We start from the raw sequence: 143,530 nt of genomic DNA on the forward strand, positions 1-143,530 counted from the left end.
GATAAAACCTCCCTGGAATCCAACACCTTTGGTTAATGAGTCTTGCCTTGGTCTACGGGGTGACTGACAAAATTGTCTGAGGATAGAGGCTCTGGGGGACCATGTTGCATCAGAAAGCTTCCTTTTTAATCTCCCTTTTTTAGTCAGTGGGAGAAAATTAATAGCCATGGGAGCTAGAGCCCTTGAGACTGAAATTATGCCAGGAGATACATTCTCCAACCCTCCATTCCATTAAGGTGGGAAGCACTGTGGTGGATTACTCAACTTTAAAAAAAATCTAAATCCAAACAATAGTATCAGATAATTCAGAAGTCTTTATGTGTCCTCTTGCGGAAGAAGGGGATGTGAGGATCTTTTATTTATTTTTAGCATGAACACAAATGAACATGAACACACACACACACACAAACATTTCTAATTTTAGAGAATCTCTTTTGAGCAAAATAATGAAGCTGTGATGTTGGAAGAATAACCAGGAAATAGCCCCACTCATTTTATCTATTCTAACTTACTTGACCTATTCTAGAGTAATTCCCTTCTCTAATCCATATTCTCGAAGGGTGCTCACAGAACTCTCAGACACAAGAGAGAGAACTCAGTGAAGATCAAAGGTATTGGTACCCATAAGCACCTTGAAAAGGTAACTGAAAAAATCAGAAAGGTCTCAGGGTGTATGTAAATAATACCCTGATCAAAATCAGGTGATTAACCAGAGTGTGCACAAGAGTAATGAACCAAGATGCAGAACTGGCTGGGTCCAGAGATCTAAGCCTGTGGGCCATAAAGGCAGGCAAGACTACAGGCAGCAATGGCTACAAACAAATCACGGTCAAGGACACAATTGTTGATCCCAGCTAAAACCATCCAGCAGTCTGCCAAAGTGATTGCTTTGTTCCTTTCTGGATGTCATCTGGTATCTCGGGGACCATGATGGAGATGAAAAGATGTCAAGTAAAGGAAGAGTTGGAGAAGATGAAGCCCAAGAGGGGTGTGGAGGTGGGTGACACTAAGCAAAGACTCAACAATGAAGGTCAAGTTCAGCCCAGAGAGAAGGTACTGATCCTCTGGCTTCTCCAAGAATCCCAGGAGTGATTCCTTAGTGATGATTTGAGTTTTTGTTTCCATGAACCTACCTGTGCCTCAAGAGAAAGACCACCAGGTCAAGGAAAGATACAAAGAGGCTCATATATCCAGCAAAGCTAACTTTCAAAAATGGAAGTGAAAGGCATTCTAAGATAAAAAACTAGGAGAATTACAAGACTAGGGAAGGTGGGTTTAGTGGATGGAACCATCCTGTCCTAAAGGAAGAATGTGTGCAAAGCCCAAGGCAAATCATGATAGAAGGGATCAAAGTCCTATTGGAGATGTTGCCTACAGGAGATTCCAAAATCCAGCAATGGGGAAATGTGCTGCTCTGTGGATGCATCATTAGCAAAGGGACCACAGTTCTGGAATAAGTAAACATGACTTCATTTGCTGTATGCTCCCAGGACCATTTCCAGAGATTTTAAATGGATGTCCATGTATGATTTCCCTAGGCTCACCAGCGAAAAGATACATGAGAGGTCTATCATGTGTGCCATTTCTCCCTCTATGTCTGGTGTTTTTCAAAACCAGGTTTCTTTATTGCTAATTAAAATAAATATGAAATCTAAAAATATGGAAAAGTGAAAAGAAGTTAATTAAAATATAAGCTGTAAAAAACAAATAACCAGAAAGTATGTAGATCTAAGTTATTTCCTAATGAAACAAAATTTAAGATTTGCAATAGTAATAGGATTCCTGACATCTCTATGCATCTGGTGGACGGGGCAGAGCAGAGGCCTCCAGATTATAAAAGCTGCTGGGGTCATCTCCAAATGGCCATCTGACAGGGATCTTGAGCTCGGTATGTCCAAATTAACTCTTAACTTTCACCCCAGACCTGCCTTTCTGCTGGTTCAAAAATGATTTCATCAATCCAATTCTACTTGTGTGCATTTTTAAATTTTGCTATTATTTTTTATCTTTTAATTTTTATTTAATTTTAATTTAATTAACATATACTGTATTGTTAGTTTCAGAGGTAGAATTTGGTGATTCATCAGTTGCATATAACACCCAGGGCTCATCACATCACTCTCTCTCCTTAATGTCCATCATCAGGTTACCCCATCCTACAACCCACCTCCCCTCCCCCAACTCTCAGTTTGTTTTCTAGAGTTAAGAGGCTCTTACGGTTTGCCTTCCTCTCTGTCTTCATCTTATTTTAGTTTGCTGTTACTTTTAAATGTTGCTGCTTTGCCCTCAAAGAATATAGGCGCTGTTACTGAATGATCAGTCACAGCCTGGAACTCAGAAAAGGAACCGTGGGCCCTGGCACTGCCCCAGCCAAGGGCCAGGTCCTGGAAATCCCCAGGGGGGTGGACAAATTAAGAGCGCAGCCCCTGGCTGGGCTCATCAACAGTGTTGCCTGAACAAACTCAGATAAACTCTTCACAAGAGAAGCCAGTAACTCAAGAAAGGAGGATTTGGGAGAGAAAGATTTATTTCAAGTACAGACAGCTGTGGCAAGTGGCAGGCTCAAGCCCTAAATACCGACCTCTCCACCCGCTAGAGGGAGACCCAGAGTTTTATAAGGAGAGGTTGGGGGTGGGGTGAGGGGGCTGCAAGAGAGTAGGTGGAAAGCACGTGATCAGGGATGGGTCACTAGGTGTTCAGCCTGGGATCTAGCTAGGGCTGGGAATGGGGCGTGTGGGGTGTGGTCCTCTAGGCAGTCCTTTGCTAGCAGGGTTTTTCTGGTCTAGTTGGAATGTTCCCATCATTGCAAAATGCCTTCATCAATGCCTGTAGAAAATGCATAAGAAATAAGCACAATGGGTTTTAGCGTAAGAATTAAGGGGTCTTGTCTGTTTCTGGTTTTAACTGTTGGGGTCTATGGTTGAGCCAGAGGGCTGGCTAACAGTAGGAAGGTGTGGGTGGTTTGGAATCTGTTGAGTATTCCTTGGGCCACATCTATGATGACTTTTTATAAATATTTGATTAGTATTAAATATAAATAAATGAATATAAATTTTAAAATATGCTTATAAACATAAAATGAATATATGAATATTTATAAATATTTATATAAAATTTGTATGAATGATATGATTTGTATATAGAGAAAGGAGGTAGTTGGGGGTATGGGCTTCAGATGGGTTGATATGCATATGAATGACATTCTCCTGGGTGAGTTGTTTGCTAATTCTAGAACTGGGCTAGTCTCTCCAGGACCAACATATCCGAAAATTAAAAGGCATGACTAATACAAAATACCAATGTGAATTCAGTAACTGCCAACTGTTTACTAAAAGGTGATGTGTATCAACTATAGTTTTAATTCCATATATGAAGAGCTGAAAATTTGTCTTTATTGCCAATTACAGGCTACATGCAGGTATTCTAGACCTTTTCTTTCTTTTTTCTTTTTTTTTTTTAAGTTTTAATTTATTTACTCATAGAGGCACACAAAGAGAGAGAGGCAGAGACACAGGCAGAGGGAGAAGCAGGCTCCATGCAGGAAGCCTGATGTGGGACTCGATCCCAGGTCTCCAGGATCACACCCCGGGCTGCAGGCAGCGCTAAACCGGTGCACCACCGGAGCTACCCAACCTTTTCTTTGTTCAGTAATAAACTTAACTCATTCTGTATGAACTGGCATGTTCTTTGGGTTTTGATTTTTATTTCTCCAACACTTCCGAGTTGCCCAACAGCGAGTCCAGGTCTATGAAGGTTCTGTCTTTACCTTTGACCTCCCTTGAGTAATTTCTTTCCAGGACAGTGGAAACAAAATTTATGGGAATCATCTATAAGGCAGTACCACCCAATATCAGACATAAAAAAGATTCTGAGTTGGTGGTTACATAGGACCCAACTGTGTTGAGTAAAAGTAAGATGACATTATTGTTATGCTGGCCTCTAAAATAGGTCTGCAGAAAATGCCAACTGTGAGATTGATAGGCCATCCAAATTGGAAAATTCATCTTTTTTTCTACATTTGATCATGAAAAGCAAGAGAACTGTATAAATGTCCTTTATTCCATTAGCAGTTATATAGCAGTTTAACTGTGCAAAGTATATTTGTATCCCTTTTCACATTTTTTACCTTTATTGTGAAATACAATGCATATACACAAAATGTATAAACAAATATATACAGACAGTCAATGGTTGGTTATGTAATCAATGTTCACACATTTACAACCCAAGAGCAGTAAAAGATACTTGCCCAACTGCCAGACCCAGAAGCCCCACATACCCATTTTCCATCACATTGGTTAATTCTCCAGACTTATCCAGTATTCCGAATTTCTGATTATTGTTTACTGATTTTCTTTATATATTTGTATAAATATTTACAGATATATATATATATCTATAGTTATAGATATAGATAGATATATCCAGCCCCAGCCAACTATATTCTGCTGTCACGATAATTAGCTCTGTATAGATGAGATCCTATAGTTAGCTAGTCCTTTTGGTCTGGCTTCATTCATTTAACATGCCTTTGAGAACCGTTCACGTTGCTGCATGAGTCAGGAATGCATTCCTTTTACATTGCTCAGTCGTATTCCATTGCATAGCTATTAAGATAGGTTTATCCATTTACCAGTTGATGGACATTTTAGTTATTTCAGCTTGGAGGCTATTAAAAATAAAACTGCTATGAATATTAGTTTTTCACATTTTTAAACCTTTTTATATTTGTGGGGTTTTTTTTAAAAGATTTTATTTATTTATTCATTAGAGACACAGAGAGAGAGAGAGGCAGAGATACAGGCAGAGGGAGAAGCCATGGATGAAGCCGGGCATTCCCCAAACCCCAATGAATTCCCTGTGGGGAGCCTGATGGGAACTCGATCCCAGGACCCCTGTGATTTGTATTTGACCTGAGCTAAAGGTAGATGCTCAACCACTGGGCCACCCAGGTGCCCTCTCCACAACTTATAAATTGAAAAAATTTAGACCTACAGGAACGTTGCAGGATAGTCCAAGGAACTCGTGTGCCCTTCATCTGGATTCACCATGTATTAACTCTGTGCTGGATTTGCTTTATTGAACTATTATCTATCATCTACCTACCTACCTACCTTACACATACTCTTAATTGTTTATCCATTTGACAGTGTATTGCACAAATTGTTTTTGAATAATTGCTTTTGCTTACGAAGAGTTTTTGTAGTCTGTGGTTTGCATGTGTGTTTTCTCACCAGAATAAAATATGAAAGACTCATCCAAGCTGTTGTATACAGCTCTGGTTGGCTCATTTTCATGGATGTATGTTTTCTGTTTTTCTATTGTATGGATATACTGCAATTGTGCTCTTCTATTCTACTCAGATGGACATTTGATTATTCTCAATTATGGCAATTACAAAAGATTGAGATGATGAACATTCTTGTGCATGCCTCCCTGCGCGAGTAAGCACGCAACTTTGTTGTATATACACTTACAAATGCAACTCCAAGGGTATATGTAGTCCTCAACTTTGTCATTTGTGTTGAACTTTTTCTCAGAATTATTGCACCAATTTACACTCACATCAGCAGCGTATGAACGTTCCAGTCACTCCATATGTTCACCAACACTCGGTAATCTGATATGCATGTAATAATATCTCCTTGTTCATTTAGATTGAATCTTCTGGATTACCAATAAGCGTGAGCACATTTCCTATTTAAAAAACTATCAGGATTTCCTAGAAGCATGAGGAAACTCTATGATATATGCTACTATGGTCATAATAGTGTAAAATAGGTATGCATGTGGCTAAAGATTGCAATGCAATATGCAAAATAGGTGGCATATTAGTTTCCTTGGGCTTTTTTTTTTTTAAGATTTTATTTATTTATTCCTGAGAGACACACACAGAGAGAGGCAGAGACACAGGCAGAGGGAGAAGCAGGCCCCATGTAGGGAGCCCAACACAGTACTCAATCCCGAGTCTCCAGGATTAGGCCCCGGGGTGAAGATGGCACTAAACCGCTGAGCCACCCGGACTGCCAATTCCTGGGGCTTTTATAACAAAGGAAGGCACAATGAATGGCTTAGAACACAGAAATTTGTTGTTTCACCATTTGGGAGGATAGAGTCCCAGATCAAGGGGTCTGCAGTTTGGTTCTTTCTGGTGGGTGAGGAAAAAAGAGGCTGTTGCCTGCCTCTCTCCTGGCTTCTGTGGCATGCCAGCAATCTTTGATGTTCCTTGACTTGTAGAAGCATCACTTCAACCTCTGTCTTTATCTTCACATGATATTCTCCTTGTATGCAAGCTCCTTCTTTAAAAAAAATAAGGACACTAGTTATGTTAGATGAGGGGTCTACCCTACTCCAGTATGACCTTATCTAAACTGATTACATCTGCAATGACCCTGTTACTAAATACTGAAGTCACATTCTGAGGTCCTGGGGCATATAGGGCTTTCACACATAAATTTTGGGTGGAGGAGGGTTACAACTCAACTTGTAACTTTTCTTTCTTCTCTTTCAAATACATAGTATTGATGTTGGCAACACAGCAGAGAATAATGGGGAAGACCGCGTGGTGTCAAAAAGGATTGATTTACATCCTAGCTGTGCTTTTTAATTAGCCTTGTGTTTTCACCTCACCAAGCTTTTCATCTATTCTGTGTTGAACAGCCGCTATTTTGGACAGTTTTTTGTGAAGATGAAATGAGATAGTGTAAAGGGCATTTCATTATGTTTGACAAAAGAGGGTGGGCAATAAATGCTAGCTCCTTCTTCCTTTGTCACTATTTTAAAACTTTGAAATAATAAATAGGTAATTAGCTAGAGTAATGCATCCATGAATGAACGCATGCATGTACTAATGAATGAGTGAATGAATGAACAGTGCTGGGAAGTGGTACTGGCCACAGTAGCCAAGAAAAGAATCACACATGTGATTTCCTAAGGCCAAATATCCATAACTGGACAAACTTGAGATAATTGTTCACAGAAAGCTGTTAGAAGCAGAGAGTGGTGATGGTATGAGTACAGGGATTTAGATTCGATTCTATATTGTTTTGTGTTTTAACCACCTCCGGCAGAGATGAAGTTTGCAGGGGAAACTCGGTGCCCACTGCCTTTGCCCCAGGTGCCCACTTCCTTTCCTCTACCAGATTACTTGATCATAGGCCATCTATAGAGATCTTGGGGGCCCCACGTTGAGCCAGGAAGGAAGATAAGTGTAGGAGGGTTGGGGAGGAGGGTGTTTCCTTCCAAGAGCTGGGTTGATCACCCAGTAAACCCTGCAGGGCAGGGGCATCTCAGAGCTGAGTGAACTGCAGCCATGGATGAAACCAGGCACTCCCCAAACCCCAGTGAGATTACTGCACTGAGAGCCGAACTCCCCCCACAGCAGGGGAACACTGGTGAGTCAAGGAGCTGGGACCAGGGGCCCTTTCCATGTCAGCAAAAGCTGGGTGTTGGGTTGCCCTAATTCCCTCACAGGTTAGGGGAAGGGAGTATCTGAGGTTTGAGTCTTCCTGAAGCCCTTCCTCATCCCATCGGCCTTCACTGTCATGACTTCTTATCCTAGAAGGAGGCTTCTTTTTCCAGCCTTTTCTGAGTCCTCCCTATCAGGTGGGTCCAGTAGTGAATCCAGAATATCCCGAGGGATACAGCAATTTCCTGCAGACTGTCCGAGGCATTGCAGGGGGCAAGAGAGTGTATATCCTTGGGGAGAGGGAGGCTGACCTCGTTTCCTCCAGGGCAATGGGGACAGACATCCCAGGACAAGACCTGGAAGTATCTCTGCTTCTTCGTGTCCCTGATCCTGCTTCTCATGGTCATTATCCTCAGTGTGATTCTGTCTGAAGGTAAGGCATCTGGGTCAGGGTGACCACAGGGAAGCAAGCACACTGGCTCCCATCCTGTAAAGGCAGGTCTGCAGGGCTGGTGCAGGGGAGGCTGGTCTGTGTCTCTAGAGGGATCATAATGATAACAGAACAGAGCTCACCTTCCCATCAGTCCCAGAGGGATTTGGGGGGCCTGCATGGGCTAAAGCCAGTCGAAGTCATTGATGAGTGTCTCCCCAAAGCTCATCCCTGACCTAGACTAGAACTCCAGGCTCCCTGCTAACTACTAGAGAGAAGTGGTTCAACAGACACTCCTGAATAAAAGTCCTGCCTCATGGCTCTCTAGCTGGCTGCCTTAGACAAGGGCCTTTACCTCTCTGGGCCTCAATTTCTTCATCTGAAAAATGGGTGGGGCATTTCAGAGCCCCAGAATTCCTTGCCCTGGGAAGGGAAGAAAGCTTTGTCCACTTGGGTTTTGAGGAACTGGGAGAGACTCCAGGGAGGTTCTGGGGTCCAGAACACCTTTTTATACCTCTCCCCAGTCTTGAAGAGGACACAACAGGTACAGGAGAAAGTATTTCAACTGAATGAAAAAGGTGAGTGGGATTTGACATGGTTGGCCTCCTGCCCCTCAACCACATCTCCTCTCTCTGCCAAGACCTTCACCAGCCCTTTCTCTTTGGGTCTCCCAGTGACACAGGGACTGGGGGATGCCGGGCATGACCGAGACTTCATTAGGAGTGAATTGTTCCGGCAAATGAAGGCTGTTCTGGCAGGCAATGGTAAGGAGAGGAGGTGGAGAGGGGAGAGGCTGTATTCCCTTCATTATCTATAACAGTGGGGCTCCCACAGCAGTGGTTCTCAGAGGGGCATCCCAATGCCAATGTCTTCTCAAATCTTTTTAGGAAGTTCAGGTGATATGATCAGATTATATTTGTAATGGAGGGTTCCCAGAAAAGCAAGATCTTTGAGACAGCCAAATCTGACTGGGCTTGTGGCTGTCTATGACCTTGGGCAGCCCATTTAAACCATTCTAAGCCTCAGTTGCTTCGGCTGTACAAAGGAGATATAATTAACAGTGTTTTCTTTAAGATAGACCATCAGGATCCAAAGCCTCCACTTTTACTAGCCACATCAGTGTGCTACAAAATGTAGTCAGTCCTTGGCGGAATGTTAGAAGTACCTGGAGAATTAGCAACGGTGTAGATTCCTGCGTCCCAAAAAACCCTTTGGATCAGATGCTCCTGGAGGGGGTGCTCTTGGTGCCACATGTTTTTCATATAACCTTAGCGTGAGTGGATGACATTCACTATATATACAACCAATTCTTATTCTTCATGTACCTATGTCGTGTAAAGTCCCTGCAAATGATGAATTGATGAATCTTGAATCATTGCTCCTACGGGAAATAACAGTGTTAGGTTTATTTGAGCCTCCGGTTATAACATTTTATCAACTGAATCAATACCCTAACCCTGTTTTTGTGTGCTTCTGTTTAAATATATTTAATAGATATTGTTTCATTAACATTGAACTCATGGCCACCAGCACTATGATTCATGCCTGAATGTAGCTTATCTAATACACATGCATTTTCTCTGTAAGGCTCATTGCAGTCTTCCAGCTCATTCAGGAACACTGACAGCACTTCTGCATTGCACTTGAGGGCCTTTTGATTTTTCATTTTATTTTAAAAAATATTTTATATTTTATTTGAGAGAAAGAGAAAGAATGAGTGAAAGGAGGAGCAGAAGGACAAGCAGACTCCCCAGTGAGCTTGGAGCTGATGCAGGGCTTCATCCCAGGACCCTGAGATCATGACCCGAGCTGCAGTCAGACGTTTAAGTGACTGAGCCACCCAGCAATCCTGAGGGCCTTTTTAAACAGCAAAATCTCCAACAGAAAGCACAAAAATGTGAAAGGCGTGGCACAAAATGTCCTATGGGGAGGACACTTGTTTATGGTGGATGAGAGGTGAAACAAGAAGACAGAGCCTTGCCTTTTTCTATCTCAGATTCAAGTTTTTTTGCTACTTCTGTGCATGTCTGTTAGTGACAAGGAAAACTTCAAAAGTATTGATCTGAGAGTTCTTAATAAATTTTATCAAGTAGGTGAATTTGCAAATATGGAATCTGCAAATAGCAAGGAGTAATTGTACGTGTGTGTGCGTGCACATGTGCACGCCTGTGTGTATTCACTAAGTGGATATAGATGAATGCAGCAAGAATTCTCTTGTCACTCCTGAGCCCTCACTGTCAAGTTCTCAGCTAACCCTCAGGAACCACTGTAATTATATTATATAGTTATATATGTTTTCCTTTAGAGCACAGTTTCTTAAACTGAGCACTGTTGACATTTGTAGCTGAATCATTCTTTGCAGTGGGGGACTGTCCTGTGTATTGTAGGGTGTTTGGCATCATCCCTGGCCTTGACCCACCAGACATGACAACCCTCCCTGGGTTGGGACAACAAAAAAGTTCTCCAGATGTTGCCCATTGTCCCCTCCAGAATTGCCCCTGGTTGAGAACTACTGCTTTAGAGTTTCTTCAAGCAAATAAGGATGTCAAATATAAGCCCCTCTATGGTACAAAAGTAGGATATATTTATACAAACATAGGATATTATTCACACTGTTCTTTGGGTCTCCTTTCCCCACCTCATAGGATATCTATAGCATTTTATTATTTCCTTCTGATATGTTTCAATAATGGGAAACACCAACTTAACCAGGTAGTGAGTTACTGTTGGGTATATTCAAATGGAGGCCATTGGGAATGTGACCAAGGGGTGATGGGTGACACACCTCTTCACTGGATGGAGAACTGGACATGAATATTTTGCTAATGGCTCCATTCTCACAGAATCCTCTTGCGAGCCTTGCCCCCTGGACTGGAAGTTCTTTCAGGGCTCCTGCTACTTCTTTTCCCTGGACAACCTCACCTGGACCCAGGCTAATGATTCTTGTGTCCAGAAGCAAGCTCACTTGGTTATCATCAACAGCCGAACAGAACAGGTAGGACACGTAGAATCTTAGCAGGGTGGGGAAGGGGTTATAAAATAATTTGGGGGTTCGTTTTTCTGTCCCCTCTGGGATCTAGCACAATATTTCTAGTATGGTCTTCAAGACCTGCCTTATCTTGCCTCAACCCAACGTCCACTGCTATGACATACAGGGAATGGACTCTCTGCACTGTGCTCCTGCCTCCAAGCTCTGATTCATGTAGGTCCCTCTGCCAGGAGTGCCCTTATTCTTACTCCACACAGATATGTGTGGAGAATCCTTACTCACCTATCAAAACCCCAATACAAACATCCTTTCTCCATATTCTCTCATGACATCATCAGAGGCTTTAATCATGGAATTTCACACTGCATCAGCGTTCTCTGCTTATAAGTATGGGGCTGGATCTAAGTAATCTCAGGAACAAGACTTGGCTCAAAGTAGGGCATCAAGAATGTCCTTTAAGTTGGGTTTCCAGCCAGAGACATTCTTTTTTTTTTTTAAGATTCTATTTATTTATTCATGAGGGAGAGAGAGAGAGAGAGAGAAACACAGGCAGAGGGAGAAGCAGGCTCCATGCAGAGAGCCCGACGTGGACTCGATCTTGAGACTCCAGGATCATGCCCTGGGTGGAAAGCAGCGCGAAACCATTGATTCACCCAGGCTGACCCAGCCAGAGACATTCTTACAGCCTACAGATCAAACCCCTAGCTCCAACATGCATTGACCTTAAAAAACATTCACAGCCAGTATTTGTCCAGTACTTCTTTCTAGGCGCCCAGACCTCACACATCTGATTCTTCCAATCTTGAGAATATGCTAGGAGGGGGAGACTCTATTTTTTCCTTTGTACAGATGGGGAGACCAAGGGGTGGGTAACTTGTCTGAGGCCATATGATACGCACATAGTGGGTCTGGAGTTTGCATCAGGATACAAAGTGCTATGCAGGCCTGCCTCTGTCTGTCTGCCCACCTGAGAGCTCATCTGTACCTTAGACCTCTTCTGACCCCCCGACACTTCAACCTCTGTCCTTTCATCTTTTTTTTTTCTGTTTTTTTTTTCTGTTTTTTTTTTTTTTTATAAATTAATTTTTATTGGTGTTCAATTTACCAACATACAGAATAACACCCAGTGCTCATCCCGTCAAGTGTACCCCTCAGTGCCCGTCACCCATTCACCCCCACCCCCCACCCTCCTCCCCCTCCACCACCCCTAGTTCATTTCCCAGAGTTAGAAGTCTTTATGTTCTGTCTCCCTTTCTGATATTTCTCACACATTTCTTCTCCCTTCCCTTATATTCCCTTTCGCTATTATTCATATTCCCCAAATGAATGAGAACATACAGTGTTTGTCCTTCTCCGGTTACTGTGGCCAAGTTCAAAAAGGGTGTTGCCTGAGTTCTTCTCTGGGATTTTGATGGAATCTTGTCTCACATTTAGATCTTTCATCCATTTTGAGTTTATCTTTGTGTATGGTGCAAGAGAGTGGTCCAGTTTCATTCTTCTGCATGTGGATGTCCAATTTTCCCAGCACCATTTATTGAAGAGACTGTCTTTCTTCTAGTGGATCGTCTTTCCTCCTTTATCGTATATTAGTTGACCATAAAGTTCAGGGTCCACTTCTGGGTTCTCTGTTCTGTTCCATTGATCTATATGTCTGTTTTTGTGCCAGTACCACACTGCCTTGATGAACACAGCTTTGTAGTGCAACCTGAAATCTGGCATTGTGATGCCCCCAGATATGGTTTTCTTTTTTTAAAATTCCCCTGGCTGTTTGGGGTCTTTTCTGATTCCACACAAATCTTAAAATAATTTGTTCTAAGTCTCTGAAGAAAGTCCATGGTATTTTGATAGGGATTGCATTATACGTGTAAATTGCCCTGGGTAACATTGACATTTTCACAATATTAATTCTGCCAATCCATGAGCATGGAATATTTTTCCATCTCTTTGTGTCTTCCTCAATTTCTTTCAGAAGTGTTCTGTAGTTTTTAGGGTATATTTTGAGAACCATTTGAATGGTAAATGGTTCTCCAACCTTTTATTTTCAGGTTGTAGATGTCCTTCTGTCTAAAATGAGTCTCTTGTAGACAGCAAATAGGTGGGTCCTGTTTTTTTATCCAGTCTGAAACTCTGCGCCTTTTGATGGGGTCATTAAGCCCATTCACGTTCAGAGTTACTTGAACTTCTTCTTAAAGGGGAGTTTTAAGAGTCCCCCTTAAAATTTCTTGCAGAGCTGGTTTGGAGGTCACATATTCTTTCAGTTCCTGCCTGTCTTGGAAGCTCTTTATCTCTCCTTCCATTTTGAATGAGAGCCTTGCTGGATAAAGTATTCTTGGTTGCATGTTCTTCTCATTTAGGACCCTGAATATATCCTGCCAGCCCTTTGTGGCCTGCCACGTCTCTGTGGAGAGGTCTGCTGTTACCCTAATATTCCTCCCCATGAAAATCAGGGACTTCTTGTCTCTTGCTGCTTTAAGGATCTTCTCTTTATCTTTGGAATTTGCAAGCTTCACTATTAGATGTCGAGGTGTTGAACGGTTTTTATTGATTTTAGGGGGGGATCTCTCTATTTCCTGGATCTGAATGCCTGTTTCCCTTCCCAGATTGGGAAAGTTTTCAGCTAGGATTTGTTCAAATACATATTCTGGCCCTCTGGCCCTTTCGGCGCCCTCGGGAACCCCATTTAAACGTAGGTTTTTCTTCCTTAGAGTGTCATTTATTTGCCTTAATCTGTCTTCATGGTTCTTTAATTGTTTATCTCTTTTTTCCTCAGTTTCCCTCTTTGCCATTAACTTGTCTTCTATGTCACTCACTCGTTCTTCCACCTCGTTAACCCTCGTCGTTAGGACTTCTAGTTTGGATTGCATCTCATTCAATTGATTTTTAATTTCTGCCTGATTGGATCTAAATTCTGCAGTCATGAAGTCTCGTGAGGCCTTAATGCTTTTTTCTAGAGCCACCAGTAGCTGTATAATGGTGCTTCTGAATTGGCTTTCTGACATTGAAGTGTAATCCAGATTTTGTAACTCTGTGGGAGAGAGGGCTGTTTCTGATTCTTTCTTTTGAGTTGAGGTTTTCCTTCTAGTCATTTTGCTCAGTGCAGAGTGGCCAAAAACAAGTTGTATTGGAACACGGGGGAGTATACTGGTCCCTCTAGCTGGTCTTCTGGGGGAGGGGCCTGTTGCGCTGATTTTCAGGTGTTAGCACTTGGGGGAGCTGCTCTGCCCCTGCCTGCTGCAGGGCCCAGCGGGGGTTGTTTACCCCGCCAGGCCCCAGGAGGAACAGCAGCAGTTGCTATGGCAACTCTGGAAGCCTGGATTCAGCCTCCGCAGGAACTACGGGGCTCGCAGGAACTACGGGGCTCGGGGCTCTCGGCTCTCCGTCCGCAGGGCCTGGAGGCTCCGGGGCGGGGCCGCTGATCTGCTCAGCTCCGGGCAGGAGCGTCCTTGCTGTCCTGGGCCCTCCCGGCCTCTGCCTGTCCCGGGGGAGGCCGGATCCTGGGCTGTGTCCCGGCGCCCTGTGCTCCGGAGCCTGCGCTGTGGGATTCGCGCTCCCGCCCTGCAGCCCCCTCCGCGGAGCCGCCGCCCGAACCCCTCCGAGCTGCTCCGGTCGGTCCCGCCGTGCGCGCTGCAGCCCTTAGGGAGCTCGGAGCACTCTCCCGGGGCGCAGGTGTCTGTTAGTGTCCCAGGGAGCCCGAGGGCATCCCCGCCTTCCTGGGTCCTGCTCCAACTCCCTGCGGGCCCCTTTCCGCCCGGGAAGGTTGGTGCAGCTCCTGCTCCTCCGGGACGGGGCTCTCCTGTCCTGGGGACACTCGCCCCGGCCTCAGCCCGGCTCCTCGCGGGGCCCCTCCCCCTCGGAGGCCTTTTGTTCCTTTATTTCTTTTTCCCCGTCTTCTTACCTTGATAGAAGCGCGGACTCTTCTCACTGTAGCGTTCCAGCTGGTCTCTCTTTACATCTCAGGCCGAATTCGTAGATTTTCAGGATGGTTTGAAGGTTATCTAGGTAATTTGGTGGGGACAGGTGATTTGGGGACCCTGCTCTTCCGCCATCTTGCCCCTCCCCCTGTCCTTTCATCTTTGATGGAATTTTACCCAGCAGTATGCCTTCTCCCATCTAGGATTTCCTGACATCCACTGGGCAGGTGACATCCTGGATAGGCCTCTTCAAAGAGGGCCAGAAAGGCAACCACAGGTGGATGGATGGCTCAACCCCCACCTACATGTGAGTCTCCCTGTCTGCAATGCAGGTGCCCCTAAGCACCCACAACAGTCCCCCCACTCCACCCAAGAGATCAGCAGCACTTTGGAAGAGTAAGTTTATGACCACTTTGGATGCTTCCCTGTCATTCACTCACTATTTACCCCAAAACAACATGACACATTTCTACCATACTAGCTATTGTTATTTTGTTATTTGGGAAGAGTGTTCCCATTTAAATGCTTGAGAAACAATGGGTTCAATGCCAGGTTGGTTCTTTGTTGCAGGACTTCTTAGAGCCTTGAATGTGCTTGTATGCAGATTGGGCCTATTCAGGAGTATAATAATGTAGCACTTGCCAATTGTATGATTTTTTTTTGTGTGGCCTCTGTTTTAAAGAGCCACAAACTGTGTATCTTAAAACAACAGAAACTTATTCTTTCACAGTTCTGGCAGCCAGAAGTCCCAAACCAACATGTTAGTGGGGCTACACTCCCTCCAAAGGCTGTAGGGGAGGATTTTTTCTTGCCTCTTCCAGCTTCTGGTGGCTCCAGGTGTTCCCTGGACTCATCACTCCAATCTCTGGCACACACCCTACCCTTCTCCCCTGTGTCTTCTCTCTTCTATCCCTTATAAGGACACTTGTCATTGGATTTAGGGCTCACTCAGTCAATCCAGGATGATCTCATCTGAATATCTTTCGCGTAATTTCATCTGCAAAGACCCTTTTCCCAAATAAGGTCACATTCACAGGTACCTGGGGGTTAGGACATGGGCATATATTTTTGGTGGAGACAACATTGAATCCACTATACCTTCCTGGCAGTTACCTGCCTCCTCATACTCTTTGTCTTTGTTCGGGTGTTTCCATCCGCCACTATCACCTTTCTCTATTTGGCAAACTGCTCTGGATGGTCTTGGGTTAGGGAAGAATTCATCTCCTTGGTAAACTCATCTACTGTCTGAGCACCTACTGTATACCTTACATGCATACATTACAAAAGAGGAAAACAGAGGCTGAGACATTTAGACTGTTGCCCAGGTCACATAGATAGCAGGTGGCAGAGCTAGAATTTGGACAAAGTAATTATGGCTTTGGGGTGAATGGATCTCAGGGAAGGGGAAAGGGTCAGTGGGATGAGGCAGATAGAGATAGTGGCCCCCAGAGCTTGGAGACTGTCCACTTCTCTGAAGACTGTTGCCTGTTGCCATTCCCATTTGAGCTCCTTTCTCCACTCAGAAAAAAAAAAAAATCAGAAGGGGTTGACCAAATAACTACTATAAGATGGGTTCAATAAATGACTCCCACTGGAGGCCTCAAGAATTTCAGGGCCAGACCCTCAGGAACTTTGTGGGCATCTCTTTACAGCAACTGGGACTCCAAGGAACTACTTGATAATGTAACTGCCCCGGCCTGCATGATGATGTACAACTATGGACACTGGAGAGACTTCTCTTGTGAATCAGGGCAATTTGCTTTCATTTGTGAAAGGAGGCAGAACTGCTGACCCAAGCCTTTATACTTCACTCCCTGGGATGATACAGAACGCTTGCTATACAGCCTCAGACCCCATCCTTACCTTCTCTTGGTTCTGAGTTTATGAGAGGCAACAATAAAAGACCTTTCTCCAAACTCTAGGGTCCTTTTTTTGACATTGGGCTTGCCCACCCTTTATTTCCTTTCCTGATTCCTGCTGAGTGGAAGAAATGCCCAAAAAACAGTCCTGGGCCCATTCCTGCAGGAGGATTATAATTTGTAACTCCTGGGACACCTGGGTGGCTCAGTGGTTGAGTGTCTGCCTTTGGCTTAGGGTGTGATCCCGGAGTCCCAGGATCTAGTCCCACACTGGGCTCCCTGCAGGTAGACTGCTTCTCCCTCTGCCTGTGTCTCTGCCTCTCTCTCTCTCTGTGTCTCTCATGAATAAATAAACTCTTTAAAAATAATAATAATAATTCTTAACTCCCATTAAAGCCAGGCTCAGCCATGATCTTGAGTGGGCCAATGAAATGTGATGGGAGCTGACATGTGCCCTTGTGAAGCAGGAATCTTAAGAGTCTTGTGTGGTTCTGCTATCTTTATTTTGTTCTTGCTACAAGAACAGTTCTTTCCAGAGAGGGCAGCTCCTTCAAACTTGGTTCTGCAACAAAGAAGACCCCCTCAAACAGAGCTTCTGCTAACTCACAATCACCATAACCATGACCAGGAAATAAAGCTGTATGGTTGTCGGCCATTAAGATTTTGATGTCACCAGTTACCACTGCAGCATACTCAACCTAAGCTGAATAATACAGGGGACCAAGGTCCATTTCACAAAATCCACATATCTAGCACTTTCTTCTGACCTAAAAAGCATAAAGCTTGTGGATACAGGGTGATTGGGCCTCTTTTTTTTTTAATTTTTATTTATTTATGATAGTCACACAGAGAGAGAGAGAGGCGCAGAGACACAGGCAGAGGGAGAAGCAGGCTCCATGCACCGGGAGCCCGATGTGGGATTCGATCCTGGGTCTCCAGGATCGCGCCCTGGGCCAAAGGCAGGCGCCAAACCGCTGCGCCACCCAGGGATCCCGTGATTGGGCCTCTTACATTCATTCAGCATCACCATTAACTCAGCCAGCCTCTCCCATTTCCTCTGTAGCATCTCCTGCTGGTCCAGTTTCTTCTCTGGTTCTGAGACATCTCTAAAGCCCCTTCACAGTCTGCCACTTCCCTTTCTCCATGCCCCTTACACCTCCATGCATTTGCTTTTGCAGTTTTCTTTGCCTGGGATGATCCCTTCCCCTGGCTTCCCTTGGGACATCTCTCCCTCCATTGGACTCAAATCAACTGGTACCATCTGCATGGTCTACTCAGATTCTGACTCTTGCTTTCCTCTTAGAGACCTTTATTAACTTTTAAGATCTATATTGTACAGATGCAGTGGAACTCTATCCCATTTTTAAAAATCCTTCAATCTCTTACTTGTGTATGGCCTCCTTCTGTTAATCCCAAAACCTATGTGAGTTTCCTCCACATCTTTGGATTCTTGAGACCAAGACCAATGATAAGGTGCAGGCATCAGGCATCAGGATTAGGCATGGCCATTCCCTGGACCTGGCCTAGGCTCACTTACTTATACATGTGTCACTCATGGCTAGATAGCCATGGCACAACAACGTTAAGGTCTGGATAGAAAAATTGTTCTCCAACAAAGCCATTTTGAATTAGATAAAATAGCAATTTGGTTGGGTCCCTCCTATATCTCTCTTTAGAATCTGAAACTGTATGGGGATGAGATGCATGCCTATATCCCTGCTGCAAGGAAGAGAAATATAAAATGTGATTCTCTTCCACAGCCATGGAGATGAGTTGTCAGAATTAAGAGTGGGCTCTTGTTCTTTGTTCAGAAAGTTTAGCTGAAGTTCAGCTATTGGAAAAATGCAGGTTGACCAGATGTCTCATGATGATTTAGCGAACTGGATCAAACCATGTGCTTTCTCAGGATGTGTTTTGCAATGCATTTATTCAGTAAAAACTCATGAGTACTTATAACATGGCAGACACAGTGATTAAGAACCAGGATAGACAAGCCTATCACAAGGGTACCTTCCTGGGACTTTGTAGCTTATGGCAGAGGGGTAGCTGATAGAACAGGTGTAGAAAGCAAGATGGAGTCACTCATGCCAAGCAGTAACTTATGTCAAGCACTGACATAAGCAGCCAAGGGCGTTGTTGCTCACATAGTATACTGCCGAAAGAAGCACAAGATAATGGCTTCAAAAACTGGTAACCGGGGTGACTGGGTGGCTCAGTTGGTTAAGCATCTGCCTTCAGCTCAGGTCATGATCCCAGAGTCCTGTGATCAAAGCCTCGCATCAGGCTCCCTGCTTGGTGGAGAGCCCACTTCTTCCTCTCCCTCTGCGTGCTACTCCCCCGCTTGTGCGCTCTCTCTCTCTCTCTCTCTCTCTCTCTCTCTCTCTGTATGTCAAATAAATAAGTAAAATCTTAAAAAAAGAAAAAAAGAACTAGTAACCAGCAGAACCAAAGGAAATCTACAAAGGCCCAAGACTGATTAAACTCCTTTAAAAAGGAAGATTTTTACAGCAAACTGTCAGACTTTCCAGAAACTGCCCCTTTCACATCTGACCACATCAAAAAGGCAATTGCTTGCAAAAGATCTGCCCAAATGATCTCTGAACACAACAGAGATCCTCCACTGCTTGAACATAATAAGCAGCACGTGGAGAGAGCTGACTCAGACTAGGCCAAGACCTCTTCCCAACTACATGCTCATGAACTGACTTTGCATTTGGTCTGTTAACTTCTTACCCCTTGTATTTTCTTATGTAACTTTGTCTTGTGTGACTTGTATAAAGTCAAGTTAAACATGTAGTAAAATGTCACTGAGTTTGGAATCCTTAAACTGCTTTTCAATTATGTTAACCTTGCTTTATGATTGAATAAAGCTGATGTTATAGAAAGACACAACATGTGTTTGTGCCTTCATAGCATGCTCATAACAGTAGGTTTGAACAAACAACAATGGGACCTGATTCTCACTGGGGAAGAGTCCAAATCCAGGAAAATAATTTTGTCACAGCCCATCTTGACTCTGATATAATATCCATTTATTTGTGGACTCGGATGCTACTATCTGGCCCAAGAACTGCAACCACAAATCCATTTCCTTGAAATTAGCACTTCTTTTGTGTGACTCATTCGCTCATATTTTCATAAACTAGTTTCTCCCCAGGAGAAAGTAAAAACCATAAGGAATCATCTTGGTTGCTCTGTGTTTGAGTTTCCAGAGCCTGGAACACAGAGATTACTCAATAATGTTTGATGGATGAATGGATGGATGAGTTCCAAAGGCATGGGGTAAGATAGGTGAATAGTGAGCTGGCTCCATTCACTATACCCAGACTCCTACAGGGCTCTCCTAAGTGATGAACTAACAGTATCAAGCACTTACCGAACATTCGCTAAGTACCAGACAGTTTATACATTAGGCCGGTACTATTACCGATTTCCACCTGAGTCTGTCTGATGTGAGTCAGTGGCCTGAGACAAAGAGCCACCCAAGCTACTACAAACAACTCTCCCCTTGCCTATTAATCTGTGTTTAAAAGCCTGAAGAGAGCTGAACAGTTCACAATGGTGGCTACAGAGTCTTTGTTTAAAGAAGTAAACAACAAGCCCCAGAGAATTCAGTGGAAGTGATGTCTTGGGGTAGCAGGATTAGTAGGATTTTCTGAATGTACCACCTCCAGTCCTGCCCTCATGTGCTCAGAGCCCATCAGCTAAAGCCCGTGGGCACACTTCCTGGGAGACACAGAGAGGTGAACAGAGTCCTGCTCATTAGGAGTCAGTCAATGGCATTAAAGAGCGCAATGGGACCCTTTCCCTGTAGAACCTGCCAAGCCTGGCTGGCATAGCAAGCTCTAGAAACCAAGACTGGTTCATTACTGAACAAATCACAGGATTTTAAGTGATAGCTGGGGGCTCATTAAAAGTTGACACACAATTTCCCATCTCCACTTTATTTGTGGAAATTAAGGAGTCCCCAAGGATCGGCCACAGAGCAGTAGGCAAATGAATTTCAATCCAAAGCTCAGAACTAAGGTAGAGACAGAGCCACGGATTCAGCTCACTCCAGAGGAATAGTCCCTGGATAGTTTTCAAGCTTAGTCTCAAGCTCAAACTTGGTGTTTGATTAGTACCAAGAGACATAGGTGGGAAATGGAGGTGACCATTTCTTGGCCCATGCACCAATTTCCTGGAGTTCAAAGTGGCCAAGTTCTACACATGTGCCGTGGGAGAACCATAGCCTACAAACCACCCAGGGCCAAGTGGCTATTGTGAGCGCTCCATGCTCCATGCTGCTGGGCACAGACAGAGGTGAAGGTCTCCAGAGCTCTGAGGGTGGCTGAAGCTTCTACTTCCACAGTATGCTCTCTGCGCTGTTTTGTATAAATTACTTGATCAACTCCTCCCTTCCTTCCCCACTAGACTGGCAGCTCTGGGAGGGTAGAACTAATCTGAACTTGCTTACTATGGTGTTTCCACAGTTGGGCACCTAATAGATGTTCAATAAAACTGGCTGAGAAAATAAACTCATCCTTCATTACAACACTACAGAAAGTATGTGAGCTGCAAAATCCTTCTGAAATATGAATGGCTCATCCCTAAATTCATTTTTCAGGTGTGACTATGTGACTGACATCACAGGAATCCACCTACCCTTGTGTGTGTATCATAGCCAGTATGTCATGTAGATGACTACTATCCTTTGGCAGTTAGGGTAATGGGATAGGGTCCTTTTGTTTGGATCCCTGATCATCTTTAAGCCATCCTGAGCTATTCACTGCTTCCTTTCCTATCCAAGCCCCCTGTCACATTGGCTTTCTTCTGTTCCTTAAATGGATAATCATCTTCCCACCTCAGGTCTCTGGTACATGCCGTTCCCTCTGCCTGATGGCACCCTTTCCTCACACTCTACCACTAGAGGGGAAAGTCTCAGCTAAAATGTCCCCTCCTCCACAAAACCCCCTCAATCTGCCCTACTTCCTTAGCCTACCACCTTCTCTTCTTCACACATCTCATATTCTTGCCTAAATTCAGTTATTTGTCATTCACCTTCTCCCCTCTAACTGTCATGTCCACAGGAACAGGCATGTCAGTCCTGGTCACTGGGGGCTCCCCAGAGAAGGGCTCAGACGTTGCATATACAGCTGTTGGATACATGCTAGCTGGGGCTGGACTTCCTTTCGTCTGGAGATAAGAGTTATCTGGCACACAGTACCGAGGCTGGTCATGCTTATCAAACTAACCAACTCATGTGGTCTGTTCCGACTTTACCCAGTTATCAAAGAGACCAGATCAAGCATGAGGCTTCCTCCCTCGTGCACCATCACACAGCTGCCTAGCAAAATGAGGGGGCACTTCTTAAGCAAGACGATGACCAGCGGGTTGAAGAGTTTTTCAACTTGACTTAACTGTCCAATCCATAGCGGGAATTTTGTCCTACAAATATTCATGGTGTTCCTAGTTGGTGCGAGAGATGGAAAGTGACTGGACCTGAGTGCCACCTCTAAGAGCAACCAGGCAAGGAGTGGGGAGATGGCGAGTGCTGAAGTCACTCAGATCCTGGGAGCTAAATGCCATGGAGGTGCAGCAGATTTCTGGGATGCTACAGTCCTGTTGACTTCCCTGAAACCCATCAAGGTAAAAAGATCCGAAAAGGAAATCCACTGACAATTAATTTGCCACTAACACTGGAGAGTACTGCCACGTTCCTGTGTCTGGGATCAGATGGGAGACTTGGGGGAACCTGCCCCACACGCCCTGGGCCAGAGGTGCAGTGCCAGCGAGGGTAGCAGGTGCAGAACATTACTCTTGGGGACAGCCTGGGTCTGACCCATCTCTCCGCCCACAGCTGTGAGCACAGATTCTGGCTCCCAGGGGGGGCTGATGAATGTTGGGAAGGAAACGACTTGGACAATATCTCTTGGTCACTCCTGGGTCAGACCCAGTGCAGAGACCCAGAAATGCATGGGTCCTGCTTGCAGAACAGCTGAGCAATACTACAAGGCTGTGGTTTGAAGGACCTTGGTTATTGGTCATTTTATTTCTGGGGGCCACACACAGTTTGGCACATAGTAGGTCTACAAGAAATACCTGCGAGACAAAGGAAAGCATGGTGCCCATAGTTCAAGAAAAACTGAGGCTCAGGGAGGCTAAGCCACTTGTCCAGAGTTACAGCAGCCCCTCCAGGCAGAGCTGCAAGATGCAGCTGAGCTGAGACCTTGGGCTCCTCTCCAACTCCTGGCTTAGTATTGACCCCCTTCTGTGACCTCAGCCTAAAACCCTGACCTCTCTGGGCACCCAGAAGCAGCAACAAATGATCTTTCTCCTTGTCCTGAATTCATTCCTTGGTTGGACGTCCATTTCTCTGATGTCGTTTCCTGATTTGAGTGGTGCCAGGAAACCCCCAGATTGCCCCCACATTCTGGGTCTTCTGCTGGCCCTGTCTGACTTTCCAGCCTCCTCGGACCCCATTCTGGGCACTTCTCCATGCGTTTGCTCATGCAGGTTCCTCTGCCTGCCCGTCCCTCCCTGATGCCTGATGCCGTGTGCAGATCCTGTTCATCCTTCAGAGTTCAGCTCAGATGCCACTTCCCTCCTTTCCTGCCTGCACTGTAGGGTCTCTCAGCACAATGCATGTCCTTCCTCCATTTTTTTCTTTAATCTGTTGTTATTGAATATTTACTTTTCCATTTAATATTTACCATTCCAGGTGCTGGGAACATGGTGTGCGACCAGTGAGATGCCATCTCTGCCCTCAGGAGGTCTGTAGAAGTCCAGTGGGAGACACAAACCCACAACCAGGTGATGGCAGCACCATGTGATGGGGGACTTCAGGGCAAGCTAGCAGTCAGAGAGGCACCTGGCCAAGTCAAGCGTGCAGGATGCAGGATAGGTTCCTGGAGGTGATGGCATATGACCTGAGACTGGTTGGTTGGAGCAGATGGGAGTGGGGCATGAGGGATGCTGTGGAACCTGGGGATGAGAGGTCTGGTACACTCACAAAATTGAAAATGTTCACATCTCATTTTACCCTAGAGAAACGAAGTGAGGGTACTGTGTTGGAATAGGGAGAGGGAGTCAAGAAAGAAAACTGGAGAAGCTAATAAGGACCAGACTTTTGGCTGCAGTGAGGCATCTGGGACTAGGGAACTGGTTCTAAGCATGTGGGGAGGAAGTAATTTGGTTTGTTTAGCAGGATCCCTCTGATGTGTAGGAAGCAGGTGTAGAGCTCAGAACAGTAGCAGAGAACGAAATCAGGAGAGATGTTGTAGTGGGTTAAAATAGTGTCACTCAGAAATGCATGTCCACTTGGAACCTCAGAACATAACCTTGTTTGGAAATGGGGTCTTTATAGGTGTAATCAGATAAGGATGTCAAGATGAAATCACCCTGGGTGTTGCGCTCCTAAATGCTCGTGTCTAATGACTGGTGTCCTTATAAGGAGAGGAGAACACATACAGACACAAGGAGAAGTTCGTGTGAAGACACAGGAAGAGATTTGAATGATGCAGTCAAGGGGATTGGCAGCCACTAGAAGCTGGGACAGTGGGCACTGAGCTGCATTGTGGCCCTAGAACAAGACAAGCCTGGCTGCTGATGGCTGTGATGGGTTGGCACTGCCTCCTCCATCCCTCCTCAGTCCTTAGCCTGGTGCAGCCTGGTCCCAGAGCAGGGCCATGTTTTCGACATCCCATTTCTGGCGGGGCACCTCTGTTTCTGCAGAGGCCGGACATCAGCCCCTCTTCTGGAGCCCCCCCCCGGGGGGGGCTGGGACCCAGGGTTTCCCCCACCAAAACTCTGGGAACCTGTGCTGTCCTCTCTGGGATGGCCCAGGGGAGCCTGTTTGTGGGGTGTGGATGGAGCTTGAGCTTTGGGACAGCGTGTCCATAATCCACTCTGGGTAAGAGCAAAGAAGTATGCTCAGAAAGTGGGGGGAGGGGCACCAGCCTCCTTTTGTATTCCTTCCCCTGCCCAGTTAGAGGCAGTCCTGTCACCTCTGTCTTCTGACTTAACCATCCTCTACTATCCAGCTGGGAGGCCTCAGGGAAGATTTGGAAGCTGCATGTATTGCTGTGGGCTAATCTCAGAGAAGCTTCTGGAAGTCTCCCTAAGGCCCCCCGCCTGACTCTCGGCCCCTGAGGATGGCCCCGCCTGCAACCTGCGCCCGCCCGCCTCCTCTGGGAAGCCTTTGGAATGCCACTGGAGTAGAGCTGGATAAAGTGCAGGTGCACCTCCCGCCCTGCCCACCCCACTTCGGAGCTCCCGGTGTTGAGTGTGAGTGAGGGGACCCAGGGCTTCCTCTGCGACGCCCCAAGAGCGCTCCTCGCAGCCGCCAACAGAGGCGAGTGTGAGCCCCTGGCTGCCTTCCTGGAGGAGGTGATGCGCGCGTGGGATGTGGGGAAGGACTGTAGGTAATAGTATTGGGGTGGATCTTGGGACCCAGAACCCGGCCCGAACGAAGTGTGAAGCAAACAATGCCTGAGCGGAGGCCTCTAATTCCGGAATCGGGAATCGTGCCCTCGGGCTCCTGGTCCACGCGCCTCCCGTGCGCTTCCTGGCTGTCGCGGCAGATCTTAGGGTGAAGGTTGTCTGTCTGGGACACAGGCGTTATTCGTGGTCTTCCCGCTTCTGCTGCGTCCTGCTGTGAGAGCTACGTCTGCGTGCGCCTGCAGATGTGGCTGTGGTCGAGTGAGTCCGTCCCCGGGCGGGGTCTCTGCAGCTGTGTGAGCGCGGGGCCCTAAGGCGGCCGCAGGTGCACGCCGGCCTCTGCGTGCCTCGCTGGTGTGGGAGCTCTCGGCCGCTGCGCGCGTGGGGGCGGCTGGGGAGCGGAACGCAGGGATGTAGAAGTGTGGGAACACATCCATATGCAGGTGTTTGTGAGACAAAGGGGCCCCCAGGTCCCAGTCTGTAAGAACTGGAGGCCGCCCACCCCAGAGCGGAGCAGTGCTGAGGTGCCTCCTCTTCTCTCCCACACGCCTGGGCGGAGGCTCGGCGGCTGCCCTGGAAGGAGCGGGAAGGGTTAAGAGCAGGTGTCGGGGTGGTTCTTCCTCCCGGACCTCCCCTCTGGCACTGGGCACTCACTCTCGCCCTTTCTGGGGACATGCGAACCAGGGGAAGAGACATCGGAGACATCGCAGAGGGAGAGGAGGCCCAAGGACAGGCTCATTTCGCTTTCTAAAAAAAGGGAGGAGGCAAAATTATCATAGTATAGAATTAACCATTTTGAAGTGTACAAATCAATGGCGTTTAGTGCATTCACAATACTGTGCAACCATCACCCCTTTCTAGTTGGAAAATATGTTCATCACCCTAAAAGGAAACACTGCCTTCATTAGTAGTCACTTCCCCATCACCACCAACACCCCCATCCATCCCCAACCCCTCCCCCACCCCTAGTCTGCTTGTTGTGCCTATGAATTTGCATATTTTAGGTATTTCATATTGATGGAATCAGACCCTTTGGTTCAGACAACCTTTCATGCCTGGCTTCCCACCCCCACCCCCACCCCCACCGACATAAGCATAATATTTTCAAGGTTCACTCATGTTATAGCACATCTTCATACTTTGTTGTGCAAAAAACACATGACATAAAATTTATTGTCTTTCAATCTTTTTTTTATAAATTAATTTTTATTGGTGTTCAATTTACCAACATACAGAATAACACCCAGTGCTCATCCCGTCAAGTGTCCCCTCAGTGCCCGTCACCCATTCACCCCCACCCCCCGCCCTCCTCCCCCTCCACCACCCCTAGTTCATTTCCCAGAGTTAAGAGTCTTTATGTTCTGTCTCCCTTTCTGATATTTCCCACACATTTCTTCTCCCTTCCCTTCTATTCCCTTTCACTATTATTCATATTCCCCAAATGAATGAGAACATATAATGTTTGTTCTTCTCCGATTGACTTACTTCGCTCAGCAATATACCCTCCAGGTCCATCCACGTTGAAGCAAATGGTGGGTATTTGTCGTTTCTAATGGCTGAGTAATATTCCATTGTATACATAAACCACGTCTTCTTTATCCATTCATCTTTCGATGGACACCGAGGCTCCTTCCACAGTTTGGCTATTGTGGACATTGCTGCTAGAAACATCGGGGTGCAGGTGTCCCGGTGTTTCATTGCATCTGAATCTTTGGGGTAAATCCCTAACAGTGCAATTGCTGGGTCGTAGGGCAGGTCTATTTTTAATTATTTGAGGAACCTCCACACAGTTTTCCAGAGTGGCTGCACCAGTTCACATTCCCACCAACAGTGTAAGAGGGTTCCCTTTTCTCCGCATCCTCTCCAACATTTGTTGTCTCCTGCCTTGTTCATTTTCCCCATTCTCACTGGTGTGAGGTGGTATCTCGTTGTGGTTTTGATTTATATTTCCCTGATGGCAAGTGATGTGGAGCATTTTCTCATGTGCATGTTGGCCATGTCTATGTCTTCCTCTGTGAGATTTCTCTTCATGTCTTTTGCCCATTTCATGATTGGATTGTTTGTTTCTTTGGTGTTGAGTTTAATAAGTTCTTTATAGATTTTGGAAACTAGCCCTTTATCTGATATGTTATTTGCAAATATCTTCTCCCATTCTGTAGGTTGTCTTTGAGTTCTGTCGACTGTATCCTTTGCTGTGCAAAAGCTTCTTATCTTGATGAAGTCCCAATAGTTCATTTTTGCTTTTGTTTCTTTTGCCTTCGTGGATGTATCTTGCAAGAAGTTACTGTGGCCAAGTTCAAAAAGGGTGTTGCCTGTGTTCTCCTCTAGGATTTGGATGGAATCTTGTCTCACATTTAGATCTTTCATCCATTTTGAGTTTATCTTTGTGTATGGTGCAAGAAAGTGGTCTAGTTTCATTCTTCTGCATGTGGATGTCCAATTTTCCCAGCACCATTTATTGAAGAGACTGTCTTTCTTCCAGTGGATCGTCTTTCCTCCTTTATCGAATATTACTTGACCATAAAGTTCAGGGTCCACTTCTGGCTTCTCTATTCTGTTCCATTGGTCTATGTGTCTGTTTTTGTGCCAGTACCACACTGTCTTGATGACCACAGCTTTGTAGTACAACCTGAAATCTGGCATTGTGATGCCCCCAGATATGGTTTTCTTTTTTAAAATTCCCCTGGTTATTCGGGGTCTTTTCTGATTCCACACAAATCTTAAAATGATTTGTTCTAAGTCTCTGAAGAAAGTCCATGGTATTTTGATAGGGATTGCATTAAACGTGTAAATTGCCCTGGGTAACATTGACATTTTCACAATATTAATTCTGCCAATCCATGAGCATGGAATATTTTTCCATCTCTTTGTGTCTTCCTCAATTTCTTTCAGAAGTGTTCTATAGTTTTTAGGGTATAGATCCTTTACCTCTTTGTTTAGGTTTATTCCTAGGTATCTTATGTGTTTGGGTGCAATTGTAAATGGGATTGACTCCTTAATTTCTCTTTCTTCAGTCTCATTGTTAGTGTATAGGAATGCCATTGATTTCTGGGCATTGATTTTGTATCCTGCCACGCTACCAAATTGCTGTATGAGTTCTAGCAATCTTGGGGTGGAGGCTTTTGGGTTTTCTATGTAGAGTATCATGTCATCGGCGAAGAGGGAGAGTTTGACTTCTTCTTTGCCAATTTGAATGCCTTTAATGTCTTTTTGTTGTCTGATTGCTGAGGCTAGGACTTCCAATACTATGTTGAATAGCAGTGGTGAGAGTGGACATCCCTGTCTTGTTCCTGATCTTAGGGGAAAGGCTCCCAGTGCTTCCCCATTGAGAATGATATTTGCTGTGGGCTTTTCATAGATGGCTTTTTTTTTTAATTTTTTTAAAGGTTTTTTATTTATTTATTTACGATAGTCACAGAGAGAGAGAGAGAGGCAGAGACACAGGCAGAGGGAGAAGCAGGCTCCATGCACCGGGAGCCCGACGTGGGATTCGATCCCGGGTCTCCAGGATCGCGCCCCGGGCCAAAGGCAGGCGCCAAACCGCTGCGCCACCCAGGGATCCCCATAGATGGCTTTTAAGATGTCGAGGAAAGTTCCCTCTATCCCTACACTCTGAAGAGTTTTGATCAGGAATGGATGCTGTATTTTGTCAAATGCTTTCTCTGCATCTAATGAGAGGATCATATGGTTCTTGGTTTTTCTCTTGCTGATATGATGAATCACATTGATTGTTTTACGAGTGTTGAACCAGCCTTGTGTCCCGGGGATAAATCCTACTTGGTCATGGTGAATAATTTTCTTAATGTGTTGTTGGATCCTATTGGCTAGTATCTTGTTGAGAATTTTTGTATCCATGTTCATCAGGGATATTGGTCTGTAATTCTCCTTTTTGGTGGGGTCTTTGTCTGGTTTTGGAATTAAGGTGATGCTGGCCTCATAGAATGAATTTGGAAGTACTCCATCTCTTTCTATCTTTCCAAACAGCTTTAGTAGAATAGGTATGATTTCTTCTTTAAACGTTTGGTAGAATTCCCCTGGGAAGCCATCTGGCCCTGGACTCTTGTGTCTTGGGAGGTTTTTGATGACTTCTTCAATTTCCTCCCTGGTTATTGGCCTGTTCAGGTTTTCTATTTCATCCTGCTCCAGTTTTGGTAGTTTGTGGCTTTCCAGGAATGCGTCCATTTCTTCTAGATTGCCTAATTTATTGGCATAGATCTGTTCATAATATGTTTTTAAAATCGTTTGTATTTCCTTGGTGTTGGTAGTGATCTCTCCTTTCTCATTCATGATTTTATTAATTTGAGTCTTCTCTCTCTTCTTTTTAATAAGGTTGGCTAATGGTTTATCTATCTTATTAATTCTTTCAAAGAACCAACTCCTGGTTCTATTGATCTGTTCCACAGTTCTTCTGGTCTCAATTTCGTTGGAACTCTTTCAATCTTGCAAAACAGAAACTCTATACCCATTAAACGAAACTCCCCATTTCTCACTCCCTGTAGTCCTTGGCAGCCTTCATTCTACTTTCTGTTTCTATGAACTTGACTACTTTAGATACCTCACATAAGTGGGATCATACAAGATTCCTCCTCTTTGGGGACTGGCTGATTCCACATAGCATAATGTTCTCAAGGTTCATGTGTTGTAGCATGTGACAGGATTGCCTTCGTTTTAAGGCTGAATGATATTCCATTGTATGGATATATCACATCTTGTTTATCCATTCATCCATCAGTGGCTATTTGGGTTGTTTCTATCTCTTGGGCTAATGTGACTCATGATGTTGTGACCAGTGTGCAAATATGTCTTTGAGGCCCTGCTTTCGCCACTTTTGCATATAGATCCAGAAGTAGGATGGCTGAGTCATAGGTTGTTCTATTTTTAATTTTTGGGGGACCATTCATACTATTTTCCATAACTGTTGCACCACTGTACAATCACTAGAGTTGTAATGGCACTAGAGTTCCAATTTCTCTACATCCTTGCCATTTTTTTTAGTTACTTTAGGTAATAACTATTATCTTATATTTATTGATAGACTACAATTTACTTTTTGCCCATTCTCCAGTTATTAGGAATTTAGATTATATCCAACATTTTGTTATTCTTTTTTTTTATAAATTAATTTTTATTGGTGTTCAATTGGCACAATGCAGTGTCATTTAAACATTCATAATGTTGTGCCACCAACACCTCTGTTTAGTTCGAAGATATTTCACCACCCTAGAAGGAAATCTGCTAACCCATTAATAGTTACTCTCCATTCTACCCTACTCCTATTCCCTGGCAACTGCTGATCTGCTTCCTGTTTTTTTTTAAATATTAAAAAAATGAAGATTTTATTTATTTATTCATGAGAGACACATAGAGAGAGGCAGAGAGCCTCTGCATCAAGCCTGATGCAGGACTTGACCCCAGGACCCTGGGATCACACCCTGAGCTGAAGGCAGATGCTCAAACACTGAGCCACCCCAGTGTCCCCTGCTTTCTGCTTTGATCCATTTATCTATTCTGGATATTTCAAATAAATGCAATCATACATTATGTGGTCTTTGTGGCTAGCTTCTTTCACTCAGCTTAATCTCTTTAAGTTTTATCTGTGTCGTAGTATGTGTCAGTACTTCATGGTCTTGTATACCTAAATGATATTCTATTATATGATTATACCACTTTTTGTTTATCCATTCATCTGTTGACCCATTCTGCATTTTAAAAGAAGATGTTGCATTTTTAAAAATATTTTATTTATTTATTTATTTGAGAGAGAGAGAGAGAACATGAGTAGAGAGAGAGGAAGAGGGAGACGGGAAAGCCAACTCCTTGCTGAGCAAGAAACCTGGACACAGGGCTCAATCCCCAGGATCCTGAGATCATGACAGATGCAGGGCTCAATCCCAGGATCCTGGGCCTGAAGGCAGATGCTTAACGAGGAAACCACCCAGGTGCCCCAAGGTGTTGCTTTTTTGCAAGTCTGTTGGTGGCAGAGAGAGGAAGACGGAGAGACAGAGAAGCAACACCTGATGAAGCAGATGCTTAGGAGAGCTGTCCTCACAGGGAGCCAGGGCAGATGTGAGTCTGTTGCCACTTAGGGAAGAACATGAGAGAACCCACAGCTGCGAGCCTTGGTTGCTCCATGAAGGAGGAGTTTGGGGATAGGAGAGTAGGTAGGGCTCAGGGAGAGGGAAGGAGATTCAGAGAATGGCACTGGTAAATGACCAGAGATAGAGTGCCCAGCTGGGGTCAGACTCTGGTGATGCCCATCACTGCCACATCCTTGTGAGCGACTCACGCATGTTAGACCACACAACAGCAAGAGTAGCTAAAAGCTGAATGTGCGTCACCTCGCCTAGTGCCACGACAGCCCTGTGGCATAAGCATTAGTATCCCATGTTCCCAGTGAGCTAGTAAGGGGTAATGCTGAAAATTAACCAGAGCCTGCATCCTCTCTTCGTCACGCAAGAGAGGTGACCAAGAGCTGAAGATAGCAATTAGGGAGTAGCTCGGACTTAAAATTCAGGAAGGATTTGGAATCACAGAGACGGAGAGAAGCATGGAGTGATTAACATGCTCAAAGGCAGGAAAGCCAGGTGGTTGTATATGGAATCAATAATAGTAATAACGGTAGTTGTAATTCTTATCACCAGTATTATTTTTTACCGCGTTCTTGCTAATCGCCAGGGCTACACTGTGCCCTTGAAGCGCATAATCTTCCCTGAACCTCAAGCAGCTCTGAGGAGCGCTGACAGTCATCAATGAGCAGCGAGTGGCAGAGGAACTGGCCCAGAGTGGGGACCCCCCCACCCCAGGAAGTCCTCCGGGGCTGGGCTCAGCGCAGAACCAGAGCTCCTGCCCCCCGGGCCACCTTCACTCTCTCCCCACTCAGGGATGGCTGCCACCTTGGGCCTAAACCACAGCTCTGTGTCTGAATTCATCCTCGTGGGCTTCTCCACCTTCCCGCCCCATCTCCTGCCTGCCTTCTTCCTGCTGTTCCTGCTCATGTACCTGTTCACGCTGCTGGGGAACCTGCTCATCATGGCCACTGTCTGGAGCGAGCGCGGCCTGCACACGCCCATGTACCTCTTCCTGTGCGCCCTGTCCATCTCCGAGATCCTCTACACCTTGGCCATCACCCCGCGCCTGCTGGCAGACCTGCTCTCCACCCGCCGCACCATCGCCTTTGCAGCCTGTACCAGCCAGATGTTCTTCTCCTTCACGTTTGGCTTCACCCACTCCTTCCTGCTCACGGTCATGGGCTACGACCGCTATGTGGCCATCTGCCACCCTCTGCGCTACAATGTGCTCATGAGCCCCCGTGGCTGCACCTACCTGGTGGCCTGGTCCTGGGCTGGTGGCTCGATCATAGGGCTGGTGGTGGCCACAGCTGTTTTCCACCTCACTTTCTGTGGACCCAATGAGATCCACCATTTTTTATGTCATGTGCCCCCTCTCTTGAAGCTGGCCTGTGGAACTGATGTACCAATAGTGGCCCTGGGTGTGGGGCTGGTGTGCATCACTGCCCTGCTGGGCTGCTTTCTCCTCATCCTCCTCTCCTATGCCTTCATCGTGGCTGCCATCTTGAGGATCCCCTCTGCTGAGGGAAGGCACAAAGCCTTCTCCACCTGTGCATCCCACCTTATAGTGGTCATTGTGCACTATGGCTTTGCCTCTGTTATCTACCTCAAGCCCAAGGGTCTGCACTCCCAGGAAGGCAACACCTTGATGGCCATCACCTATACGGTCCTCACGCCCTTCCTCAGCCCCATCATCTTCAGTCTCAGGAATAAGGAGCTGAAGATCGCCATGAAGAAGACCTTCCTCAGTAAACTCTATCCCTCCAGCATCTAAGTGGCCAGTGTGGGGGTGGTCTTAGAATAAGGTAGAAGGATGACCATACCCTCATCTGTACAATGGGGTGAACAATGACTACCTAGTAAGATTAGTAAAAAGTGAACGAACAAGGGGTGGTGGAAAGGGAGGTGTGCGGGGGGTGGGGGTGACTGGGTGACAAGCACTGAGGGGGGCACTTGATGGGATGAGCACTGGGTGTTATGCTATATGTTGGCAAATTGAACACCAATAAAAAAAAGTTTTTGAAACAACACCCATGACATAGCAGGTGCTCAATAAATGTGAACTTTACTTCTTTTTCCTCCCTTGGTTTGTGTCTTGGATATTAGTTTTATTTATAATCAAACAGTTTTATCAAGATATAATCCACATGCCATATAATTTGCCTGTTTAAAGTACACAATTCAGGTGGTCTTTAGTATATTCAGAGTTATGTGATCATCATCACAATCAATTTGAAACATTTTTGTCACCCAAAAAAGTAACCTCTACCCATTCAGTCCCCATTTCTTCCCCAACTCCCATAACCCCCCAGCCCTAGGAAACCACTTTTTTCTTAGAAAAAATTGTTTAAAAAATTTTTAATTGAAGTATTGTTGCCACACGATGTTAGTTTCAATTATAAAATATAGTGATTTGACCCCACACAATACTATTACAAATACCATTGACTACATTCCCTATGCTGTACGTTTCATCATTCCTGTGACTTACTCATTCCACTTTGCTTGTTCTGGATATTTCACATAAATGTAATTATACATCAGGTTGTCTTTTTGACTGAGTTCTTTCACTTAGCACAATGTGTTCAAGGTTCCATCATGTTGTAGATGTGTGAGGCCCATTCATTTTTATTGTCAAATATTATTCCATTGTATGGACATATTGTATTTCTTTTTTTTTAATTTAAATTATAGTTAGTTAAGATTCAGTGTAATATTGGTTTCTGGAATAGAATTCAGAGGTTCATTGCTTAAATACGACACCCAGTGCCCATCACAACAAGTACGCTCCTTAATATTCATCACCTATCTAGCCCACCTCTCACTCACTTCCCTCCATCAACCTTCAGTTTTTTCTCCATCATTAAGAGTCTCTTATGGCTGTTTCCCTCTCTCCTTTATCCCCCCTTTCCATATGTTCATCTGTTTTGTTTCTTAAATTCCATATATGAGTGAAATCATATGGCATCAGTCTTTCTCTGAGTGATTTATTTCGCTTAGCACAATACCCTCTGGCTCCATCTACACTGTTACAAATAGCAAGATTTCGTTTTTTTTTTTAAGATTTATTTATTTATTCATTCATTCATGATAGACATAGAGAGAGAAAGAGAGAGAGAGAGAGAGGCAGAGACACAGGCAGAGAGAGAAGCAGGCTCCACGCAGGGAGCCCGATGCGGGACCCGATCCTGGGATCACACCCCGGGCCAAAAGCAGGCGCCGAACCGCTGAGCCACCCAGGGATTCCCCAAGATTTCATTTTTTTGATGGCTGAGTAATGATGTGATATATATATATATATATATATATATACATATACATATATATATATCCATTCATCACTCGATGGACATTGGGGCTCTCTCCATAGTTTGGCTATTGATAATGGGACACACTGTATTTCATCTGTCTATTACTGAACCTCTCAGTATTTCTACTTTTTGCTATGTTGAATAATGCCACTAGAAACATTTTGAGTACACATTTGAGCACACAAATATTTTTCTTGAATATACGGTTTCATACTGTTGCATGTATACTAAGGAGTGGATTTTTTGGATTCAAGGGTAACTTTATGTTTAATTTTTTTTTTTTTTGCAAACACACGAGGGTTTATTACAAGCTTGAGCTAGGGTTCAAGTATACCCAACACAGCGGAGCAGGGACTTGGACCCCGAGACTAAGAGGCGTAGCAGCTTTATAGGGACCAGTGGCCAATGGGATACACAGAAAGTTGCACAGTCATGTCGGTCCACATGCAGGTGGCTGATTGAATTACATTTTACCCTAAAGTATCCATTTGAACTGGCCTATCATTTAAAGAAAGTTCCATACTGTTTTCCAAAGTGGCTGCACCCTTATATATCCCCACTAGCAGCTTAGTAGGGTTCAAATTTCTCCACTTCTTTGCCAACATTTGTTATTACCTGTCCTGTATCTTAGTGATAAGAAGTGGCATCTCATGGTAGTTTTGATTTGAATTTCTCTAATAAGTAATGATATTGTGCTTCTCATCACATGCTTGTTGGCCATTTCTATGTGTTCTTGGAGAAATGTTGTTGAAACATTTCACCAATTTTTAAATAAATTTATTTTTTATTGGTGTTCAATTGACCAACATACAGAATAACACCCAGTGCTCATCCCGTCAAGTGCCCCCCTCAGTGCCCGTCACCCATTCACCCCCACCCCCCGCCCTCCTCCCCTTCCACCACCCCTAGTTCGTTTCCCAGAGTTAGGAGTCTTTATGTTCTGTCTCCCTTTCTGATATTTCCCACACATTTCTTCTCCCTTCCCTTATATTCCCTTTCACTATTATTTATATTCCCCAAATGAATGAGAACATATAATGTTTGTCCTTCTCTGATTGACTTACTTCACTCAGCATAATACCCTCCAGTTCCATCCACATTGAAGCAAATGGTGGGTATTTGTCGTTTCTAATGGCTGAGTAATATTCCATTGTAACATAAACCACATCTTCTTTATCCATTCATCTTTTGATGGACACCGAGGCTCCTTCCACAGTTTGGCTATTGTGGCCACTGCTGCTATAAACATTGGGGTGCAGGTGTCCTGGCGTTTCATTGCATCTGTATCTTTGGGATAAAACCCCAACAGTGCAATTGCTGGGTCGTAGGGCAGGTCTATTTTTAACTCTTTGAGGAACCTCCACACAGTTTTCCAGAGTGGCTGCACCAGTTCACATTCCCACCAACAGTGCAGGAGGGTTCCCTTTTCTCTGCATCCTCTCCAACATTTGTGGTTTCCTGCCTTGTTAATTTTCCCCATTCTTACTGGTGTGAGGTGGTATCTCATTGTGGTTTTGATTTGTATTTCCCTGATGGCAAGTTCCATGCTCATGGATTGGTAGAATTAATATTGTGAAATGTCAATGTTACCCAGGGCAATTGACACGTTTAATGCAATCCCTATCAAAATACCATGGACTTTCTTCAGAGAGTTAGAACAAATTATTTTAAGATTTGTGTGGAATCAGAAAAGACCCCGAATAGCCAGGGGAATTTTAAAAAAGAAAACCATATCTGGGGGCATCACAATGCCAGATTTCAGGTTGTACTACAAAGCTGTGGTCATCAAGACAGTGTGGTACTGGCACAAAAACAGATACATAGATCAATGGAACAGAATAGAGAACCCAGAAGTGGACCCTCAACTTTATGGTCAACTAATATTCGATAAAGGAGGAAAGACTATCCACTGGAAGAAAGACAGTCTCTTCAATAAATGGTGCTGGGAAAATTGGACATCCACATGCAGAAGAATGAAACTAGACCACTTTCTTGCACCATACACAAAGATAAACTCAAAATGGATGAAAGATCCAAGATTCCACCAAAATCCTAGAGGAGAACACAGTCAACACCCTTTTTGAACTCGGCCACAGTAACTTCTTGCAAGATGCATCCACAAAGGCAAAAGAAACAAAAGCAAAAATGAACTATTGGGACTTCATCAAGATAAGAAGATTTTCCGCAGCAAAGGATACAGTCAACAAAAGTAAAAGACAACCTACAGAATGGGAGAAGATATTTGCAAATGACGTATCAGATAAAGGGCTAGTTTCCAAGATCTATAAAGAACTTATTAAACTCAACACCAAAGAAACAAACAATCCAATAATGAAATGGGCAAAAGACATGAAGAGAAATCTCACAGAGGAAGACATAGACATGGCCAACATGCACATGAGAAAATGCTCTGCATTTCACCATTTTTTTTGTTTGTCTTTTTGCTAAGCTGAAATAATTCTTTATAGTTTCTAGTTACAAGGCCCTTATCAGATATGTGAGTCTCAAAAATTATCTCACATTCTATGAGTTGTCTTTCCACTCTCTTGCTGTTATTCTTTGCAGTACAGATGACATCCAATTTATGTATTGGATTCTTTTGTTGCTAATGGTTTGGGTGTAATGTGTAAGAAATGATTACTTAATCCAAGGTGATGGAGATTCCTAGCAATGTTTTCCTCTAAGAACATGATAGTTTTAGCTCTTACATTTAGGTCTGTGATGCATTTTGAATTAATTTTGGTACATAGCATGAACTAGGGATCACGCCCTGAGCTGAAGGCAGACGCTCAGTCACTGAGCCACACAGGTGTCCCTGGATGATTTCTTTATGACATTTTTGAGCTCCTTATACTGAAGGCTGAAAATGATTGGGCTGAGAAAGGGAGTGAAGACTGTAGGTGGTGGCCATCAGAGTGTTACTGTCCATAGAAATGGGTCCACGGGCTGGAGCTAGATAGTGGAGGCAAAAACATATTGCACAACGACCACAGTGAGGTGGGAGACACAAGTGGAGATGGTCTTATGCCTGCCCTCAGCAGACAGGATCCTCAATACCATGGGCATGATGAAGACACAGGAGAGGACAATGAGGCATAAACAGCCCATCAGAGCTGTGACACACACCAGGACCACTCTCAAGGTGACAGATGATGTCTCCTTCCCACAGGCCAACTTTAGGAGGGAAAGCATGAGGCTGGAAAAATGGTGGATCACATTAGATCCACAGAAGGTGAGGTGAAAACCTGTCAGGGTCACCATCATCCCCATGATTGAGCCACCAGCCCAACATCAGAACACACAATGGCACAGCCATAGGGACTCATGAGCATGTTGTGGTGCTCTGGGTGGCAGATGGCCACATGCTGATCATTGCCCATGGTTATGAACAGAAAGGAGTGCTCTATGTCCTCACAGCACTTTGCCCTCATTTACTCATTCATATAGTCAAAAAATGTTTTGAAGACTTATTTTATATGGAAATAGTCTAGGTGCTGGGATCCAGCAATACCAGAGGCTAGATCTCTGTCCTCTCCTATCTATGCTATGGTCCACTGAGGGAAGCTGTCATATAACCAAGATGATAGCAGAGTGGTCACAGGTGTTTGGGGACAGCCTAGGGATCTGGAAAAGCTAAGTGTGGGTCACAGACACAACCTGGGATTAGGAGACTTTGAAATTGGTGGTGTCTGCAGGAAAATCTGGAGGGTGAGTAGGTATGCTTCAGGTGAGACAGGCAGGTGGAAGAGACATTTGCAGACAGGCGGGAGAGCAGAACAAAGGCTCAGGGTGACAGAGATATGGTGCATTTGGCACAATGGTATGTTCAGTGTGCCCCAGAGAGTGTAGGTGGTTGGGGGAGGTCTGTAATGTGAAGGCAGACAAGTAGGAAGGGCAAGAGCATGCAAGACCATTGTGTCCACTTGAGGAGTTTGTTCTAAGGGCCATGGGGACCCCTAAATGTTTTTTTAAGATTTTATTTATTTATTCGTGATAGAGAGAGAGAGAGAAGGAGAGGCAGAGACACAGGCAGAGGGAGAAGCAGGCTCCATGCAGGGAGCCCGACGCAGGACTCGGGCTCCCTGCATGGAGCCTCCAGGATCACCCCCTGGGCCAAAGGCAGGCGCTAAACCACTGAGCCACCAAGGGATCCCCCCCTAAATGTTTTTTAAATGCATAGAAGAAAGATCTGTATTCCATTATATGAACATAGTCAAGAATGTTTCCTGGTGGGGCTTCCTGTGAATAGTGTTCTAATGACATATAGTACATGTCTTTTAGTAGATTAATACTTATGTGTTATGTTGGGACTGTAGTTAGCTGTGTAAATACAAACTCATAGGGAATACCTATGTTCAGTTTGAGTAAATACCTCCACACAGTTTTCCAAAGTGTTTGTACCAAGAGGTACATTTTAGTCATAATCAGCATGCAGACTCCTGTTCGTAGAGACCAATCCCCCCCCCCCCCGCCGTCTGGTGAGGGATGCAGGCTGCTGAGAGCAGGTAAGGTGGGCAGATGGAGGAAGAGATAGGAGAGGTGTTGGGGCACCCTGGATGGCATACTGAGGTTGACTTCAGAGGTAGAATGAACAGTGTTGTTGACTTGACAGAGGGAGACAGGAAGTGAGCTGTGTCTAACTCTCAAAACACCAAATGGATGAGTTCTTTCCAAAGCAATGATCAAATCTCCAGCTACCCAGACACAAACTTGGTGTCTTATAATTCTGTTCAATACTGACACTAACTACCTCGAGATGCCAGTCACAAGTATTGGGTGCCCAGGGTACCTGCACTTCTGTCTGAAATGGATACAAATGTGAGGATTTCCAAATTCCCCCTTTCAGTTTGGATACTTGACTACAATGAGTTATAGAAATCAGGAAAATGCCACACTCACTCTCTCAGGTTTATTATGAAAGACACAACTCAGGAGCAGCCAAAAAAGAGATGCATCCTGCAAGGTATAGAAGAAGGAGTGAGGAATCTCCATGCCCTCTCTGGACATGCCACCCTCCTAGTACCTTCATGGGTTCATCAACTGCTAAGATCTCTGAATTCCATCATTCAGGAAGTTTTTATGGAGGTTAATACATGGACATGATTGATTAAATAATTGATCATCACTACTAGAGTATCAGTCTGTAACCCCTCTCTCGCCCCTGATGGTTCCAAGTCTCTAATCACTGCTTGGTAGCTCTGGTGAGCGGCCTCCTTCCTAAAATTATCCTGCGCTACCAGCCACCACCCAATTCACTAGCAATCAAAAGCCACTATATAAAACATACTGAAAGGGATTTTAGGGGAAAGGAGAGAAAATGGGTGGGAAAAATTAGAGACAAAACATGAGAGACTCCTAATTCTGGGAAATGAACAAGGGGTGGTGGAAGGGGAGGTGGGCGGAGAGATGGGGTGACAGCGTGACAGGCACTGAGGGGGGCACTTACGAGATGACCACTGGGTGTTAAACTATATGTTGGCAAATCAAATATATATATACATATATATATATATATGTATATATATATGTATATATATATATAAAACTGACCACAAGGAGGGGTGGGGCTGGCTAATTGGCCAGAATACACTGAACACTTCCATTGACCAAAAGACACCAGTCTCTGAGACCCAGCTCTAAACTGCCCTTATTGAATATAAACAATAGTGAAAGGGAATATAAGGGAAGGGAGAAGAAATGTGTGGGAAATATCAGAAAGGGAGACAGAACATAAAGACTCCTAACTCTGGGAAATGAACTAGGGGTGGTGGAAGGGGAGGAGGGCGGGGGGTGGGGGGGAATGGGTGACGGGATGAGCACTGGGTGTTATTCTGTATGTTGGTGTATTCAACACCAATAAAAAATAAATTTATTTAAAAAAATAAAAATAAACTGCCCTTATTGTGAGAAGCCTCCACCTGTTTTGACCCCAAGACAAGGCCCTGGATTCTCACTCTGGGATGCTCAGCTCCTATGACCCTGTCTTGACCCAAGGGATACTAATCCAGCATCTAATCAATTAGATGGCTTCAGAGGCAGAATGAACAGTGTTGTTGACAGGACAGAGGGAGACAGGAAGTGAGGACTTAGTCCTCTGGGCAGAGAGAGACAGCAGGGAGCCTTTGTTGTGTTGGAGTGTTGGAGGAAGGAATAGAGGCAGCAGGTCCCTGGAGGCCCTGATGATCTTTCTGGCCTCTCCAGACCCTGAGGGCAGCCCTTGCAGGTTGGTGTCCCAGGGAGCCCCTGCGGAGCAGCCTGCTGGGAAGCTACAGCCAGGTTAAAGCACACAGCATCAGTTCCAGGAGCCCTGAGGTCTGGCCCCACACCTGCCCCTGTGTGCTGCTGACAGAGCTTTTCTATTCTTCCCTGCTGGCTGCTTCCTGGAAGAGGCAGCCCAGGCTGAGGGGGACCAGGAGGAACAGGGTAGGTTGTAATATTTGACAGTTGTGGAGAGCAAGGCCAAGAGAGGATGGGGACAGGTCCTGGGAGAAGAATCACAGGACAGGCTCTCAGCCTCAGGCAATTTTTGGGAGTCTTTTCAGGTTGTTCTTGGATTCTTCACCCAGCCTAGTGTCCTTACTGCTTCTAAATCAGCATTGGGTATTATGCTGAGTAAAGTAAGTCAATCGGAGAAGGACAAACAGTGTATGTTCTCATTCATTTGGGGAATATGAATAATAGTGAAAGGGAATATAAGGGAAGGGGGAAGAAATGTGTGGGAAATATCAGAAAGGGAGACAGAACATAAAGACTCCTAACTCTGGGAAACGAACTAGGGGTGGTGGAAGGGGAGGAGGGCGGGGGGTGGGGGTGAATGGGTGACGGGCACTGAGGGGGGCACTTGATGGGATGAGCACTGGGTGTTATTCTGTATGTTGGTAAATTGAACACCAATAAAAAATAAATTTATTAAAAAATAAAATAAAATATAATAAAATGGTAAATGACCAAAAAATACAAAAATAAATCAGCATTCTTATTTGGGGCTGAATCTGCCCTCTCCCTCCTAAAATGTTTCTATATGCCTGGGGGAACTTTTGGTTGTGACAGCTTATGGAGAGGGAAGAAATGCTCCTGGCATCTAGTGGGTGGAGGCCTGGGTGGCTGCTAAAAGTTGTCCAATCTGGCATTCTTGTGGTGCATTTGTCCCAACTGGTGAACAAATATTGATTCGTTATTATTAACTTGGCTCACAGGTTACATTAGGGTTCACTCTCTTTGTTGTGACAGATGTAGAGTGACATGTATGCGTGATTACAATATCATCCAGATTAGTTTCAGGTGCTGTATATTTCATGTGCCTAAGTAGAATTATGCTACAGTGTTCATGTGCTTTTGCTTCATTCACTCAAGACCATTTTACAGGTTTATTTATGCTGCTGTGGGTGCATTGAACCGCTGCCTAGGGCTCCAGGGTTTGCTCCAGCCCATGTGACCTGCCATCTTCCCAGTTATGGTGCCCACACAGGTTGTCCATTTCTCCACTACAGGCAAATTTACGGAACCATGATCCCTTGTGACAGATGTGAGCAATGGAGATAGATGCTGGAGCCCTGTGCTGGTGCACTTAGCAGATGAACTGTTAATTTTCCCCACCTGGATCTCACAGGCAGTGCACAAATATTGCTTTCTCCCCAGATCCTGATCAGCACTGGGCACTTTCTAATTTGGGGCATTGAATAGGTCTACACTGAATTCCCACTGCATTTCCCTTCCTTTCTCTCATTCCTTTCCAACCTCTTTTTTTTTTCTTTTTCTTTTTAATAAATTTATTTTTTAATGGTGTTCAATTTGTCAACATACAGAATAACACCCAGTGCTCATGCTGTCAAGTGCCCCCCTCAGTGCCCGCCACCCAGTCACTCCCAACCCCACCCACCTTCCCTTCCACCCCCCCGCCCAGTTCGTTTCCCAGAGTTAGGATTCTTTCATGTTCTGTCTTCCTTTCTGATATTTACCACTTATTTTTTCTCCTTTCCCCTTTATTCCCTTTCACTATTTTTTTATCGGTGTTCAATTTGCCAACATACAAAATAACACCCAGTGCTCATCCCGTCAAGTGCCCCCCTCAGTGCCCGCCACCCAGTCACCCCCACCCCCGCCCTCCTCCCCTTCCACCACCCCTAGTTCGTTTCCCAGAGTTAGGAGTCTTTATGTTCTGTCTCCCTTTCTGATATTTCCTACCCATTTCTTTTCCCTTCCCCTTTATTCCCCTTCACTATTATTTATATTCCCCAAATGAATGAGACCGTATAATGTTTGTCCTTCTCCGATTGACTTATTTCACTCAGCATAATACCCTCCAGTTCCATCCACGTCGAAGCAAATGGTGGGTATTTGTCATTTCTAATGGCTGAGTAATATTCCATTGTATACATAGACCACATCTTCTTTATCCATTCATCTTTCGATGGACACCGAGGCTCCTTGTCAATGTTACCCAGGGCAATTTACATGTTTAATGCAATCCCTATCAAAATACCATGGACTTTCTTCAGAGAGTTGGAACAAATTATTTTAAGATTTGTGTGGCATCAGAAAAAGACCCTGAAGAGCCAGGGGAATTTTAAGAAAGAAAACCATAGCTGAGGGCATCACAATGCCAGATGTCAGGTTGTACTACAAAGTTGTGGTCATCAAGACAGTGTGGTACTGGTACAAAAACAGACACATAGATCAATGGAACAGAATAGAGAATCCAGAAGTGGACCCTCAACTTTATGGTCAACTAATATTCGACAAAGGAGGAAAGACGATCCACTGGAAGAAAGACAGTCTCTTCAATAAATGGTGCTGGGAAAATTGGACATCCACATGCAGAAGAATGAAACTAGAACACTCTCTTGCACCATACACAAAGATAAACTCAAAATGGATGAAAGATCTAAATGTGAGACAAGATTCCATGAAAACCTTGAGGAGAACACAGTCAACACCCTTTTTGAACTTGGCCACAGTAACTTCTTGCAAGATACATCCACGAAAGCAAAAGAAACAAAAGCAAAAATGAACTATTGGGACTTCATCAAGATAAGAAGCTTTTGCACAGCAAAGGATACAGTCGACAGAACTCAAAGACAACCTACAGAATGGGAGAAGATATTTGCAAATGACATATCAGATAAAGGGCTAGTTTCCAAAATCTATAAAGAACTTATTAAACTCAACAGCAAAGAAACAAACAATCCAATCATGAAATGGGCAAAAGACATGAAGAGAAATCTCACAGAGGAAGACATAGACATGGCCAACATGCACATGAGAAAATGCTCTGCATCACTTGCCATCAGGGAAATACAAATCAAAACCACAATGAGATACCACCTCACACCAGTGAGAATGGGGAAAATTAACAAGGCAGGAAACCACAAATGTTGGAGAGGATGCGGAGAAAAGGGAACCCTCTTACACTGTTGGTGGGAATGTGAACTGGTGCAGCCACTCTGGAAAAGTGTGTGGAGGTTCCTCAAAGAGTTAAAAATAGACCTGCCCTATGACCCAGCAATTGCACTTCTTTTTTCTTTATACTGTGTTTTCTTTTGCCTGTGCTACACCCTCTGTGAGTTCTCTGCTCACACATTTGCTCGTTTCTGTATTGAGCTTCCTAGTTGTATAGGTAACTGGCTTCTTCTACATCACATTCCCTGGTCAATTGTGGACCATTAAAATGATCTTTCCCCACCTTTCCATCTCCTGTTAACTGGATCCAGGATATCTTTTGTTGAGCAAAAACTCTTCGTGTTGGTGTTTTTGTTCCTTCACAATCAACCAGTGTTTGTGCTTCTTAAGTTTAAGATGTCGTCTCCACTCCTAGGTCATCAAAATGATTCTCGTACACCTTCTCCTATTTTTTTATAAATTAATTTTTATTGATGTTCAATTTACCAACATACAGAATAACACCCAGTGCTCATCTCGTCAAGCGTCCCCCTCAGTGCCCGTCACCCATTCACCCCACCCCCCACCCTCCTCCCCCTCCACCACCCCTAGTTCATTTCTCAGAGTTAGGAGTCTTTATGTTCTGTCTCCCTTTCTGATATTTCCCACACATTTCTTCTCCCTTCCCTTATATTCCCTTTCACTATTATTTATATTCCCCAAATGAATGAGAACATACACTGTTTGTCCTTCTCCGATTGACTTACTTCACTCAGCATAATACCCTCCAGTTCCATCCACGTTGAAGCAAATGGTGGGTATTTGTCGTTTCCAATGGCCGAGGAATATTCCATTGTATACATAAACCACATCTTCTTTATCCATTCATCTTTCGATGGGCACCGAGGCTCCTTCCACAGTTTGGCTATTGTGGACATTGCTGCTATAAACATCGGGGTGCAGGTGTCCCGGCGTTTCATTGCATCTGAATCTTTGGGGTAAATCCCCAACAGTGCAATTGCTGGGTCATAGGGCAGGTCTATTTTTAACTCTTTGAGGAACCTCCACACAGTTTTCCAGAGTGGCTGCACCAGTTCACATTCCCACCAACAGTGTAAGAGGGTTCCCTTTTCTCCACATCCTCTCCAACATTTGTTGTTTCCTGCCTTGTTAATTTTCCCCATTCTCACTGGTGTGAGGTGGTATCTCATTGTGGTTTTGATTTGTATTTCCCTGATGGCAAGTGATGCAGAGCATTTTCTCATGTGCATGTTGGCCATGTCTATGTCTTCCTCTGTGAGATTTCTCTTCATGTCTTTTGCCCATTTCATGATTGGATTGTTTGTTTCTTTGCTGTTGAATTTAATAAGTTCTTTATAGATTTTGGAAACTAGCCCTTTATCTGATATGTCATTTGCAAATATCTTCTCCCATTCTGTAGGTTGTCTTTGTGTTTTGTTGACTGTATCCTTTGCTGTGCAAAAGCTTCTTATCTTGATGAAGTCCCAATAGTTCATTTTTGCTTTTGTTTCTTTTGCTTTTGTGGATGTATCTTGCAAGAAGTTACTGTGGCCAAGTTCAAAAAGGGTGTTGCCTGTGTTCTCCTCTAGGATTTTGATGGAATCTTGTCTCACATTTAGATCTTTCATCCATTTTGAGTTTATCTTTGTTACACCTTCTCCTATTAACTTCTCAATCCTATTTCAAATTCATTCCTGATCCTGGAATCCCTGTTTGTGTGTGGTCTTAGGCAGAAGTTCAGATTGACTTTGCTTCATGAAAGGACCAGTTTTCCCACCACAAACTCCTAGACAGTCCACCTTTCCCCTTTGATCTGTGCTCCCACCTTTATCACATGTTAAACTGTGAATCATGCAGGGGTATTTTCTGAGGTATCCAGCAGTTTGATCAGTGTCTTTGTCTGTTCCAGGGTCACACTTAAAGATGACTCTGGTGTGTATTATACACATTATGTCTATAATAGGTCTGCATACCTACCATATCATTTTTTCCCTATTGATTCCATTTTTAGAAGAGCAGTATAGTTTTGCACTGACCTTATTTTTCTGAAGGACAAGCATAAGAAGGGCATGTGATGACACTCGGTGTTATACTATATGTGGCATATTGAAATTTAATTTAAAAATAAAGAAACAAGAAAAAAAGGAATTTAAGGAAACTTTTATGAAATGTACAGTTGATTCCCTGAAACTATAAATGTAGTTGACTGATGATATAATTTGAGGAAGAAATGTCCTCATTACCATATTTACTGATGCCATCTGAGAGTATAGATTATTCTCCATGTATTCAAATCCACTTATATTTTAAGTAATGGTTAAAATTTCTGAATCTATAGGTACTGCATGTGATTGAATCCTAGATGTTTATAACAGAGGCTTCCAAAGTGTGATGGACAACTCTAGGGCCACAGAGACCCTTTCTGGGGACCATCAACTCTTCAGTTTTCCAATGAAGGTGAGGATATATTCCTCAAATGCTTAGAGGAAAACTGCAAATTGCCACAGGGTGAATGAAGGAGTAGATAAACTCTGTCTTGTGTCCCACCCAGTCAGCTTGACTGTATCCAAAACTGAATATTTTTACAGAATCTCGGTGTTAATTTCTAATATGGTAAACATGGGGAGTGAATAATGCACCCATACAAAAGTCCATTAGAGGCTCAAATTTTCTTGAGTACAAAGAAATCACCGGACCAAGTGCTTGAGAGTTGTTTCTTTCTACTTGGTGTCACTGTTGGGAATGGTATCTTACTTTATACTTAAAATTCATATTCTGAATGATTACTACTGTTGTAATTTTATGAGAAATAACCGGTTTTTGGAAGTGGATCTAATATTTGCAGCTCTGTGCTCTCTTTTGCTGTGATATGTTATGTCTTTATTCTTTTCCTTTTCTGGATGGATGAGCAGGTCTCTTCCCTTCCAATGGTTACACACCTACTTTCTCTTTCTTTCCTTATAGCACCGCTCACAGCTTTCAGTTCCATGCTAAAGAACAGCAGAGACAGTGAGTACCCTTGTCATTCTCCCTGTCCTAACACAATGCATCTAATGTTTACCCATTTCACATATTTCCTATTGTTCAAACACAATACTGTTATATAGATTCATGATCTTTCTGCTGGTCCCCTCATTCCCTCTGTGATCTCAGCAGATGCAGCATCCGTGGCTGGCCAGAACTATAGCATGGTGTCTGAATTCATCCTCGTGGGCTTCTCCACCTTCCCACAGCATCTCCTGCCTGCCTTCTTTCTGTTCTACTTGCTGATGTACCTGTTCACGCTGCTGGGGAACCTGCTCATCATGGCTACTATCTGGAGTGAGCGCAGCCTGCACACGCCCATGTACCTCTTCCTGTGTGCCCTGTCCACCTCTGAGATTCTGTTCACTGTTGCTGTCACCCCCCGCATGCTGGTTGACATGCTCTCCAACCACCGCTCCATCACCTTTGTGGCCTGTGCCACCCAGATGTTCTTCTCCTTCACGTTTGGCTTCACCCATTCCTTCTTACTCATGATCATGGGTTATGACCGCTATGTGGCCATCTGCCACCCCCTGCGATACTACATGCTCATGAGCATCCGCACCTGTGCCCGTTTGGTGTCCTGGACCTGGGCTGGTGGCTCAGTCATGGGGATGATGGTGACTCTGATAGTTTTTCACCTCACCTTCTGTGGGTCTAATGTGATCCACCATTTTGTCTGCCATGTGTTTTCCCTTTTAAAGTTGGCTTGCGGGAATGAGAATTCGTCTGTCACCTTGGGTGTGATTTTCATGTGTGTCTCAGCTCTGATGGGCTGTTTATTCCTCATCATCCTCTCATTACATCTTCATTGTGGCCGCCATATTGAGGATCCCCTCTGTTGAAGGAAGGCACAAGACCTTTTCAACCTGTGTGTCTCACCTCACTATTGTTATTGTGCACTACAGTTTTGCCTCCATTATCTACCTCAAGCCCAAGGGCTCTCATTCTATGGACAGTAACACTCTGATGGCCACCACCTATACAGTCTTCACCCCGTTTCTCAGCCCAATCATTTTTAGCCTCAGGAATAAGGAGCTCAAAAATGCCATAAAGAAAAGCTTCCAGAGAAAATTCAGTCCCCTAAACTCCTGATGGCCAGTTTGGTGGTGAGGAATATGATAGAATGGCTGGTGATAATAAAGTCTACTCCCATGGACTTTGAAAATATAGGTATCCAGGTGTTGGGGATATGCTAGGTATTTGTTTTTCTCCAATTTGTTTTCCTCTCTCTTGCATAAGATCTAGTGATCATAATCTCTTAAGATCCCATGTGATGATCTGCATCCCATACCTGTGTCTAAGACTGTGTTATCTACCTATGGGCCAGAAAGGAGCATCACATGAATGTGTATGGCCACTGATCCCAATCGTTCTCCCTGTTTGGAGAAGCAAGAGAAGACTCTGCCTCCTTCACCATAAGATAAGCAGAAATAAGCATAATAAATGCCACCTGCATTGGGGCTTTTCTTTCAGGCATTTCCAGTGTTTCATAATTACCCTTTAATATGAAAATGTACAACAAGTAAATAAATTATTTGTCTCCAGGAAGGTAGTTGACTCTGTCTAGTTCCTTCTGTCTTTGGATGTGATAGACCCTAAGAGAATGTTTCTGTCGATCTGAGTTGAGTGAAGGATGTCAGAATATGAAGCGAAGAGAAAGAGAGAGAAAGGGATTGGAGGGGGCGAGTATAGGGTAGGAGAGGGTTCAATGTTCAGATACAAAAACAGAGAATGTTAAAAGTGTGTTGCTATCTGGCATCTTCTGGAAATGCTTTTCCTTTTTTCCTCTCTCCTCCCATTACTTTCAGTAAACATTAATTTCTCATTCCTGTGTTTTACTTGAATCTATATGGGGAATGTGTTGGAGGGCACAGTGCTATCTCAAGATAGCATAAAAAGTAGTCAGGGTATGCGTACCCTCTTTAATAGATGAGAAATGTTGGTGGATGTTACACATGAATGAAGGCGTCACATGCAACTTTAGATCTGTCAGAGTCATGCTGGAGGTCAGCAAAACCACATGTCTGAACATCCAAGAAGAGGGCCTTCCATTGGTGTAGGGTCATACTCTAAGGTGTGGCCAGATATTTGGGCCACAGGCAGAAGATATTTTATCATAATAAATGTAAGAATGGCTATCACATATGAGTGCTTGCTGTTTACCAAATGTTGTGGGAAGGATTTCCTGTGTATTCGCTAAGATTCAAAATAAACTATTATTTTGGCACATTTAGATATGACCCACATCTATTACTATCCACATTTTTGAAATGCCAAAAATGCAAACCTGAGAGATTATTTGTCCCCAGCCACACTGACCTGAAGTGCTGAAGCAGGAATCTATTACAATCTGCATTTGTGTGCAGTTGGTGATCAGGAATGCACCTCTCTCAAGCGCCTGCAGAGAGAAATATGGTTGTGACTGAGAGGAGAGGGCTGTCATTAGAAGGAATAGACAACTTTCAGGGACGAGGGCAGGTACAGCCTGTGCACACAGCCCTTTCACACAGCCAGGGAGAAACACTGACTCCAGAGGAGTTACAGAGACACTTTGTCACATCAACACTGACAATGAGACCCTGGGGTTCCATTTCATTATTTTACAGTTATTGGTGTTAATGACTCATGCCAATCTGTCCTACCTGAGATGCCCTTATCAAGAACCTGTGACTATGTTCCCTTCCCTGGCCAAAGGGACTGCATGCAGATGAGATGCAGTTCAGGATCTGAGACAGGAGGTTACCCTGGATCACCCAGATGGGCCTGCTATGATTGCAAGTGTCCTTATAAAAGGAGGCAAGAAGGATCAGACACAGAGAAATAGGGGGTTGTGAACACTGAAAGGAGGGATTGCAGTAGCTGAGGTGGGAACCTTGAGCCAAGGAATGCCTGCAGACTCACCCAGCTGGGAAAACAGGAGACAAATTCTCCCCTGGATCCTCCAAAGGATGCAGCCCTGCTCACACATTGACTCACACCTGGTGACCCTGACATGGCTCTTGGCCAAAGTGGTTTATGTGCTTTGTTACAGCAGCCCTAGAAAACTGACTCCTGAAATGGCATCCTGTCATTATATGTTATGTGGTTTCATGATGAAATTCATTTCAAGCCAGATTCTTAGGCCATTCTTCTTTATGGAGAAGACTTAGGGAATTGAGATTGCTCAAGAGAAGGGCTGAGTATCTTTGGAAATCTGTCAGCAGAGGTGAAGGAGTCCCAACAGCCCGGCTGCAGGATTTGCTCATTGGCAGCAAGGTCCTCGGGTGTATAGCTGCAGGGTACCCAGCCCAGGGCCTGGGGAGCCCATCCTTCACATGTACTTATGACTCATATATGCTGAGTCCTTCACTTCTATGGAATATGTGGCAAGTTGCTAAGTTTGCCAGGAGGAAAAAAATGTAAAATCACAGCTCGTGACACTCTTAAAGCATTTTGCAGCCTTCACATGGTGTAGAGATCTTGCTATCTGCACTTCATTGTGGTTTATATGAATCAGTTTTGAATAGCATGATTACTGTACAGCACACATTGGTACTCTAGTCCCCTGTAAATCTCCCCATTAGATTGTAAGCTCCTCAGGGGCAAGGACTCTGTCTTCCTTACCATTGTAGCCAACTATGCTACTATGCTTGTTCCAATGCTACTACAATATATTACATATTATACTATGCTATAATTGTATTGTCCATCCTATAAAATGTAATATAAATTAAGTTATATATAGTATGTATTATATACCATAATACTATTGTAGTATATATAACATATAATATACCATATTAATATGGTAGATATGTTAATAAGGCATATAATATATAATATACTGCATATATTTTATTATGCTATGATATAAATTATATATCAATATACAAATATAATTAATATCATTCTATAGCACAATTGTATTATAATAGTGATAAATATATAATAATATATTGATATATATGGATATATTATGTGTATATTATTACATACATGTATATTATTACATATTATATTTGATAATCATTTATTATATTGAATTTTTATAAAACATATAATTTTATTTATTTATTTATTTATTTATTATTAATATTATTTTGAATCCTTGTTGGGAGCCTGTTTCTTCCTCTGCTTGTGTCTCTGCCTCTCTCTCAGTGTGTCTCTCATGAATAAATAAATGAAATCTTAAAAAGAAAAAGAAATCATCCAGAGAAAATTCAATCCCCTAATCTCCTGACAGCTGGAGGTAATACAATGGTGAGGAAATATGACAAAACTGCTGTGTCCCTAGAATTGTTCTATGGGCTTCAAGTATATGAAAACAGACACATCCACAGGAGATGGATGCATGCCTGATATTTGTTTTTCTCCAATTAGTTTGCCCTCCTTGCATGGGATCTTGTGGTTCTGATCTCTTGTTCTTGACCCCGTGTGATAAAGTCCATCCTATTAGCTGCATCACAGAACATATTATCTACCTGGGGACTCGAAGGCAGCATCATGTGGGTGTGTCTTGTTAATGATGCACAGGGTTCCTCTTGAATGGGCAAACAATGGAAGACTTTCCTCTCTTCCACCATAAGGATAAACAAAAATAGCATAGTATTAAATGCCACATTGGCCCTTTTCTTATCAAGCACTGTATCCAGGATTTCATAGTATTGTGTTTTAAATTATAATAAAGGATTTGTCTCATAGAACATGGTTTATTCTTTATAATTCCTCCCTGCTTTGGGAGAGATAGACCCTAAGGGAGGTTTTCTATGTTAAGAGTTTAGAAGGTGAAGGAGAGAGAGAGAAAGAGAACTAGTGGGATGGAGTCCTTTTAATTGATAGGACAGAAACTGCATACATTTGGATATGGGGCAAAATCTGGGAAAGGAATGAAGAAGGACAAGGAGGTTGGTAACAGGGCAATTTTCACAAAAGAAAAGGGAAGAGTCAACGAGAGAGGAAGGGATGGGAGATAGAAGGATAGAGACAGAAATGACAGCTGGAAGGGAGAAGGGGTTCACGCTTGCTTTAGAACTTAAAGGATGGTAAAGAGGTGTTGCTGCCTGACGTCTTATGGATATCCTTTACTCTTCCCCCCATATTACTTTCAGGAAAGCATCAATTCTCATTCCTGTGTTTTACTTGAACTTATCTGGGGCATGTATTGTGGGCACAATGATATCTCAAGATGGCACAAGAGAGGTCAAGGTTGTAGGTACCTCTATTGTGCAGATGAGATCTGTTGGTGGAGGTTACACAACACATGAAGGGAGGGGTCCCATGGAAATTTAGTTCTGGGTGACTCCGAGGCTGAGGTTTGCAAAAGCATCTGTCTGAGGATCAGGAAAGGGGGCCTTCTGTGGATCCAAACTATTACTCACAGGTGAGACCAGATATTGGAGTTGGAGGCAGACGTGTTGTTTCGTTAAGGCCACAGGCACTAGTCATCTCAGGAGCATACAAAGACTCTCTGATCAGATGGTCATTAAACAGAGACAACACATAGACCAAAATGTGTTTAATTACATCACAGAGAGGCATATGTTAATGTGGACTCTCTGGCTTGGACCAGCAGGCCAACAGGGATAGGGAAGAACTGACCACAAGGAGAGGTGGGGCTGGACTGTTTGGCCACTTCCATTGAGCAAGAGACACCAGTCTCTGAGACCCAGCTCTAAACTGCCCTTATTGTGGGAAGCCTTCCAGGGACCTTGACCTCAGGGCAGAGCCCTGGTTTCTCACTCTGGGATGCTCAGCTCTTGCCTTCCCTCTGACCCTACCTTGACCCAAGGGGTACTAATCCAGCATCTAATCCACCCCTATCTCCCCCAAGACAGAGAGTCCCTAGTCTCTAGTCCTCTGGGCAGAGAGAGAGACAGCAGGGAAGCTTGGTTGTGTTGGAGTGTTGGAGGAAGGTGTACAGGCAGCAGGTCCCTGGAGACCCTCTGATGATCTTTCTGGCCTCTCCAGACCCTGATGGCAGCCCTTGCAGGTTGGTGTCCCAGGGAGCCCCTGGGGAGCAGCCTGCTGGGAAGCTACCACAAGGTGAAAGCACACAGCATCAGTTCCAGGAGCCCTGAGGTCTGGCCCCACACCTGCCCCTGTGTGCTGCTGACAGCATCAGGCAGGAGAGCTTTTTCTATTCTTCCCTGCTGGCTGCTTCCTGGAAGAGGCAGCCCAGGCTGAGGGGGACCAGGAGGAACAGGGTAGGTGGCAATACTCAGAGTTGTGGGGAGCAAGGCCCATATCAGAATGCGGAAAGGGTTTAGGAGAAGGATCACTAGACAGGCTCTTAGATTGGGAGTCTCTTCAGGTAGTGCCTTCTGGGTCTTGGGTTCTTCACTCAACCTAGTGTCTTTTGCACCTTCTAAGTCTTCTTATTGGAGGCTGATTCTGTCCCCTAAATAATGTTTGTCCATGTGTGGAGGCTCTTTTGATTTTCACAGCTCTTGGGGAGAGATCGGATGCTACTGGCATCTAGGGGGTGGAGGCTTGAGTTGCTGCTAAAGACTGTCCAATCTGGTATTCATGTGGTGCATTTGTCCCAGTTGGTGAACTAATATAAATTCATTATTATTAACTCAGCTCACAGGTTACATTAGGATTCACGTTCTGTATTGCACTTTCTATGAGTTTTGACAGATGCAGAGTGACTTATATACACCGTTACAGCATCATCTACAATAGTTTCCAGTGCTCTGTGTTTCATGTACCCAAATGAGTTATGCTAGAGTGTTCATCTGCTTTTGCTTCATTCACTCAAGATCTTTTTACAGGTTTATTTATGCTACTGTGTGTGCATGGAACTGGTGTCTGGCACTCCAGTGTTTGCATCCAGCCCCTGTGACCTGCTCTCTTCCCTGTTAGAGTGCCCAAGTAGGCTTGTTCATAACCCCACTACAATGCTACCGAAACATCCTGTGACAGCTCCCTCAGACAGCTGTGAGCATTCAGGATAGATGGTCAGGAGCTCTGTGCTGCTACATAAGCTTGTAAAGTCTATGCTTCTCCATTCTCAGTTCTTTCCAACAGGCCCAAGGCTTAAGTGCTTTCTCCCATATTTTGACTCTCATTGTGCACTCTCTAGTCTAGGGAAATGAATGGGTCTACAGTGAAAGTCCTGGGTCATTTCCTCCACCCTCTCCTTGCCTTAAAACCATCCTTTCATGTGTCTGTGAACCTCTTCCTGTGACTTCTCTGCTCATATCCTTGTCTCATTTCTGTATTGAAGTCTCTCCTCCTTAATATAACTGGTTTCTTATTTATTCTAGATAATATTCCTTGGTCAATTTTCTGCAGTGCAAACTTCAATAACTAAATATTTCAAAGAATCTCAGTTTTATTTTTTTATAATAAATTTATTTTTTATTGGTGTTCAATTTACCAACATACAGAATAACACCCAGTGCTCATCCTGTCAAGTGCCCCCCTCAGTGCCCGTCATCCATTCACCCCCACCCCTCCACCCTCCTCCCCTTCCACCACCCCTAGTTTGTTTCCCAGAGTTAGGAGTCTTTATGTTATGTCTCCCTTTCTGATATTTCCCACACATTTCTTCTCCCTTCCCTTATATTCCCTTTCACTATTATTTATATTCCCCAAATGAATGAGAACATATAATGTTTGTCCTTCTCCGATTGACTTACTTCACTCAGCATAATACCCTCCAGTTCCATCCACGTTGAAGCAAATGGTGGGTATTTGTCGTTTCTAATGGCTGAGTAATATTCCATTGTATACATAAACCACATCAAGACTCTCCGGTTTAATAACTGACTGGAGAGTTACAACTTACTCAAACAAAAGCACTGTAAGGGGCTCAATAGTTTTTTAGCATAAAGAAATCCCGGGTCAAAATGTGTAAGAGCTGTCTTGTTATAGTTGCTATCACTAATGGTCATGTTATCTTACTTTTTCCTTAAATTGTATGTTTTGCATGATTACTATGGGTGTAATTCTACAGGACATATTATGAGTTTGGGATGTTGATCTAATTGTCATGCAGCTTGAGTTCTTTGTTTTCTCAAATATATTCCACCTTCATCCTTTTACCTTTCTAGGTAGATGATCACATCTCTTCCCTTCTGATCCTGATCATCATTTTCTGACCATCCTCAAGTACCACTCCAGGCTATCACTTCCCAGCTAATGACCAGCAAAGACAGTGAGTAAGCTTGGCTTGTTCCTGATTCTAAAATAATGCATTGTTAGTTTCCTACTTCATGTACTATTTACCAGTTTTGTGGTATATATTCTTAGCTAGCCAAAAAAGCTTCAGTTAGTTTCGGGTTGAGAAGAAGCTTTTTAAAAATCTTCAAGGAGGGGATCCCTGGGTGGCCAGTGGTTTAGCACCTGCCTTTGGTCCAGGGTCCGATACTGGAGTCCCCGGATCGAGTCCCCATATTGAGTCCCGTGTCAAGGTCCCGGCATGGACCCTGCTTCTCCCTCCTTCTGTGTCTCTGCCTCTCTCTCTCTTTCTCTGTCTATCACGAATAAATAAATTTCTAAAAAAGTCTTCAAGGGATTCCTGGATGGCTCAGTGGGTTAGCATCTGTCTTTGGCCTAGGTCATGATCCCAGGGTCCTGGGATCAAGCCCCACATCAGGCTCTGTGTTCAGGGGGGGACTTGCTTCTCCCTCTCCCTCTGCCTGCCTCTCCCTGTGTTTGTGTGCTCTCTTTCTACTCTCTTTGTCAAATAAATAAATAAATAAATAAATAAATAAATAAATAAATCTAAGAAAATCTTCAAGACATGTACATATGTCAATTAGTATGTTACATATCTAAAGCAATACAATGTTTTGTGTTAATTATATATAAATTTGTGAAATCATAAATAGACGTTGACTTTAGCAATCCGGATTGCTGCCTGAATGATATAATTACATGGAATTTCCTTTTTGGTTTATTCATGTGACTAATCACATGTAGGTTTTCTGATACTGTCTCATCCTTGTCCTTCATGGAATTAACCATGTATCTTCATATCCTTTCTGGCCTCAGCAGATGCAGCATCCGTGGCTGGCCAGAACTATAGCATGGTGTCTGACTTCATCCTCGTGGGCTTCTCCACCTTCCCACAGCATCTCCTGCCTGCCTTCTTTCTGTTCTACTTGCTGATGTACCTGTTCACGCTGCTGGGGAACCTGCTCATCATGGCTACTATCTGGAGTGAGCGCAGCCTGCACACGCCCATGTACCTCTTCCTGTGTGCCCTGTCCACCTCTGAGATTCTGTTCACTGTTGCCATCACCCCCCGCATGCTGGTTGACATGCTCTCCAGCCACCGCTCCATCACTTTTATGGACTGTGCCACCCAGATGTTCTTCTCCTTCACGTTTGGCTTCACCCATTCCTTCTTGCTCATGATCATGGGTTATGACCGCTATGTAGCCATCTGCCACCCCCTGCGCTACAACGTGCTCATGAGCACCCGCACCTGTGCCCGTTTGGTGTCCTGGACCTGGGCTGGTGGCTCAGTCATGGGGATGATGGTTACCCTGATAGTTTTTCATCTCACCTTCTGTAAGTCTAATGTGATTCATCATTTTTTCTGCCATGTGCTTTCCCTCCTAAAGTTGTCTTGTGGGAATGAGAATTCCTCTGTCACCTTGGGTGTGATTCTGGTGTGTGTCTCAGCTCTGATGGGCTGTTTATTCCTCATCATCCTCTCCTACATCTTCATCGTGGCCGCCATATTGAGGATCCCGTCTGCTGAGGGCAGGCACAAGACCTTCTCCACCTGTGTGTCCCACCTCACTATTGTTATTGTGCACTATGGTTTTGCCTCCATTATCTACCTCAAGCCCAAGGGCCCCCATTCTATGGACAGTAACACCCTGATGGCCACCACCTATACAGTCTTCACCCCGTTTCTCAGCCCAATCATTTTCAGCCTGAGGAATAAGGAGCTCAAGAATGCCATAAAGAAAAGCTTCAAGAGAAAATTCAGTCCCCTAAGTTCCTGATGGCCAGTTTGGTGACGAAGAATATGATACATGACTGGGGATATGATCATCTCCAGGGGACTGTTGTAGGTATTCAATATATGAAAATACTAAATAGGCATTGTTGGATGCATCCATAGGTGTTGGAGCAGGCTACATATTAGTTTTTCCATTTGTTTGTCCCCTCTCTCTTGCATAGGCTCTAGCAATCATCATCTCTTGTTCTTGACCCTTTGTGATGAACACCATCCCATTACCTCTTTCCAACAACGTGTTATTTCTCTATGGGCTGGTAGAAAGAGTCACATGCATGTGCGGGCATTGATGAAGAGGGTTCCTCCTCAATAGACAAGCAAGGGAGGACTCTCACCTGCCTTTACCATAACATACATAAAGGTAACATAATAATAAATGCCACCAGCACTGGGGCTTTTCTTACCAGGCACTGTGTCCAGTGTTTTTATAAATGTTCTCTGAATTACAACAAATGCAGAAAGAAAATTAACTATTTTTCTCCAAGGAGATGGTTGAATGTAATAGTTCCTTCTGCCCTTGGGACAGATAGACCTGAAGGAGGTTTCTATGTTGAACTTAGTTGAGTGATGGATGTCAGAATGTGACATGGAGAAAAGGAGAGAGATGGGGTGGCAAGGAGGGTTTAGTGCTGAGGTAAGAACATACAGAATGTTAAATGTGTGTTGCTTTCTGACATCTTATGGAATTCCTTTTCCCTTTTTCCCTACGTTGCTTTCAATAAAGTATCAATTCTCATTCCTGTGTTTTATGTAATCTATTTGGAGCATGTCTTGGAGGATACAATGCTATCTCAAGATGGCAAAAAGAGAGGTCAAGGGTGTGGGTACCCCCTTTAATAGATGAGAAATGTTGGTGGAGGTCATACAACATGTAAATGAAGGGGTCACATACAACTTTAGGTCTGTTTGACTACCATGCTGGGGTTCAGAAAACCATATGTCTCATGATCCAGGAAGGGGGACTTTTGTTGGGTAAGTTAATATTCAAAGTTGTGGCCAGATATTTGAGTTGCCGGAAAAAGACGTTTTTATAACAAAAATGTAAGAATTACTATCATATGTGAGTGCCTGCTGCTTGCCAAATGTAGGAAAGGTTTCCTATGCATTCATTCTTCTAAGACCCAAAATAAAGTATTACTTTTCCACGTTTATTACCCACATCTATTACTTCTCACATTTTTTTGAGAGAGTGAGAGAGAGAGAAAGAGAGTGAGCAGGATGGGGAGAGGGAGAAGGAGAGAGAGAATCTCAAGCAGACCCTATGTGGTGCTCGATCCCAGGACCCTAAGATCGTGACCTGAGCTTAAATGAAGAGTGGGATGCTTAACCAAAAGAGCCACCCAAATTGTTCACATTTTTGAAATGCATCTGCAGATGAGATGCAGTTCAGGATCTGAGACAGGAGGTTACCCTGGATCACCCAGATAGGCCTGCTATGATTGCAAGTGTCCTTATAAAAGGGGGCAAGAGGGTTAAGACTCAGAGAGAAGTCTAGGGGTTGTGACACAGGAAGGAGGGACTGGAGTAACTGACTGAGGCGGGAACTTGAGCCAAGGAATGCCTGCTGACTCTCACTGCTGGGAAAGCAGGAGACAGATTCTTCCCTGATTCCCCCAAAGGACACAGCCCTGCTCACACGTTGACTCACACCTGGTGACCCTGACTTTGGCTTCTGGCCTCCAACATGGAGGAGGAGAGATGTGTATGGTTTTAAATCACTGGTTTATGTGCTTACAGCAGCCCTAGAAAACTGACTCCTGAAATGGCATCCTGTCATTATATGTTATGTGATTTCATGACAAAATTCATTTCAAGCCAGATTCTTAGACCATTCTTCTTTATGGAGAAGACTTAGGGCATTGAGATTGCTTAAGGGAAGGGCTGAGTATCTTTGGAAATCCATTAGCAGAGGTGAAGGAGTCCCAACAGCCCAGCTGCAGGATTTGCTCATTGGCTGCAAAGCCCTCAGGTGTGATGTGAGGACACACATGACTGTATAGCTGTAGGGCACCCAGCCCAGGGCCTATGGTCTCCACCCAACAAACTCGGTAGACTAGAAACTGGAGGACACCAGGAACATTCTCCATGCTCCATGTGGACTGCATGAGTCAGAGGAGATGCTAAAACTCCTGAGTGATGAGGCCTCTGCGTTACAAGGATACATGTACACGCACATCGTCAGAGAGAACACTGAATTGCAGGGGCCTGACCTGGTGGAGAAACTTACATGAAGCAAAACCCACCAGGGATCCGGAGATCTGGAACTCATCTCTTCAGCTGGAAAGGGGACATTTCTACAAGGCGTTTTACCTTTTGAGTTTTTTTGTATTTGAGTTCCTCAGAGAAAGAGAACTATCAGGATGGATGTGTAAACATATACGTGTGTGTATATATATACGGGTGTGTATATGTCATATAACATATTTAATGTTACAATATGCTTTGAATTCCTCTGTTTATTGCTTGTGGCTGTCTCAGACCCTTAAGTACATCTCATCTGCATGCAGTCCCTTTGGCCAGGAAAGGGAACATAGTCACAGGCTCTGGATAAGGGCATCTCAGGTAGAACAGATTGGCATGAGTCATTAACACCAATAATTGTAAAATAATAAAATGGAACCCCAGGGTCTCACTGTCAGTGTTGATGTGACAAAGTGTCTCTGTAACTCCTCTGGAGTCAGTGTTTCTCTCTAGCTGTGTGAAAGAGCTGTGTGCCCAGGCTGCACCTGCCCTCTTCCCTGAAAGGTGTCTATTCCTTGTAATGACAGCCCTCTCCTCCTGGTCACAACCACACTTCTCTCTGCAGGCACAGGAGAGAGAGGTGCATTCCTGATCACCAACTGCACACACATGCAGATTGTAATAGATTCCTGCTTCAGCACTTCAGGACACTGTGACTGGGGACAAATAATCTCTTGCATTTTCTACTTTTCAAAAATGTGAATAGTAATAGATGTGGGTCATATCTAAATGTGCAGAAATAATAATTTGAGGGTAGAAGAGTGAGTGCACAGGAAACCCTTCCCACAACATTTGGCAAACAGCAGGCACTCATATGTGATAGCCATTATTAGGTTTATTATTATAGAACATATGCTGCTTGCAACTCAAATATCTGGCCACAACTTTTAGTAAGAATTTGTACTTACATATACATACATATATATATATATATATATATATATATATATATATATATACACACGTATACAGATGTATACAATGTAGATGAGAAGTGTTGGAATGAAGGAGTTGCATGGAGATCAGTCTGACTCAAATCCTAAGGTTCTGGAAACCATATATTTATTTATACACACACACATATACATATATACACATAAACATATATACACATATATGTGTATATTTATATGTGTGTATATATGCACATGTGTATATGTATACATTTGTGTATATATATATGTGTGTGTGTGTGTGTATATATATATATATATATATATATACATATATATAGTTTCCAGAACCTCAGGATTGGGGTCAGACAGATCTCCATGCGACTCCTTCATACCAACATTTCTCATCTGCATTAAGGGTGTGACCTCTCTCTGTGCCATCTTCACATAGCACTGTACCCTCCAACACAACCCCCATATAGAGTCAAGTAAAACACAGGAATGAGAAATTGATGTTTTACTGAAAGTAATGTGAGGCAATAGGAAAAAGAATTTCCATAAGTTATCAGAATGTGATACCCTTTTAACATTCTGTATGTTCTTAGGTAAACACTGAACCTTCTCCCCCACCCCATCTCTGTCTCTGTTCCTCTGTCTCTCTCTTTCTCCACTTTGCATTTTAGACATCTGTCACTCAACTCATATCAACATTGAAAACTGCCTAGGGTCTATCTCCTTCAAAGACAGTGCGAAACTATAAACAGTCAACCATCTCCTAGGAGACAAATAGTTTATGTTCTTTTGTGCATTTGTTATAATTAAAAGATAATACTTATAAAACACTGGACACATGATGGGATTAGCACTGGGTGTTATGCTATACATTGGCAAATTGAACTCCAATAAAAAAATGAAGTAAAAAAATGAAATAAAATAAAAATAAAACATTGGACACAGTGCCTGATAAGAAAAGCCTCAATGCTGGTGGTATTTATTATTTTTTTTAAAGATTTTTATTTATTTAATCATGAAAGACACAGAGAAAGAGGCAGAGACACAGGCAGAGGGAGAAGTAGGCCCCCTGTGGGGAGCCTGATGAGGAATGCAATCCCAGGACCCCTGGGATTTGTACTGACCTGAGCCAAACACAGAGGCTCAACCACTGAGTCACCCAGGTGCCCTATGGTGCTATTTATTATTATGCTTATTTTTGTTTATTCTTTTCATGGCAGAGAGGAAGGTCCTTCTTTGCTTCTCCACTCAAGAAGAACCATTGACATTAGTGCCCAGACACATCCATGTGATGCCCTTACCAGCCCATAGGTAGATAACACATTCTTAGAAAGAAGTAATATGAGGGGGTTCATCACATAGGGTCAAGAATAAGAGATAATGATTGCTAGAACCTATGCAAGAGTGAGGAAAACCGTGGTAGAAAAACAAATACCTAGCCTGCTCCAACACCTATGGATGCATCCAGCAATACCTATGCAGTATTTTCATGTACTGATCCCTACAAAACTCCTATGGAATGAGTCCTTATTATTCGCAGCACTTCTGTCATATTTCCTCACCACAATATTTCCTCTAGCTGTCAGGAGCTTAGGGGACTGAATTTTCTCTGGAAGCTTTTCTTTATGGCATTCTTGAGCTCCTTATTCCTCAGGCTGAAAATGATTGGGCTGAGAAACGGGGTGAAGACTATATAGGTGGTGGCCATTAGAGTGTTACTGTCCGTAGAATGGGGGCCCTTGGGCTTGAGGTAGATAATGGAGGCAAAACCATAGTGCACAATGACCACAGTGAGGTGGGACACACAGGTGGAAAAGGTCTTGTGCCTGCCCTCAGCAGACGGGATCCTCAAGATGGCAGCCACGATGAAGACGTAAGAGAGGACGATGAGGGATAAGCAGCCCATCAGAGCTGAGACACACACCAGAATCACACCCAAGGTGACAGAGAATGTCTCCTTCCCACAGGCCAACTGTAGGAGGGAAAGCACATGGCAGGCAAAATGGTGGATCACATTAGACCCACAGAAGGTGAGATGAAAAACTATCAGGGTCACCATCATCCCCATGACTGAGCCACCAGCCCAGGTCCAGGACACGAGGCGGGCACATCCACGGGGGCTCATGAGCACATTGTAGCGCAGGGGGTGGCAGATGGCTACATAGCGGTCATAACCCATGATCATGAGCAAGAAGGAATGGGTGAAGCCAAACGTGAAGGAGAAGAACATCTGGGTGGCACAGGCCACAAAGGTGATGGAACGGTGGCTGGAGAGCATGTCAACCAGCATGCGGGGAGTGAGGGTAACAGTGAACAGAATCTCAGAGGTGGACAGGGCACACAGGAAGAGGTACATGGGCGTGTGCAGGCTGCGCTCACTCCAGACAGTGGCCATGATGAGCAGGTTCCCCAGCAGCGTGAACAGGTACATCAGCAAGTAGAACAGAAAGAAGGCAGGCAGGAGATGCTGTGGGAAGGTGGAGAAGCCCACGAGGATGAATTCAGACACCATGCTATAGTTCTGGCCAGCCACGGATGCTGCATCTGCTGAGGCCAGAAAGGATATGAAGATACATGGTTTATTCCATGAAGGACAAGGATGAGACAGTGTCAGAAAACTTACATGTGACTAGTCACATGAATAAACCAAAAAGGAAATGCCATGAATTATATCAATCCAGGCAGCAATCCTGGATTACCAAATTTCAGTTCCTATTTATGATTTGAAAGTTGATAGATAATTGACATGTAACATTGTATTATTTTATATAAATAGCATCATGATTGATATATGTATATAACTTAAAGATTTTTTTAAAGGATTTTATTTATTTATTCATGGGAGACACAGAGAGGCAGAGACACAGGCAGAGGGAGAAGCAGGCTCCATGCAGGGAGCCCAATGTGAGACTCGATCCCGGGACTCCGGGATCCCACCCTGAGCCAAAGGCAGACGCTCAACCACTGAGCCACTCAGGGAGCCCTTAAAGATTTTTTAAAAGCTTTTTCTAAACCTGAAACCTACTGAGACTTTCTTAACTAAGAATATATACTACAAAACTATCATATAGTATATGATGTGGGAATTTATCAATGCATTATTTCAGAATCAGGAATAAGCAAGGCCACTCACTGTCTCTGCTGCTCATTAGGTGGGCACTGAAAGCCTGGAACAGTACTTGAGGAAAGATATAAAAAGAAGGAGTATCTGGATTGGAAGGGAAGAGGCGTGATCACCTATCTAGAAAAGTAAAAGAATGAAGGCACAATATATTAAAACAAAGAAAGAACACAAGCTGCAGCAGACTAGATCATCTTCCCAAACTCATAGCATTTCTCATAGAATTATACCAACAATAATCATGCAAAACATAGAATTTAAGGAAAAAGTAAGATAACATTACCATTAGTGACACAAACTATAAGGAGACAGCTCTCAAATATTTTGGCCTGAGGATTTTTCTTTTCTTTTCCTTTTTAACAAAGACTTTTGTTTACTTATTTATTTGAGTGAGAGAATGAGAGACAGCCTGAATTGGGGAAGGGCAGAGGGAGAGGGAGAAACAGACTCCCCACTGAACTGGGAGTCCAACGTGGGGTTCAATCCCAGGGATCATGATCTGAGCCAAAGGCAGACACATAACCAACTGAGCTATCCAGGTGCCCCTGGCCTCAGGATTTCTTTATGCTAGAAAACTATTGAGTCCACTAGAGAGCTTTTGTTTGAATAAGTTATAACACTCCATTCTTACCGTATTAGAATTAAAACAGATTCTTTGAAAATATTTCGTTATTAACACATTTTACAGAACAATAACCAACATTTGACTCAACGTAAAGGAACAGTGTAATGTCAATATAATTAACATTTTAGGAAAGTAATTCCATCTTTTAAAAGATTTTATTTATTTGTTTGTTTGTTTGACACAGAGAGAGAGAGAGTACAAGCAGAGGGAGTGACAGGAGAGGGAGAAGGAGAAGCAAGCTCTGCACTGAGCAGGGGGCTCAATCCTAGGACACCCAGAACTAGACCTGAGCTGAAGGTAGACACTTAACCGACTGAGCCACCCAGGCACCCCAGAAAGTAACTGCATTTAAAAAACTCATTTAGTGAGAATGTGGCTTTGTTTTATATTTTAACAAGTTTTTCCAGTGCTGGCTGGGTGGGACACAGGACAATGTCTGTATCTACTCCTTCATTCAGCCTGTGGCTATATGCAGTTTGTAGTTGAACATATGACAAAAACACATCCTCACCTTCACTGGAAAAGTGAGGACCGGTGGACTGTGGGCCGCCGGGGTCGGTGAAGGATCTCAAGATGGCTGGGCGAAAACTTGCTCTAAAAACCATTGACTGGGTAGCTTTTGGGGAGATCATACCCCGAAACCAGAAGGCCATTGCCAACTCCCTGAAATCCTGGAATGAGATGCTTACCTCCAGGTTGGCTACTCTTCCTGAGAAACCACCTGCTATCGACTGGGCTTACTATAAGGCCAATGTGGCAAAGGCTGGCTTGGTAGATGACTTTGAGAAGAAGTTTAATGCCCTGAAGGTTCCTGTGCCAGAGGATAAATACACTGTCCAGGTGGATGCTGAGGAAAAAGAAGATGTGAAAAGCTGTGCTGAGTTTTTGTCCCTCTCAAAGGCCAGGATTGAAGAATATGAAAAAGAGCTGGAGAAGATGAAGAACATAATTCCATTTGATCAGATGACCATTGAGGATCTGAATGAAGTCTTCCCAGAAACCAAATTAGACAAGAAGTATCCCTATTGGCCTCACAAGCCAATTGAAAATTTATAAACTTGAGTTGAGGAGAAAGCAGCCCCAGCCCTCATATTATAAACATTGGACATTAAAAATAATGATACGAAAAAAAAAAAGTGAGGACCTAATGGCCCCTAGAAAGGGTCTCTGGGACCCCAGGGTCCTCATATCACACTTTGAAAACCTCTGTTATAAAATATCTAGGAATTAGCCAAACACATGCAATATCTCCAAGGATAGAAGTTTTAACCACTGATAGATATGTAGAAGACGGTCTGGATACATGAAAAACATGAAAGCCAATATGCTCTCTTGGATGGGATGAGTTAATGTAACAATTATGTCCGTTCTTCCTCCAAATTATACCCAGTGCAACTGCATTTACAATTTAAGAAGTTAGGGACGCCTGGGTGGCTCAGCAGTTGAGCCACTGCCTTCGGCTCAGGGCGTGTCCTGGGGTCCTGGGATTGAGTCCCACATCGGGCTCCTTGCAGGGAGCCTGCTTCTCCCTCTGTTATGTCTCCGCCTCTTTCTGTCTTTCATGAATAAATAAATAAAACCTTAAAAAACAATTTAAGAAGTTAAATTTAAGGGGTACCTGGGTTGTGCTTGTCTCCTTCCCTCTGCACCTCGCCCACTCGTGCACACACACACTCTCTCTCTCTCAAATAAATTTGATAAATAAATAAATAAATAAAATGGAATACACAAGAGAGATACAAAGATCTCTATCCTCATATTGAGACTCAATTATAGACTCAGAATCATTTTAAAAATTGTGAGCCTAGGGATGTCTGGGTGGCGCAGTTGGTTAAGTGTGTCTGCCTTATGCTTGGGTCATGATACCACGGTGCTGGGGTACAGCTCGCTGCTCAGTGACTCCTGCTTCTCCCCTGCTTGTGCTCTCTTACTCTCTGTCTCTGTCAAATAAATAAAATCTTCAAAAAAAAACCAATTATGAGCCTAGAACAAACATGTATCATATGTATGATACTGGATAATGCTGGTTGGATACCTCAGAGATATCCCTGCCTAATTCAAAACCCAGTAAGTGGTAAAGGTGGCAGCACAATCAAACAGAAAAAAATGGATTGTTTACTGGTTTGTGATGGGAAAATGGTGATTTTATGAAATGGTGTAAACCTGAGTTCGTGATTGCACACAAAGGTAGAATCCAGATGGATTTCACCCATAGAAGGGAATATGAGGTATGTAGGAGAAGGTGCAGGAGAACAACTTTGTGAACTAAGAGTGATGAAGTACTTCTTAAGCAAACCTCAAAAACACAAATGGGAAGGTGATTTTAAAAAGACAAGAAATGGGTGTATGAAGGTTTTATATATAAAGAAAGCATTTGAATTTTATAAGCATATCTTCTGTAAGAGCTGATGCCATTCTCACTAGTAAATGTTACTGATTGGAAAAAGAAACAGAAATAAACTTCCCCAAAGAATTTGATCAAAAAAGGATGTCCCGGATCCATGAACAGGTATGTGGAAATTGGGAAAAGAGCATTTGTGTTGCTGAAAAGTGTCCTGGGAATACTATCTAAAATAAATATGAAACCAGTAACACTAAAGAGACCTCAATACAGAAATGAGCCAAGGACATGAGCAGAAAACTCACAGAAGGAGGCACACAGACACGTGAAAGGATGGTTTTAAGGTAAGGAAAGAGCTGAGGAAATGACCCTTGACTTTCACTATATACCTCTTCATTTCCCCGGATTAGAAAATGCCCAATGCAGGTGGAAATATGTGGAGAAAGCACTTCTCAGGGATGCTGGTGAGAACCGAGAATGGAGAAGCATAGACCACATGGGCTGTGTGCACCAGACATGTGCTCGAGACCACCTAACTCCATTGTCCCACCTGTCTGAAGGGAGCAAGTCAGAGGATGGTTCTGTAGCATTGCCTGTAGTGCGGAAATGGACAAATCTGCCTGGGAATCGAAGTTGGGAAGAAGGCAAGTCACAGGGGCTGTCTGCAAACAGCAGAGCCCCAGGCAGCAGTTCAATGCACACATGGCAGCAAAAATGAACCTGTAAAATGATCTTGAGCGAATGAAGCAAAAGCAGATGAACACTCCAGCGTAATTCCATTTGGGCACGTGACAACTAGAGCACCTGAAATTATTCTGGATGATGCTGTAACAGTGTATACATGTCACTATACATTTGTCCAAACCCACAGATTATGCAACACAGACAGTGAACTCCTAATGTAACCTGTGGGCTGAGTTAATAATAATTAACTGGTTTACCAACTGGGACAAATGCACCACACCGATACCAGATTGGACAACCTTTAGCAGGCCTCAACCCACCAGATGCCAGTAGCATCCCTTCCCTCTCCATGAGATGTGACATGCAAAAGTTCCTCCACACATATAGAAACACTTCAGGAGAGCGGGGACAGATTCAGGCCCAGACAAGAACTCTGACTTAGAAGATGCAAAAGGCAGTAGGCTGGGTGAAGAATCCAAGACCCAGAATGGACAACCTGAGAAGACCCCCACTCCCACCACCACCCCCCACAGCAGCTGCCCAAGGCTGAGAGCCTGTCTAGTGATCCTTCTCCTAAACTCTGTCCCCATCCTGAGATGGGCCTTGCTCCCCACAACTCCGAGTATTGCCACCTACCCTGTGGCCTCCTGGTCCCCTCAGCCTGGGCTGCCTGTTCCAGGAAGCAGTCAGTGGGGGAGAACAGAAGAAGCTCTCCTGCCTGATGCTGTCAGCAGCACACAGGGGCAGGTGTGGGGCCAGACCTCAGGGCTCCTGGAACTGATGCTGTGTGCTTTAACCTGGCTGAAGCTTGCCAGCAGGCTGCTCCCCAGGGGCTCCCTGGGACACCAACCTGCAAGAGTTGTCCTCAGGGTCTGGAGAGGCCAGGAGGATCATCAGAGGGCCTCTAGGGACCTGCTGCCTCTACTCCTTCCTCCAACACTCCAACACAACCAAGGTTCCCTGCTGTCTCTCTCTGCCCAGAGAGTCCCAGCCCCCACTGAGGACTGGGACTCCCAGTCTTGGGGGAGATAGGGGTGAATTAGATGCTGGATTAATCCCCTTTGGGTCAAAGTAGAGTCAGAGGGAAGACAGGAGCTGAGCATCCCAGAGTGAGAATCCAGGACTTTGCCCAGGGGTCAAAGCCGCTGGAAGGCTTCCCACAATAAGGGCAGTTTAGAGCTGGGTCTCAGAGACTGGTGTCTCTTGCTCAATGGAAGTGGCCAAACAGTCCAGCCCCACCTCTCCTTGTGGTCAGTTCTTCCCTATCCCTGTTGGCCTGCTGGTCCAAGCCAGAGAGTCCGCATTAACATATGCCTCTCTGTGATGTAATTAAACACATTTTGGTCTATGTGTTGTCTCTGTTTAATGACCATCTGATCAGAGAGTCTTTGTATGCTCCTGAGATGACTAGTGCCTGTGGCCTTAACGAAACAACACGTCTGCCTCCAACTCCAATATCTGGTCTCACCTGTGAGTAATAGTTTGGATCCACAGAAGGCCCCCTTTCCTGATCCTCAGACAGATGCTTTTGCAAACCTCAGCCTCGGAGTCACCCAGAACTAAATTTCCATGGGACCCCTCCCCTCATGTGTTGTGTAACCTCCACCAACAGATCTCATCTGCACAATAGAGGTACCTACACCCTTGACCTCTCTTGTGCCATCTTGAGATATCATTGTGCCCACAATACATGCCCCAGATAAGTTCAAGTAAAACACAGGAATGAGAATTGATGCTTTCCTGAAAGTAATATGGGGGGAAGAGTAAAGGATATCCATAAGACGTCAGGCAGCAACACCTCTTTACCATCCTTTAAGTTCTAAAGCAAGCGTGAACCCCTTCTCCCTTTCAGCTGTCATTTCTGTCTCTATCCTTCTATCTCCCATCCCTTCCTCTCTCATTGACTCTTCCCTTTTCTTTTGTGAAAATTGCCCTGTTACCAACCTCCTTGTCCTTCTTCATTCCTTTCCCAGGTTTTGCCCCATATCCAATTTTAGGCAGTTTCTGTTCATATCAATTAAAAGGACTCCATCCCACTAGTTCTCTTTCTCTCTCTCTCCTTCACCTTCTAAACTCTTAACATAGAAAACCTCCCTTAGGGTCTATCCCTCCCAAAGCTGGAAGGAATTATGAACAGTAAACCGTCTTCTGAGGCAAATACTTTATTTTCTTTTGTGCTTTGCTATAATTTAGAAGACAATATTATGAAATACTGGATACAGTGTTTGATTAAAAAAGGGCCAATGCATGTGGCATTTAATATTATGCTATTTTTGTTTATCCTTATGGTGGAAGAGAGGAAAGTTTTCCATTTTTTGCCCATTCAAGAGGAACCCTGTGCATCATTAACAAGACACACCCACATGATGCTGCCCTCCAGTCCCCAGGTAGATAATATGTTCTGTGATGCAGCTAATAGGATGGACTTCATCACACGGGGTCAGGAACAAGAGATCAGAATCACTAGATCCCATGCAAGGAGGGCAAACTAATTGGAAAAAAAAACAAATATCAGGCTGCATCCATCTCCTGTGGATGTGTCTGTTTTCATATACATGAAACCCTGTGTTCTTGGGACACAGCAGTTTTGTCACATTTCCTCACCATTGTATCACCTCCAGCTGTCATGAGATTAGGGGATTGAATTTTCTCTGGATGATTTCTTTTTCTTTTTAAGATTTTATTTATTTATTCATGAGAGACACACACAGAGAGAGGCAGAGACACAGGCAGAGGAAGAAACAGGCTCCCTGCAAGGATTCAAAATAATATTAATAATTATTATAACTACTATTTTAAAATCCCAGTGGAAGGAGCTCAGGGTCTGTGTTCACCCACACCCAGGTTGAATCTTGCTTCAGAGCTTGTCAGTGCCTCCAGCCACTTTTCTAAAGAAGAATGGAAAATTCACAAAAAACAAGCCTAGTCTTTCCTTAAAAAATTTTTATTGCGATCTCTAATAAAAAATTTGAATTGGAACGATCTGGTGCTGGTTGACATCCCATCTTTGAAAGGATAATGCTAATCTCACATCACTATGTCCAGTAGGCTTGCATCAACTCTGAGCTGTATGGAAGCCTTAGTAAGTATTACGTGGTGGTTTTCTTCGTTTTTGTACAAAACTCTACCATGTTATCTGCATGAGTTAAATAAATAGGAGAAATGGTTTTAAAGCACTGCTCAAAAAAACCACAAATAATATTGTGTTGGTTCCTTATTCTTCCTATAATAAGTCTCTATATCTATTGATATTATAATGTAATATTATATGTAATATATTATATTTCATAATATTTGTATTATATTACATATTATAATCACATTAATATTTAATTATACTCATTATGAAAATATTTACTGTGTCACTACTGTATGTTATATTAATAATTATATATTCCCATTGCATTTATAATAATTAAATTATATTATATATAACAACTATGTTTTATAAAATTCAATGTAATAAATTATTATCAAATATAATATGTAATAATATACATGTATGTAATAATATACACATAATATATTCATTTATATCAATTTATTATTATTTATTTATCACTATTATAATACAATTGTGCTAGAGAATGATATTAATTATATATATATATTGGTATATAATTTATATCATAATATATATAAAATATATGCAGTATATTATATATTATATGCCTTATTAACATATCTACCATATTAATATGGTATATTATATGTTACATATACTATATATAGTATCATAGTATATAATACATACTAAATATAACTTAATATATATTACATTTTATATAGTGGAACAATACAATTATAGCATACTATATATAATATGTAATATATTGTAATAGCATTGGAACAAGCATAGTAGCATAGTAGGCTACAATGGTAAGCAAGACTGAGTCCTTGCCTCTGAGGAGCTTACAATCTAATGGGGAGATTTATGGGGGACTGGAGTACCAATGAGTGCTGTACAGTAATCATGCTATTCAAAAATGATTCATATAAACCACAATTGTGATTCATATAAATCACAATGAAGTGATAGCAAGATCTCCGCACCATGTGAAAGCTGAAAAATGCTCCAGGAGTGTCAAGAGCTGTGATTTTACATTTTTTTCCTCCTGGCAAACTTAGCAACTTGCCACATATTCCATAGAAGTGAAGGACTCAGCAAATATGAGTCATAAGTACATGTGAAGGATGGGCTCCCCAGGCCCTGGGCTGGGTACCCTGCAGCTATACACCCGAGGACCTTGCTGCCAACAAGCATCCTGCAGCCAGGCTGTTGGGACTCCTTCACCTTTGCTAATGGATTTCCAAAGATACTCAACACTTCTCTTGAGCAATCTCAATGCCCTATGTCTTCTCCATAAAAAAGGATGGCCTAAGAATCTGGCTTAAAATGAATTTCATCATGAAACCACATAACATATAATGACAGGATGCCATTTCAGAAGTCAGTTTTCTAGGCTGCTGTAACAAACCACATAAACCAGTCACTACTTAAAGTCACTACTTAAACCAGTCACTACTTAAAGTCACTACTTAAACCAGTCACTACTTAAAGTCACTACTTAAAACCGCACACATCTTTCCTCTTCCGTGTTGGAGGCCAGAAGTCAAAGTCAGGGTCACCAGGTGTGAGTCAACATTATGAGCAGGGCTGCATCGTTTGGGGGATTCAGGGAAGAATCTGTCTCCTGTTTTCCCAGCTGTAAGTAAGTCAGCAGGCATTCCTTGGCCCAGGGTTCCTGCTTCAGCTACTCCAATCCCTCCCTTCCAGTGTCACAACCCCTATTTCTCTTTGTGGGTGACCCCTCTTGCCCCCTTTTATAAGGACACTTGCAATCATAGCAAGCCCATCTGGGTGATCCAGGGTAACCTCCTGTCTCAGATCCTGAACTGCATCTCATCTGCATGCAGTCCCTTTGGCCAGGGAAGGGAACATAGTCACAGACTCTGGATAAGAGCACCTCAGGTAGGACGGATTGGCATGAGTCATTAACACCAATAACTGTAAAATAATGAAATGGAACCCCAGGGTCTCATTGTCAGTGTTGATGTGACAAAGTGTCTCTGTAACTCCTCTGGAGTCAGTGTTTCTCTCTGGCTGTGTGAAAGGGCTGTGTGCACAGGTTGTACCTGCCCTCTTCCCTGAAAGTTGTCTATTCCTTCTAATGACAGCCCTCTCCTCTCAGTCACAACCATATTTCTCTCTGCAGGCGCTTGAGAGAGGTGCATTCCTGATCACCAACTGCACACAAATGCAGATTGTAATAGATTCCTGCTTCAGCACTTCAGGGCAGTGTGGCTGGGGACAAATAATCTCTCAGGTTTGCATTTTCGGCATTTCAAAAATGTGGATAGTAACAGATGTGGGTCATATCTAAATGTGCAAAAATAATAGTTTATTTTGAATCTTAGAAGAGTGAATGAATACACAGGAAATCCTTCCCACAACATTTGGTAAACAGCAAGCACTCATATGTGATAGCCATTCTTACATTTATTATGATAAAATATCTTCTGCCTGTGGCCCAAATATCTGGCCACACCTTAGAGTATGACCCTACACCAATGGAAGGCCCTCTTCTTGGATGTTCAGACATGTGGTTTTGCTGACCTCCAGCATGACTCTGACAGATCTAAAGTTGCATGTGACGCCTTCATTCATGTGTAACATCCACCAACATTTCTCATCTATTAAAGAGGGTACGCATACCCTGACTACTTTTTATGCTATCTTGAGATAGCACTGTGCCCTCCAACACATTCCCCATATAGATTCAAGTAAAACACAGGAATGAGAAATTAATGTTTACTGAAAGTAATGGGAGGAGAGAGGAAAAAGGGAAAAGCATTTCCAGAAGATGCCAGATAGCAACACACTTTTAACATTCTCTGTTTTTGTATCTGAACATTGAACCCTCTCCTGCCCTATACTCGCCCCCTCCAATCCCTTTCTCTCTCTTTCTCTTCACTTCATATTCTGACATCCTTCACTCAACTCAGATCAGCAGAAACATTCTCTTAGGGTCTATCACATCCAAAGACAGAAGGAACTAGACAGAGTCAACTACCTTCTTGGAGACAAATAATTTATTTACTTGTTGTACATTTTCATATTAAAGGGTAATTATAAAACACTGGAAATGCCTGAAAGAAAAGCCCCAATGAGGGGGCATTTATTATGCTTATTTCTGTTTATCTTATGGTGCAGGAGGTAAGGTCAATGATTTGGATCAGTGGCCATACACATTCATGTGATGCTCCCTTCTGGCCCATAAGTAGATAACACAGTCTTAGACACAGGTATGGGATGGAGCTCATCACAAGGGATCTTAAATAAGAAATTGTGATCACTAAATCTTATGCAAGAGAAGAGAAAACAAATTGGAGTAAAACAAATACCTAGCATATCTCCAACAGCTGGATGCAACCAACAATACTTTATTTTCTTATGTCTATGGGAGTAGACTTAATTCCCACCAGTCATTCTATCACATTCCTCACCACCAAACTGGCCATCAGGAGTGTAAGGGACTGAATTTTCTCTGGAAGCTTTTCTTTATGGCATTCTTGAGCTCCTTATTCCTCAGGCTGAAAATGATTGGGCTGAGAAACGGGGTGAAGACTGTATAGGTGGTGGCCATCAGGGTGTTACTGTCCATAGAATGGGGGCCCTTGGGCTTGAGGTAGATAATGGAGGCAAAACTGTAGTGCACAATAACAATAGTGAGGTGAGACACACAGGTGGAGAAGGTCTTGTGCCTGCCCTCAACAGAGGGGATCCTCAATATGGCGGCCACGATGAAGATATAGGAGAGGATGATAAGGAATAAACAGCCCATCAGAGCTGAGACACACACAAGGATCACACCCAAGGTGACTGAGGAATTCTCATTCCCACAAGCCAACTTTAAGAGGGAAAACACATGGCAGAGAAAATGATGGATCACATTAGACCCACAGAAGGTGAGATGAAAAACTATCAGGGTCACCATCATCCCCATGACTGAGCCACCAGCCCAGGTCCAGGACACCAAACGGGCACAGGTGCGGATGCTCATGAGCACATTGTAGCGTAGGGGGTGGCAGATGGCCACGTAGCGGTCATAACCCATGATCATGAGTAAGAAGGAATGGGTGAAGCCAAACGTGAAGGAGAAGAACATCTGGGTGGCACAGGCCACAAAGGTGATGGAGCGGTGGCTGGAGAGCATGTCAACCAGCATGCGGGGGGTGACGGCAACAGTGAACAGAATCTCAGAGGTGGACAGGGCACACAGGAAGAGGTACATGGGCGTGTGCAGGCTGCGCTCACTCCAGACAGTGGCCATGATGAGCAGGTTCCCCAGCAGCGTGAACAGGTACATCAGCAAGTAGAACAGAAAGAAGGCAGGCAGGAGATGCTGTGGGAAGGTGGAGAAGCCCACGAGGATGAATTCAGACACCATGCTATAGTTCTGGCCAGCCACGGATGCTGCATCTGCTGAGATCACAGAGGGAATGAGGGGACCAGCAGAAAGATCATGAATCTATATAACAGTATTGTGTTTGAACAATAGGAAATATGTGAAATGGGTAAACATTAGATGCATTGTGTTAGGACGGGGAGAATGACAAGGGTACTCACTGTCTCTGCTGTTCTTTAGCATGGAACCGAAAGCTGTGAGCGGTACTATAAGGAAAGAAAGAGAAAGTAGGTGTGTAACCATTGGAAGGGAAGAGACCTGCTCATCCATCCAGAAAAGGAAAAGAATAAAGACATAACATATCACAGCGAGAGAGAGAGCACAGAGCTGCAAATATTAGATCCACGTCCAAAAACCAGTTATTTCTCATAGAATTACAACAGTAGTAATCATTCAGAATATGAATTTTAAGTAAAAAGGAAGATACCATTCCTAATAGTGACACAAAGTATAAAGAAACAATTCTTAAGCACTTGGCCTGGCGATTTCTTTGTACTCAAGGAAATTTGAGCCTCTAATGGGCTTTTGTATGGGTACATTATTCACTCCCCATGTTTACCATCTTAGCAATTAACCCTGAGATTCTGTGAAAATATCAGTTTTGGATACAGTCAAGCTGACTGGGTGGGACACAAGACAGAGTTTATCTACTCCTTCATTCACCCTGTGGTAATTTGTGGTTTTAGTCAAAACATTTGAGGAATATATCCTCACCTTCATTGGAAAAAGGAGGAGTTGATGGTCCCCAGAAAGAGTCTCTGAGGCCCTAGAGTTGTCCACACAAGTCTTCCACACTTTGGAAGCCTCTGTTATAAAGCATCTAGGATTCAATCACATGCAATACCTACAAATTCAGAAATTTTAACCATTAATAAAAATTTAAGTGGATTTGAATACATGGAGAAAAATGCATACTCTAGATGGCAACAGTAAATATGGTAATGATGACACTTCTTCCTCAAATTATATCATCAGTCAACAACATTCATAGCTTCAGAGAATCAATTGTACATTTCATAAAAGTTTCCTAAAATTCCTTTTTTCCTTGTTTATTTTTTTTAAATTAAATTTCAATATGCCACATATAATATAGCACTGACTGCTCATCACATCACTTGCCCTTCTTAATGCTTGTCCTTCAGAAAAATAAGGTCAGTGCAAAACTATACTGCTCTTCTAAAAATGGAATCAATAGGAAAGAAATGATATGGTAGGTATGCAGACCTATTATACACATTATACACATCATAGTCATCTCTCAGTGTAACCCTTGAACAGAAAAAGACACTGACCAAATTGATTGGATACTCAGAAAACATCCCTGCCTGATTCACAGCTTAACATGTGATAAAGGTGGGAGCACAGATCAAAGGGAAAATGTGGACTGTCTAGGAGTTTGTGGTGGGAAAACTGGTCTTTCATGAAGCAAAGTCAATCTGAACTTCTGCCTAAGACCACAACAAACAGGGATTCCAGGATTCAAGAATGAATTTGATATAGGACTGAGAAGTTAATAGGAGAAGGTGTAGGAGAATCATTTTGATGACCTAGGAGTGGAGACGACATCTTAAACTTAAGAAGCACAAACACTGGTTGATTGTGAAGGAACAAAAACACCAACACGAAGAGTTTTTGTTCAACAAAAGATATCCTGGATCCAGTTAACAGGAGATGGAAAGGTGGGGAAAGATCATTTTCATGGTCCACAGTTGACCAGAGAATGTGATGTAGAAGAAGCCAGTTACCTCTACAAGTAGGAAGCTCAATACAAAAATGAGCAAAAGTGTGAGCAGAGAACTCACAGAGGGTGTAGCACAGGCAAAAGAAAACACACTAAAAAGAAAAAAAAGAGAGGGAGGAAAGGAATGAGAGAAAGAAAGGGAAATGCAGTGGGAATTCAGTGTAGACTTATTCAATGCCCCAAATGAGAAAGTGCCCAGTGCTGATCAGGATCTGGGGAGAAAGCAATATTTGTGCACTGCCTGTGAGAGCCAGGTGGGGAAAATTAACAGTTCATCTGCTAAGTGCACCAGCACAGGGCTCCAGCATCTATCTCCATTGCTCACATCTGTCAGAAGGGACCTATCAGAGGATGGTTCCTTAACTGCCTGTAGTGGAGAAATGGACAAGCCTGCTTGGGCACCATAACTGGGAAGATGGCAGGTCACATGGGCTGGATGCAAACCCTGGAGCCCTAGCTAGCAGTTCAATGCACCCACAGCAGCATAAATAAACCTGTAAAACGGTCTTGAGTGAATGAAGCAAAAGCACATGAACACTGTAGCTTAATTCAACTTAGGCACATGAAAAATACAGCACCTGAAACTATTCTGGATGATATTTAATGGTGCATACATGTCACTCTACATCTGTCAAAACTCATAGAAGGCGCAACAAAGAGAGTGAACACTAATGTAACCTGTGAGCCAAGTTAATGATAACAAATCAATATTGGTTCACCAACTGGGACAAATGCACCACAAGAATACCAGATTGGACAACTTTTAGCAGCCACCCAGGCCTCAACCCACTAGATGCCAGGAGCATTTCTTCCCTCTCCATAAGCTGTCACAACCAAAAGTTCCCCCAGGCATATAGAAACATTTCAGGAGGGAGAGGGTAGATTCAGCCCCAAACAAGAATGCTGATTTAGAAGCAGTAAGGACACTAGGTTGGGTGAAGAATCCAAAACCCAAAATGGACAACCTGAAAAGACTCCCAACAATTGCCTGAGGCTGAGAGCCTGTCCTATGATTCTTCTCCCAGGACCTGTCCCCATTCTTTCTTGGCCTTGCTTTCCACAACTGTCAAATATTACAACCTTCCCTGTTCTTCCTGGTCCCCCTCAGCCTGGGCTGCCTCTTCCAGGAAGCAGCCAGCAGGGAAGAATAGAAAAGCTCTGTCAGCAGCACACAGGGGCAGGTGTGGGGCCAGACCTCAGGGCTCCTGGAACTGATGCTGTGTGCTTTAACCTGGCTGTAGCTTCCCAGCAGGCTGCTCCCCAGAGGCTCCCTGGGACACCAACCTGCAAGGGCTGCCCTCAGGGTCTGGAGAGGCCAGAAGGATCATCACAAGGCCTCCAGGGACCTGCTGCCTCTATTCCTTCCTCCAACACTCCAACACAACAAAGGCTCCCTGCTGTCTCTCTCTGCCCAGAGGACTAGGGACTAGGGACTCCCAGTCTTGGTGGAGACAGGACTGGATTAGATGCTGGATTAGTACCCCTTGGGTCAAGGCAGGGTCAGAGGGAAGACAGGAGCTGAGCACCCCAGAGTGAAAATCCAGGGCCTTGCCTTGGGGTCAAGGCAGGTGGAGGCTTCTCACAATAAGGGCAGTTTAGAGCTGGGTCTCAGAGAGTGGTATCTTTTGGTCAATGGAAGTGTTCAGTGTCTTCTGGCCAATTGGCCAGCCCCGCCTCTCCTTGTGGTCAGTTCTTACCTATCCCTGGTGGCCTGGTGGTCCAAGCCAGAGAGTCCACATTAGTCTGTTCATCCTTGGTTTATAATAACACATTTGGTCTTTGTCCAGTCCCTGAGACACAGCCCTTAAGCCCTTGTCTCTGGAGTGATACTAGTGGCTTTTAAAATATATATGTAATATACATCTATATTTATTGGAGTTTGATTTGCCAACATATAGTATAACACCCAGTGCTCATCTCATAAGTGCCCCCCTCAGTGTCTGTCATCCCATTACCCCATCTCTCCGCCCACCTCCCCTTCCATCACCCCTTGTTCATTGTTCATTTCCCAGAGTTAGGAGACTCTCATGTTTTGTCACCTTCTCTAATTTTTCCCACCCATTTTCTCTCCTTTCCCCTAAAATCCCTTTCACTATGTATATATAGGGGCTTTTGATTTTTAGTGAATTGGGTGGTGGCTGGTAGCCCAGGATAACTTTAGGAAGGAGGCTGCTCTCCAGAGCTACCACGCAGTGATCAGAGACTTGGAACCTCCAGGGAGGAGAGAGAGGTTACAGATTGATACTCCAGTAGCGATGATCAATTATTTAATCAATCATGACCATGTATTAACCTCCATAAAAACTTCCTGAATGAAAGATTTCAGAGATCATAGCAGTTGATGAACCCATGGAGGTACTAGGAGGGTGGCAAGTCCAGAGAGGGCATGGAGATTCCTCACTCCTTCCTCTATACTTTGCAGGATGCATCTCTTTTTTGACTGTTCCTGAGTTGTCTTTCATAATAAACCTGAGAGAGTAAGTGTGGCTTTTTCCTGATTTCTATAACTCATTGTAGTCAAGTATCCAAACTTAAAGGGGGAATTTGGAAATCCTCACATTTGTATCCATTTCAGACAGAAGTGCAGGTACCCTGGGCATCCAATACTTGTGACTGGCATCTCGAGGTAGTTAGTGTCAGTATTGAGCTGAATTATAAAACACCAAGGTGGTTTCTGGGTAGCTGGAGATTTGGTCATTGTTGTGGAAAGAACTCACCCATTTGCTGTTTTGAGAGTTAGCTTCTTCTCAACCCAAAACTGACTGAGACTTTTTTGGCTAGCTAAGGATATATACCACAAAACTGGCAAATAGTACATGAAGTGGGAAACTAACAATGCATTATTTTAGAATCAGGAACAAGCCAAGCTTACTCACTGTCTTTGCTGGTCATTAGCTGGGAAGTGATAGCCTGGAGTGGTACTTGAGGATGGTCAGAAAAGGATGATCAGGATCAGAAGGGAAGAGATGTGATCATCTACCTAGAAGGGTAAAAGGATGAAGGTGGAATATATTTGAGAAAACAAAGAACTCAAGCTGCAGAAGATTAGATCAACATCCCAAACTCATAATATGTCCTGTAGAATTACACCCATAGTAATCATGCAAAACATACAATTTAAGGAAAAAGTAAGATAACATGACCATTAGTGATACCAACTATAACAAGACAGCTCTTACACATTTTGACCCAGGATTTCTTTATGCTAAAAAACTATTGAGCCCCTTACAGTGCTTTTGTCTGAGTAAGTTGTAACTCTCCAGTCAGTTATTAAACCGGAGAGTCTTTGAAATATTTAGTTATTGAGGTTTGCACTGCAGAAAATTGACCAAGGAATATTATCTAAAATAAATAAGAAACCAGTTATATTAAGGAGGAGAGACTTCAATACAGAAATGAGACAAGGGTATGAGCAGAGAAGTCACAGGAGGGGGTGCACAGACACATGAAGGATGGTTTTAAGGCAAGGAGAGGGTGGAGGAAATGACCCTGCATTCATTTCCCATTCATTTCCCTAGACTAGAGAGTGCCCAATGAGAGTCAAAATATGGGAGAAAGCACTTAAGCCTTGGGCCTGTTGGAAAGAACCGAGAATGGAGAAGCATAGACTTTACAAGCTTATGTAGCAGCACAGAGCTCCTGACCATCTATCCTGAATGCTCACAGCTGTCTGAGGGAGCTGTCACAGGATGTTTCGGTAGCATTGTAGTGGGGTTATGAACAAGCCTACTTGGGCACTATAACAGGGAAGAGAGCAGGTCACAGGGGCTGGATGCAAACACTGGAGTGCCAGACACCAGTTCCATGCACACACAGTAGCATAAATAAACCTGTAAAAAGATCTTGAGTGAATGAAGCAAAAGCAGATGAACACTCTAGCATAACTCATTTGGGTACATGAAACACAGAGCACTGGAAACTATTGTAGATGATGCTGTAACGGTGTATATAAGTCACTCTGCATCTGTCAAAACTCATAGAAAGTGCAATACAGAACGTGAATCCTAATGTAACCTGTGAGCTGAGTTAATAATAATGAATTTATATTAGTTCACCAACTGGGACAAATGCACCACATGAATACCAGATTGGACAGTCTTTAGCAGCAACTCAAGCCTCCACCCCCTGGATGCCAGTAGCATCCGATCTCTCCCCAAGAGCTGTGAAAATCAAAAGAGCCTCCACACATGGACAAACATTATTTAGGGGACAGAATCAGCCTCCAATAAGAAGACTTAGAAGGTGCAAAAGACACTAGGTTGAGTGAAGAACCCAAGACCCAGAATGCACTACCTGAAGAGACTCCCAATCTAAGAGCCTGTCTAGTGATCCTTCTCCTAAACCCTTTCCCCATTCTGATATGGGCCTTGCTCCCCACAACTCTGAGTATTGCCACCTACCCTGTTCCTCCTGGTCCCCCTCAGCCTGGGCTGCCTCTTCCAGGAAGCAGCCAGCAGGGAAGAATAGAAATAGCTCTCCTGCCTGATGCTGTCAGCAGCACACAGGGGCAGGTGTGGGGCCAGACTTCAGGGCTCCTGGAACTGATGCTGTGTGCTTTCACCTTGTGGTAGCTTCCCAGCAGGCTGCTCCCCAGGGGCTCCCTGGGACACCAACCTGCAAGGGCTGCCATCAGGGTCTGGAGAGGCCAGAAAGATCATCAGAGGGTCTCCAGGGACCTGCTGCCTGTACACCTTCCTCCAACACTCCAACACAACCAAGCTTCCCTGCTGTCTCTCTCTGCCCAGAGGACTAGAGACTAGGGACTCTCTGTCTTGGGGGAGATAGCGGAGGATTAGATGCTGGATTAGTACCCCTTGGGTCAAGGCAGGGTTTAGAGGGAAGGCAAGAGCTGAGCATCCCAGAGTGAGAATCCAGGACTTTGCCCAGGGGTCAAAGCCGCTGGAAGGCTTCCCACAATAAGGCCAGTTTAGAGCTGGGTCTCAGAGACTGGTGTCTCTTGCTCAATGGAAGTGGCCAAACAGTCCAGCCCCACCTCTCCTTGTGGTCAGTTCTTCCCTATCCCTGTTGGCCTGCTGGTCCAAGCCAGAGAGTCCACATTAACATATGCCTCTCTGTGATGTAATTAAACACATTTTGGTCTATGTGTTGTCTCTGTTTAATGACCATCTGATCAGAGAGTCTTTGTATGCTCCTGAGATGACTAGTGCCTGTGGCCTTAACGAAACAACACGTCTGCCTCCAACTCCAATATCTGGTCTCACCTGTGAGTAATAGTTTGGATCCACAGAAGGCCCCCTTTCCTGATCCTCAGACAGATGCTTTTGCAAACCTCAGCCTCGGAGTCACCCAGAACTAAATTTCCATGGGACCCCTCCCTTCATGTGTTGTGTAACCTCCACCAACAGATCTCATCTGCACAATAGAGGTACCTACAACCTTGACCTCTCTTGTGCCATCTTGAGATATCATTGTGCCCACAATACATGCCCCAGATAAGTTCAAGTAAAACACAGGAATGAGAATTGATGCTTTCCTGAAAGTAATATGGGGGGAAGAGTAAAGGATATCCATAAGACGTCAGGCAGCAACACCTCTTTACCATCCTTTAAGTTCTAAAGCAAGCGTGAACCCCTTCTCCCTTCCAGCTGTCATTTCTGTCTCTATCCTTCTATCTCCCATCCCTTCCTCTCTCGTTGACTCTTCCCTTTTCTTTTGTGAAAATTGCCCTGTTACCAACCTCCTTGTCCTTCTTCATTCCTTTCCCAGGTTTTGCCCCATATCCAATTTTAGGCAGTTTCTGTTCATATCAATTAAAAGGACTCCATCCCACTAGTTATCTCTCTCTCCTTCACCTTCTAAACTCTCAATATAGAAAACCTCCCTTAGGGTCTATCCCTCCCAAAGCAGGGAGGAATTATAAAGAACAAACCATCTTCTATGAGACAAATACTATATTATAATTTAAAACACAGTACTATGAAACACTGGATACAGTGTTTAATAAGAAAAGGGCCAATGCTTGTGGCATTTAACATTATGCTTATTTTTCTGCTGGAGATTTACCCCAAAGATACAAATGCAGTGAAACGCTGGGACACCTGCACCCCAATGTTTATAGCTGCAGTGTCCACAATAGCCAAACTGTGGAAGGAGCCTCGGTGTCCATTGAAAGATCAATGGATAAAGAAGATGTGGTTTATGTATACAATGGAATATTACTCAGCCATTAGAAATGACAAATCGGGCAGCCCGGGTGGCTCAGTGGTTTAGCGCCACCTTCAGCCCAGGGCGTGATCCTGGAGTCCCGGGATCGAGTCCTGCGTGGGGCTCCCTGCATGGAGCCTGCTTCTCCCTCTGCCTGTGTCTCTGCCTCTCTCTCTCTCTCTCTCTCTCTGCATGAATAAATAAAACCTAAAAAAAAGAAGAAAAGAAAGAAAGAAAGAAAGAAAGAAAGAAGAAAGAAAGAAAGAACAAATACCCACCATTTGCTTCGACGTGGATGGAACTGGAGGGTATTATGCTGAGTGAAATAAGTCAATCGGAGAAGGACAAACATTATATGGTCTCATTCATTCAGGGAATATAAAAAATAGTGAAAGGGAATAAAGGGGAAAGGAGAGAAAATGAGTGGGATATATCAATGAGGGTGACAAAACATGAGAGACACCTAACTCTGGGAAATGAATAAGGGGTAGTGGAAGGGGGAGCCGGCGGGGTATGGGGTGACTGGGTGATGGGCACTGAGGGGGGCACTTGATGCGATGAGCACTGGGTATTTTGCTATATGTTGGCAAATTGAACTCCAATAAAAAATATACAAAAAAACCCATTATGCTTATTTTTGTTTATCCTTACGGTGAAAGAGAGGAAAGTCTTCCATTGCTTGTCCATTCAAGAGGTACCCTGTGCATCATTAACAAGACACACCCACGTGACGCTGCCCTCCAGTCCTCAGGTAGATAACATGTCCTGTGATGGAGCTAATGGGATGGACTTCATCATATGGGGTCAAGAACAAGAGATCATGACAACTATCCCATGTAAGGAGGGCAAACAAATTGGAGGAAAACAAACACCAAGCATGCAACCATCTCTTGTGGATGTGGATATTTTCATATACTTGAAACCCTGGAACAGTCCAAGGGACACAGGAGTTCCATCACATTTCCTCACCATCATAATTCCTCCAACTGTCAGGTGATTAGGAGATTGAATTTTCTCTGGATCATTTCTTTAAGGCATACTTGAGCTCCTTATACTGAAGGCTGAAAAAGATTGGGCTGAGAAAGGGGGTGAAGACTGTAGGTGGTGGCCATCAGAGTGTTACTGTCCATAGAAATGGGACCATGGACTGAAGCTAGATAGTGGAGGCAAAAACATATTGCACAATGACCACAGTGAGGTGGGAGACACAAGTGGAGATGGTCTTATGCCTGCCCTCAGCAGACGGGAACCTCAATACCATGGGCACGATGAAGACACAGGAGTGGACAATGAGGCATAAACAGCCCATCAGAGCTGTGACACACACCAGGACCATTCCCAAGGTGACAGATGATGTCTCCTTCCCACAGGCCAACTTTAGGAGGGAAAGCATGAGGCTGGAAAGATGGTGGATCACATTAGACCCGCAGAAGGTGAGGTGAAAACCTGTCAGGGTCACCATCATCCCCATGATTGAGCCACCAGCCCAACATCAGAACACACAATGGCACAGCCATAGGGACTCATGAGCATGTTGTGGTGCTCTGGGTGGCAGATGGCCACATGCTGATCATTGCCCATGGTTATGAACAGAAAGGAGTGCTCCATGTCCTCACAGCACTTTGCCCTCATTTACTCATTCATATAGTCAAGAAATGTTTTGAAGACTTATTTTATATGGAAATAGTCTAGGTGCTGGGATCCAGCAATACCAGAGGCTAGATCTCTGTCCTCTCCTATCTATGCTATGGTCCACTGAGGGAAGCTGTCATATAACCAAGATGATAGCAGAGTGGTCACAGGTATTTGGGGACAGCCTAGGGATCTGGAAAAGCTAAGTGTGGGTCACAGACACAACCTGGGATTAGGAGACTTTGAAATTGGTGGTGTCTGCAGGAAAATCTGGAGGGTGAGTAGGTATGCTTCAGGTGAGACAGGCAGGTGGAAGAGACATTTGCAGACAGGCGGGAGAGCAGAACAAAGGCTCAGGGTGACAGAGATATGGTGCATTTGGCACAATGGTATGTTCAGTGTGCCCCAGAGAGTGTAGGTGGCTGGGGCAGGTCTGTAATGTGAAGGCAGACAAGTAGGAAGGGCAAGAGCATGCAAGACCATTGTGTCCACTTGAGGAGTTTGTTCTCAGGGCCATGGGGACCCTTAAATGTTTTTTAAATGCATGGAAGAAAGATCTGTATTCCATTGTATGAACATAGTTAAGAATGTTTCCTGTTGGAGCTTCCTGTGAATGGTGCTCTTATGACATGTAGTGCATGTCTTTTAGTGGATTAGTACTTATGTGTTACGTTGGGACCGTAGTTAGCTGTGTAAATACCAACTCATAGGGAATACCTATGTTCAGCTTGAATAAATACCTCCACACAGTTTTCCAAAGTGTTTGTACCAAGAGGTTATGACATTTCAGTCATAATCAGCATGGTCAGACTCCTGTTTGTAGAGACCCCCGCCCCCCGTCTGGTGAGGGATGTAGGCTGCTGAGAGCAGGTAAGGTGGGCAGATGCAGGAAGAGATGGGGAAAGGTGTTGGGGCACCCTGGATGGCATACTGAGGTTGACTTCAGAGGTAGAATGAACAGTGTTGTTGACAGGACAGAGGGAGACAGGAAGTGAGCTGTGTCTACTTCTAACTCTCAAAACACCAAATGGATGAGTTCTTTCCAAAGCAATGATCAAATCTCCAGGTATCCAGACACCACCCTGGTGTCCTATAATTCTGTTCAATACTGACACTACCTCGAGATGCCAGTCACAAGTATTGGGTGCCCAGGGTACCTGCACTTCCATCTGAAATGGATACAAATGTGAGGATTTCCAAATTCCCCCTTTCAGTTTGGATACTTGACTACAATGAGTTATAGAAATCAGGAAAATGTGACACTTACTCTTTCAGGTTTATTATGAAAGACAACTCAGGAACAGCCAAAAGAGAGATGCATCCTGCAAGGTATAGAGGAAGGAGTGAGGAATCTCCATTCCCTCTCTGGACTTGCCACCCTCCTAGCACCTCCACGTGTTCAGCAACTGCTAAGGTCTCTGAATTCCATCTTCAGGGAGTTTTTTTAATGGAGGTTTTATTACACAGATGTGATTGATTAAATCATTGGTTATGAATTTTGAATATTGATCTGTAGTTCGTCTCCCCTCCTAATCACCCCTTGTTAGATCTGGTGAGCAGCCTCCTTTCTAAAATTATCCTATAGTGAAGGGGAATATAAGGGAAGGGAGAAGAAATGTGTGGGAGATATCAGAAAGGGACACAGAACATAAAGACTTCTAACTCTGGGAAATGAACTAGGGGTGGTGGAAGGGGAGGAGGGCGGGGGGTGGGGGTGAATGGGTGACGGGCACGGAGGGGGACACTTGACGGGATGAGCACTGGGTGTTATTCTGTATGTTGGTAAATTGAACACCAATAAAAATTAATTTATAAAAAAAAAAAAAAATAAAATAAAATAAAATAAAATTATCCTGGGCTCCCAGCCACCACTCATCTCATTAGAATACAAAAGCCACTATTATCACTCCTGAGTCAGGGGCTCAGGGGCTGTGTCTCAGGAACTGGACAAAGACCAAGTGTTTTGTTATAGCCCAAGGATGAACAGACTAATGTGGACTCTCTGGCTTGGACCAGCAGGCCAACAGGGATAGGGAAGAACTGACCACAAGGAGAGGTGGGGCTGGACTGTTTGGCCACTTCCATTGAGCAAGAGACACCAGTCTCTGAGACCCAGCTCTAAACTGCCCTTATTGTGGGAAGCCTTCTAGCGGCTTTGACCCCTGGGCAGAGTCTGTTTTCTCACTCTGGGATGCTCAGCTCTTGCCTTCCCTCTGACCCTGCCTTGACCCAAGGGGTACTAATCCAGCATCTAATCCACCTCTATCTCCCCCAAGACAGAGAGTCCCTAGTCTCTAATCCTCTGGGCAGAGAGAGACAGCAGGGAAGCTTGGTTGTGTTGGAGTGTTGGAGGAAGGTGTACAGACAGCAGGTCCCTGGAGGCCCTCTGATGATCTTTCTGGCCTCTCCAGACCCTGATGGCAGCCCTTGCAGGTTGGTGTCCCAGGGAGCCCCTGGGGAGCAGCCTGCTGGGAAGCTACCACAAGGTGAAAGCACACAGCATCAGTTCCAGGAGCCCTGAGGTCTGACCCCACACCTGCCCCTGTGTGCTGCTGACAGCATCAGGCAGGAGAGCTTTTCTATTCTTCCCTGCTGGCTGCTTCCTGGAAGAGGCAGCCCAGGCTGAGGGAGACCAGGAGGCAAAGGGTAGGTTGTAATATTTCGACAGTCGTGGGGATTCAGACCCAAACTGGGGGAGGAGACAGGGTGCGGGACAAAGGACAGAAGACAGGATCTTAGTCTAGGGCTGTTGGGATATCTTCTCAGGGTGCCCACTCTGGGTCTTGAGTTCTTCACCTAGCCTAGTGTCCTTGCAGCCTCTATATCAATGGCTCTTAGCCCAGGCTGAACATGCACTACAGGGAACATGTGCACATCACTGGAGACAGTTTTGGTTGTCATGACTCAGGTGGGGTACGGGTGTACTGGCATCTGGTGGGATGAGGCCAGGGATGCTGTTGACCATTGTTAAATGCACAGGACAGCCACCATCCCCAGAGAATGATCTGGTCCAAATGCCGCATGTATACAAATACTGAGGATCAAAAATATTGCTCCTGGTGTGTATCTTGTCTGTGCTATTGTGTCCTGACTCAGGTGAAGGTGGCATTTGCTGACCTGGAGAGTATCCTTGTGGGGAGGCACAAGAGTGAGTGCAGTGGATGCACACCTGTGTGTGAGCTCAGCCCCTGTGTGTGAGCCATCCTCTGTGACACCAGAGAAGACAGAACTGTCTCCTGCACCTGTCAGAGGAGATGGGGGAGCCAGCGCAGAGCACTGCTGCCACTCTGCCGAGCGGGACGTGGGAAGACAGACTCTAAGGGTGAGGCAGGGGCTAGGTGAGAGGGTGGAGGTTGGACCAACCATTCCTGGAACTGCGTTGTCAGGTTACCAGAGGTAGTAAGGGCTCCTCTGGGGCCAGAGACCATGAGTTTAGAATGGGGCCAACTGGTGTCACGTGGAACAGATGGATGACATCCACGCACCTTGGAAAAGATGTCAAATTCAGTGATAACTACTCAGATTAGGTAAACATGGGGCCCCTTCTGTGAATCCTCATGGACCTTCTAAAGACAGGGCTCCGCTTACTCCCATGTTTCATTTAAGGAGAGGAGGCTCAGAGCTGGAACCTTCTTTCTCAGAAACACACAGAAAAGCTGGGACTTGAAGCCTCGCTCTGATGACTGCACACTGGGTGCGTGTTTTAGACAATTGTCTCTGGAAGCCCAAGTGGAGTGGGAGCAGAGGAGGAGCCCGGGAAAGTGAGCAGTGCAGGGGAGGGAGGTGGAGTCACACAGATGGAGAGAAGCAGGGCCCAGGGGCAGCTATTTATGCCACCCTGTTTCCCTCTAGTTTCAACAACCATTCTAACATACTGAAAGCGCGCTCTTTGATAGGTATATGCTCTTGTAGAGAGGTATTGTTTCTCTATGCATCTGTATGTTGTAAATTCTCTTCTTCCTTTTTTCATTTCATAGAAAATTGGTTAATTTTGGATCTTATAAAAAAGTTTTAGGTTGACCAAAAAACACATACCTCCTTTTCCCTGCATACTGCTTCCTCTTTTACCTTTTGTGCTACTGTGGTGCATTTGTCCCATTTGGGAACCAATATGGATACATTATTATGAACTCAGCCCACAGGTTATATTAGCTGTCTGTGTCGCACATTCTGTGGGTTTTGACAAATGTATAGTGACATGTATATACTGTTGCAGCATCATCCAGAATAGTTTCAGGTGCTCTATATTCCATATGCCCAAGTAGAATTATGCTAGAGCGCTCATCTGGTTTTTGCTTCATTCACTCACTATTATTTCAAGAGTCATTTATGGTCTCATTCATTTGGGGAATATAAATAATAGTGAAAGGGAATAGAGGGGAAGGGAGAAGAAATGGGTAGGAAATATCAGAAAGGGAGACAGAACATGGAAGACTCCTAACTCTGGGAAAAGAACTAGGGGTGGTGGAAGGGGAGGAGGGCGTGGGGTGGGGGTGACTGGTTGGCGGGCACTGAGGGGGGCACTTGACAGGATGAGCACTGGGTGTTATTCTGTATGTTGGCAAATTGAACACCAATAAAAAAATAAATTTATTATTTTTTAAAAAGAGCCATTTATGCTGCTGCGAGTGCATGGAACTAGTACCTGGGGCTCCAGGGTTTGCTCCAGCCCATGTGACCTGCCATCTTCCCAGTTATGGTGCCCAAGCAGGCTTGTCCATTTCTCCACTACAGGCAGTTAAGGAACCATCCTCTGATAGGTCCCTTCTGACAGATGTGAGCAATGGAGATAGATGCTGGAGCCCTGTGCTGGTGCACTTAGCAGATGAACTGTTAATTTTCCCCACCTGGCTCTCACAGGCAGTGCACAAATATTGCTTTCTCCCCAGATCCTGATCAGCACAGGGCACTTTCTCATTTGGGGCATTGAATAAGTCTACACTGAATTCCCACTGCATTTCCCTTTCTTTCTCTCATTCCTTTCCTCCCTCTCTTTTTTTTCTTTTTAGTGTGTTTTCTTTTGCCTGTGCTACACCCTCTGTGAGTTCTCTGCTCACACTTTTGCTCGTTTCTGTATTGAGCTTTCTACTTGTAGAGGTAACTGGCTTCTTCTACATCACATTCTCTGGTCAACTGTGGACCATGAAAATGATCTTTCCCCACCTTTCCATCTCCTGTTAACTGGATCCAGGATATCTTTTGTTGAACAAAAACTCTTCGTGTTGGTGTTTTTGTTCCTTCACAATCAACCAGTGTTTGTGCTTCTTAAGTTTAAGATGTCGTCTCCACTCCTAGGTCATCAAAATGATTCTCCTACACCATCTCCTATTAACTTCTCAGTCCTATTTCAAATTCATTCTTGAATCCTGGAATCTCTGTTTGTGTGTGGTCTTAGGCAGAAGTTCAGATTGACTTTGCTTCATGAAAGGACCAGTTTTCCCACCACAAACTCCTAGACTGTCCATCTTTTCCCTTTGACCTGTGCTCCCACCTTTATCACATGTTAAGCTGTGACTCATGCAGGGATACTTTCTGGGGTATCCAATCAATTTGGCCAGTGTCTTTATCTGTTTCAGGGTCACACTGAGAGATGACTATGATGTGTATAATGCGTATAATGAGTCTTATATCTGCCAGAACATCTCTCTCCCATTGACTTCATTTTTAGAAGAGTAGTATAGTTTTGCAGTGACTGTTTTTCAAAAGGAATTTTAGGAAACTTTTCTGAAATGTACAGCTGATTCCCTGAAACTGTAAAGGCAGCTGCCTGAAGATATAATTTGAGGAAGAAGTGTCATCATTACCATATTCACTGACGACATCTGATAGTATAGATTTTTTTCCATGTATTCAAATCAACTTCTAAATTTTCATTAATGGTTAAATTTTCTGAATTTGGAAGTATTGCATGTGATTGATTGAATCCTAGATATTTTATAACAGAGACTTCCAGAGTGTGATGGAGGACCCTGTCATCCCAGAGATCCTTTCTGGGGACCATCAGGTCCTCAGTTTTCCAATGAAGATGAGGATGTATTTTTGTCATATCCTTCAACTAAAATCACGTGTTGCCACAGGCTGAGTACATATAAACATTGTCTTGTGTTCCAGCCAGCCAGCTTGACTGCACCTAAAATCGAATATTTTCAGAGAATCTCAGTGTTAATTTCTAAGATGGTAAACATGGGGAGTGATAATGCGCCCAAACAAAAGTTCATTAGAGGCTCAAATTTTCTTGAGTACAAAGATATCGCCAGACCAAATGCTAGAGAATGTTTCTTTATACTTTGTGTCACTATTAGGAATGGTATCTTCCTTTTTACTTAAAATTCATATTCTGAATGATTACTACTGTTGTAATTCTATGAGAAATAACTGGTTTTTGGACGTGGATCTAATATTGGCAGCTCTGTGCTCTCTCTCGCTGTGATATGTTATGTCTTTATTCTTTTCCTTTTCTGGATGGATGAGCAGGTCTCTTCCCTTCCAATGGTTACACACCTACTTTCTCTTTCTTTCCTTATAGCACCGCTCACAGCTTTCGGTTCCATGCTAAAGAACAGCAGAGACAGTGAGTACCCTTGTCATTCTCCCCGTCCTAACACAATGCATCTAATGTTTACCCATTTCACATATTTCCTATTGTTCAAACACAATACTGTTATATAGATTCATGATCTTTCTGCTGGTCCCCTCATTCCCTCTGTGATCTCAGCAGATGCAGCATCCGTGGCTGGCCAGAACTATAGCATGGTGTCTGAATTCATCCTCGTGGGCTTCTCCACCTTCCCACAGCATCTCCTGCCTGCCTTCTTTCTGTTCTACTTGCTGATGTACCTGTTCACGCTGCTGGGGAACCTGCTCATCATGGCCACTGTCTGGAGTGAGCGCAGCCTGCACACGCCCATGTACCTCTTCCTGTGTGCCCTGTCCACCTCTGAGATTCTGTTCACTGTTGCCGTCACCCCCCGCATGCTGGTTGACATGCTCTCCAGCCACCGCTCCATCACCTTTGTGGCCTGTGCCACCCAGATGTTCTTCTCCTTCATGTTCGGCTTCACCCATTCCTTCTTGCTTATGATCATGGGTTATGACCGCTATGTGGCCATCTGCCACCCCCTGCACTACAACGTGCTCATGAGCACCCGCACCTGTGCCCGTTTGGTGTCCTGGACCTGGGCTGGTGGCTCAGTCATGGGGATGATGGTGACCCTGATAGTTTTTCACCTCACCTTCTGTGGGTCTAATATGATCTACCATTTTGGCTGCCATGTGTTTTCCCTCTTAAAGTTGGCCTGTGGGAAGGAGACATCCTCGGTTACCTTGGGTGTGATCCTCGTGTGTGTCTCAGCTCTGATGGGCTGTTTATTCCTCATCGTCCTCTCTTATGTTTTCATCGTGGCTGCCATATTAAGGATCCCCTCTGCTGAGGGCAGACACAAGACCTTCTCCACGTGTGTCTCCCACCTCACTGTGGTCATTGTGCACTATGGTTTTGCCTCCATTATCTACCTCAAGCCCAGGAGCTCTATGGACAGTAACACCCTGATGGCCACCACCTATACAGTCTTCACCCCGTTTCTCAGCCCAATCATTTTCAGCCTGAGGAATAAGGAGCTCAAGAATGCCATAAAGAAAAGCTTCCAGAGAAAATTCAGTCCCCTAGGCTCCTGATAGTATGTTTGGTGGTAAGGAAATATGATAGCAGGACTAGAATAATAATGGCTCTACCTAAGACTGTTGTAGAAATTTAGTATATAAAAATACTGAATAGCTATTGTTGGATGATCTATAGGTGGTGGATGCATCGTAGGTGTTTTTTTTCTTTCAATTTGGTTGCTGCTCTTTTGATCATCCTCCCTCATTCTTGAACCGTGTGATGAAGTGCATCCCATAAGCTTTGTCTAAGAATGTTTTATCTACCAATGGGCCATGAGGACCATCATATGGATGTGTCTGGACACTGATACACAGGGCTCTTCTTGCATAGGCAAGGAGGGCAGAGACTCTCCTCTTCCACGGTAAGGGTAAACAAAAATAATCATAATAATAAATGCCACCAGCATTGGGGCTTTTCTTATCAGGTACTGTGTCCAGCATTGTATAAGTATTATCTTTTATTATAACAAATGCACAAAAGAAAATAAACTCTTACTCTCCAAGAATATGACTGACTCTTGTATAGTTCCTGCTGTCTTTGGAGAAGGTAAACCCTAAGGAAATTTCTGTGTTGCTCTGAGTTGAGTGAAGGATGTCTCAATGTGAAATCAAGAGAAAGAGGGAGGGAGGGAAAGGGAAAGAGCAGAGGGAAGAGAGGGCTCCATGTTGGGACAAGAACATACAAAATATTAAAGGTGTGTTGCTTCCTGACATCTTATGGAAATCCCATTCCCTTCTTCCCCACATTACTTTCAGGAAATCATTAAGTCCTCATTCCTGTGTTTCCTTGAATCTATCTGGGGGATGTGTTGTAGGCACAGTGCTATCTCAAATGGCTCAAAAAGGGTCAAGAGTATGGATACCCCTATCATGCAGATGAGAAATGTTGGTGTGGGTCATACAACACTTGAATGAAGGGGTCACACGAAACGTTCTGTCTGTCTGATTCCCATGTGGGGGTGTGGAAAAGCTTATATCTGAGCTTCAAGAAGAGAACCTACTGTGGATCTGCACTATTACTCAATGGCGAGACCAGATATTGGAGTTGGAAGCAGATGTGTGGCAACACGAAACCTAGAGCCACCAGTCATCTCACAAGCATACAAAAACTCTCTGATCATATGGTCAGGAAACAAAGACAACATAGGAGACCAAAAATATTGTTTGATTATATTACAGACAGGTATATGTTAATGTGGACTCTCTGGCTTGGACCAGCAGGCCACCAGGGATAGAGAAGAACTGACCACAAGGAGAGGTGGAGCTGGACTGTTTGGCCACTTCCATTTACCAAGGGAAATCACTCTCTGAGATCCAGCTCTAAACTACCCTTATTGTGGGAAGCCTTCCAGTTGCCTTGACCCCAGGGCAGAGCTCAGCTCCTATCTTCCCTCTAACACTGCTTTGACCCAAAGGGGACTAATCCAGCATCTAATCCACCCCTATCTCCCCCAAGACTGGGAGTCCCAGTCCTCAGTGGGGGCTGGGACTCTCTGGGCAGAGAGAGACAGCAGGGAACCTTGGTTGTGTTGGAGTGTTGGAGGAAGGAGTAGAGGCAGCAGGTCCCTGGAGGCCCTCTGATGATCCTCCTGGCCTCTCCAGACCCTGAGGGCAGCCCTTGCAGGTTGGTGTCCCAGGGAGCCCCTGGGGAGCAGCCTGCTGGCAAGCTGCAGCAGGGCTAAAAGCACACAGCATCAGTTCCAGGAGCCCTGAGGTCTGGCCCCACACCTGCCTCTGTGTGCTGCTGACAGCATCAGGCAGGAGAGCTTCTTCTGTTCTCCCCCGCTGGCTGCTTCCTGGAACAGGCAGCCCAGGCTGAGGGGACCAGGAGGCCACAGGGTAGGTGGCAATACTCGGAGTTGTGGGGAGCAAGGCCCATCTCAGGATGGGGACAGGGTTTAGGAGAAGGATCACTAGACAGGCTCTCAGCCTTGGGCAGCTGCTGTGGGGGGGGGGTGGGAGTGGGGGTCTTCTCAGGTTGTCCATTCTGGGTCTTGGATTCTTCACCCAGCTTACTGCCCTTTGCATCTTCTAAGTCAGAGTTCTTGTCTGGGCCTGAATCTGTCCCCGCTCTCCTGAAGTGTTTCTATATGTGTGGAGGAACTTTTGCATGTCACATCTCATGGAGAGGGAAGGGATGCTACTGGCATCTGGTGGGTTGAGGCCTGCTAAAGGTTGTCCAATCTGGTATCGGTGTGGTGCATTTGTCCCAGTTGGTAAACCAGTTAATTATTATTAACTCAGCCCACAGGTTACATTAGGAGTTCACTGTCTGTGTTGCATAATCTGTGGGTTTGGACAAATGTATAGTGACATGTATACACTGTTACAGCATCATCCAGAATAATTTCAGGTGCTCTAGTTGTCACGTGCCCAAATGGAATTACGCTGGAGTGTTCATCTGCTTTTGCTTCATTCGCTCAAGATCATTTTACAGGTTCATTTTTGCTGCCATGTGTGCATTGAACTGCTGCCTGGGGCTCTGCTGTTTGCAGACAGCCCCTGTGACTTGCCCTCTTCCCAACTTCGATTCCCAGGCAGATTTGTCCATTTCCGCACTACAGGCAATGCTACAGAACCATCCTCTGACTTGCTCCCTTCAGACAGGTGGGACAATGGAGTTAGGTGGTCTCGAGCACATGTCTGGTGCACACAGCCCATGTGGTCTATGCTTCTCCATTCTCGGTTCTCACCAGCATCCCTGAGAAGTGCTTTCTCCACATATTTCCACCTGCATTGGGCATTTTCTAATCCCGAGAAATGAAGAGGTATATAGTGAAAGTCAAGGGTCATTTCCTAAGGCCTTTTCTTGTCTTAAAACCTTCCTTTCGTGTGTCTGTGTCCTCCTGTGACTCTCTGCTCATGTCCTTGGCTCATTTCTCTATTGAGATCTCTCCTCCTTAGTGTCACTGGTTTCGTATTTATTTTAGATAGTTTTTTTTTGCATTTTCTTTTTTTTAATAATAAATTTATTTTTTATTGTGTTCAATTTGCCAAGATACAGAATAATACCCAGTGCTCATCCCGTCAAGTCCCCACCTCAGTGTCTGTCACCCGTTCACCCCCACCCCCCGCCCTCCTCCCCTTCCACCACCCCTAGTTCGTTTCCCAGAGTTAGGAGTCTTCATGTTCTGTCTCCCTTTCTGATATTTCCTACCCATTTCTTCTCCCTTCCCTTCTATTCCCTTTCACTATTATTCATATTCCCCAAATGAATGAGAACATACACCGTTTGTCTTTCTCCGATTGACTTACTTCACTCAGCATAATACCCTCCAGTTCCATCTATGTTGAAGCAAATGGTGGGTATTTGTCGTTTCTAATGGCTGAGTAATATTCCATTGTATACATAAACCACATCTTCTTTATCCATTCATCTTTCGATGGACACCGAGGCTCCTTCCACAGTTTGGCTATTGTGGACATTGCTGCTGGAAACATCAGGGTGCAGGTGTCCCGGCTTTTCATTCCATCTGTATCTTTGGGGTAAATCCCCAACAGTGCAATTGCTGGGTCGTAGGGCAGGTCTATTTTCAACCAGTTAACATTTATCTCCAGAGAATGGCATCAGCACTTACAGAAGATATGCTTATGAAATTCAAATATTTCTTTATACATAAAATGTGCATATGCACATTTCATGCATTTTAAAAAGTTTTTATTTGAATCCAGCTAGTTAACTGGGCAATATAGTTTTAGCAATATTAGTTTTAGGTTTACAATACAGTGATTCAGCACTTCCATACAACACCCGCTGCTCACCACATTAAGTGCCCTCCTCAATCCCCATCACTTATCTCCCCCATCCTCTACCCTTCTTCCTTCTTTTAACCAACAGTTTCTCTCTGCAGTTAAAAGTATCTTTCTTGGCTTGACTCTCACTATCTTTTTTTTTTCCTTTTGCTCTGTTTTTTGTTTCTTAAACGCCCTATACGAGTGAAATCATATGGTCTTGGTCTTTCTCTAACTGGCATATTTCACTTAGCACAATACTTTCTAGGTCCATCCATGTTGTTGCAAATAGCGAGAGTTCATTATTTTTATGGCTGAGTAATATTCCATTGTGTATATAAACCACATCTTCTTTATCCAACACTTGAGCTGTTATCATTATTTGGCTATTGAAGATAAAGATGCTATAAGCATCAGGGTGCATATATCCCTTTGAAATGGTATTTTTGAATTCTTTGGGTAAATATGTAGTAGTGTAATTGCTGAATTTAGGGTAGCTCTATTTTTAACTTTTTGAGGAATCTCCATACTGTTTTCCAAAGTGACACCAGTTCGCATTCCTACCAAAAGAAAAGAAAGGAAAAGAAAGAGGGTTCCCCTTTCTCCACATCACCTTAATGTTTGTGTGTTTGAGCTTTGAATAAGAAGTCCTTCTTTACTCCAAGATCACAAAGTTATTCTCCTACACCTTCTCCTATTAACTTTATATTTCATTTTATGTGTGAAAGCCATCTAGTTTGGGTGTGGTCTTAGGAATTCAGATTTACACCACTTCATAAAATGGCCAGTTTTTCCACCACAAACCAGTAAACAAACAATTTTTTTCTGTCTGACTTCTGCTCCCATCTTTATCATCTAGTGGGTTTTAAATCAGGCAGGGATATTTTCTGAGATATCCAATCAGCGTGATCCATGTATCATACATATCATACATGTCTATTTCATTGTCACACTTTCTTAAAAAATGATTCTGAGTCTACAGTGAGTCTCAATACTGGGAGGGATATCTCTTGGTCTCTCCTGTGTACTCCATTTCTAGAAGACCAGTATAGCTTTTCACTGACTTTATCTTTCAGGAAAAAAATTAAAATAACTCTTAAATTTAACTTCTTAAATTGTAAATGCAGTTGCACTGAATATAACTTGGGGAAGAACTGACATAATTTCTATATTAACTCATCCTGTCCAAGAGAACACATTGGCTTCCGTGTTTTCCATGTATCCAGACCATCTTCTGCATATCTACCAGTGGTTAAAATTTCTATCCTTGGAGGTATTGCGTGTGTTTTGGTTAATTCCTAGATATCTTAAGTCAGAGGCTTTCAAAGTGTAATATGAGGGCCCTGGGGTCCCAGAGATTCTTTCTAGGGACCATCAGGTCCTCATTTTTCCAATGAAGGTGAGGATGTATTTTTGTCATATGTTTCAACTGAAAACCACATAATGCCACAGGCTGAATGAAGAAGCAGATACAAGCATCATCTTATCTTCCATCCAGCCAGAATTTGGACAAACTTGCTAAAATTTAAAATAAAGTCACACTCCTCACTAAATGAGTTTTTAAAATGCAGTTACCTTCCTAAAATGTTACTTATACTAACATGAATTGATTGTTCTTTAAAGTTGAATAAAAGGTTTATTACTGTTCTGTAAAATGTGTTAATAACTAAATATTTTCAAAGAATCTCAGTTTTAATTACTAATATGGTAAGAATAAAGAGTTGTAGCTCACTCAAACAAAAGTCCTCTAGGGGACTCAATAGATTTCTTTTCTTTTTTTTTTTTTTTTTTTTTAGATTTCTAATGTAAAGAAATCCTGAGCCCAAAATGTGTGAGCACTATCTCCTCATAGTTTGTACCACTGATGGTGATGTTATCTTATGTTTTCCTTAAATTCTATCTTTAACATGATTATTATGGGTGTAATTCTACGGGAAATACTGTGAGTTTGGGATGCTGATCTAATCTTCTGCAGCTTGTGTTCTGTTTTTGCTCAAATATACTCCAACTTCATTCTTTTACTTTTCTAGGTAGATGATCACATCTCTTCCCTTCCGATCCTGATATTCCTTCTTTCTATATCTTCTCTCAAGCACCACTCTTGGCTTTCTGTTCCATGCTAATGAGCAGCAGAGGCAGTGAGTAAACTTGCATGTTCCTGACTCTAAAACAATGCATCCATTGTTTCCCACAAAATGTACTATTTGCTAGTTTTGCAGTACATATTCTTAGTTAGCTAAGAAAGTCCTAGTCGATTTCATGTTGAGAAGAAGCTTTTTAAAAATCTTTAAGATATGTGCACATTCATCTTAAGATGTGGTCTATGTATACAATGGAATATTCCTCAGCCATTAGAAACAACAAATACCACCATTTGCTTCGACGTGGATGGAACTGGAGGGTATTATGCTGAGTGAAGTAAGTCAATCAGAGGACAAACATATGGTCTCATTCATTTGGGGACTATAAAAAATAGTGAAAGGGAATAAAGGGGAAAGGAGAGAAAATGAGTGGGAAATATCAGAGAGGGAGACAGAACATGAGAGACTCCTAACTCTGGGAAACGAACAAGGGGTGGTGGAAAGGGAGGTAGGTGGGGTGTGGGGGTGACTGGGTGACAGGCACTAAGGGGGCACTTGATGGGATGAGCACTGGGTGTTATGCTATATGTTGGCAAATTGAACTCCAATAAAAAAAACTGAGTATAGCTGAAAAAGAAAGATATGTGCACATAAAACACATCATGCTGTATATCTAAAATAAGGCAATGTTTTATGTCAACTATATAGCAATTTTTAAAATCATAAGTAGGAATTGCACTTTTGTAATTCAGGACTGCTGCCTGAGTTGATATAATTATATGACATTGCCTTTTTAGTTTATTCATGTGACTAATCACATGATAGGTTCTCTGATGTTGAATCAACCTTGTCTTTCATAAAATAAACCATGTACTTTCATTCCCTTTCTTCTTCTTCTTCTTTTTTTTTCATTCCTTTTCTAGTCTCAGCAGATGCAGCATCCGTGGCTGGTCAGAACTATAGCATGGTGTCTGAATTCATCCTTGTGGGCTTCTCCACATTCTCAAGGCATCTCCTGCCTGTCTTCTTCCTGATTTACCTGCTGATGTACCTGTTCACGCTGCTGGGGAACCTGCTCATCATGGCTACTGTCTGGAGTGACCACAGCCTGCACACACCCATGTACCTCTTCCTGTGTGCCCTGTCCACCTCTGAGATTCTGTTCACTGTTACTGTCACCCCCCGCATGCTGGTTGACATACTCTCTAGCCACCACTCTATCACCTTTGTGGCCTGTGCCACCCAGATGTTCTTCTCCTTCACATTTGGCTTCACCCATTCCTTCTTGCTAACGATCATGGGCTATGACCGCTACGTGGCCATCTGCCACCCTCTGCGCTACAACGTGCTCATGAGCACCGACACCTGTGCTCGTCTGGTGTCTTGGACCTGGGCTGGTGGCTCAGTAATAGGGATGACGGTAACCCTGTTAGTTTTTCACCTCACCTTCTGTGGGTCTAATGTGATCCACCATTTTGTCTGCCATGTACTTTCCCTCCTAAAATTGGCCTGTGGGAATGAGACATCCTCTGTAACCTTGAGTGTGATCCTGGTGTGTCTCTCAGCCCTGATGGGCTGCTTATTCCTCATCATCCTCTCCTATGTCTTCATCATGTCCACCATATTGAGGATCCCGTCTGCTGAGGGCAGGCACAAGACCTTCTCCACCTGTGTCTCCCACCTCACTGTGGTCATTGTGCACTATGGTTTTGCCTCCATTATCTACCTCAAGCCCAAGAGCCTCCATTCCATGGACAGTAACACCCTGATGGCCACCACCTATACAGTCTTCACCCCGTTTCTCAGCCCAATCATTTTCAGCCTCAGGAATAAGGAGCTCAAGAATGCCATAAAGAAAAGCTTTCAGAGAAAATTCAGTCCCCTAGGCTCCTGATAGCATGTTTGGTGGTAAGGAAATGTGATAGCAGGACTGGAATAATTATGACTCTACCTAAGATTGTTGTGGAAATTTAGTATATAAAAATACTGAATAGCTATTGTTGTATGCATCCATAGGTATTGAAGCAAGCCAGGTATTTGTTTTTCCCCCAATTGTTTGCCCCTCTCTTGCACAGGCTCTGTCTCTTGTTGACCCCATGTGATGAATTCCATCCCATTACCTCTTTTTAAGAATGTGTTATCTACCTATGGGCTAGTGGAGAGACATCACATGGATGTGTCTGGGCACTGATGTCTGGGCATTCACCTTAAGTGGAGGAGCAAGGAAGGACCTTCCCTCCTCCACCATAAGGATAAACAGAAATAAGCATAATTAAAATGCTTAAGATAATGCTTATGTAATAAAAGTATTGCTAAAAAAAATAAAAATAAAAAAATAAAATAATAAAATTAAATAAAATGAGAGAAATGTCAAAAAAAAAAGAAATAAGCATAATAATAATAAATGCCATCAGCATTGGGGTCTTTCTTATCAGGCACTGTGTCCAGTGTTGTATAAGTATTATCTTTTAATTATAACAAATGCACAAAAAAAGATAAACTATTTGTCTCCAAGGAGATCGTTGATTGTTTATAGTTCCTCACTGTCTTTGGAGTGGATGGACCCTAAAGAGATTTCTATGTTGATCTGAGTTGAGTGAAGTACATCAGAATGTGAAGCAGAGAAAGAGAAAGATGGAAAGACAGACAGACAAAGGGGAGAGGGTCCAGTGCTTAGGTAAGAACATACAGAATGTTAAAAGTGGAATGTTATCTGAATTCTTATGGAAATCCCATTCCCTTTTCCCCCACATTATCTTCAGTAAAATAGCAATTTCTCATTCCTGTGTTTCCTTGAATCTATCTAGGGGATTATGTTGTAGGCACAGTGCTATTCCAAGATGGCAAAAAGAGAGGTCAGGGTATAGGTACCCTTAATATGCAGATGTGAAATATTGGTGGAGACAAGCAATCTCTGAATGGAGGGTCACATGGAACTTTTTCTGTCTGACTCCCATGCTGGGATTTGGAAAGCATATGTCTGAGGATCCAGGGATGGGTCCTTCTGTTGGTGTAAATTCTTACTTGAAATTCTAGCCAGATATTTGAGTTGCAGGAAGAAGGAGATGTGTTATAATAATAAACCTAAGAATGACTATCACATATGAGTGCCTGCTGTTTGCCAAATGTTTTGGGAAGGATTTCCTGTGTATTTGTTTACTCTTCTAAGGTTCAAAATGAACTATTATTTTTGCACATTTAGATATGACCCACATCTATTACTATTCACGTTTTTGAAATGCAGAAACTGCAAACCTGAGAGATTACTTGTTCCCAGCCACAGTGTCCTGAAGTGCTGAAGCAGGAATCTATTACAATATGCATTTGTGTGCAGTTGGTGATCAGGAATGCACCTCTCTCTCCTGTGCCTGCAGAGAGAAGTGTGGTTGTGACCAGGAGGAGAGGGCTGTCATTACAAGGAATAGACACCTTTCAGGGAAGAGGGCAGGTACAGCCTGTGCACACAGCCCTTTCACACAGCCAGAGAGAAACACTGACTCCAGAGGAGTTATAGAGACACTTTGTCACATCAACACTGACAATGAGACCCTGGGGTTCCATTTCATTATTTTACAATTATTGGTGTTAATGACTCATGCCAATCCGTCCTACCTGAGGTGCTCTTATCCAGAGCCTGTGACTATGTTCCCTTCCCTGGCTAAAGGGACTGCATGCAGATGAGATGCAGTTCAGGAACTGAGACAGGAGGTTACCCTGGATCACCCAGATGGGCCTGCTATGATTGCAAGTGTCCTTATAAAAGGAGGCAAGAAGGATCATACACAGAGAAATAGGGGTTGTGAACACTGAAAGGAGGGATTGCAGTAGCTGAGGTGGGAACCTTGAGCCAAGGAATGCCTGCTGACTCTCCCAGCTGGGAAAGCAGGAGACAAATTCTCCCCTGGATCCTCCAAAAGATGCAGCCCTGCTCACACGTTGACTCACACCTGGTGACCCTGATTTTGGCTTCTGGCCAAAGTGGTTTATGTGCTTTGTTACAGCAGCCCTAGAAAACGGACTCCTGAAATGGCATCCTGTCATTATATGTTATGTGGTTTCATGATGAAATTCATTTCAAGCCAGATTCTTAGGCCATTCTTCTTTATGGAGAAGACTTAGGGCATTGAGATTGCTCAAGGGAAGTATCTTTGGAAGTCTATTAGCAGAGGTGAAGGAGTCCCAACAGCCTGGCTACAGAATTTGCTCGTTGGCAGCAAGGCATTTGGGTGTGTTGTGAGGACACAGATGACCATGTGGGTACCCAGCCCAGGGCTTATGGTCTTCCCCCAACAAACTTAGTAGATGAACTGGAGGACACCGGGAACATTCTCTGTGCTCCATGTGATGGGGCTTGCGCATTATAATCAGGATACCCGAATACGAACATCATCAGAGAGAACACTGAATTGTAGGGGGCTGACCTGTGGAGAAACTAAATGAAGCAAAACCCACCAGGGATCCGAATATCTGGAATTCATTTCTTCAGATGGAAAAGGGACATCTTCACAAGGCTTCTTTTTCTTTTGAGTTTTTTGTATTTGAGTTCCCCAGAGAAGAGAACTACCAGGATGGATGTGTATACATACACATATGTATATATATATATGAATGTGTATATATCATATAACATATTTAATAATGTTTCAGTATGTTTTGAATTCATTTTTTTACTGTTTGTTTCTATTTTTTTAAATGCGCAATCCTATCGCATGTATAACATTTTTTCCTTGATACCATAACAATAGTGTTCCAGCTAAAGACTAAGTGACTCCAACTACTAAGTTAATGAGATACAGGTTGTGTAATTTAATTTACAAATTATATTGTCTTTCCTTTTTGGCAAATTTTAAAAACAAAGAAAAAACTTGAAATAGTATCAAAAAGGAAAAACTTTCTTGGCACATAGTAGGAGTTTATTACATATTTGTTGATCGACTAAAAAACTCAATGTAGTGAGCAAATAATGCTCCTGTGCAATTACAATACACTATAGATTATAATACATTGTGTTCTACCGTTGCATTTTATATGGTGTAACATGTTTGCATCCAGCTCTGCCTCTCCTGAATCTGAGGGTTCTTTTAGGGCCTGGTTATAACAGTGTTATTTTTGGGTCCTGAGATTCAGACCAAGTTCCTTAGCAAGGGCTCAGTGAAGATGTGATGGATGGAGGAAGGAGGGAGAGAGCATGAGAGATAAGAAAGCAGGGGTGACTGGAAGGGAGAAAGAAAGGAAGGAGAGAGAAACATCCAGAGAGGAAGGGGCATTCCCAGGGCCCCGCTCACCCTCTTTGGACTTGGAGGAGCTGGCATCCTATATCCCCGGCTCTGAGGAGAGACCTGTGGGAATCCACACCACAGAGGAGGGAGCCAGGGAGATAAAGCTCCCACCTGGCTTCCTGCTGGCCCCGCGCGGCAGCAGGCGCAGTCCCAGTCCTGGCTGCAAACAGGGCATCCAGGCAAACAGTCTTCTGCAAGCAAGGAAGAGGAACTCTTTCCGGCAGTGCTTTCCAGGAACAGGTGGCAAGAGCAAAAGGAGCTGGAAGGGAGAAAGCATGAGGACCATGGAAAACCAAAGCAGAGGGAGGCTCTGGCTGGGGGGAGGGCTCTGGGAGGGTGATGGGGGTGGAGGGAGGGTTACAGTCCCAGCAATGTGGTCCCATCTATTGCCCTCGCTGCCTCTTTCCCTCAAAGTCTGGACCCCCAGCAGTCAGGGATGCTGGCATCCACTCCCAGGAAGGAAGTGGTCTCTGTACAGGTGTGGGGAGAGTGGTGTTGAGCCAGGAGGGTGACACTGGGTTTCTCACCGTGCACATGTGTTCATTTATGCAGCACTGAGTGTGCTTCTGTGAATACTGTTTGTATATGTGCACTTGTGTTTGTATATATTCATCTCCTGTGCTACTGTAACAAAGTCCCACAACCAGGTGGCTTTAAACAACAGAAATTTATTCTCTCACCATTTTGGAGGCTAGGATTTGGCAGGACCATGCTCCTTCCAAAGGCTCTAGGAGAGAATCTTTCCTGGATTCTTCCAGATTCTGGTGGCCCCAGGCATTTCTTGGCCTCTGCCTCCGTCTTCACAGGCTGCTTCCCTCTCGGTGTCCCCTCCTACTCCTGTGAGGACACCAGTCATTGGATTTAGGATGCACTTTTATCCAGGATGATCCCACCTTTGCAAAGACCCTGTTTCCAAATAAACTCACATTCTGACTTTCCAGTGGACATGAATTGAAGGGGGTGCTATTCAACCCACCACGGCCCTTGTTTATGTGTCCCTAGCTTATCCCAATCCCAGACAAGTTCCAGGCACCTGGTTCGTGCTCAGTAGATGGCTGCAGAGCAAGCAACAGTGTCTCTGTTCCTGGCTGAGTGTCTCCTGGGTTTCACTGCCAGTGTGCATTTCAGAACCATGTACCTGTGTGTCTGTGTTCAGCTCTATTTGCTTATGCTCCTGGGAGTCCAGTCCTGAGTCTCTGACACAGGTGCATAAGCAGAAAGAGCTGAGGGGGTTGAATAGTGTGAAAGAAGGGCACAGGGACAAGATGTGGGAGCCAGCCTGAGTGTGCCCAGGCTTGGGGTTCTGGCTGAGAGCCTATAGCTAGGATGAGGGCCTGGCCTTTCTCCTCCTTTAAGTCACATTTGTATAGGTCACTTGGAGACTTTGGAGGAGTTGTTCTCAGAAGGGTGACATAGAACAAGTGCCAGACAGAGACACAGAGCCAAGAGAGACCCCCTTTTTTGGTACTATTTATACATTTTGGAGCACATACCCTGGCCTGTTTGTAGTCAGGAAATAGGAAGAAATGGTCTGCCCAAGGGAGTAGCAGTAGGTGCTGGGGCAGGAGATATTCACGGTGTAGAGCAAAGATTACCCCAGAACAGGGGTTGGCACCAATATGCATCACCTGGAAGAGAAGTGTGAGTGACAGCCAGCCCAATAATGACAATAAAAGTGACTACTACAATGCCAGCTAGCATTCTTTGAGAACTTTCTCTGTGTTAATCACTTGGCATCAAATCCCCACAGGGAACTTATGAGAGCAGTTCTCTGTTTATCCCAACACAGGGTGAGGACCTGGGATTTGAACCCCAGGTTGGCATGACTCCACAAGGTGCGTGTGTCTCAGAGGATAGACTGTGGCAGCCAGCAGAGGGGTGAAGTTGAAAAGGGAGGTGGGCAGACACAGTGCACCAGGAGACAGGGTGTGAGGCCAGAGCCAGGGGTAGGCCATGGCACAGAGGGGCTGGGAGTGGGAGCCAGAGATGACAGCTGAGATTTGAGGTAGAGGAGGCTGTTGAGACTAGTGCCCCGGGATTGCTGGGCTGCCCCCAGGTCCTTGTCAGCCCACAAATGTTACTTTCCTCTATGAAGGACCCCATCCTGACACTTAGCCCAATTGTCCATTTTCCAGATGGGATTCTAGGACCTCCAAGCATTGGCTGACCATGGCTCTAAGATACCACTTAGCAACAACCTTCTGGGGGAGGGAGTGAGGAATGTGGAAGCAGTGTTGTGATATCGTGGTGAGCCCTGCCCCAGTGTAAGTATTTGAAATCTTGTCATCAAATGTATGCAATGAATGTAATAATGATGTGTGTATCATGGATATACATGTATGGATCACTGAGATATATATATTTGTCAGTGATACAGATATCAATATAAGTGTGTGTGTGTGTTTGTGTGTGTGTGTGTATTTCTTTTCTAATTTTTCATCCAGAACTATGGTTTAAGGGCCATCCACATTGCTATGTGGATGTCAGGTTTGTTTTTTTCCTATATGCCATTTAGAGCTTCATGGTTCACGCCCACCACAGGTTACTTCTCCACACCCCCAGGAAGTGAGGGTCTCGCAGACTGCCCCGGACTCTCTGCCATCACAGACAATGCTGCAATGACTGGCCTTGACCACGTCCCCTCACTGAGCTGTGTGAGAGTTTCAGATGGAGACCTAGGAGCAGTGTTTGTGGGACTTCAGGTAAGTGTCCCCTTAATTTGGCCATGAACCACCAAGTACCCGCACGAGTGACCACAGTCCACTTATCTCACCTCTAGGTCAACACATAGCAGATCCAGCTTTCTAAGTCTTGCTGCTTTAACAAGTGGAAGGGGATGCCTGTACTCACTGTGTTCACAGAGAATTGCGGTTTTAAATTGAATTCCTCTAATTGCTAATCATCTGCTTACATCTTTGCTGCTTGCTTATTGCATTTCCTCAGCTGCAAATCTCCCGTGCCCACCTCCTCCGTTGCCCACTTTCTTTTTTTTAATAAATTTATTTTTTATTGGTGTTCAATTTGCCAACATCCAGAATGACACCCAGTGCTCATCCCGTCAAGTGCCCACCTCAGTGCCCGCCACCCAGTCACCCCCACCCCCCTCCGCCTCCCCTTCCACCACCCCTAGTTTGTTTCCCAGAGTTAGGAGTCTTTCATGTTCTGTCCCCTTTTCTGATATTTCCCACTTATTTTTTCTCCTTTGCCCACTTTCTATCATGATCCTGTCTTTTTTCTCCTTGGTTTTCTCATTTTTCTTTGTTCTCATTGTAGATTGGTCTCATTAGATATCTCATTAGATATTGGTCTCTTGTCAGTGGTTTGGGTTTTTTTTTTTTTCAGTTTGACTGAAGTATACATATTATACAAAAATCTGTATGTTTTTAATGTATACATTTCAATGAGTTTGGACATATGGCTATAATTGTGATGCCATCACCACAATCAAGGTAATAAAGGTATCCACCATCTCCAAAAGATTACTTGTGTCCCCTTCCTCTGTATGTTTGTGTGTTAAAACATTAATGAGATCTATCATCTTAACAAATTTTTAATTGAAATATACTGACAACATGGTATCGATTTAAGGTGTACAACATGCTGAGTTGGTATATTTATATATCGTAATGATGGCCCTTGCAGTGATAGTTAGCACCTCTGTCAGGTCACATAATAATTATTTCTTTTTGTGTTGGGAATAATGAAGATCTAATCTCTTAGCAAGTTTTATGAGTAGAATACAATAGTGTTGTCTATATTCTTTTTTTTTCCCCTATATTCTTAAGAAGTTTTTAATTGCGCACTATTGTAAAGTATAGGCTCTAGGTTATATAGCAGAGCTCCAGAACTTACCTATATTGCAAATAGCTTCCTGTTCTCTGCCATCTGTTAACTTTATCTGTGATGCTCTTTGTTAATATGACTCATAAATCTGATGTTAAAGTATCAATCTTTTTTATTTAAAGTTTGTGTCTTTTTTTTCTGTTTAAGGAACTTGTTTCCCATTGTTACAGCACAAAGATCCTATTACACTTGTTTTCATTAGCTGTGTTTTTATCTGTCACAATTGTTATTAATCTATCTTGATTCACTTTTCGTTGGGATATTGAGAGTCTAGTTTGGTTTTTGTTTGTTTGTTTGTTTTTTGTTTTGTTTTGTTTTTATACAGAGTTTTGGTTTTTGTTTGTAGGGAGATACTTTCCTCAACAGCATCCCCTTAACCATTCATCTTTTTCCAAAAGACTTGTGGTGTGACCTTAACCATATACAAATGGCTCTGTTTTGGAGGTCTGCATTTGGAACCACTGGTCATCTGTGTGTCCTTGAACTAATCCCACACTGCTTTGTTTCCAAGAATCTGTAGAATGTCTCCATTTCTCAGAAGGTAATTCCCTTCTCCTACCCACCTCCTTTTACTCTTCATTTCAAGACTGACTAGCGATTCATGGGTCATTATTTTTTCATAAACATTTTGGAATAAATTTATCATCTCTCTCAAGCAATCCAATGGATATTTTTGAGAAGATTACATTGCATGTATATGTTAAATTTGGGGGAGAATGAACATCTTTCTGACAGTGTCTTTTCTTTTCATACTTTTACTTATATGATATGCCATGTTTTCTATCTAGTAGAGATTTAATTGTTCTCCATGAAGCTCTTGTGTGTTCTTATTTAAAGTAATTCCTAGATTGTTGACAGGTTTTGTGCAACTTTGAGTGATATCATATTTTGTAATATTTTATTAACTAATTTTAAATTTATGAAACATAAGTTACAAAAATAATACTGAAAATTCCTATCCTCCCCCTCACCAACCCTCTCTAATGCCAGGATCTTACAGAACCCCAGTACAATGATCAGACCCAGGAAATAATCATTGGTATGTAACACTACGTAGCAACAGATCTTACTAGAATTTTTCTAACTCTCCACTAATATCCTTTTTCTATCCCAAGACACAATCCATTTCATTTGGTTGTTATTTCAACTTTTCATTACTTTTTCCTTTTAGCCCAAAGATTAATGAGTGTTACGTAACTGTGGTGATGTCAAGTGGTTCGACCTGACATTTACATTCTAGATATTTGGGAACTTTGAGATATCTTCTTATTATTAATTTCCAGTTTTATTGCCAAATGATCAGAAACCTGGGTCTCTATGATATTGGTACTTAGGAATACAATTGTGCTTGCTTTGTGGCCCACACAGGGTCTTTTCTGGTGATAATTCCATGCTCTTAGTGTTTGTTTGTTTTTTTTCTTTTTGTTTGTTTTTGGTGTAGTAAATAGGTATGTAGATGTGTCTATGTGTATTTGTACGGATTAAATATCCATATATAAGTATCTACATATATATGTATATATAGAACCGCTCAAGTATTAAATAATGTACCAGAACTAAGTCCTAAAACACGAGTAATTATGAAAGAGATAAATGTATTAAATACCCAATTAAAAGAGAGATACAACCATAAGCTGCTACACTTTAAGAGAATCTAATTCTGGTCATTTATGTCTATTCTCAGCCTTAACTTCTCCAGTGTTTACTCTCTTATCTATTCTATGTCCCTTAGTAAGTGCATTATCTGTATAATCTTATTAATCTTTTTAAAATCTTATTAATCTTCATAATAATCTTGTTAGCTAGACATTGTTAGTCATCAGCTTCCTTTTAGGGATGAGGAAACTAAGGTTCGAAAAGATTAAGGAACCAACCCGATGTTGTTGCTGTTGGTGTAGTTGTTGGAAGCACTGTTTTAAAACAATTTCTCAAATTTATTTAACTCATGTGGTTAGCATGGTAGAGATTTATATAAAGAGAAGAAAAGCCACCACATACTACTTGCTAAACCTTGCAGACAGCTTAGAGATGATGCAGCAAACCCAGCGTAAGGATGGTGAGATTTGCATCATCCTTTCAAAGATGGAATTTAAAATAGCACCAAGTTGCTCCAATTCCAAAATTTGTATTGGTGACCCCCACATCATAACTTAAAAAAAAAGGGATCCCTGGGTGGCGCAGCGGTTTGGCACTTGCCTTTGGCCCAGGGCGCGATCCTGGAGATCCCGGATGGAATCCCACGTCGGGCTCCCGGTGCATGGAGCCTGCTTCTCCCTCTGCCTATGTCTCTGCCTCTCTCTCTCTCTCTCTCTCTCTCTCTCTCTCTCTCTCTCTCTCTGTGACTATCATAAAATAAATTAAAAAAATAACTTAAAAAAAAAAGACTGAATTGTTGCTTTTTTCTTTAATTTTCCATTCCTACTTAGAAAAATGAGCCAAAGCACTGACAAGCTCTGAAGGAGGATTCAATCCAGGTGTGGCTGAATAGACACTCTGAGCTCCTTCTGCCAGGATTTTAAAATAGTGGTTACTATTATCATTACTACTACTACTACTACTACTACCACCACCACTACTACTACTACTACTATTATTATCACTGTTTCCTGCATTCTTACTATGCACCAGGGCCTGCACTGTGCCCTTGAGGCGCATGATCTTCCCTGAACCCCAAACAGCTCTGAGGAGTGCTGATGGTCATCGTGAGCAGCCAGTGGCGGAGGGACTGGCCATGGCCTGCAGAGTGAGGGCCCCACCCCAGGAAGTCCTCCAGGGCTGGGCTCAGCGCAGACCCGGAGCTCCTGCCCACCGGGCCACCTTCACTCTCTCCCCACTCAGGGATGGCTGCCACCTTGGGCCTAAACCACAGCTCTGTGTCTGAATTCATCCTCGTGGGCTTCTCCACCTTCCCGCCCCATCTCCTGCCTGCCTTCTTCCTGCTGTTCCTGCTCATGTACCTGTTCACGCTGCTGGGGAACCTGCTCATCATGGCCACTGTCTGGAGCGAGCGCGGCCTGCACACGCCCATGTACCTCTTCCTGTGCGCCCTGTCCATCTCCGAGATCCTCTACACCTTGGCCATCACCCCGCGCCTGCTGGCAGACCTGCTCTCCTCCCACCACACCATCACCTCTGTGGCCTGTACCAGCCAGATGTTCTTCTCCTTCACGTTCGGCTTCACCCACTCCTTCCTGCTCACGGTCATGGGCTACGACCGCTATGTGGCCATCTGCCACCCTCTGCGCTACAATGTGCTCATGAGCCCCGGAGGTTGTACCTGCCTGGTGGCCTGGTCCTGGGCTGGTGGCTCAGTCATGGGGCTGGTGGTGACCACAGCTGTTTTCCACCTCACTTTCTGTGGACCCAATGAGATCCACCATTTCTTCTGCCACGTGCCCCCTCTCTTGAAGCTGGCCTGTGGAACTGATGTACCAATAGTGGCCCTGGGCGTGGGGCTGGTGTGCATCACCGCCCTGCTGGGCTGCTTTCTCCTCATCCTCCTTTCCTACGCCTTCATCGTGGCTGCCATCTTGAGGATCCCCTCTGCTGAGGGCAGGCACAAAGCCTTCTCCACCTGTGCGTCCCACCTCACTGTGGTGGTCGTGCACTATGGCTTTGCCTCTGTCATCTACCTCAAGCCCAAGGCTCCCCAGTCTCTGGAAGGAGACACTCTGATGGGCATCACCTACACAATCCTTACACCGTTCCTCAGTCCCATCATCTTCAGTCTCAGGAACAAGGAACTGAAGACCGCCATGAAGAAGACCTTCCTCAGCAAACTCTATCCCCAGAGCTCCTGAAGTGGCTTCTTTTGTGGCAGGGGATGTGTTGGGTAGAGGCCCCTCAGGCTTCCATCGATAAGATGGGAATGATTATGCTTCACTGGTAATGATCTTTTTTAAGATTTTATTTATTTATTAGAGAGAGAGAGCATGTGCACAGGAGAGAGAGAGTGTGTGTGAGAGAGAGCAGAGGGAGGGGCAGAGGGAGAAGCAGACTCCCTGATGAGCAGAGAGCCCAATGTTTGGGGTTGGATCCCAGGACTCTGGGATCATGGTCTGAGCCAAAGGCAGACAGTTAACTGACTGAGCCTCCTGGGTAACTCTAGTAATGATTCTTGTATGTGAATTCCCCCCACCTGCCTACTTGGCAAGTACTCTAAATTCTAGATATTTGTTTTCTCTCCTTTCCCCTGGTCTCAGTGACCTCATTCCTCCCAGATTCACTGGGGTCACAACCTCCCCAATATTAATCATGTATGTCAACTTCCTCCTGGTTCATGTGCCTGAGGGTGGCTGGGAGTAGGACGGGGGGTGAAGTAGGGGGCGATGCCCCTGTACTATGTGGGGAAACCTATGTGCATAGTTTATCACAATGTATGAATGAGAGATGCTTGCTCTGCCCAAAATATATATAAACTGTGATTGCGCACCACTGTGTCCTCTGCTTCAGATACATCATTGCTCTCATTCTGAACACCATGTTGAAGAAAAAATAAAGCATTTATAATGAAGAAAATGATTGTTCATTTTTAGTTCTTCACACTGTTGGTGGAAAGATGTTTCCTCCTATGTGTTGCCTTTGTTAGCTGAGCTGAATGACCAGCCTGAGGAAGCAAATTACAGAAAGAAAGAAAAGCAATCTGAATTTCTCCTTGGAGGAAAAGAGCTGTGTAGACAGATGGGGCAAAGATATGGCAGGGGACTAAGGAAGTGGGGTCTGGGCTGAGGGAAAATGTTGGGAGAGAAAGAAAAACCCGTTACTAGTAGTTAACTGGGACATAAAGGAGGTGATGGTCCAATGATTGGTGAAAAAGTTTAAGGAAAGAATAGACATGTGGGCAGCCCTTGTGGTGCAGCGGTTTGGCGCCGCCTGCAGCTTGGGGTGTGGTCCTGGAGACCTGGGATCGAGTCCCACATCAGGCTCCCTGCATGGAGCCTGCTTCTCCCTCTCCCTCTGCCTGTGTCTCTGCCTCTCTCTCTGTGTCTATGAATAAATAAATAAAATCTTAAAAAAAAGAATAGACATGTAAATGGGCCATTTTATAAGGTTTATGAGGTTGCCAAAAGTGCCTGATGTAAACTCCCCTTCTCTGACTCCCTTGCAATCCTAAATAAACATCCATTTCTCTTTCGTGTGTAATGGAGTCAGATATATTGGTCGGTAACATGCACAGGCTGGGTCCTGCTTCAAGGGAGGTGCTTAGGCAAAGTCAGGCAGCCCCTTGGGGCTGTACCTTATTTTTAAATGGAGAACTGGGCACAGTGAGGTTTGGGACCTGCTCAGGGTCACAAAACCAGCGAGGTACAAGGATGCGGTATGGGGTAATGGGTCTCCAAACTGGAGACACATCACAGTTACTTGGATGGCTGGTTAGATCATAGGCTGCTGGGCCCCACTCCAAAATGTCTGATTCAACAAGTCTGGGAAGGGGCTCTAGAATCTGCATTTCTAACAAGCTCTCAGGTGCTGAGGCTGCTGGTCTGATGATGAAACTTTGGAAACCACTGCTCTACAGAATCTTTAGCTCAAAGATAAAGCCAGATATTTGATTTGGAAACAAAAGTAACCAACTTTCTCTATTTCTTTCTTTCTTTCTTTCTCTTTCCTTTTTCCTTCCTTCCTTCCTTCCCTCCTCCCTCCCTCCCCCTCCTACCTCCTTCACTCTGTCCCTTTCTTTTTTCCTTCCTATCTTCCTTCTTTCCTTGTTAATAGTTATTAATAGTTGATGACAACTTCTATTTTTTCCCATTTTAGGGGGCATTTATCTAAGTGTGATCTGTTAAAGAAACAGCTCTATGGAGATATACTTCACATACCTCATAATTCACCCACTTAAAGATACGTGCAATCATCACCATAGTCAATTTAGAACATTTTCATCATCTCCAAATAAAACCTTGTGCCATTTGGCTGCCATCCCTCTTTCCTCCCTTCCCTCTAACCCTAAGCAGCTACTAATGACTATATTTACAGATTTGCCTGTTCTGGGCATTTTTTTATAGATGAGGTCATAGAATATTGGTCTTCTTGTGTTTGGCTTATTTCGCTTAGCATGTTTTCAAGATTTACCTACATGGTAGCATGAATTAGTGTTTCATCCCTTTTATGGCTGAATAATATTCCATTGTTGGAATGGACCACACTTTGTTTACCTATTCATCTGTTGATAGATATTTGGACTGTTTCTGACTTTTGGCTATAATGAATAATGCTGCAATAAACATTCATGCTCAAGTTTCTGCGTGGGCATACATTTTCATTTGCGGGGGGGGGGTATATACCCAGGAGTGGAATTGAGGGATCAAATGGTAACTCTATGTTAAATCATTTGAGGAACTACTAGACTGTTTTCCAAAGTGACTGCACCAATTTCATCCCCACCAGCAGTGTGTTGAGGGTCTCACTTTCTCCACATCCTTGCCAACCACTAACATATCTAACTTTTTTATCATAACCATTCTAGTAGTATCTTATTGTGGTTTTGATTTGATTTTCCCTGATGGCTAATGATAGGTATAGTCTTAAATGATTTAACATACATCAGTTCTTTTACTTCACAAGGAAGATCATATAATTAGTTCCACTTTGAAGACGAGGAAACAGAGATATAAATAGATTAAATCCATTAGTTTTATGCTGAGTGAAATAAGTCAATCAGAGAAGGACAAACATTATATGGTCTCATTCATTTGGGGAATATAAAAAATAGTGAAAGGGAATAAAGGGGAAAGGAAAAAAATGAGTGGGAAATATCAGAAAGGGAGACAGAACATGAAAGACTCCTAACTCTGGGAAACAAACTAGGGGTGGTGGAAGGGGAGGTGGGCGGGGGGTGGGGGTGACTGGGTGACAGGCACTGAGGGGGGCACTTGATGAGATGAACACTGGGTGTTATTCTATATGTTGGCAAATTGAACACCAATAAAAAATAAATTTATTTTAAAAAATAATTATGCTTTGAAGGGGTGACTTTTTTACTTTATATACTTCCATATTATTATAATTTCATGAAAATAAGCATATAATACTTTAGTATTCAGAAAAATATAATAAAGAAAAGGCTAAAATTGCCAAACATAAAAAAAAAATCTTGCCCCTGAAGTGGAAAAACTAACATTCTTTAAATTGGAACTGGGGATCAGAAGCATACATTTCTCAGGGGTTACAAGGGGAGGAATCCAGTGTGTTCCAAGGAGGGTTGAAGACCTGGATTGGAAACAAGGGACCAACTTTAGCAAGCACTGATAATATGAGGCAGAACTAGAGATACGCTATTCTTGGAGGAGGGGGGACAGTTAGGAAGAAATATCCGGTGTGAGAGAATTAGAGAGAAATGTTGTAAGCTCAACAAAACTGGCTATAGCATTTCTGTTTTTGGTTTTCATTAATAGATGTATTAATATAGAAAATATTGTCTTGTTCAAACACCAAATTGTTTGCTCTAAAAAAATTGTGACCCCCTTTTGAAGCCAGATTCCTGGGTTATACTGAGAAGATTCAGATCTTAGGGGAAAGGCTCTCAGTTTTTCCCCATTGAGAATGATATCTGCTGTGGGCTTTTTGTAGATGCTGTTAAGATGCTGAGGAATGTTCCCTCTATCCCTACACTCTGAAGAGTTTTGATCAGGAATGGAAGCTGTATTTTGTCAAATGCCTTCTCTGCATCTATGGAGAGGATCATATGGTTCTTGTTTTTCTCTTGTTGATATGATTGTTGATTGTTGATGTCACGTTGATTGTTTTATGAGTGTTGAACCAACCTTGCATCCTGGGGATAAATCCCACTTGGTCATGGTGAATAATCTACTTAAAGTATTGTTGGATCCTATTGGCTAGTATCTTGCTGAGAATTTTTGCATCTGTGTTCATCAGGGATATTGGCCTATAATTCTCCTTTTTTTGGGGGGGGGTCTTTGTCTGGTTTTGGAATTAAAGTGATGCTGGCCTCATAAAACAAGTTTGGAAGTATTCCATCCCTTTCTATCTTTCATAACAGCTTTAGTAGAATAGGTATTGTTTCTTCTTTAAACATTTAATAAAATTCCCCTGGGAAGCCATCTGGCCCTGGACTTTTGTGTCTTGGGAGGTTTTTGATGACTGCTTTGATTTCCTCCTTGGCTATTGGCCTCTTCGGGTTTTCTATTTCTTCCTGTTCCAGTTTTGGTAACTTGTGGTTTTCCAGAAATGCATCCATTTCTTGATTGCTTAATTTATTGGCGTACAGCAGCTCGTAAAATAGTTTGTATTTCCTTGATATTGGTTGTGACTACTCATCTTTCATTCATGATTTTATTAATTTAAGTCCCCTAAGATCAGGAACATGACAGGGATGTTAAGTCTCACCACTGCTATTCAACATAGTACTAGAAGTCCTAGCCTCAGCAATCAGACAACAAAAAGAAATAAAAGGCATTCAAAATGGCAGAGAAGAAGTCAAACTCTCCCTCTTCACAGATGACAGGATACTGTACGTAGAAAACCCAAAAGACTCCACCCCAAGATTGCTAGAACTCATACAGCAATTCGGTAATGTGGCAGGTACAAAATCAATGCCCGGAAGTCAGTGGCATTTCTTTCTTTTTTTTTTTTTTTTTTTTTGGATCAGTGGCATTTCTATACACTAACAATGAGACTGAAGAAAGAGAAATGAAGAAATCAATCCCAATTTACAATTGCACCCAAAAGCATAAGATACCTAGAAAAGACCTTGAATAGCCAGGGGAATATTAAAAAAGGAAAACGACAGCTGGGGGCATCACAATGCCAGATTTCAGGTTGTACTACAAAGCTGTGGTCATCAAGACAGTGTGGTACTGGCACAAAAATAGACACATAAATCAATGGAACAGAATAAAGGATCCAGAAGTGGACCCTCAACTTTATGGTCAACAAATATTTGGCAAAGCAGGAAAGACTATCCACTGGGAAAAGGACAATCTCTTCAATAAATGGGGCTGGGAAAATTGGACAGCCACGTGCAGAAGAATGAAACTGGACCATTTTCTTACACCATACACAAAGATAAACCCAAAATAGATGAAAGATCTAAATGTGAGACAAGATTCCATTAAAATCCTAGAGGAGAACACAAGCAACAACCTTTTTGAACTCGGCCACAGCAACTTCTTACAAGATACATCTATGAAGGCAAGGGAAACAAAAGCAAAAATGAACTATTGGGACTTCATCACGATAAAAAGCTTTTGCACAGCCAAAGAAACAGTCAACAAAAGTAAAAGACCACCTACAGAATGGGAGAAGATATTTGCAAATGACATATAAGATAAAGGGCTAGTATCCAAGATCTATAAAGAAACTTACTAAACTCAACAACAAAGAAACAAACAATCCAATCGTGAAATGGGCAAAAGACATGAACAGAAATTTCACCAAAGAGACATAGACATGGCCAACAAGCACATGAGAAAATGCTCCACATCACTTGCCATCAGGGAAATACAAATCAAAACCACAATGAGATACCACCTCACACCAGTGAGAATGGGGGAAATTAACAAGACAGGAAACAACAAATGTTAGAGAGGATGTGGAGAAAGGGGAACCCTCTTGCACTGTTGGTGGGAATGTGAACTGGTACAGCCATTCTGGAAAATTGTGGAGGTTCCTCAAAGAGTTAAAAATAGAGCTACCCTATGACCCAGCAATTGCACTGGCGATTAACCCAAAGATACAGATGCAGTGAAAAGCTGAGACACCTGCACCCCAATGTTTATAGCAGCAATGTCCACAATAGCCAAACTGTGGAAGGAGCCTCGGTATCCATCAAAAGATGAATTGGATAAAGAAGATGTGGTCTATGTATATACCACAATGGAATATTACTCAGCCATTAGAAATGACAAATACCCACCATTTGCTTCGACATGGATGGAACTGGAGGGTATTATGCTGAGTGAAGTAAGTCAATCGGAGAAGGACAAACATTATAAGGTCTCATTCATTTGGGGAATATAAAAAAATAGTGAAAGAGAATAAAGGGGAAAGGAGAAAAAATGTGTGGGAAATATCAGAAAGGGAGACAGAACATGAGAGACTCCTAACTCTGGGAAACGAACTAGGGGTGGTGGAGGGGGTGGTGGGCAGGGGGTGGGGGTGACTGGGTGATGGGCACTGAGGGGGGCACTGATGGGATGAGCACTGGGTGTTATTCCTTATGTTGGCAAATTGAACACCAATAAAAAATAAATTTATAAAAAAAAGTAGTTAATTAGCAATATTTGGCAACACCCTTTGCTTCCCTTACAAAATGAGAAAGAGTCCCAGATGGTAAGAGCCACCTCTCTCAGAGTTGTCATGTATGAGGTATGTTTAAGTGGCCAGCACACATCCTGGGGTGTAGCCAGAGCTTGCCTGGTCACAGATCCAGAGACATCTTGGACTATACTGGTTGACCTGGGTAATGGGTAAAAGGCTGAATTTGAAAGAGCTGATGGCAAAAATGTCTTCCGGATTATTTCCAAGAAGTATCACTGTGGCTCCCTGTTGTCATCAGAAAATCAACTTACTCTTGTTTGATTGACCAATGTCAACCCCTCCTGAAATTTGAATAAACCATGTTTTTACTCTGTTGCTTTATTTAGTATTAGTTGTTTTCAAAATTTTAAACAGTTCACATTCCCACCAACAGTGTAAGAGGGTTCCCTTTTCTCCGCATCCTCTCCAACATTTGTTGTTTCCTGCCTTGTTAATTTTCCCCATTCTCACTGGTGTGAGGTGGTATCTCATTGTGGTTTTGATTTGTATTTCCCTGATGGCAAGTGATGTGGAGCATTTTCTCATGTGCTTGTTGGCCATGTCTATGTCTTCCTCTGTGAGATTTCTCTTCATGTCTTTTGCCCATTTCATGATTGGATTGTTTGTTTCTTTGCTGTTGAGTTTAAGAAGTTCTTTATAGATCTTGGATACTAGCCCTTTATCTGATATGTCTTTTGCAAATATCTTCTCCCATTCTGTAGGTTGTCTTTTAGTTTTGTGGACTGTATCCTTTGCTGTGCAAAAGCTTCTTATCTTGATGAAGTCCCAATAGTTCATTTTTGCTTTTGTTTCTTTTGCCTTCATGGATGTATCTTGCAAGAAGTTACTGTGGCCAAGTTCAGAAAGGGTGTTGCCTGTGTTCTCCTCTAGGATTTGGATGGAATCTTGTCTCACATTTAGATCTTTCATCCATTTTGAGTTTATCTTTGTGTATGGTGCAAGAAAGTGGTCTAGTTTCATTCTTCTGCATGTGGATGTCCAATTTTCCCAGCACCATTTATTGAAGAGACTGTCTTTCTTCCAGTGGATAGTCTTTCCTCCTTTATCGAATATTACTTGGCCATAAAGTTCAGGGTCCACTTCTGGGTTCTCTATTCTGTTCCATTGGTCTATGTGTCTGTTTTTGTGCCAGTACCACACTGTCTTGATGACCACAGCTTTGTAGTACAACCTGAAATCTGGCATTGTGATGCCCCCAGCTGTCGTTTTCCTTTTTTAATATTCCCCTGGCTATTCGGGGTCTTTTCTGATTCCACAAAAACCTTAAAATAATCTGTTCTAAGTCTCTGAAGAAAGTCCATGGTATTTTGATAGGGATTGCATTAAACGTGTAGATTGCCCTGGGTAACACTGACATTTTCAGAATATTAATTCTGCCAATCCATGAGCATGGAATATTTTTCCATCTCTTTGTGTCTTCCTCAATTTCTTTCAGAAGTGTTCTATAGTTTTTAGGGTATAGATCCTTTACCTCTTTGGTTAAGTTTATTCCTAGGTATCTTATGCCATTGGGTGGAATTGTAAATGGGATTGACTCCTTACTTTCTCTTTCTTCAGTCTCATTGTTAGTGTATAGAAATGTCGCTGACTTCTGGGCATTGATTTTGTATCCTGCCACACTGCCAAATTGCTGTATGAGTTCTAGCAATCTTGGGGTGGAGGCTTTTGGGTTTTCTATGTAGAGTATCATGTCATCGGCGAAGAGGGAGAGTTTGACTTCTTCTTATGCATGTCGTTTCTATAAGTGATGTATTCTAAACTCCAAGGACTGGGTCAGGACAATTTTGAGGCAGGGTTAGGAAAGCACACCCTTGCCTCCCATCTTTATTTAAAACGTTGATGTGCTGTTCATCATGAATTTTTTGCATTAATTTTGACTTTTAAAATATGGTATTACATAAGATTTATCTTGATCACGGAAATTTTTTGGTGGCCCTTTAATTTGGTGGTCAAGGTGAATGCCTCACTTGCCTGACCCCAGTCCCTGCCCTACTAGACTCCCCCCTTCTGGTCCCCCCAATAACCTTGCATTTATTTTTCCTGAAAAAGACCAAAAAATAGAAGCCATCATTAACTTATCTGATGACAGAAAGTAGGAATAGGAATATAGGCCAAAAAGTCATTGTAAACACAAGAGTGTCTTAGGTGATGACCCTTGACATCACAGAGGTGGAGACAGCCCTCTCTCCTCTGCTCACAAGTGTTGGTCAGGACCTCACACCCACACCCAGGGGCCCTGTCCCACCTTCCCTCCATCATTCAGCTCCTACTTTATGAAGTTCCCCTACCCCCTCCATTCCTAGCTGTTTGCATTCCTTACTAATGGTCCCCTTTGTGCCACATTCTTTGGTATCCCCAAGGCAGAGCCAGAGCCCAGAGAGGTGATTAAAAGACCTGGAGCACAGAGAAGAGCTGTTGTTGGGGAGATCTCCAGACTTTAGGGGACTTGTCCCTCCCTGCACTAATTGGAGCCACCAAGTGTTTCAATGCTAATTGCTGGAGGCAAAGGCCAGTTTGAGAGATGCAATTTGCTGCCTTTACTTCTCTTGCTCTGTTCTCCTCCAATGTTGACCTTGACCCCCTTGCCCTTGCCAGTTCCTTCCTCAAAGGTGTTTTCGTCCTCCCCCCACCCTGCCCCAGGCTATCTCTGTCCAGAGGCCAAAGGGATCTTTCTAAAAGGAAAACCTGAAAAATCATCAATCTGTTTATATACTCTTGAGATATAGTATAAACTCTAGTGTGGCTGGATCACTACTTCATCTCCAATTCTATCCCCCAGCTCCTCCCCATTAGCTCCTCAGTTGTTCTATAATAAACCAGGCATGCTTGGACCTCAGGAACTTTGCACAGCCTGTTGCTTCTACCTGGAACCCTCCCTCTAGTCTTACAAATGTTTAGGTCATGCCACCTTAAATGCCACCTCCTCAGGAAAGCCTTTCCAGATTTCCCCACACTATGTTACCATCCCTATTATTAGCAGCTCCTATCATAGCAACTCCTTTCTTTTCCCTCATAGCATTTATCACAGTTTATCATATATATTCATTAGGCTGATTATTTTTTTAATGCCCACATCTATCTCTCTCAAGTACAAGCACTGAAATCAGGGGTCATGTCTATTCAGTTTATCATTGTACCCCTAGTGGCATCTAAAAAAGTGCCTGGAACACAGTTGGTGCTCAATAAATGTTTGTTGAATAAATACAACAAAGTTTGTCATCATTGGCACTATTGACATTTGGAGATGGCTCATTCTTTGTAGTAGGGTCTGTTCTGTGCATTGTAGGATGTTGAACAGCATCCCTGGCCTTCACGCACTAGATATTGTAGCATATCTCCTCTTCCTTCAGCTATAACAACCAAAAATTCTCCAGAAACTTCCAAGTATCTTCTAGGGAGCACTGGTGAGAGTCATGCCCTTTTTGGTGGCTGTTAGTACTTGGTCCATATATTGGTGAGCGCCCTGATATTTCTCTGTGTGTCGTTCCATCAAGTACCTAGAAACCCTTCAAAGACAGGGAATAGCAATGGACCCATCTCTGTACTCCCAAAACTAACATGGGATTTGAAACACAGAAGGTTTCAAATAATTGTTGAACAGATCTTTAAAAACTATAATTTGCATTTGCATGCCAGTCATTGTCAATCACCCTACATAGATTATGTTATTTAATTCTCAGAACTATCCTAAGGGGAGACATTATTGTTAAACCTATTTTAATGATAGGAAACTGAGGCCAAGAGATGGGATGTGATTCAACCAATGCCACTTTGCTTCATCACTTAATCCCTGCACAGCCCTGTCTGCAATTCAGAGCATCTTTTTATCTCTTGAGAGAGCCAGGGTCACCTAGCTCTAGTGCCATTAGCTGTTGCCATGGTGATGAGAGTGGGGGACCATTCATGGAGGCTAGGAGCCATAGGGAGGAGGATGTTCCAGGAGAGGAGGATTCTGGACAAAGAGAGCTAGGTCAGGAAGCTTAGCTGGAGCCTCACTTCTCCCAGTGGTGGACCCTAATGGACCCCAATCCTCTCCACTGAAGTCCTACCACTTCTACAGCATTGATAACCAAGATGGATACATCAAAGTTGATGGCTCCAATTGGTCATTGCCTCAACTCACACTGGTCTCTCTGATCCTGAGCTCATTAAACAAAACTTGAAATTGTAAAGTCATCCTAATTGCTATGGATATCCTTGTGTCAGGCACCATGCTGAGCCCTTCACAAGCATTGTCTTACTTTAGTCTTAAAACTATCTTAGAAGGTAGGTGCTGTTATATTCCTTCAGGGTAGGCTTAGAGAGAAGTGACTTGCGTAAGCACAAACAGCAATGTATGAGAGCAAATCTCCCCACACCCACAGCAACCATGTTATCAAACTTGAAAAATTTTTTATCCATCTGCTTGGATAGACAAAAACTGTTCCTCACAGTTACCTTCACTTGCCATCATTCTTTTAAATTAATTTATTCAACAAATATTTGAGAACTTACCATAAACTGTGTAGGCATATAGCAGTTTGCAAAATGGACCAAGAGTTCCTGACTACGTCAAACAATATTCTGGTGGGCAAAGATGGACAATAACCAGATATATGCCGGGTGGTAATAAGCATGTGTCAGACAAGTAACTCAAATCAAGAGACATAGAACATAGCCGGGATGTTTCTATTTTGTGTAGTATGGTTAGAGAAGGACTTTATGATTTTTGAGCTGAAATATTTTCAGAAAATTGAGATTGAGTCACTGATTTCTGAGATAAGAAAGCCTGGAAGAATTGCGTGTGGATGTGTGAGGGGGGGGGCAGAGACAGAGAGAGCCAGAGAGAGAGAGAGAGAGAGAGAGAGAGAGAGAGAGAATGATAATGGTAATGAGAACTTCCAAAGTTAGGTTTTGGACGCATTAAGTTTGAGATACCTACTAGATATCCATGTGGAGATATTGAGTAGACAGTTGGACAGGGATGGAGATAAGAATTTGGGGGGTCTCCTATGTGCAGAGCGTACATAAAGCCCTGATACTGGATAGGATCCCCAGGTAGAAAGGACACTGATGAAGCCCAAGGATCAAATGGTTTTAATGGCTGCTTTGTGTTCCAAATATGAAGGAATAATAATAATCCTTTGTTATTTAATAATCCTTCACTAATGGATATATCTAATGTTATATTTTCCAATCATAAATGTCACTGCTTTGAATATACTTTTATTTACACAGATGTGGGATATATCGGTAAGAGGGCAATCTATTTGGTGGGAAAATGGGAAGCAAGTTCAAACCTGGGTCAGTCTGACCACAAACACAGCTCCCCCACACACACACCATCTCCAACTGCTTTGGAGTGAAGTGAGGTTTCTTATAATAAATATTATAAGCCTTCATTCTGGTTTGTTCAGTATTATAGGAAATACATTGGTTCACCCAAGAAATATTTATTAATCAATTATATCTTCCAAGTATCATGTTGGTGGTGTGTGATGATGAGCAAGATGGACAGATTTCCTCAGAAAGCTGATAGTCTAAGGGATCACAGTAACTTAGCAGAAGACAGTACGGGCCTGACTCACTGTGGGTACCCAATCACCTTCCAGATTCTCTTTCCATTTAGATACCAATAGGATCAGAGGCTAACTTGGCCTTTAATGAATAAAATGAGAGAGGCTAGGTTGCATTCTTATCCAGATTGGCTTTGCTGCTATGCAAAGGAGGCATCTTGGCTTAATGTGAAAGGAATTCACTGCTAGACCAAATATATTATAAAATCATCAAGTAGTCCTGGATCTGTAGAAATAGTCCATCAATGTCCCAAAGATTCATGCTCCAGTGCTTTGTGGGTTGCAATTGCCCACCTGTGGTTTAAAAAGCTCCCAAGTAAACAAACAAGGGGTGGTGGAGAGGGAGGTGGGTGGGAGGTGGAGGTGACTGGATGACAGGCACTGAGGGTGCACTTGATGGGATGAGCACTGGGTGTTATGCTATTATGTTGGCAAACTGAACTCTAATTAAAAAAATATGAATGAGGGATCCCTGGGTGGCGCAGCGGTTTGGCGCCTGCCTTTGGCCCAGGGCGCGATCCTGGAGACCCAGGATCGAATCCCACATCGGGCTCCCGGTGCATGGAGCCTGCTTCTCCCGCTGCCTATGTCTCTGCCTCTCTCTCTCTCTCTCTGTGTAACTATCATAAATTAAAAAAAAAAAAATATGAATGAATGAATGAATGAATGAATAAATAAATAAATTTTAAAAATAAATAAATAAAATAAAAAGCTCCCAAGTGCCTGAGTGGCTCAGTTGGATGAATATCTGATCTGGTTACAGTTAAGTGGTGCTCTCAGGGTTGTGGGATCAAGCCCCACATGCTGAGCATGGAGCCTACCTATGATTCTCTCTCCCCCTCTGCCCCTTCCTCCCATTTCACTCTATTTCTCTCTAAAAAAAAAAAAAAATTAAAAACTGATAAAAGGCTCTCAGATCCTGGAGTGTTCGGTTTGAGGATAGACTAGTCCTCTAACCCATAAAACCCACTGTAGGAAAATGGTGTGTGAAGTGTTGGGTGGCCAGGACTAGGATTCACAAAAGATCTACAGCAGAAACTTGGTCCTACTAAGCTGCATGATGTTGGATGAGTCACGCAACCATTTTGACCCTCTGTCAAATGGAGCGGATGTGAATCTATCTGCCTTGATCCTTCATTGTGAGACTATAATGAGATGATGTACATGACAGGTAACAAGAAATATGCAGTGCAGTGTGCATTCTGCAAAGGAAGATGGTCTGGATTTCCCACTTTTGACTGAAGTTGTTTCCTACAACCTCCCACTTCATGATTTCATGGGATATTTTTATTGTTCAAGTTATAGAGAATAACTCAATTCAACTTTAGGACAAATGATGAATAGTTTATTATTCAACTAAAACATGAATAAACATATTTTCTTTTTTTTTAGCTTTAGCTAACTTGACTAATTTATTGCTTGTGCATTTCAATAACATTTTTTGTTGTGTACAACAGTATCACCATAAACTAGTGTCCATTAAGTATTATGATAAATTGCAATTTTAAAATAATCCTTAAATTCATATTCAGAAACTAACTTTGTCAAGGAAAGCTTTTTTTAAAATTTTATTTATAAATAATCTCTATACCCAACATGGGGCTGGAACTCACAACCCTGAAATCAAGAGTCACATGTTCTACCAATTGAGCCAGACAGATACCTCAAGGAAACCTTTTTTTAAAATTTTTTAAAGATTTTTTTCATTTATTCCTGAGAGACACAGAGAAAGATCTCTATTCCTGAGATCTCCAGGACTTATTTGTCTGCTCATTGCAAATTTGTACCCCTAAACAACATTTCCCCAATTCCCCCATCCCTCAGTCTGTGGTAACCAACCATTTTACTATCTGTTTTTACAAGTTCAGCTTTTTTAGGTTTTGCATATAAGTAATATTATACAGTATGTGTCATTCTCTTAAATACACATATTTTCAACAAATTACAAATACTATGTAGCATGGTCAACCTTAACCGCCCCCTCATGCCAAAAGGGAAGCAGTACACCAGTCTGATAATGAGAAACGCCTTTATCCTGGACTCTATACTCGCTGTGGCTCAACAAAGAGTTCCCCACTGGCTTGTGTGCCACATCGCTCTCTAACAAAGCAGACAATTTCTCACAGTGGGATTTCCCTAGTGCCGATTGTAGAGACTTCTCTCCTTCTGTGCAGCTGCTCAAGATGCATACTTGAAATGCAGAGGTTTCCTTGACTTTTTCTGTGAGTCTGCTTTATTATAATAGTTTCTAACTATTATTGCACAAAATTTTGGGTGTTTTGCTCTCTTCCACTTTAATCTGGCTGAGTCTTTTGTAGCCTTATGAAATCCACGCTGTAGGTACCCATTGTTGCCTAGCAGAAGGTGGGGACCTGACCTCTTCCATTTCTCTTCATAATATGGATTAATGGTGGTGGGAGTAATTAGACCACTCTGGCTTCTGGCAGAACAGATCCTAGGTTTGATGCTGCCTGATACATTGTCCTGCAGCAGGTAAGAATCATGAAATCTGATTTTCTCTGTGTCATCATCTCATACATCTTTCCACTCTGAATACACTCTTAATGCTAATTAACCATTGTGTATACCTTTGGATGTTGCCTTCAAGGGTCCTTGTAAACCTTAAAGCATCAGATAAATATAGGTTATTATGTGGTTACAGGGCGCCATTTCCAATGGTAGCATCTGGTAACCCAATTTAGCTGTTTCCAAGTAATTCCTCCCAGATCATCATATTTTTTCTGGATACAATTTGCTGAGGAAGGTCTTCTTCATGGCGGTCTTCAGTTCCTTGTTCCTGAGACTGAAGATGATGGGACTGAGGAACGGTGTAAGGACTGTGTAGGTGATGCCCATCAGAGTGTCTCCTTCCAGAGACTGGGGAGCCTTGGGCTTGAGGTAGATGACAGAGGCAAAGCCATAGTGCACGACCACCACAGTGAGGTGGGACGCACAGGTGGAGAAGGCTTTGTGCCTGCCCTCAGCAGAGGGGATCCTCAAGATGGCAGCCACGATGAAGGCGTAGGAAAGGAGGATGAGGAGAAAGCAGCCCAGCAGGGCGGTGATGCACACCAGCCCCACGCCCAGGGCCACTATTGGTACATCAGTTCCACAGGCCAGCTTCAAGAGAGGGGGCACATGGCAAGCAAAATGGTGGATCTCATTGGGTCCACAGAAAGTGAGGTGGAAAACAGCTGTGGTCACCACCAGCCCCATGACCAAGCCACCAGCCCAGGACCAGGCCACCAGGCAGGTACAACCTCGGGGGCTCATGAGCACGTTATAGCGCAGAGGGTGGCAGATGGCCACATAGCGGTCGTAGCCCATGACCGTGAGCAGGAAGGAGTGGGTGAAGCCGAACGTGAAGGAGAAGAACATCTGGCTGGCACAGGCCACAGAGGTGATGGTGTGGTGGGAGGAGAGCAGGTCTGCCAGCAGGCGCGGGGTGATGGCCAAGGTGTAGAGGATCTCGGAGATGGACAGGGCGCACAGGAAGAGGTACATGGGCGTGTGCAGGCCGCGCTCGCTCCAGACAGTGGCCATGATGAGCAGGTTCCCCAGCAGCGTGAACAGGTACATGAGCAGGAACAGCAGGAAGAACATCAGCTGAAGGTGGGGGAAGGTGGAGAAGCCCACGAGGAGGAATTCAGTCACCACTGAGAAATTGCCTCTCTGCATGGAGGCTGTACCTAGGGCAAAGTGTCACAGAGAGACCTCAGCTACTGGATGGAGAAAGGCTTCCACCACACCTGGACCTGGGCAGGAGGCTGCCCCTGATCAATGACAGCTGGCATTTATGAAAATTAGTAAAGGGAAACTTCACTAAAATGCACCAAGAGGTTTCAGCAGGGATAGCCCTCATGACCTGCCCCTCTAGGTACCATGCAAATCCAACAACCAGACAGGGGGAGGTGGACTTGACCTTGGGGGTGGATACTACTCCCCATCCCTAACAGCTGTCCCAGTGAAAGGCCACTATACTTTGAACTCTCAGTTTACTCTAATGGACTTTTTATAACGCCCTTCCTGACTTCATCTTTTTTCCTTAAAAAGTCTACCTCTCCTTTGTTCCCCTCAACCGACCTTTGGTTCTGCAGCAGCTTGTTTGCACTGGGTTGTGATTCTTTTTCATTCCCAAATAAACACATCTTTTGCTGGTAAAATAATTGGTGCTTTTTATTTTTAAGGTTAACATATTGACTGAGTTCCCACTCTGTGCCTCTTATGATTTAGCCCTCTCATTAACCTAGTAAGGGAGGTGCTGTTTTTATCACCTGCATTTTGAGCATCTTGAACACACTCATTAAGAGTATTGATGTGCAGGGGCACCTGGGTGGCTCAGTGGTTCAATGTTTGCCTTTGGCTTAGGTCATGATCTCAGGGTCCTGGGATCTAGTCCCCCATCAGGCTCCCCATAGGGAGCCTGCTTCTCCCTCTGCCTATGTCTCTGCCTATGTCTCTGCCTGTCTCTCATGAATAAATAGATAAAATCTAAAAAACAAAAGCAAAAAACAAGAGTGTTGGTGTGCATAGAGATTGGGCAACTTGCTCAAGGTGAAGCTGTCAAAATGGCAGAGCTAAGCCTTAGACCCATGGCTGGCTATCTCCAAAGACTATGCCTTTCACTATCCTTCTGGGTTACCTCTCTAAATGAAAATGTTGGGAGCTTCCAGCCATTGTCACTGTGTTCTCCTACTCCCTTCTGATAAATTCCGTTCTCCCCATAGCCTCAGACACCACATGATATCCCTACCCCATGGCTACAATTTCTCGGACCCGCATGCACCTCTAACTTAAATCAGATTCTTTCTTTGGCATTACCCATGCAGGGAGTCAGAGGCAAAATGCTAAGTAGAAATAACATTCTGGTTGTTTTCCAGATCCCGTGAGACATGTCTGTATGTTCCAAGGCAATATAACATGGCCATGAGATAAAGGGACATGGGAGCCAGCCAACCTGAGTTTGAATTCTTGTTCTGCCTACTGTGTAAACTTGAGCAAGTTTCCTCACCTCTCTGTACCTCCATTTCCTCCTGCCTACTTCAAAGAGTTGTTATGAGAAATATATGAGTTATTCTTGGAATGTGACCTGACACATAGCAAGTGGTACCCATGATAATTAAATCAATATACTAAGTGAGGAAATACACAGTCTGGAATCAGTAAATCACTTCAGTTTAATGAGACTTTAATGTCTCTTTATGGATAACTTAACCACTTTTAAATGACCTTTTTATGAGGCAATATAAAGTTTAAAAGGGCTGTAAACCAGTAATCTGCTTTCTGTCTCTATTTGCCTGTTCTGGACACTCATCTAAATGAAATCATACACTATGTGGCCTTTAGGGCCAGGCTTCTTTCATTCAGCATAATGTTTTTGAGGTTTATCCACATTGTAGCAAGTAGCATTCTGAGAACTTGGTTGCTTTTTATGATTGACAGACATTCCAGTATATGGATAAACCATATTTTGTCTATTTACTCACCTTTTAGCGGTCGTTTGGATTGTTTCTACTTTTTCACTGTTATGAATAATGCCACTAGGAATATCCGTTCTTGCAGGTGTTTAAAGCACAATAGTGATTGCCAGGGGCTGGGGATGGACAATGGGAAATGACTGCTAATGGACACAGGGTTTCCTGTGAGGATGATGTTCTGGAACTAGATAGAGGTGGTGGTTTTACAACATCATTAATGTAATTTTTTAAATTTATTTATTTATGATAGTCACAGAGAGAGAGAGAGGCAGAGACACAGGCAGAGGGAGAAGCAGGCTCCATGCACCAGGAGCCCGATGTGGGATTCGATCCCGGGACTCCAGGATCGTGCCCTGGGCCAAAGGCAGGCGCCAAACTGCTGCGCTACCCAGGGATCCCATCATTAATGTAATTAACGCCACTGAATTGTATGCTATAAAAAGGCTAAAATGGTAAATTCTATGTTGTATGTATTTTACCACAATTTAAAAAATAAGGGAAAAGTAGTCAGTGCCCTCTTAGGTGGGCATAGGTCCCTAATCAAGCCCTGACAGGTGGATAGTGAGAATGAAGGAGGGAACAGCTACATTGGTGACTGGAGGCTGTATTCCCCAAATATCACCAGTTTCCAGAGTTTCTTGGCTTCTTTTTCCTGGAGTCCCTTGTATCCTTCCTCCACCTTTGCACCTGCCCATAGGTCCCCAGGACTGTGGCCTCAACAACCTCCTAGTCAGTCCTGCCACCCTGAGATCTTGGAGGGGTAGGTCAAAGTCAATGATTTGGAAATAAAAACCTCCAAGGAGAGGCTGAATGGTGAGACCAGGTCATGAGGGCTGTGCTCACAAGCCTCCAGTGGCTCTCCAGCATCTAGTGCAAGGCTTCTCAACTATGAGACTCTTGATTTTTAGAGCCAGATCATCCTTTGCCATGAGGTAGGGGGACATTCTATGCACTGCAAGGTGTTTAGCAGCATCCTTGGCCTCTATCAGCCCCTACTTAATCGTGACGAGAGCAATGATCTATAGACGGTAAGTTGTAATTCCTTGGCATGTTCCCTCTGCCCCAATCTTGGTTCCTTCCCCCTTCTACCCATTAAGTGCCTGTTTATCTTTAAGATTCATCTTAAATGTCATCCTGGACACTATCTTCCCAAAGCAGATTTAATCACTCATTCCTGCGTGCTTCCAAAACAATGACTTCTTTTTTTATTTTTTTGTATATTTTTTAATTGGAGTTCGATTTGCCAACATATAGTGTAACACCCAGTGCTCATCCCATCAAGTGCCCCCCTCAAGAGCCCATCACCCAGTCACCCCATCCCTCGGCCCACTTCCCTTTCTACTACCCCCCGTTCGTTTCCCAGAGTTAGGTGTCTCTCATGTTCTATCATCCTCACTGATATTTCCCACTCATTTTCTCTCCTTCCCCCTATAATCCCTTTCACTATTTTTTATATTCCTCGTATGAATGAAACCATATAATGTTTGTCCTTCTCTGATTGACTTACTTCACTCAGCATAATACCCTCCAGTTCCATCCATGTTGAAGCAAATGGTGGGTGTTTGTCACTTCTAATGGCTGAGTAATATTCCATTGTATACATAGACCAAAACAATGACTTCTGAGTGAGTTTAAAACTCCTTGCTCCTAACTTTATCATGACCCTCATTATAATGTGTCCTGCTGGAGATGCAACTGTCTCTGGCACTGGATTTTGAGTTCCTGATGAGAATAGCTACACTTTATTGGATATATCCTATAGACCCAGCATTTAATACATGCTTATGCATTTTATATTAAATCTTTACTCCAACATTATAAGGCATCTGCTTGATCCCCATTTTTTATTTTTTTATTTTTTTAAAGATTTATTTATTTATTCATTCAGAGAGAGTGAAAAGAGAGGCAGAGACACAGGCAGAGGGAGAAGCAGGCTCCACGCAGGAAGCCCGAAGTGGGACTCGATTCTGGGTCTCCAGGATCACACCCCAGGCTGCAGGCGGCGCTAAATCGCTGCGCCACCGGGGCTGCCCGATCCCCATTTTTTAGATGTGACAACTGAATCTCACAGAGGACACATCACTTGCCCAAGGGACCACAGTTCTGGAATGGGGAACCTACATCTGAATGACCCCAAAGCTTATCTCTTCCTTTAAAAAATATATATATATTTTATTTATTTATTTATTCATTAGAGACACAGAGAGAGAGTCAGAGACATAGGCAGAGGGAGAAGCAGGCTCCATGTGGTGAGCCTGATGCAGGATTCAATCCTAGGATCCTGGGATCACAGCCTGAGCTAAAGGCAGATGCTCAACCACTGAGTTACCCAGGTACCCCAAAGCTTATCTTTTCCTAACCTCTCTGTCACACTTACCATTTACTGGTGGCTGTTAATGAATATCAGAAGCCACTCCCAGGACCTGGGAGATGTCAGCTTCACCATACTGGACTATTCACACACTCCCTCCCCATATCAGTTAAGATCACAACAATCCACAGCCATGAAGAAAGAAAGAGAGAGGATGTTTGAGAAGGTAAGAAGCCACTATGTCCTGAGGAGGTGACCCAGAGCTGCATATACAGCTCCTCTGGAATGATGGGGATCCAGAATGAAGTTTAGAGGGTACCTGTTCATTCTGGAAAAGGCAAAACTATCCTGGCTATCCTGACAGTAAAAAAACTGGTAGTTGCCAGAAGCTCAGGGCAGAGGAGGAAGGGATAAATAGGTGAACTCCGATGGGTGGATGAGGTAAGCTGGTGAACTCTTCTGTATGATACTGTAATGGTGGAAACACGACATTGTGCATTTGTCAAAAATCATAGCATATACAACACCAACAATGAACCCTAATGTAAACTGTAGTCTTTTTTTAAAAAAGATTTTATCTATCTATTTGACACAGAGAGAGTACAAGCAGGGGGAGGCAGACAGAAGCAGAGGGAGAAGCAGGCTCCCCACTGAGCAGGGAGCCTGACATGGCCAATCGCAGGACCCTGAGATCATGACCCAAGCTGAAGGCAGAGGCTTAACCAGCTGAGCCACCCAGGTACCCCTGTAGGCTTTTGTTAACAATAATGTGTCAATATGGGCAGCCCTGGTGGCTCAGCAGTTTAGCACCGCCTTCAGCCCAGGGCCTGACCCTGATCCGGGAGACCCCGGATTGAGTTCCACGTCAGGCTCACTGTGTGGAGCCTGCTCCTCTCTCTGCCTGTGTCTCTGCCTCTCTCTCTCTCTCTCTCTCTCTCTCTCTCTCTCTCTCAGGAATAAATAAAATACATTTAAAAAAATAATGTGTCAATATTAGCTCAGCAACTGTAACAGAGGTACCTCATTAATACAGGATATTAAGGGGGAAAACTGTGCAGAGAGAGATGGTCTATAAGAATTCTCTGCATTATCTTAAATTTTAAAATTTTTTTAAACTTATTTTATTTAAATTCAATTAGTATATAGTGTATCATTAGCTTCAGATGCATTAAGGAGGACACGTGATGTAATGAGCACTGGGTGTTATATGCAACTGATGAATTCTCAATTTTTTCAAAGATTTTTAAAATTTATTTATTTGAGAGAGAGAGAGAAAGAGAGAGAGAGAGACCATGAGAAGGGAGTGGGGAGAGGCAGAGGGAAAGGGAGGAGTAGACTCCCTACTAAGCAGGGAGCACAACATGGGCCAATCCCAGGACCCTGAGATCGTGACCAAGCTGAAGGCAGACTCTTAACCAACTGAGCTGCCCAGGTGTCCCTCGTTCAATTTTTTATAAGCCAAAAATTGCTCTAAAATGTGAGTCCCATTAATTTTTTTAAGTAGAAAAAAAAACCCATAAACCATAATGGGTGTGGATCTAGGACAGCAGAGAGGGAGACTAAAACCCTCCTGATGTTGATCTACCAAGAGAACACCGGGTGAATTCCTCTGTAAGTCAGCCTAACTGGCCCAGAGAGAGTGTGTAGGTGATCTGGCCAACTGGAAGTGATGGGGACAGCTCCTGCCCACATACACCTCCAGGGCTGGGTTTCCCAACTTCAGCATTAGGGACATTTGGGTCTGGGTCATTCTTTGTGGTGGGGACTGTGTATGCATTATAGGATTGAGCTGCATCTCTGGTACCCATAGATGCCAGTAGCACCTCTCAGTTATGATAATCAAAAGTATCTTTGCATATTGTCATATGTCTCCTGGGGGGCAGAAGCGCCCCTGGCTGAGAGCTACAGGCTAGGTCTGTCTTGCCTCTCAGACCCCCATCTTGTCTTACCTATCTGTCCCCATCCTGGCTGTCTCTTCTTACTGAAACTATTTGTTTCCTTTCTTCGCATCCTCCTTCCCACTTAAGACATCTCCTACCTGCCTTGTCTCTTCCTCTTCTTCCTTAACTCTTTGCCATCACCCCTTCTGTCCCTCAGGCCTCCTTGATAGTTTACACTCCCGGAGGTGGCTGCAGCCTCTCAATCCTGAATTCTCTTATGTCTCTTGTCTTTGCTTCTCCCTAATCATTTACCACTGGTGTCTGGGAAGGACAGAGAGGAGAGAGAGATGAAAAGCCAGACAGGTATCCTGGCTAACTTTGAGTGGCATCTTTTCTGTCTCTGCCTCAGTTTCTCCCCTCCCTCATAAGATAATGTGAACTCCAAAAAGGGTAATGCCTACAAAATAATCATCCCACTGCCTTGAAGCTAGGAAGTGGAGCCCTGCCTGCTGCCCCCACACTATAGACTCAAATTGCAAAAGGGGTTGTATAAACAGGGTAGCTTCACTGAGTCAAGGACAGATGCTGGCTCCCCAGGTCTCTCCTAGTCAGGTGAACACGGGGAAGGTGACTCACCTGGGGTAGAGGCTCTGCATCTGCCAATGCCTCACTCCGGTGGGACGTTCTAGGTTGGTGTTTCTCTGCAGGTGACAACTGTGCAAGTGAAGGCTGGGCTGCAAGGCAAGGAGTGGCCGCCCTGAGCATGCCAGCTGGACAGGTGGCAACGGGGAGAGGGGTTTACCTGAGCCTGACCGCCATTATTTATGCTACCTCTGCTCCCTACCTGCTGCCTTCTCTCACTGTGGTCCTACTCCCTCTGTGTCTGCTACAGGGATACTGGGACCCCTTGGGACCCTACAAGGGAGGAGGCAACCTCAGTGACACTATGTCCTCACTTTCCTTCCCTCCCTGCCTGCCAGGGATGAGTCAATTACCTGAGCTTCTCAGGGACTCAGACAGAGTCTAATGCTCTGCAAATTTGGGATTTGAGGCCCTGGCTTCTGACGTTGACAGGAGAGTGGCCTTGCCATTGGCCACTGGGGCCAACGAGTCTGCCTAACATGCCCTCTTGACTTTCATCCTTCCCTATTCAGGGCACTTGCGCAATTAAATGTCTTTTTAAAGATATAAAACATCAAAAAAAAACCCACAACTATTTGTTTTTTATTATTAAATAATTGAAATAAGGCTAAAAGTTATGCAATGGCCAGCCATGCAATTATGATGATGAATTTGATGGGCATCACTCCAGACCTTTGTATGCATGTGGCATGTGAACAAACACAAATCTGTAAAACAAGATTACTGTTGTGAGTTTTTGTTGTGGTTTAAGGTAGGTATCTTCTGTAACTTTTTTTTATTCAACATTGCAAAGTGAAGCCCATGTTAATTTGTAGAGATCAATGTTTCTGGATCTTGGCAATACTGACATTTTGGTGTTGGGTCATTCTTTGCGATGGGAGTTGTCTTGTGCATTGCAGAATGTTCTCTACCTGCTAGATGCCGGTAGCCTTCCCACCCCAGTCATAACAAAAATGTCTCCAGATATTGCCAAAATTGCCTCTAGGTGAGAACCACTGCTGTAGGACCACTCCATTTTTATAAAATAAGTTTAATATTCAATTTTATGTTTATGTATAGTATATACTTAACTAATAGACACCTCAGTTGCGTGTAATTTTTCCCTGTTATTAGGAATAATGCAACTATATATCTTTGTATGTCTTTTACTACCCACAGACACTATCAAAGACAAATTAAGTAGCAAGATAATCAGGTCATAGGAAACATGATTCTTAAATTTAAGAAGAATTGCCAAATTAAACTCCCAAGAGGCTGTGCTAATTCATACTCCCAGGACCTGTGTGTCAGAGGATTTATTTCCCCACACCCTCACTAACACTTGATCATGTAAAACTTAATTTTGCCAATATGGTTGCCAAGTGGTCTCCTGTTGTGGCTTTAATTTGCATTTCCTTAATTACTAGTGGGGTTGAAAATCTCCACTGGTTATTAACCATATGACTTTCCTCTTTTTGATATGTCTATCCAAAGCCTTTCCTCATTTTCCTATTGGATCATCTTATTCTTATTGATATGCAAGCATTTTTGAAGAGACTCTAATTTTGTCTATCAATCTTTTTCTTCTGCCTTCTGTTTCTTGTGCCTTAATACTGTTCCTTTCAGAAATATGCTTGTTTTTTTTTCTAGTGCTTTTATACTATAATGTAAGAGTTGAAAAACTATCTCATAGATTTTGTTTCTATAAATAAAGTTTTTTTGGAATACAGTCATGCCCATTCATCAACTATGACTATTTTTGTGCTATGAGGGCAGAATTGAGTAGTTGTGACAGAGATTGTGTGGTCTGCAAAGTTGAAAATATTTACCATCTGTCCATTTACAGAGAAAGTTTGCCAGGCTCTCGAACTTTAATCTACCAAAAAATATTGTGCAAACATTTCAGGATGGATTTCAACTTATTTTTTAAGACTTTTTAAAAAGCAGTTTTAGGTTCTTAGCCTATTTAAGAGAGAGGTACAGAGATTTCCCATATACTCCTTGCCCTGCATATTCATAGACTCTCCCATTATCAATATCCCCTACCAGAGTGGTTCTTTTGTTACAACTGATGAATCTACATTGACACATCATTGTCACTCAAAGTCAATAGTTTACATTATGGTTCCCTCTCATCATATATTCTAAGGATTTTCACAAATGTATAATGAGATATATTCATCATTAGGGTATCTTACAAAGTATTTCCACTCCCCTAAAATCCTCTGTGTTCCACCTAATCATCCCTCTCTCCCCCTCCCTAACTCCTGGCACCCATTGATCTTCTTACTATCTCCATAGTTTTGCCTTTTCCTGAATGTTATGTAGTTGGATTCATACAGTCTGCCTTTTCAGATTGACTTATTTCTCATATTGATATGCATTTAAAGTTCCTCCATGTCTTTGTATGGCTTGATAGCTTACTTCTTTTTAGTGCTGGATAATATTCCATTGTCTGGATGGACTACAGTTTATCCATTCACCTACTGAAGGACATCTTGATTGCTTCAAATTTTGGCAGTTATGAATAAATCTACTGTAAACATCTGTGCTCAGATTTTTTATAGACCTATATTTTTAACATCTTTGGGTCAATACCAAGGAGTATGATTGCTGAATTATATGGTCAGAATATATCTAGCTTTGTAAGACACTGCCAGCTGTCTTCCAAAGTGGTGGTACTTTTTGCATTCCCACCAGCAATGGTGGGAGTATGATTGCTGAATTATGTGGTCAGAATATATCTAGCTTTGTAAGACACTGCCAGCTGTCTTCCAAAGTGGTGGTACATTTTGCATTCCCACCAGCAATGAGTGAAAGTTCCTTGTTTTTCCACATCCTCGACAGCATCCGATGTTCACAGTGTTCTGGATGTCAGCGATTCTATTAGGTGTGCGGTTATAATACTTATTTTTTAATGTCTAACTATTGCTCTAACATGAGTTAATAAATACTCCACTGATTTGGAGTGCCACCTTTTTAATATAAGTTTGCTTGTATGTAGTTCTACTCCATGACTCATTCTGTTCCACTATTTTGTATGTCTATTCCCATATAATACAATGTTTTTTAAATATTTTAATAATGTATTATAGTATGATATTTATCTTTGATACTAACAGTAGTTGTAGCAGTTAATAATGACTAAGCTTTGGTCAGTACTTTGTTCCTAATATTCTTCTAAGATTATAATTACATAAAAAGGTATATATGTGAGTCATCGTAACTCTACTCAGGCATCCTCAGGTTCCAAATTTAAGGAACAGAGGCATAAGGAGGTTAAATAACTTGGCCAGGGTCTTTAGCCATGAAGAAGTGGCTATTTGAATACTCCATATTCTCATCTCTAATTTTATCATCCATTCCTTATTCTTTTTTTCATATTTGCTTCAGATATTCTTACACAGGTACTTGTCCATGTGAATTGTGAATTAGCATTTCAAATTTCATGTTAAAATTTTTATCAGGTTTTTATCATCTTACAGATTAATTTAGGGAGAGTTCTTTTACATTATTATATCTTTGGTATCTTTCTCCATTTATCTGTAAATTCTTTTATGTCCATTAGCAAAATGTTACTGTTTCCCTCATAAATGTCTTGCTCATTTCTTGCTAGTGTTATAGTTAGATACCACATAAATTTTGTTGCTTTTGTCAGTGGGATATTTTTTTCTATTATATTGTGTTCCTGAGGTTAATTATATCGGAAACCTATATTGTTAGTTAATTCTCAAAGCTTTCCTAGATAGATAATTGTTATTAGCAAATATTGACAACACTGAGTCTTCCCGTCCAATCCTTATACCTCTTTTTTTGTTTTCTTGTTCTGGCGCAGTGTCTAGGTCCTCCAGTACAATGCAGAAGAGAAGTAATGATAGTATACATTCTTTTATTTTAATTGAGATATAATTGACATATAACATTATATTAGTTTCAGGTGTACAACATAAGGATTCAATATAGATATATATTGAAAGTAAGCATTCTTATCATTTCTCATGTTAATGGGAATCTTTCTGTATTCCTCCACTAGGCAAATTATTGATTCTTTCAGTTCTCTAAACCTGGGTGCAGTAGGCCTCATCTTTTAATGTCCTCAGTCCCTTCTTGGCAGACTCAAACTGCTGTATTTCCTGTTATAAACTGTTAGTGGTTAAAAACTTGATTGGATTCAAGTTCTTTTGGGCAACATTACTTGATAAGGAGTGTTGTGTGTTTTCTATTGCTTCATATCGGGAGGAATATAATGCCCGACAGACATGCTTTTAGTGGTACTAGGATTAATCAGTGGGTTCTGATGTGCATCTGGCCTATTCATCTTACCTTCTTTTCATGGAATGGTTGACGCTTTCATTGATCATAATTGCCTAGGAGACTAGGGCTTTTATTACAAAAGGTACAGTCTCTGCTGAAAGCAGGACTGGGATGGGGAGCAATTGCCAACATTTTCCTGACGAGTTCAGAATATCTGAGCACAGCCACAGACCCTTTTGTGAATGGGGAAGGCAAGAATTCAGCAACATGTGGTTCTACTCATAGGACTGGCCATACCTAAGAAGTCTCATTTCCTTGTACCTTGGAGGAGAGTGGCTTGTTCAGATCTGTCAGCTTGGAGACTTCATCTTGGGCTTGCTCCAGTTGAAGGCTATCTTAGGAGCTGTGTCCTTCCAAAACTCATATGTTGAGGTCCTAATCCCTGGTACATCAGAATGTAACTGTTTTTGGAGATAAGATCTCTAAAGAGGTGATTAAGGTAAATTAAGGTCATATGGGTAGATCCTAATTCAATACGACTGGTGTCCTTACAAGAAGAGGAAATTTGAACACAGACAGATGCAGGGGAAAGATCATGTGAACACACAGGGAGAAGATGGCCATTTACAAGCCATGGAGAGAGACCTCAGGAGAAACAATCTTCTGACAACTTACTCTTGGACTTCCAGCCTCCAGAACTGTTAGAAAATAAATTTTTGTTATTTAAGATGCACAACCTGTAGTACTTTGCTGTGGAAGCAGTAACAAAGTAATATAAACTGAATGTAGACTTGGAGTAATGGTCTCAGCCAGCTTCTCTGTGCCTCAGATTCCCCATCTGTGCAATTAGGAATGTGAAACCTTATCCCCTAGTAAGGGCATTCAATGCGCTCTGCCTATAAAGCCAGAAGAATAGTATATGACCCATAGTGGGTGCTCAACAGAGTCTCTACTGTCATGAGAAGAACAAAGATGAGTAACTCGGGGAGACTTATAGGTGATACCAGGAAAAAGAAAAAGATGAGGAGGGAATCTTGGTGGCAGGAAGAAAATAAACCAGGGGAATAACCAAGACACTTGTATTTCCCATCACTCTCTTGCGTGGCTCATTTCTATGTGTTTTTCAGACCTTGGGTTAGATGTCACCACCCCTTGGAAGTCTTCCACACTCTCTGATCTAGGTCAGTTGGCCCCTTGAGCTTCCAGAATGCTCTCATAATTTGCCCTTCACTGCTCCATCTGTATTCAACTTGCCATCTCTCCTACACACAAGGCTGGGTCTGCTTTGTTCACTATAGGTCCCTGGTCTTCGCCATGGTGCTTCATGTAGTGAGTGCTCACTGAATACACACCACCACCAATGGTACAGTTTGCATTTAGACGGGGATCTTATCAAAACTGTTTAGGGAAGAGGCTGTATTCTCTTCTGTTATCTTTCTGTTACACCTTTAAATCTACCTGGAACATCCTTGACCCACATCTCTGGCACAGAGGTAAGAAAATAAAAAAAAAAAAGGTTCTCAGCAGTGTTTTGTTCCTTTCCTATTTCTCCTTGGTCTTGCCTTCTCCCTTGCGGAATTTCTGATTCTTGACGTGGCTCCTACTTCATGAAAGCCCAAGGCACTCAACCAGTCCTGACCCTTGTCCTATGACTGGGAGAGTTTGGGCAGATCTATGCTATCTCCATGTGATAGAATTTAATACTTTCACTTTCCAATCTTCTCTGCTTACCAGGACTTCTTTTCTGGTGTCTAGTCCCTCAAGGCAATGACTTTTCACCATATGAATTTATACCAAGTATGAATGGTTGTCTTTGGCATAATGGGCTGACATTTATATTTATCAGGGGATATTAATATGTTAACTGAAAAAAAGTGAACCCTGGGGTATTTAGACACACTGGAAAGATCTATAGAAGTAAGATATGAGAGTATATGAACAAATTTAGGCCTTGAAAAATTTGGAGGGATCATAAAGATTAGAAATGATAAGGATGAAAGGAAGATCTTCGACCTGAATTATCTACATCTTACCTGTTAACAGCAGCACATAAAAGAACGAGTCTGGGGGCACCTGGGTGGCTCAGCAGTTGAGCGTCTGCCTTTGGCTCAGGTCATGATCCCGGAGTCCTGGGATCGAGTCCTGAATCAGGCTCCCCACAAGGAGCCTGCTTCCCCCTCTGCCTATGTCTCTACAAGTCTAGTTTAAGGACATACTCACTGGGACGCCTGGATGGCTCAGCTGTTGAGCCTCTGCCTTTGGCTCAGGGAGTGATCCCGGTCCGGGGATCGAGTTCCACGTCGGGCTCCCTGTGAGGAACCTGCTTCTCCCTCTGTCTCTGCTTCTCTGTGTGTCTCTCGGGAATAAATAAAATCTTAAAAAAAAAAAAAAAAGACATACTCACATTAAGTCAGAAATATGCAAATATTCATTGAACACTTTACTGTGTGCCTGGCATCAAAGTACAAAGATGAATGAAGCCAGATGCCTTTCCCTGTGGAGTACACAATGTGATAGAGAAGGGAGATCATTACCCTGGAGAAATCCAGAAGGTTAAGTGGGACAGGATTTGTTCACAAATGTTCAGTTTGGCAAAACTTGTTTTCCAAAGTCCAGTAAGGTGACAAAAAACAAAACATCTGCGGATACAGTAGAACTTGTTGAAAGGATTACCTCAAAAATAAAAATAGAGTAACAAAAAAATTAAAAATAAAAATAAAGTAGCAAAAGTTACATTCAATGAGTCTTCATTGTTTCTTTCTGTAAGCCCTCTTCTTAACAATAAACACTTTATATCTCTGGCACAAAGGTGGGTATTCACTCTCAGAAGCACCACACAATCTTTGTTTTTATGTCGGTGTTTTCTTCCATATAAAATCCTGTTATTTCTCATAAATTCACAAAATCTCAAATCCTAGGGGCTTTTATTTTTTCAGTGCCTTGTGGTTCCATTAGAAAAGAGTTCTGTATGCTGGCAAATTGAACACCAATAAAAAATAATTTACTATTAAAAAATAAAAAAATGGGTGAGTATTAAAAAAAGACATTTAAAATCAGTTCAACAAATAACTTTGCAACATTTGTTTGAAAAAAAAGACCGTGAAGGACAATCAAGCATACTTCATTAAAATACATCTTTTGCTTCTTAAATGTGTGATGTCCATCTTTTTTGAGCCACTGAAGGCTGATTTGTCCAGTGCTTATTATGCACAGAGTCCTTTAACAGGTGATTTACATTTTATTGGATAGAAATCTCACGACCACCTGGAGAAAGGGAACCGTAACGAACTTCACTTTACAGGTGAGAACACAGTAGTGTTGAGACATGAAGTAGCTTGCAGCAGCAACTAGAAGGATAATTGAACAGCTCGCACTTTATGAAAAAGAAAACTCACACTCAAAGGGAAAGTGAGCAGATAAGAGACATTCAGCTTGGGACACCTGGGTGGCTCAGTAGTTGGGTGTCTGCCTTTGGCTCAGGGCATGACCCCTGGTCCGGGCATCGGGTCCCACATTGGGCTCCCTGTGAGGACCCTGCTTCTCCCTCTGCCTCTCTCTGTGTGTTTCTCATAAATAAATAAATAAAATATTTAAAAAGAGAGAGAGAGAAAGAGACATTCAGCTTATTCATGAGTGAATGGAGAATTTGAACCCAAATATGTCCAATTTTGAAGCTGATGCCCCCACACCATCATGAAATCCCACCACAGGCAATCTGTCTGATCCAACCTCTCCCATTCCTCAGTTACTTGAGTCAAATTTTGCCACATCCAAGTACAGCAATGCTTTTATTTTCTCAGTAGTTTTCTTTTTTTCAACTTCTTAAGCCTATGAAATTCTTTGTTACAAGTTAATAGATTACTATGGTACGTAGAAAACCCAAACTATTTGACATAACCAAGTGTACCAGCCATAGCATGCTTTCCCTTTTCCTACCTGAACCGCAACCAATAATACAGAAGAGTAAAAAGAGGAAATCTCGAAAATGAAAGAATGTTGTTTAAATTCTTTTAAACTAGCTACTGTTGCCTGTTGAATACTCTGAGCCCAAAACCCTCCTTCTCATTTTCCAAAGGGATATCCTGTGAAAAGTGTTATAGACATAGTAGCATCAAACCAGAATGTTCTCAACGTATAATCAAAAGAATGGCAATAATTTAAAAGGGGAGCTAAACCACTGAGCCACTCAGGGATGCTCATTCATTTGGGGAATATAAATAATAGTGAAAGGGAATAGAGGGGAAGGGAGAAGAAATGGGTAGGAAATATCAGAAAGGGAGACAACATGGAAGACTTCTAACTCTGGGAAACGAACTAGGGGTGGTGGAAGGGGAGGAGGGCGGGGTGTGGGGGTGACTAGGTGGCGGGCACTGAGGGGGGCACTTGACGGGATGAGCACTGGGTGTTATTCTGTATGTTGGCAAATTGAACGCCAATAAAGAATAAATTCATAAAAAATTTAAAAGGGGATACTTTTTGAATTATTTAATGTTGTGTCTGTGAACCAAGAAAAATCACCCTGAAAAGCTTTTAATTTCAATATTTAACAAGGGAATAAAGAACACCCAAAGGGAGCACCTGAGTGGCTCATTCAGTTAAGCGTCTGCCTTCAGCTCAGGTCATGATCCTGGGGTCATGGGATCGAGCCCCTCATCAGGCTTCCTGCTCAGTGGAGAGCCTGCTTCTCCCTCTCTCTCTGCCCCTTCCCTCCCTGCCTATTTGTGCACGCTCTCTCTTGCTTTCATTCTACAAATAGATAAATAAAATCTTAAAAAAAAAACACTCAACAGAGAAAGGACAGTTTCTTCAACAGAGGTGTAGGAAAACTGGATAAGCCATGCATCTCTATTTCACACCACTCACAAAAATTAACCTGAAATGGATCAAAGGCTTAAGCATAAGACCTGATACCACAAAATTCCTAGAAGAAGGTGTAGGGAAGAAGCTCCACAACATGAGTCTTGGCAATCATTTCTTGCATATGACACTGAAAGCACAAACAACAAAAGCAAAAGTCAACAAATAGTTCTACATCAAACTCAAAGTCTCCTGCACTGCAAAACAAACAATTGCCAAAATGAAAGGACTATCTACTGAATGAGAGAAAATTTTTGCAAACCATATATTGGATAAGTGTTAACCCAAAATGTATGAGGAATTCATACAACTTAATAACAAAAACGCAAGCAATCCAACTTAAAAGAGAGTTAAACTAAATAGACATTTTTCCAAAGATGACATCCAAATGGCCAACAGACACATAAGAAGATACTCAACATCACTCATCATCAGGGAAATACAAATAAAAATCACAATGCAATATCACCTCACACTTGTAAGAATAGCTATCATCAAGAAGACAAAAGAAAAGAGGTGTTAGGGAAGAATGGCTAAAATTAACAAGACAGGAGACAACAAATGTTGGAAAGGATGTGGAGAAAGGGGAACCCTCTTACACTGTTGGTGGGAATGCAAGCTGGTGCAGCCACTCTGGAAAACATGTGGAAGTTCCTCAAGAAGTTAAAAATAGAGCTACCCTATGACCCAACAATTCCACTACTGGGTATTTACCCCAAAGATATAAATGCAATGATCTGAAGGGGCACTTGCTCCTCAATGTTTATAACAGCAATGACCACAATAGCCAAACTATGAAAAAAGCTCAGATGTCCATCGACAGATGAATAAAGAAGATCTGATATATATATATATATATATATATATATATATATATATATATATATATAATTCAGTCATCAAAACGGATGGATACTTAACACTTACATCAGTGTGGATGGAACTGGAGGTTATTATGCTGAGTGAAATAAGTCAATCCAAGAAAGACAATTATCATATGGTTTCACTCATATGTGGAATATAAGAAATAGTGCAGAGGATCATAGAGAAAGGAAGGGAAAACTGAATGGGAAGAAATCAGAGAGGGAGAGATATACCATGAGAGACTTTTAACTATAGAAACAAACTGAGGGTTGCTGGAAGGGGGCGGGGGTGGGATCAACTGGGTGATGAGCATTAAGGAAGGCACATGATGTAATGACCACTGGGTATTATGTGCAACTGATGAATTACTGAACTCTACATATGAGACTAATGATGTACTATATGTTAGCTAGTTGAACTTAAATAAAATAATAAAATTAAAAAGAGTACAAACTTGCAACGAGTAGAAAATAAGGTAGATCTAATGCACAATGTAATGAACATAGACGATATTGTACTACAATCATCGAACTTGCTAAAACACTAAAACTTAATTATTCCAACCACTTATAAAAAAGGGTAATTATGTAATGTGATAGGGGTGCTAAATATTGCTATAATGGCAATTGTATTATAATATAGACATACATCAAATCAACATGTACAACTTAAATTTACATAATGTTGTATGTCAAGTATATTCAACAAAAAATAAAGTACTTAAATGAAGAATAAAATTTTGTTTCTATCTTTACCAAAAAAAAAGAAAAAGAGAAAAAAACATCCTGAATGCTGACATTGGGAAAAATTAGTTTGTTTAAAAAACAATTGGTTCTGAGGCTCCCGAGTGGTTCAGTCAGTTGAGTGCCTGACTCTTGATTTCAGTTCAGGTCATGATCTCAGGGTTGTGATATTGAGCCCCACATCCTGCTCTGTACTTAGCAGGGAGTCTTAGCAGGGAATTCTCTCTCTCTCTCCCTCCCTCCCTCCTTGCCCCCACCCCCACTTGTGGTCTCTCTCTCTTTCTCTCTCAAATAAATAAATAAAATCTTTAAAAAAAAAAAAGAAAAGAAAAGAAAACTGGTCTAAGAAAAGTCTTTAAAGAGGCTTAGCCAAGTGGTTTCCTTTGAGAAGTTT

The 143,530-nt window shown here is 43.3% G+C and overlaps 10 protein-coding genes and 3 pseudogenes across 12 annotated transcripts in view; 7 read left to right on the forward strand and 6 right to left on the reverse strand.

Annotated features, from left to right (window-relative positions):
• The first annotated feature begins 7,264 nt into the window (after nt 1-7,264).
• Nucleotides 7,265-16,744, forward strand: LOC129521620 (C-type lectin domain family 4 member G-like). 3 transcript variants are annotated; one of them, XR_008666841.1, is made up of 7 exons: nt 7,265-7,394; nt 7,734-7,841; nt 8,363-8,416; nt 8,513-8,602; nt 10,682-10,833; nt 14,942-15,134; nt 16,391-16,451. XR_008666841.1 is itself a non-coding variant. In XM_055343256.1 (7 exons), the coding sequence occupies exons 1-7, from the start codon at nt 7,313-7,315 to the stop codon at nt 16,527-16,529; spliced, it is 729 nt and encodes a 242-aa protein (XP_055199231.1). In that variant the 5' UTR covers nt 7,265-7,312; the 3' UTR covers nt 16,530-16,744. The 3 variants fall into 3 exon arrangements, 2 of the variants coding, with proteins under 2 accessions (XP_055199231.1, XP_055199232.1); XM_055343256.1 differs by having other exon boundaries at nt 14,942-15,045; nt 16,391-16,744; XM_055343257.1 differs by lacking the exon at nt 7,734-7,841 and having other exon boundaries at nt 7,277-7,394; nt 14,942-15,045; nt 16,391-16,744.
• A 14,901-nt stretch (nt 16,745-31,645) lies between these two features.
• LOC129522118 (olfactory receptor 10H2-like) lies at nt 31,646-32,968 on the forward strand. The gene has a single exon (XM_055344275.1). The coding sequence runs from the start codon at nt 31,898-31,900 to the stop codon at nt 32,855-32,857; it is 960 nt and encodes a 319-aa protein (XP_055200250.1). The 5' UTR covers nt 31,646-31,897; the 3' UTR covers nt 32,858-32,968.
• Nucleotides 32,969-37,187: 4,219 nt separating this feature from the next.
• LOC129522154 (olfactory receptor 10H3-like) lies at nt 37,188-37,825 on the reverse strand (annotated as a pseudogene).
• Nucleotides 37,826-41,900: 4,075 nt separating this feature from the next.
• Nucleotides 41,901-47,912, forward strand: LOC129522155 (olfactory receptor 10H3-like; annotated as a pseudogene).
• Nucleotides 47,913-47,971: 59 nt separating this feature from the next.
• On the forward strand, nt 47,972-56,764 carry LOC129522156 (olfactory receptor 10H3-like). The gene is made up of 2 exons (XM_055344304.1): nt 47,972-47,990; nt 55,800-56,764. Exons 1-2 carry the CDS (start codon nt 47,972-47,974, stop codon nt 56,762-56,764), a joined length of 984 nt encoding a protein of 327 aa, XP_055200279.1.
• A 4,742-nt stretch (nt 56,765-61,506) lies between these two features.
• LOC129522158 (olfactory receptor 10H3-like) lies at nt 61,507-66,715 on the reverse strand. Its single transcript, XM_055344305.1, has 2 exons — nt 66,562-66,715; nt 61,507-62,471 (listed from the first exon to the last, which is right to left on the reverse strand). The coding sequence occupies exons 1-2, from the start codon at nt 66,713-66,715 to the stop codon at nt 61,507-61,509; spliced, it is 1,119 nt and encodes a 372-aa protein (XP_055200280.1).
• Nucleotides 66,716-73,216: 6,501 nt separating this feature from the next.
• LOC129522159 (olfactory receptor 10H3-like) lies at nt 73,217-78,603 on the reverse strand. Its single transcript, XM_055344306.1, has 2 exons — nt 78,513-78,603; nt 73,217-74,181 (listed from the first exon to the last, which is right to left on the reverse strand). The coding sequence occupies exons 1-2, from the start codon at nt 78,601-78,603 to the stop codon at nt 73,217-73,219; spliced, it is 1,056 nt and encodes a 351-aa protein (XP_055200281.1).
• A 4,488-nt stretch (nt 78,604-83,091) lies between these two features.
• On the reverse strand, nt 83,092-83,678 carry LOC129522160 (olfactory receptor 10H3-like; annotated as a pseudogene).
• A 6,573-nt stretch (nt 83,679-90,251) lies between these two features.
• LOC129522162 (olfactory receptor 10H3-like) lies at nt 90,252-91,376 on the forward strand. The gene is made up of 2 exons (XM_055344308.1): nt 90,252-90,273; nt 90,418-91,376. The coding sequence occupies exons 1-2, from the start codon at nt 90,252-90,254 to the stop codon at nt 91,374-91,376; spliced, it is 981 nt and encodes a 326-aa protein (XP_055200283.1).
• Nucleotides 91,377-92,384: 1,008 nt separating this feature from the next.
• Nucleotides 92,385-99,068, forward strand: LOC129522163 (olfactory receptor 10H4-like). Its single transcript, XM_055344309.1, has 2 exons — nt 92,385-92,544; nt 98,098-99,068. The coding sequence occupies exons 1-2, from the start codon at nt 92,385-92,387 to the stop codon at nt 99,066-99,068; spliced, it is 1,131 nt and encodes a 376-aa protein (XP_055200284.1).
• A 10,068-nt stretch (nt 99,069-109,136) lies between these two features.
• Nucleotides 109,137-110,096, forward strand: LOC129522344 (olfactory receptor 10H1-like). Its single transcript, XM_055344538.1, has one exon. It carries the CDS (start codon nt 109,137-109,139, stop codon nt 110,094-110,096), a length of 960 nt encoding a protein of 319 aa, XP_055200513.1.
• A 14,763-nt stretch (nt 110,097-124,859) lies between these two features.
• LOC129522347 (olfactory receptor 10H1) lies at nt 124,860-125,807 on the reverse strand. The gene has a single exon (XM_055344543.1). The coding sequence runs from the start codon at nt 125,805-125,807 to the stop codon at nt 124,860-124,862; it is 948 nt and encodes a 315-aa protein (XP_055200518.1).
• Nucleotides 125,808-143,491: 17,684 nt separating this feature from the next.
• LOC129522164 (olfactory receptor 24-like) overlaps nt 143,492-143,530 on the reverse strand; it is a gene marked incomplete at its 5' end in the record, with an annotated part of 945 nt that continues 906 nt past the window's right edge. The window contains one exon of the mRNA XM_055344310.1: nt 143,492-143,530. This exon is cut by the window's right edge and continues 906 nt beyond it. Coding sequence (XP_055200285.1) covers nt 143,492-143,530 — 39 coding nt within the window.

This window comes from Nyctereutes procyonoides, unplaced genomic scaffold (genome assembly GCF_905146905.1).
Source record: "Nyctereutes procyonoides isolate TBG_1078 unplaced genomic scaffold, NYPRO_anot_genome, whole genome shotgun sequence".
Classification (NCBI taxonomy): Eukaryota; Metazoa; Chordata; class Mammalia; order Carnivora; family Canidae; genus Nyctereutes; species Nyctereutes procyonoides.

Bases quoted from the DNA above. Each gene is read 5' to 3' on its own strand.
- LOC129522347 (XM_055344543.1), bottom strand. From the start codon at position 125,807: ATGCAGAGAGGCAATTTCTCAGTGGTGACTGAATTCCTCCTCGTGGGC.
- LOC129522158 (XM_055344305.1), bottom strand. From the start codon at position 66,715: ATGTGTGCATTGAACTGCTGCCTGGGGCTCTGCTGTTTGCAGACAGCC. The intron at 62,472-66,561 runs GTGGGACAATGG...TTCTGGCCTCAG, and splicing joins GACTTGCTCCCTTCAGACAG to CAGATGCAGCATCCGTGGCT.
- LOC129522162 (XM_055344308.1), top strand. From the start codon at position 90,252: ATGCTAAAGAACAGCAGAGACA. The intron at 90,274-90,417 runs GTGAGTACCCTT...CTGTGATCTCAG, and splicing joins GCTAAAGAACAGCAGAGACA to CAGATGCAGCATCCGTGGCT.
- LOC129522344 (XM_055344538.1), top strand. From the start codon at position 109,137: ATGGCTGCCACCTTGGGCCTAAACCACAGCTCTGTGTCTGAATTCATC.
- LOC129522163 (XM_055344309.1), top strand. From the start codon at position 92,385: ATGGCGAGACCAGATATTGGAGTTGGAAGCAGATGTGTGGCAACACGA. The intron at 92,545-98,097 runs GTATATGTTAAT...TTCCTTTTCTAG, and splicing joins TTTGATTATATTACAGACAG to TCTCAGCAGATGCAGCATCC.
- LOC129521620 (XM_055343256.1), top strand. From the start codon at position 7,313: ATGGATGAAACCAGGCACTCCCCAAACCCCAGTGAGATTACTGCACTG. The intron at 8,603-10,681 runs GTAAGGAGAGGA...CCATTCTCACAG, and splicing joins GGCTGTTCTGGCAGGCAATG to AATCCTCTTGCGAGCCTTGC. The intron at 15,046-16,390 runs GTGAGTCTCCCT...ATCTCTTTACAG, and splicing joins GGCTCAACCCCCACCTACAT to CAACTGGGACTCCAAGGAAC.
- LOC129522118 (XM_055344275.1), top strand. From the start codon at position 31,898: ATGGCTGCCACCTTGGGCCTAAACCACAGCTCTGTGTCTGAATTCATC.
- LOC129522159 (XM_055344306.1), bottom strand. From the start codon at position 78,603: ATGACCAAATCTCCAGCTACCCAGAAACCACCTTGGTGTTTTATAATT. The intron at 74,182-78,512 runs GTATTGGATGCC...CTGTGATCTCAG, and splicing joins CCTCGAGATGCCAGTCACAA to CAGATGCAGCATCCGTGGCT.